This window comes from Passer domesticus, chromosome Z, assembly GCF_036417665.1.
Source record: "Passer domesticus isolate bPasDom1 chromosome Z, bPasDom1.hap1, whole genome shotgun sequence".
Classification (NCBI taxonomy): Eukaryota; Metazoa; Chordata; class Aves; order Passeriformes; family Passeridae; genus Passer; species Passer domesticus.
This window is the reverse complement of record NC_087512.1, coordinates 25830690-25950701: the sequence shown is the minus strand read 5'-3', so window position 1 is coordinate 25950701 and position 120012 is coordinate 25830690. Positions and strand designations below refer to the sequence as shown.

The 120012-nt window shown below is 39.3% G+C and overlaps 2 protein-coding genes and 1 long non-coding RNA gene across 26 annotated transcripts; 1 reads left to right on the top strand and 2 right to left on the bottom strand.

Annotated features, from left to right (window-relative positions):
* Positions 1 to 33293: 33293 nt before the first annotated feature.
* GCNT4 (glucosaminyl (N-acetyl) transferase 4) lies at positions 33294 to 46673 on the bottom strand. Of its 9 annotated transcripts, none has more exons than XM_064403590.1 (3): positions 46540 to 46673; positions 45266 to 45344; positions 33294 to 36900 (listed from the first exon to the last, which is right to left on the bottom strand). In XM_064403590.1, the coding sequence occupies exons 2-3, from the start codon at positions 45316 to 45318 to the stop codon at positions 35532 to 35534; spliced, it is 1422 nt and encodes a 473-aa protein (XP_064259660.1). In that variant the 5' UTR covers positions 45319 to 45344; positions 46540 to 46673; the 3' UTR covers positions 33294 to 35531. The 9 variants fall into 9 exon arrangements, with proteins under 9 accessions (XP_064259660.1, XP_064259661.1, XP_064259663.1 ...); XM_064403591.1 differs by lacking the exons at positions 45266 to 45344; positions 46540 to 46673 and adding exons at positions 38354 to 38398; positions 39005 to 39155; XM_064403593.1 differs by lacking the exons at positions 45266 to 45344; positions 46540 to 46673 and adding exons at positions 38354 to 38398; positions 38953 to 39104.
* On the top strand, positions 39184 to 48516 carry LOC135289757 (uncharacterized). 7 transcript variants are annotated; one of them, XR_010352480.1, is made up of 4 exons: positions 39184 to 39675; positions 40185 to 40282; positions 41221 to 47952; positions 48097 to 48515. It is a non-coding gene; the product is annotated as an uncharacterized LOC135289757 (long non-coding RNA). The 7 variants fall into 7 exon arrangements; XR_010352479.1 differs by having other exon boundaries at positions 40891 to 47952; XR_010352477.1 differs by having other exon boundaries at positions 39184 to 44360; positions 47723 to 47952; positions 48097 to 48516.
* A 5816-nt stretch (positions 48517 to 54332) lies between these two features.
* On the bottom strand, positions 54333 to 118442 carry ANKRD31 (ankyrin repeat domain 31). Of its 10 annotated transcripts, none has more exons than XM_064405570.1 (24): positions 118173 to 118442; positions 117319 to 117374; positions 115476 to 115555; positions 112093 to 112139; positions 111378 to 111472; positions 110341 to 110381; positions 106350 to 107012; positions 103025 to 103164; positions 102492 to 102619; positions 99250 to 99429; positions 96229 to 96371; positions 93714 to 93858; positions 92173 to 92234; positions 89352 to 89514; positions 85712 to 85897; positions 84778 to 84920; positions 82044 to 82203; positions 81534 to 81616; positions 80705 to 80789; positions 78520 to 78616; positions 73755 to 74814; positions 70400 to 70540; positions 69717 to 69813; positions 54333 to 55883 (listed from the first exon to the last, which is right to left on the bottom strand). In XM_064405570.1, exons 1-24 carry the CDS (start codon positions 118337 to 118339, stop codon positions 55732 to 55734), a joined length of 4314 nt encoding a protein of 1437 aa, XP_064261640.1. In that variant the 5' UTR covers positions 118340 to 118442; the 3' UTR covers positions 54333 to 55731. The 10 variants fall into 10 exon arrangements, with proteins under 10 accessions (XP_064261640.1, XP_064261641.1, XP_064261644.1 ...); XM_064405571.1 differs by having other exon boundaries at positions 80705 to 80786; XM_064405574.1 differs by having other exon boundaries at positions 118162 to 118227.
* Positions 118443 to 120012: the final 1570 nt, after the last annotated feature.

Below are 120012 nucleotides of genomic sequence, written 5' to 3'. Positions count from 1 at the left end.
CCTTTGCTCTGTAGGCATGGATGCCAGCATTCGAATGTAACGTTATGCAAGGAGACAAAGGCATCATGAAAAGCGGTAGATATTGTCAGCTTGCAGTGAAACCCTGAGGTTTGGCAGCCCTGACTGCACTTGAAGCTTCCCAGAGCAGAGCTCCCAAGAGACCTGTACTGCTGGCTCCAAGCTGAATACAAAAAGTTGCCATAAGACTATCCCTCACATCAGCTGAAGCTCCAATACAGTTTATATCAAGTCATGCAAACTACTGCATGACTGGAGAAAGTGTAGCAGACCATTATGGATGCTCTCTGGAGACCAGAATCCCTGACAGATGTTTGAGGGCTCTCAAACCATGCTTATGTAGGGTAGAAGTATCAAAAAAGTCTGTAAGCAATGGAATATTCACTATTCACTATCTGTTCAGCTTTGCTGCTTCAGAAATGGCTTTAAGCCAGCAGATGGTGGGGTCTGTGTGCACAAGCTCAGCCTGACATCAGGATGCAGGGGAGAGGGAGTCTCTGTGCCACTCCTGCCCTCTCAGAACATTGTTTTGACAAGTTGAGCAAATTTGGCACTATGTCAAAATATCAAGTATTTACTTCAATAAAAACAGAAGCTACTTTTCTAGCTGCTTTCATGTTTCACTGCTTTCATCTTTCACTGCAAGCTTGTGTGAAAGGGCACCACATAGTCTCTGGCACCTTCCTGGAAAGTTGGAGCTAAACAGCTACAATTACTCTTAATTTCACAGGACTCCTATTAAGGGTCATGTTTTATAGCGGAAAATATTTTAAAGTGAGTTTGCTTTTGTGTGCATTCTCTGATGAAAATCAAACCACAAGTCAGCTCATAATTTCTAATAGGATGACAGAAATGGTAATGAGTGTACTGAACTCAGAAAATGAAATAGCCACTAGGGGACAGGAGAAATCCTACTATTATGGCCTACAATAAATAATATTCAGTGTAACACAGCAAAGAGATGGCAAACCCAAATACACTGTTGTATCTCTTTGGACTATGATACCTCTCATTTTGTCAGGGAGCTGCCCATCAAATTCAGCTTTTTGTGTGATATAACTAAAAATTGTTTAAGATAATGCAAAAAAATATGCAATAATGAATGCTACAAACCTTTACAAAAATAACTTGAAAAACTAACTGTGCTTAATTTAATCAGAGACAAAATTCTTTCTCATGAAGCACTTCTACAGAAAGAGACAAATTAGTGTAAACCAATAAGTGTAAATTAAATTAGTGTGTAAATTCTCAGAACTGGGAGCTAGAGTTGGATTTATGAAAATTAATCAACATCATCCAGAGGGAGTGAGAATTTTTAGTGGCTTTAAATAGAATAATCTGAAGATGTTTTTGGACTGAAGAGTTTTCAGAAGAGTCATTCCTCTAAACTATTCCATTGTCTCGTGCTGTTTTTATAGGAATACACAAGAGGTCATAATCTCCTCATAAAAATTTTCAGCAGGTTATTTGATTCTATGTTCAGAATTGAGATGTTCTTTTATCCATCAGAGCAGAAAACCTGAAAAGGACACAAGTCCAAGAGACATGACACCAGTGCAGTCAGGTGATGGTTTTATACCCCGAAATCTCATTCTCCAGCTAATGCAAATCTATTTGCCTGCTGCTGTCCAGGCCCCTTCCTCCAGAAAGGAGTTGGTTTGGGGCTGTTCAAGGTTCTTTCCAAAGATATACACTGGCCAAGGTTCACTTTAATTGATGAAATGTTTCATTTCCCTGTAATGAATGTTTAAACAGTGGGGGCTTTGCTAATGCATTTTGCAACTGCATACTAAGATCAGTGCCAAGACAATACCACAAACATAGTCTGAAACCAACAGATGATAAATAATCTATTGCTGCTCTTGTTATCAGATATTGGCTTGCAATCTAATAGCTTTTACAGTTTTCCATTAGACTTCCTGTGCATTCATTTAATCCCTGTGAAGAGGTACTGTGCAAAATGGAGGAAGAGGGATGGTCTGGTCTGGACAATTTCTCTTTTATCAAGGAAATTTTCTGCTCAGTCTGAGCAGGCAGCTCTTGATGAACAATGCAACAGAGGAACCCACCAGCGTTGTTCCAACATGCCAGAAAAGAGAGTAAATAGGTTCAAGACTAAAAGCATACCTGGTTCCTCCTAGGAAGAATGGCTTAAATAAATTGTGATAAAAAACAACAAGAAAATTAATATTTAAGCCTGCTTTCTGATTTGGCAGCCCTCAATCTTTGGTATTTCAAATCCTCCCACAAAAGTGAGGAGGTTCTATACCTCTAGAGCTTTAATCAGGACAGCAGTGAATGACCACTTTTGCTATGCACTATGCTAATGACACTGCAAAAACACTTTTAAAGTTTTTATAGAGTGCATACTTACACATAATCTAAATAAAATCTTAAGTTTTTCATGGAATATGTTAAAAAACGATCAATTTTTCTTACAATTGTAGTTGTAGAGTATGAACCTAACCTTACAAGACAGATAGTAATGAGTAGGGAGTCTCTGACAAAATCCTGATATGATGCTGACATTCAAGACATTTTTGAAGGCAGGGAATTGGCAGGTGCAAGAACTGCAGCTCTGCTATTTTGACATAAGGCTGTTGGAGTGAGTCCAGAGTGGGCCACCAAGTTGATTAGAGTGATGGACCATCTCTCCTATGAGGAAAGGCTAAAGGAATTGGGATTATTCACCTTGGGGAAGAGAACGGTTTGGAGGGATTTAATTGCTGCCTTCCAGTGTCTGAAGAGGTAACCTACAAGCAAGATGGAGCAGAATTTTTACAAGAGCATGCAGTGACAGCATGGTGTGGTTTAACTCCAGCCAGCTGAAACCAGTGCTCCGGACAAGGGAAAATGGCTTCAAACTGAAGAGAAGAAGGTTTAGATTAGGTCTTAGGAAAGAAATTCTTTACTCTGAGGGTGAGGATGCTCTGGCACAGGTTACCCAGAGAAGCTGTGGATGGCCCAATCCCTGGCAGTGTTCTGGTTGGATGGAGCTCTGAGCAACCCAGTCAAATGGAAGGTGTCTCTGCCCATGGCAGAGGGGTTAGAATTAGATAAGCTTTAAGGTGTCTTCCAATCCAAACCATTGGACTGTGATTTTTGTGGCCATCTCCCTTGCTCCTGCTCCAGCAGTTCCCCAGTAATTTCTCATTCATAAATCCCCCACAGCTGTGTGAGAGCTGCTGCTGCAAACTCATCATTACATATACTATAAGGCTTATCTAAGTGAAATGTTTGATCTTGAAAATTAAACTTAGATGCCACAGCAACTGGTCTTTGATGTTTTCACAGAGGCACAAAGTGACACCAAAAACAGGGGCAAAGATTTATCTAGAAATACTGAAAGCAAGCAAAGTTGCTAGTTTAGAGATAGATAGGCTCTCCAACTGAATAAAAACTATATGACAAAATATTGCCAAAAAATTCCTTGGGTCATTACTGTTTCTCATTCAAAGAAATTGTATGGGCAGTATTTTTTATTGTTCTAAGAACTTCCATACAACTTGCTTTCACTGCAATAAACATGCATAAAGCTGAAGTTAAATATTCCTCCTAAACAGTATTTTCCTCTCATAAAAGTTTGGACTTTTTGTGTATAGCTTCCCACAAAGAGACAACTAAATTTGCTTGTGCTTTTGAAAACCTCTACATCATCCAGAAAATAGGCATAGGAAGATTTCTTAGCTCCAAGGATATTAGGTAGCTCAAATTCACTATATTTGGAAGAGGCAATGGGAATTCAGATGTAAAGACTGCAACATGAGCCCCAAGAACTTCTTGATGTAGGAAATAATAACCCTACAGACACAGCCAGCAACTGGATACACCATAACCATGGGAGAAGGATACAAGAAGGGTGTGAGAAACATCTAAAGGAAGTGAGGGGATTATATATGCACTGAGGTATTGGGAGGCAAGGAGCATATATGTGGGAGGTGGAATAGAGGCTGTGGTACCGAGGGCATTAGAAAACTGGCTATGCTCCTCCCTCTGAACACATGATCTCAAGCTCTCCTGCAGTGATGAACATGTTGGAACATTGGCAGCATTCTTACTGTTTTTTCAAGATCTTTATGCTGAGAGCTTTTCTTCTCAAGATGAGCAAATTCCTGGAAGACAGACTCTAGAGTAAACTTCTAATGCTTGAATAATTTTCCACATGTGAACATACTGAATTTTGAACTGTTCAGGAATAATTTACATTCACTGTGAACATCATGATCTATAGTTAAGATGCTCTAAGAAGTTCCTAGCAACCAGTCTCATTTGATCAATGAAGCATCATTCCTTTGTTATGGTGCTGAAGATTTTATTGTACATGTGAGTCAACCATTAAGCCTTGCTCTTAAAAAATCAATAAAGAGAATGACCATCATTGTGGTAAAATATTCAATCCTAAATATAATGATTCTACAAGCAAAATTAATCCTAACTCAACTTTCTTTCAAGTTAACTTCGGGGGTAGCTATTTCATTTATCAACTATTTCTTTACAGTAAATATAGTATGAATGATACTAGAAAAATCTTGAGGTGTCAGAAAAGTGTTTAAATTTTTAAGTGGAATATCTCAAGATATTTTAGCCTATAAAGAGAGTGTAAAGCCCACATATGCTTTCCTTTAGACTTTGATTTTCTTACACAAAAGAAAATTGGCAGAAAATATCTCCCATTAACATGAGATACAGTCAGGCATATCACAATGGTTCATATACTCCTTTTTCTCTGTTTTCCTCTGCATCAGCTTCCAAAATTTTACTTGAAATTTCCTATCTTCTCATCTAATGTCTGAAATCCATTCAAAGTCTCAATAGAAAAGTTCTTTAAAAAAAATTCATCTTTGTCTTTTATCTTTATGGCAAAAGTTATGTCAGGTGACCATACCAGCAAAATTTTGGTGCAGGACACAAGAAAAAGGAAACTTTATTTATATTTTTCAAACTCTTCTCCTAAATTTCAACCAAAAACACAGTCTCAAAAAATACTATATGATCTCTTCTACAATACAAGGTTCCACAAATCGCTAACAACACAAAATTTCCTCACTAAATTATAGTATACTTTTTTAAGAATTTCCCATCTCAGTTTGAAGCTCACAGATGGGCATAAAAAATTCCATGTAGAGTGAAAAGGATTACATTAGGTTCATTTAACAGTTAATTGTACTAAATTGTAAGCCATCAGTCCTCCCTCCTCTTTCCTCCCCTCCTTCCTAGATCTTTGAGCCCTTGTTATAACTTTGAGCCCTTGTTATTTCAGCCCTTTTTACAACTTGGTTGTTAAATGCTTACCCTGTTCCAATTGTTAGACAAGTTTGATAAAGTCAATCTATTTTCTATCACATGACATGAATTGCATGTCTTTGTTGCATTTTTTATTAAACAACATATGAAACCTATTTATGATGAGAATTCATTTCCCTAGAAACATGACATAGAATTTTTAAAGGCATGTGACTCATTTCCTGCCTCTCTGCAATTTCAAAATTAATTTTTTTAATGTACTCAAGGTTTGAGTAATTATTCAGTAGAAGTCAGCCTGTCCCAGTGTCTAAATAATAGTTCTTGTGAGATAGTGAAAATTGTTCATTTCCAAGGAGTACAATAGGAAGGCTTCTGTTAAACCTTTTGCAATAACTGAGTATTATCTCTATTTCAAATGAACTTAAAGTTTTATTATTAGCTACCTCCTTATGAAGCTTATTCAGTTGAATTGTGATTAAAAGGTCATTGAGATCACATTGGATGTATTCACACTCAGCAAGCACAGCTGTGCTATCTGTGCTCAAGAACAACTTCTGCACATACTTTTGATGAAGAGAAATTGAATTAATGAAAATAATCTAAAAAACAAACAGAGGAGAAACATCCAGACGATCTATGTAGTTTTTCCCTTTTAGTGGCACAGTTGCAGGCCTTCTAATACAATTACCAATAATCTAATTCCTTTTACCCTGGTCATTTACAGTTTTCAGGATTGAATTTTAAAGCCAGATGAAAGATCTAGATACAGAAACCCTACTGACTTACAGAAAGCCTTATGTTCTGACTATAAATCCTCCAAATGCCTCTGATGTCTCCATGCATGCAGCTTCTCTATATCTGAAAAAATGGGCCAGTAAATCAGAGCATCAGCAAATGTCAAGTCAACAGTGAGTCCCCAGACATATTGTAGTATGTAATGTGTAGTGTCCAGTATCTCCTGATAGCCAGTTCCTTGTCTCTGACTCATTTTTCAAGGCTGACTACCTACCACTTCCTCCTATCTTATAGAATAATGCTGAAATACTGTATTCTCAAAGATATCTGTCCCCTAGGCCATTCTGTCTGGCCATCACATCTGTGGATGTGTTTCCTAGAAGGGTCATGTCACCTTTTTCAGTGGAGGACATTGACCTGATATATGAACACACTGGGAGAGAAGGGTACAAGGGTCTTCCTCCCTCTTCGGGGAGATCACAGAAGAGTGTAAGATCAGAGGAGACTGTCAGAGCCAGCCACACACAAGCGCATTTATGAGGCAATTCACTCGGAAGAACTACACCTCTCAGACATCCACTATGCCCATTCCCAGAAAGTTCTAGACACTGCCTAGCACTTGTCAAAGGTGACCCGAAGGGAACAGAACCATAATCATGTAAAAGTCAACAGGGCTTAATCTCACACTGACATCTTGGTTTAATGCTAATAGCTCACAGAATAGGTTATCAGCATCTTGGTACCCCTAATCTCACAACTTGCAAAGTGGGTAATGTGTTTATTTTAAAAATAAATACATTGAGATTCTGACATACTGGTTTTTTGCCTATGATGGATTGTACCATGGTTTACAGAATGACAGAATGGTTGGGACTGGGAGGGGCCTTTTGAGGTCATCTTGCCCAGACCCTCTGCTCAAACAGGGCCACCTATAGCCAGGAGCTCAGGATCACATTCAGTTGGCTCTCCAGTATCTCCAAGAATAGAAACATCACAACCTTTCTGAGCAACCTCTGGTAGTGCTCTGGCACTTTCACAGGAAAAAATGTGTTTCCTATTCAGATACTTTCAGAAAGGATAGTGAATCCTATGTTTCAATCTGTAAATACTCCCTTGGTGCATCCATTCTGAGCACTCCTGATGATTTTCTTGCTCTTCATGTGCTTGAAAATGGTTTCCAGAGCTATCTGTTCTATCACCATCCCAGGAATCAAGGAGAGGATAACCCACCTGTAGTTTTTATTTCTACTGATATCATAGGACCTCCATGACTTAACAGGCTTTAGTTCAAGTCATAAAGAAAATTACAATAGACCCAGGAACCTTACATTTTACTGTTAGCCACCAAATATACCTCTTAACATTAGTGATGATCTACACTGAGCCAGTAGTTGCCTTCTGGACACAGGACAAGTGGAGCGTTTGTTTGGACAGCTGAGTAGTGAAGCGTCTTCCAGTAACACCTCTGAGGAAAACAGAAAAAATAAGAATATACTAAATAGTCTTATTAAAAAAAGGCTCAAGTATCTCTTACTACAAAGAGCAAACCTGCTACACTACAAATTCAGAGGGATTTTCATAACTCTCTGGCTAGTATTTAAATTGAGATTTTTCTCTCCAAAGTACAAAATATATTCTCTGGATCTGACTAACTTTCTCTTTTCTGTGGGATTTTTTGTCTGATTGCACATCATCTCTCACTTGCATTTCCTCCTCCATTTTCCTAGACCTGCAGTGAACAGACACTCTCACTGTCATATTCTTTTCCAAGCCTCTCAGTGTTCAGCCTCTTTTATTCAAATCTCATCTAACTTCATTATTTTTAAAATATAAAAGGGAAAAAAAATCTATTTTCTTTGCATTGCACTGATTTATTTATTGACTAGATGCATCATTCCAAAACACAGCCCAACTCTAAGAGAACAAGATGGAAAACTTCAACTTGTGCATCACATCTACAATCCTTCTGGGTTGTGTGACAAGGAAGAGATACTAAATATAGAAATTAAATAGCTTCAATAGCTAATCTAGATAAAATTAAAATTTTAATATTGGAGTTTAATATCTAATGTGGCATTTAATCAGTATACTAATGGAATAATGTTTCAAAATATGAAAGAAAATAGAGTATTTATATAGAGCATTTTCATCTCAGAATCTTTCTTTTAGGATCTGTACTGGTTTTTGCTTAGGTGTTTGTAATTCCCTTCAAAATGGTTTTTATCTACAGGAAGGCTTGGTCACAGCCCAGATGAAGATGTGCTGCTGGGTCTCTTTTGGCATTTACAACACCTGGCACAGGTCCCCAGTGACTGAAAACTGGCTTGGGAAGCACTGCAAGGCAAAACTGCTGCCAAGCCAGCAGCAGGTTGCTGCCTGGCACGAGCTGGTCTGGGCTGATTTAAATCCAAATCTCCTCAGAACAACTGTGCTCTGTTGAGAAGTCTTACTCCCGCTTGGATGCTGCCAATGACGTGTTCTTGCACACACATCCTGCTACAAACCACAGTGTAAATAGCAGAAGACCTTGTACCACCTCAGAAGTGCTGGAAGCTCCGTGACCCCCAGCTGGGGAGCTGCCTTTCGTGTCCCTTTCCCTGGATGTTACTTGTCACTTCCTTACCCTGCCTATCTCCACGCTTTGGGAGCACCCTCTCATCTTGTCAGGATCTGGAGGCTCAGCTCCCCTTAGCCCTGGGGAGCAGCTGGGCAGAGCAGAATGTTTGGGTGAACCTGTAACCTCCAGGGGCCGAGGGGCTGGGAGCAACTCTCTCCTAAAGATTTCACAAACTACCCTCCATTAGCACACTGCAAGTGTTGGTGCATGAATCTAGAAACCTCACATCACTTCCATACTCCATTCCTGTATGTCTTTCAGGGCTTCACTGCAGTTCAGCTAATGGACACATTTGGATCTCCAAGCAGCCTGTGTTCCTCAAGGAACCAAAGCTCCCAGATTATTTTGTCATAATATTGCTAATGGCAAAGGCTTGCAAAGCTGTCTCTGAAATATATTCCTGCACCCAGATGCCTTAATAATTCATAAAGTCAGCAAATCACAGTGTTGGCACAAAGATCTTTTAATATTAAGCTGCTGTGAGTTTGGACCAGATACATTCTGCTGAGTCCAACGAATGGCAATTGCAAAAATGTGACAAGACAGTTGAAATATTCAGTACATTTAGAAATTGGAAACCCAAATATTTAACAATTTATGCGCTGCTTTTGCAGATACTTAAGAAGGATTTTGTTTGTCTGAACGAACTAAGCTACTAATAAGGTCAAAACCAAGTTATGTATTTACAATACATAGGATGGTGTTATGTAAGAGCTCGACCCCCTCAAAAGGACTGTATGCATTTCTTTCCCAACATGCTGTATAATTGTAAAGTAGTTCCTCTCACCTGCTTCCAGTCACATCAGGCACATGGCACAGGAGACGGAAATGAATGTGGGAAAAAATATCCAGTCAAATAAACAAGCAGTCAGCGCTGGGGTAAAATACAGCAGGTTCCAATAGCACCGACAAACACCACTTGTGTGCTTTGGGATGGAGGAGGCCTGTGTGATATAAGAGACATAGGGCAGAAAGCATCACAACTGCATGCTTAGTCTCTATGGCCATCTGAAGCAGGAGCAGTTTTCAAGCATGTCAAGTTTTTCTTCATTTCAGAGGAACCCAGAATATGTAAGCAAAGAAAATATAAAAAGCATAGAAAATATTCACGTATTTTGGGAATAAGAAAATGGCATTGCAGCAAATGGAAAAAATAGTGGGTCCCAGACTGAAAGGATCATAGCTGGAGTAACAAAAATAAGGTCTGGTAATATGAAGCACAGCACACTTGTACTGGTTTCGGCTGGAGTAGGGTTAATGTCTTTCACAGTAAAAGAATTTTGGCTGGGGTTGAACCACAACAACACTGCAAGGTTAGAGTTTTGTTAAAACTTAACAGACATAAGGTAAGGCAATTACAGATTCATAAGCACTATCTTAGTCTACTTTCATTTGCATTCCAAACCAGGCATTATGACATTTCCCATTCATGTTTCTAAGAGAAAAAGGCAATTTATATAGACCACAAAGTTTTGTCCATATCTCCTGTTATGACTTCGTACCAGCCCTTCTCCAATTTCCTTTGCTAGTCACCTCCTACCATTAATGTTGTCTTCCAGACAGTAGTTTCACCTTTCTCTATACCCAATCCATCCCAGAAGGCTATCCAGCAACTACTCTTTCACCAACAAAACTGAATGTTAAATTATCCACCTGGTTGACTTTGACCTTCTAACTGCGAATTTGAGGTTTCATATTTAGAATTTGAAACAAAAAATTTCCCAGCCTGGAGCTGAGAACCACCAAGTGAATATCAGATTAATGGAAAAAAGTAGAAAGATATTTCACCTAGACTAGAGAGAATTTTCCAACCAACAGTGATGAGCTGCAGCACCTCAGTACATATATGCCTTTCAAAGAGAAGTACATTGAAGTTCTAATACTAAAATAACTTGTGCATATAGACACCAACTTAAAAAAGCAGAAGTCTGGAAGGGAGCTTAAAGCATGCCTTGGCAAAGTCCCAGTAGAACATAAACATTCATTGGAAGGGCAAAATTGACAATATCCTACTGAAATCAGAAGATCACTTCTTCAATTCAGACGCAAGTCTTTATACACAAACCATAAAGGTCTATGGCTTTGTGCACCTGTAGTGTGCACTGCACACTAGGAGAAGCACAGGCTTATCCTGTCATTCTGCCTCAAGCCCTGGCTTGCTTGGCATCAGCACCATCCCCTTCCCAAGCTCCTGCAGTGATGAGCTGAGGGAGGAGTCTGTATCCACACTGAGAGCCAATTTCTCCATGGATGCAGTTCTGTCTCTGTCTGCCCTTCATAAATGTTGGTACTTGAAATGAGGAGGGGGTAGAGGAGCTGTGCAGCCAGGTGTCTGAAGTGCCTTTCAGGCTGGGGCTGTGGTGCAGGCAGCCGTGCAGTGCCAGCCCCGTGGCTGCCCGTGCTGCCCGTGCCCCAGGGCAAGGCACTCACGGCTGCTGCCTGCGCAGGAGCAGGGCTGGGGGTGCTGCTGCAGAGCACACAGCTGCTCCTCTCTGCCCTGGCGGGGCCGCCAAACCTCACACACCTGTCATCAAGGAGCAAATATTTCAGAGGAAAATTTTATTTCATCAGTTTCACACACATTTTAAAGCTGATTTTAACCGCTGTAGTACTAGTGCTTGCTTCTTGCTCATGTTGTCTAGATCTTGTTTCTGCGAAATTCAGGGAAGGCCTCTTCACTGAACTCAACAGGTCTGCTTCACAGCTTCGCAACCACGACCACATTTCTGATTGCAGAGTGCTGTATTCCAGCTTTGTGTTTGATCTTGTGTCTCTGTCTTGCCTGATCTCAACAGCTATAGCACCCTGCTGCTCACAGCTAATGGGTCCCCTTTTTAGTGCAGGTGATAGATGTCTGCCTTTTGAAGCTGCTATTTCCCAGCTGCTGCACTTTACTGCAGGCAAGGAGTTAGTTAGAAAAGCAGGTGAGGACTTATATTTTATGAGAAAAATTGTATTTAGTTTAACTTAGTCATAGAGGTGGTAAGACTAGATGCACAGAAAGATCAAGTAACATATATAAAATAACAGAAATTTAAATTCAAGATCTGTTTCCCAGATCACTACTCAGAGAGAGGAGGAAATAAAAGGAAGATTTAGACAGATACTCAGCCCTGGAAAACTCTGTGCCAGTCTCCTGATGATGAGGGACACAGACACCACAGAGAAAAAGAAAAGAACTAATAAAACATGGTTTTATCTTGTTGTGCTGTTGTTTGAGAAAAAGTGAACATCAATTAAGTATGAATATCTTCAAGTATTCCCCCCTCCACCCCTTAGGAAAAAAAATACCGCTGGAAAAGTTTTCGTCTTCCAAATGAGCTGCTTCTTTACAAACTACACTGGCCGCTCACCACATCAGGCTCTACTCCTATTTTTTCTTTTAGCAGTAGTTAATGCAAATGTTTGTCTGATCAGGTTGTTAGAACCAACAGAATACAACAGTAAGAGACGAAAAACTCCAAACAGGCTTGGTGTTGACTGCCCTGGCTCTCTGCCAAATACATCAGTCCAGGAGAGGCACCAGCTTTGCCCTTTTTTGCTGAGCTGCATGGGATTTATAGATTGTAACAATGTTAATGAGCTTTGTTTGTCAATCCCAAAGCACACTACATAAACCCCACACATCCATAGGGCAGCCTCTCCTCCAGGGCTGGGAAAGACCTGGGGGAAAAAGAGACCTGACCAACCAGTTTCTGAAGAGAAGAAACCTGATGAATGATGAAAATTCCTTCCTTTTAACATTGCTGCCCTCAGGGATACACAGCTGGCTTTCTTTAGGAGGCAAAAACGGAGTGTGAAAATGGGTAGTGGTTTGATTTGGTATGGTTTTGTCTGTGTGCTGCAGAAACATGAAGCTTACTTCCCTAATCAAGTTACACATTGTCTAATGTTTGCCCGTGGACTCAGAAGTAAAGTAGGAAAGTTGTAGAGCATTTTGTTCTCCTCCAGCATGTGGCCATATGGCTGACCTGATATCCAGAAAAATTCTGAGTTTCAGTTTTTCACATGGTGTGAAACCTTTTAATGTAATCTAACTTTGTGGCTTTTGTAGCCAGTCAAAGAAATGTAATGCCCTAATTACAAAAAAAACCCTCAAAATCAACAACAGCAATTTTTCTGCCCTGCACATGTTCTATCTGCTTTCTTTTCCCACCTCTTCTGAACAACTTCACCCACATCCTAGTTATACACTACCATATCCTGCTCAGCAGTGAGCAGGAAATCAAAAAAAGCCAAAAAGTAATGAAGTATCACCATAACATAATTCTCATTAGAGGAGATGCTGCCCTCTTCACTGGAGACCACCTCATATCTATCTATCTATCTATCTATCTATCTATCTATCTATCTATCTATCTATCTATCTACATAGATATATATCTCATATATACATATAACACATATATAATATATATTTATATATATATATATGTCATATATAATGACATACATATATATATACACACACACACATATACATATACATATATATATATAAACCATATATAATGATGCTGTTTCACTGGTATCAGTGCAGAAACTACTGACAATCAGACCAAGACAGATATTTCCGTATCTTGAATGACTTAAAAAAAACTAGAAAAGAAAGAGGATGATAAAGCATCAGTGGTAGAGAAACCCTCCTGAGAATTACTGAGCATTAGGCTTGGACATAATCTGATGAAAAGGGACCACACATATTTATGATGACAAAGTAAGTTGTGGTGATACCAGCCCACAATACGTTACAGAGTGTGCAACTCTCACCCAAGGACATGTAAAAGAAAGTAATTTGTAAATTATTTAATAAGGACCCTAATTTGTGTCCACAACATTTCTGACAAAAAAAAAAAAAAGGCAAACATCCCAGACTGCAGTCTCTTTCTCATTTCATTTTCTTCTTGGTTGTTAGTGAGCATTGTATTATCCACAAGTCAGTACAGAAGCTCCATCAAATACACTTTAATATGGCTACTGGCCAGAAGAAACCAACTTTTTGTTGGATTCTAGGGAAAGCTTTAATCTGTTTGACAGAAACAATAAAGTCACACCTCAAGTCTAGGTAAGCTAGAAAGCCATTTGCCTAAAATTACTGCCTATGTTCCCAAGAGGGAGAACAGGAACAAACCTGCCTGCCTGAGACTAGCTGCCTAAATAAGATCCAGTAATCCCAAGTGTTCTGATTTGGCTTATTTAGTGGTGCTTTGATTTGGCTTATTTTTATCTTGATTTAGTGGGTGAGTTGTATTTGTTGGCAGTGGCAGAGCTCACTGCCCTGTTTTACACTGCAGTGCAACACAGGGTATCTCAAAAAAGTTTGAAGGAAAATAGAACTCAGCTCTCCTAGATGCAGTCATGTCTTCAGGTACAAACTTTTACTGAGCCTGCTATCCTAATGCCAGTGGGGCTGAATTGCAGAAGATAGGGGCAAAATAAAAATTCCACCAAAACAAAGTACCCATAGTAATAGGCATATTTAAGTTTTCTCTTTAACTAAATGGCCTAGGAACTAGGTGAAAATACCTCCATCTCCTCTGACCAGTTACGTGAATAGAGAAGAGAGTCTCAAAATTACTCCACCTTATATGTAAACACAAGAGATGTATTTCATTTTTTTTTTCCTTTCAGAGAGCACAAATGTTCCCCACCCCACGCCTGGGAGAACCAGTGCTGCAGGTTGAGCTGTGCATTTTTGCTGCAGAGCTGCCTTGAGGCTTCTCTGGCAACATCAGAAAAAAGGGCCAGGGCTGGACCAAGGTCATGTTGTCGAGATCTCTGGAAAGGAAGTAATAAGGAGGGGGAGTTAGTCTTCATGTTTCTTTATCATCAGCTGTGAGAGATTTTGGGAAGAGATGTGTTGCCACTGGCATAGCACAAGTTCTGCGGAGCTCTTTTCTGGGTATGATTCCATCCCCCAGCCCAGCCCAGCTTCCCAGTTATATGGAAGAGACTAAAAGGAGGCCATGCCATTTTTCTGGCCTGATCACTTTTGTTCATTAACTTGCCTACAGCTTGCCTTGTTTTCTCCTAGGCCTGGCCTGGCAATGCAGGTGCTGCTATACCATGTCGTGTTCCAGAGTTGCAGTGCTTCTTCTATCCCTGTGTGTGCCCTGAGCCACAAGCTGAGGTGTGGTAAATCCCTTCTCCTCTCTCTGTCTGATTTCTGCTTCCTGTGTGCTCGCTACAAAACCGTGATAAATATGAATCAAGGTGATACTAACTGGAGAGGTCACCCAGCAAAGGGGCACATGCGGCTTGCTTTAATGGCCTCTCACTGAATAGTCATTGAATGAGGAAGATTTTGTTGTACTTATTCTTTCACTAATTAATGTCAGTATGACAGCTTTCAGGAGAGGTCAGACAGCACCTCAGGGAGGCTGCTAAATGCAGAACTCATTTGAGCATGGAGGTTGCTGCAAGTACAGCCCTTAATAAAAACTCAGTGTATTCAAGTATTGCTAGTAATTAGTATTTTCCCCATTGGAAGTTGTCTGAGAATGAGATGATAGTGAACTTTTTTCCTGCAAAGAGTCAAAATACATTTTGGAAGTTTATGACTCTGCAATCAGACAGATTCACAAGTTCTGGAGGCTGAAAATTTATATGTCCTAATTTTTTCTTCCATGCTTTGTTCCAGTACTTTCTTGGACCTTGAAAACAGCTGGCATAAATTCTAACAGCAAAGATTGTTCCAAAATTAGGGCTCCAAACCCTTGATATTACTGATAACTCTATTCTGTAGAAAAACAGGGACAGCTATGGAAATTTTTTTCCATGCAGCATTCACACATAGGTCTGTGAAACTTTTGCCTGGAAAATAATTTATCCTCTCTATTCACAGCAGATTGATTGTAACCTGTAGTTACATCTCCACAGACAGAACTGTTCACATTCATACCAAGGATTAAGTTTCATGTTCTGTCAAATAGCCTGGGCTTTTAACAGGACATGGTCTACAAATGCCTCAGTGATAATCTAATATATTGATTTTACCTTTCTACATTTTCTCATATGTAGTATCGTTATGACCAGATAGTTCTTCTTGATTCTGCTTAGTTCCTAGTATTAATACTACCCTAATGCACACATTCACAGGCTCCTAACAACAAATCTGTTCAAAGCACCAAAAAGGATGCTTTGTGATTTTTCACCTACTGGTACTCATAAAGAGGTGTTGAATTTTCCAAGGTATTTTGTAGGTATTTATGCACCAATGGATTTAAAATCCAATGGTCATATTTTGTGCTTCTCCAAACATTCTCAGAATAATTTATTCCTTTGGTTCTTATCTCCAGTGCTATGAAACCAGCAGATCCAACAGTGTGGAAAAATATATTGTAGATTTTTTACTGTAATTTACATTCTAAATCATTAATTTCTCTTCAGCTAATTCACACATAAAGCCTGCTCACGTCTGCAAAACCCACAAGACTTTGCATTAAACTATCATAGCGTGAGTGGCAGGAACAAGCACTGTGTCAGGAAAGCACTTGCTAGGAACAGAGGATATAGTCAACAATGACAGCATACAGATATCATGCCAGGTAATGACAACCTTTTGAAGGTGCTGGGAGATTTGCTTTTATCATCAGAAGAGAAGATCAGGACTTCATGAAAGAATATTTTATTTTCAAGACACAAGGAAGGAGGTCTCTGTTATGTGGGGCACAGTGAAATCTGGTGTGAAGAAAGAAGGGGAAGAAATAATTTTATGTCCTGATATCCTAGAGCAGTGCAAAGCAAAAACAAACAGGAGCAAAGCACTCTGGATACAGATCATGCAGGACTATCAAAAGCACAAAGACCAGATCCCAAATGCTGATCTCCCAGCTGCCAGAAAACCTCCCCACATCTTATCCAGCCTATGTTTTGTCCATGTGTTAGACCTGCATGGAGACATTTTTGAATCCTGAAAGAATGGATGGCAGAGCAGGAAAAGTCCTGCGCTCTCCCTGCCAGACCAGGCTGTGCTGGACTGTGACAACTGAAAAGGACATGGAGTTGTATGCTCTGCTTAGTGACTGGGCCAAATGCTGCTGCTGCTACAGTCAGGGTAATGTGACTGAATAAATGGCCCTCACTCTTCTCTTTTTAACTTATGCTTTCAAAAATTCCCAGGGAGGCCATGGAAGTGTAAAAGGGAGATCCCAAGAATTAAATCAGAGCAATGCCACAATAAAGCCAGTAGATGTAAGGAAAAGTTTGAAAAGTAGAGTTCATTCTTATCTGAGTAAAATAGCATAAAATACTCTAATAACCACACCAATAAAGTGGGAAGAAATTGACCAGAAGTCATTAATATGCATTTTGTACTCATGAAAGCATGTACTTAAATACAGAGAGCAGCAGGAAAGTCCTTAAGCCAAGGTCAAAGAGAAAGATGTGAACTGTACATGCTTTCATTTGGAGAGTTGCAACAACATAATTGTCTGTGATTTAGGAAAGCAAAGACAAAGCCCTTGTTTTAGAATATGTATTTTATGTTTCTATTTACATGAAAGTGTGCATTTATAAATCCTCATAAATACACACAGAAATTTATTTATTTATTTATTTATGCATATACATGCACAGAGATGCTGTATCTGCTGTCTGTGGCACAGTGAGTAAACAGCAACAGTCCTACTAAATTCTGCCTCCAGTGAGTGAACGGGTGCAAAAAGTCTTGCTTCAGAAAAATAACTTGCCCTGTGTCAGCTGGTGCAGAAACCCGAGGATCTCCTTACAGTAGCTGGCACAAAGGAGCCTGTGCTGCCCTGCTCACCACACGCTGGTGACAACTTGCCAAGTGACAGAGCCTGCCCAGCCACGGGAAGTAGCAGAACTGTCTGCCGTGTGAAAGAGCTTGCTCACTAAGAGAGAGTTTCTTGTTTTCCCCAAAACTCTTAGAGCTGCCTTCCTAGTGGGCTTCCTCACACAGCTTTCTCAGTAGTACAGAAGCAATACTGTTTTGAATTATCACTAGAAGGAAGTAGGAGAGGCAGTTTGTCACAATTCCTGCAGCCTTCCTCCTATTCTCCACACAGAGCTTATCAGATGGCTCTTCCATTTAATGGACACTGCAAAAAGCTATCTTTTTAAAACTTTTTTTTTTTTTTTTCTGGAGGACATAACTTCTCAAAATGCAAGGGACTTTTCCATTTGGGAATTTCTTTGGAAACATACCTCACTTTCATATTAATTATTCCTCCACAGACTGCATCACAAAGCCCTGGCCTCATCTCTCTCTTTAGACTTTAGCCTTTAAGCTTGCAGCATCCTTGGGGTTTCTCCGGAGACCCAAGCAGCCTTCCACTTCTCAGTATGCAGTCTACAACCCTACCACTCACAGGTCAGGAGCAACCCCATTGACTTCACAGCCCAAAGGATACAGTTTCCAGTCATGTGCACCCACCTGAACACGGCTCCAAAACAGAGCATCTCTTCACTGTCTTAAAGTCTCTGCGGTGCCATGCACAGCTGAGAGAAGTGGGCACTCCTAGTAACACAGGCTCAGGATCTTTGCTGATTTAGCTGCCCAAGATCTAAGGTTTTTTATTACCTCCTCATGTATGTAACACTTAAATGTCTGCAGTAAAATTAACACACCAAGTGCAAATGAAAACCCCTTTATGCCCTCTTTTTTTTTTTTTTTTTTTTTTTACTGTCTTAAAAAGCACTCTTCACACTGTAAAACACAGTTCAACTGTGGGCTTCAAGCAAAGCCCTCACCCATCTACCAGGACACACAACAACCAAGCACAGACAGCCACGTCCTGCAATTCTGCAGCTGCTTCTGCTGAGCTTCTGAGCCCCTTCACCTATTTAAAGAATTGAGGGCACAGTATTTAAAACTGTGAGAAATCAGCAACACAATGAAGAGCTGAACAAGTTGAGGTCTCATCGGAGTGTATGCAGAAGCAGCCCTGTCACTCTGCCGACTTACAGCATCCAAGCCACCTCCCACTGTCCTCAGAGGAGCAGCACCACAGCTGCTCTTGCTCCAGGAGTCATTATGAGAAGCAGACACCCCCCTTTCAGAGGACAACATCCTTTCTGTCAACATCACCCTGCCTATCTTTCATGCTGTGGCTCCTACAGGTCATTATCCCTATTTAGAGCCAAGTTTGTCAGATGAAGGTGTTATAAATTACATCAAAAAAAAGGAAATATTTTGATCATTGAGAAAAACACACTGAGCTCCATTTTTTCCCAGAGTCAATCTCCTGGTCCAGACAATGGTACCTTTCTGTGAATATTAGAGAAAACCTGCCTCTGAGTTTGGATAGTGGAATAGTCTGCTACATGATATTTAGGATTTTTTCAGCCACCCATGAGAAAGACGGCTTTCTGCCAAACCCTCAAGGATTTGCCTGTGGAAGTTCTGGTATCACGATGTTCTCAGGCACCTTGCAGAGACTGAGGGCCTTTCACCAGGGAACAGTGAATGAGTGTCCACTAAAACATGATCTTCTCTTCTATTTTTCAGAAGCCAACACAATGGTCTTCAGTACAAAGGAGGAAACCCTCACCAGCAAAACCCTCAGGTTTCCGGGTAGCAAAAACATGACTTAATTGCTCAGGCTTGCAAGACACAAAACCACAAGTTGGTGGGTACCAACTAATTTTGAAAAATCCAAATTAACTGTAGAGTGGAAAAATGGACCTCATCAATTTCTACAGAGTCATCAATAGTTCCCTGACAAGTTCCTCACGTGCCTGCAACCCGGAGGAGCACTGCCTTTTTCTTCAGCTTCATCCTACCTCTACTCATTCTTTTTGCCAGTTTCCCTATCTTTTGCTACTTTGGATTGTCCTTCCAGCACAAGTCTTCTGTGTTCTGAACTTCCATTAATTTTTTTGGAGATAGTGACTTGCTCTCACTCCCCTCTCCCACCTACAAATTCTTCTTCATATTTCTCTGGTTACTAGTTAAACTCAGCCATATTTCCCATCATTTGGATTGCTTTTAATCAGCCAGTGTTAATGGGTTATGGTTAGCTTATCCAGGCAGCATTTTCTGGCCTTTTGTCTGTCACTAAGTCATCACACTTTCCATTTAGTGGGTCACACATCATCACTATCACACAATTACTGGAAACAGGACCTCAGATTGCTTTTAAGAGCCATCTCTGTAAAAAACATGTAGCATCATTCATCCTTGACTAGAGAACGGGTTTCTGTTTTGGGAAAGAGGAAAGGAATTGTTGCAAATGTACAGAATTAAACCCTCATGTCATTTAACAGAAATCCTCTTAGTGATTATAAATGTTTATGACTAGCTGACCCATTTTACAGCAACCTGTTCTAATTTTAATGTAATTTTTCATTATATTAATCAAAATTTCTTGTTCATTTTTTTGGAAGTCCTAATCACCAGGGGTTATATTGCGCAAAATGGGGAGATTTTCCTAGGTCACTAGTAATACCTGCAAATAAGTGTCCTGAAAACATTACACAATATCTTAACAGCTTTTGCATAAAATAAATTGGTATTTAAACCTGGAGAGTAATGTTTGTACAATGGCTAGTGCAAATGGCATGAGATCTTGCTCCCAGCTTGTGCTTGCCTACACAAAACATCTGCTCTCAGTGATTTTTCCCACTGACTAAGGCAGACTGCACAAGTCCCTTCTGAACCATTGCACCCTGGAGAGTAAGTCTTATACTGCATCACTATTTAATCCAAATTATTTCTCCTAGGAATAATCAAATAGCACACTCATGCCTGGAACCTCAGTAGGTCACACCTCTTTTCCACGAAACAGGGCATCAAAGAAGATGCATTAAAGCTGTTCAGGTGAGAAAATCGGAGGATCCCATTTCTTTTTCATGTGGGAGCAAATGGTGAGCCCTAATGTAAGCTCCAGAGAACAGAAAATTAAGGAAAGTTGGGATAATTGCTCTAACTGTGGCAGAAAAGGAGAAAACTAACTTAATATGAATTATACTCTTCTCCCTATGGTAATTTTTATGCTTTGCTTAAGGATGGCACATTCTTCTGGTGCTGAGGAAGTCTGCTGCAGGTTCAGTGGGTTACTCCGAGCTTCTGCAGGAAGTGAAAGAGCAAAGGCCCAAGTCCATGGAGACAGAGCACAGGAGAGACTTTCCACCTGGAGAGAGGAGAAGGCGATCAGCATGGCATCAGACTGAGCTCTCTGAGGGACTGGCCCAGCCAGTGCAATCCCACAGTGAGTCAGACTCAGGGCAGTGTGGCACAGGGGCTGGCACAATGGTATCTCCAAACCTGAGAAGTCTGGCCAAGCAGAGACACCCCTTTCCTCCATTTGTCAACATCCATTAAGTGTGGGTCTGAGTAGCTGGACTAGTGGTGGATTATATTATCATACATTGATACATACACAAATATCTCAGGTGAGCCATAAAATTTTCCTCAAGGCAGCCCTGATGACCAACCTGGGTCACATACAGCACAAGGAAACCACAGCCCACTTGGCAGAATGTTAATTTTGTTAAAATAAAAAAGAAAACAAACACAAAAGGACTCAATACAAAGAACTAAGGTGACTGGCATACACATGGCCATCTTTAAACATACAGAGGCACAGAGACACACAGACACACATCTCCCCATCTTGTGGGGAAGCTGTCCCAAGCTTTGCATTTGAAAACCACGTGGATGCATTTTGCAAATCACATTTGCTACTTGGAAGTGGTGTCTTGGGTGACCACGATTGCTTTTCATCCTCTTGAAGCACTGACACTCACAAAAGCAAAGGCAGCAAATTCATTAAATGTGTTTCTGTATTGCTTCTGTCACTGGCTGACTCACTGTTTTGAAGGTCACTGTTTTCAAGAGATGACTAGATGAGATTTATGTATCAAAGCTCCTTCCAGATGGTTCATGAAGGCTCTCATGAACTATCAAAGAATAAAATCATCCCTATGACACAGAGTGCATAAATGACCTTCCTTATTTGTCTTCTTTGAGATAAAGCCAAGCCTAAACCAATCTTTCAGCGACCCTTTCAGGTCATTATCATGTGCTTCAGGAAGGTACAGTAAGTACCTTTTCCTAAAGTGGTTCAGTACAAAATGTGACACATTGCTTTCCAGTGAGTTTTCCTAATAGCTTTTCCTATCAGGCTGTCTAAGATGAAAAGCAAAGTGAAGCATTAGGCCTGGTAAGTCAGCAACCTGCTACATAATGCATTTGTCTTCAATAAGGTGGCAAACTAACTGAATTGGGTTTTTTCTCCCCCTTCCTGCAAACTCTACTGTTTGCACCCTGTGGTTAGGCACAGGTTATGCCTCCAATGCTGTGTGCCACAGCTGGCCCCTCTTATGAAATTCACAGGAGCATCACACACAAAACCCAGAGCACTATTTTCAGGAATTAAAACTTTCTGGTATTTTTCATTTCTCCTTACTGTTTATCATTTTACCTGCATTTGATGCAGTAATTTTTCCAAGGTTCATTTTCAGCTCAGATACACTGCTCCCTGACCCAGCAACCACTGTCACTACTCGAACTCCGTGTCTGTTTAAGGGCTACGTGGCACACCTGGCTTATAGGCAGAAGGGTGACAGTCCCTTCTCATTACAGTGCATGTCTGCAGGGAGCGGAATGGGCTCCTCAAACAACAGCCATATCCTTTGGGACAAGAGAAGCAGTGGTGCTTTCTAGCCTATAAAACCTTGGATAACTTTAAGAAAGACACATGAGTAAGGTGAATGTAAGCTAATACGGACAGATAATAAGCAAATTGCTACTAGGAGACTGCTTTGGTCATAACTTTGTTAGTTCTCCAAAGGCAGCCTCTAGGGTGTGCCTGGGCAGTGCAGTTGCAGCAGGATTTATTGCATTTTCTTCTTATGCGCATTTCCTGATGGACCTTATGTTCCTGACTTCAGAGGCCACAGATTCTGAAGCCTAAAATCATATTTATTTTAGACAAGCTCAGCCTTATTGAAGTTTGCTGCTCAGCAGGTTTGTCCCCACAAGCAGCACAAGAGCTGCTGTGTGGGTTCCTAGGTGACTGCAAGACAATTATGTTGCCTAGAAAGGAAAGAAACACAAATTAAACAATTGACAGGTCAAATAAGGACATGGAGCCCCTAATCAGAGTCTATGAGGTTGCAGTGAAAACATATACATGTACATCTATTTATATCCATCTATATTAACTGGCAGAATATACTGAGCAAAAACATTTTTTCTTTAGTACCGTGGGAGGAAGCCAATATGAAGCAAGAAATAAATAATCCTCAGAGTGACCTTCTAGGCTGATGTATGCTGCAGACATTCCCAAAGCTGATGGAGACAGCATGATTAATTTTCATAAATTATTGAACCAAAACCAACTTTCAGCATCTAGAAATACATATCACGTTGATAACTGTTGCATTATTCACCATACATGGCCCGATTGAAAACCTATTTGCCAAGTAGTGAGTCAAATGTTTACTCATGGCAGCAAGGACATGCACACCTATACACAGAGCCTCAGGATTTTTGCAGAGGTTCACATCCTAACAGAGGCACCACACGTTTATTATTTACTGCTGGCTTGCTTTGCAAGATGCATTTGCACTTTAAATGGTGACATCCCCATTCAGTGTGTGTTCTAAACACTCCACTTCTGGTAATGATCTTTGGGAGCCAAGTCCAACGCCCTAGCTCCTGCTCATACTTCTTGCTTGTTATTTTAGGCCACACATGAAAAATATGAAAATTAAGCTTTCCTCTCCCCTGACCAAAGGCAATATACATCTTCATAATTCATTCTTCTTGAGTTTATCTGGACAAATGGTATCACAGACAGGCTGTAGAGCAGAATTTGCTAAGCCACAAATGCAGAAAGAAGTGCCATATAGGACAAATCAGGAGGGAAGGATGTGGAAAAGGGGCCAGCAGAAGAACACATATATTTTGGAGAGGATTTTCAGAGTATATACATGCCATCAAGTTATAAATATTTGATCAAATATTTATTGAGATTTGTTTGCATACACTTTCATTAACACTCCTGTTCCTCAACACATTTTGCAGACAGATTCATTTCCAATACAACGAAACACCTATTACAATGCCACAGCACCTCGTAATATTTTCACTGAGAAATGGAAAATGTTTCACCTGGAAACCTGAGTTTTTCACATTCAAGGAGCAATAAAGCCCAAGGTAAACTTTAAAATGTAACTTTTTTCCAAAAGGAAGACAAAATGTTTGCAGAGGAAATAGTTGTGTCAAAAGTCCAGATTCTGTAGAACAGCAGTTTCAGCAGATATTCTCTGACAAGTTGACTGGTAACCTCCTTGAAATCTCTTATGATTTAATATCAAGCTCAGAGTTCTGCTTCAAATCTAACCATAACTCTTATCCAACTAATGTTATTTAAATGGCTTTGTCATAGCAGAAGCCAAGTAAACTATCTTCTTTTAATTTTAAACATTTTCTTTTCAGAGGCATTCTGCACCTGTGATGTCTTGACTCTTTGTCATGCTTTGCTGTCATATCTGGTTACTTGCTATATCAAAACTATGAAATTCAGGGACTGCCTGTATTTATACCTTTGTGCAGACATGGGAGGGGACCTAGAAAAAACAAATGTCACTTAAATGATGGTTCACTTGAGCACAATAAAACCAGCACATAGACATTAGCACTATTTTGGCTATATTCAGAATTTTAAAATTGCTATTTCTTTACATATAGATCCAGGAAGAAGTTAAGATCTCAGGTATGTGATTAAGATATTGGCCACTGACTTAAACTGGAGGTCATCTTAGATAACCTGCATTTTTCAAAGCAATAAAAGTCATAATGGAAAAATACTAACAAAAGCTAAAACCACAAAATACATACTGGGGCCAGGGAAGAGGAGCCTTCATACCATCTGCATCTTACACTACACAAGGAGAATAAACATGCTGTCTTTACACAGATACACCCTTCCATCCTCTCCCCAGCCTCCATCTTTCTCCCACAGCATCCCTTGCAGCCCCCAGCCTCCTAGCCTGGCCTCACAGAGTTCCCTCCCCTCCCAGCAGGGAGCGAGGGCTGCAGAGCTCTCTCTCCTTGGGCCTGGCGCAGCCATGCCTGGGGATCATCCCTCCCTCCCTGCCTGCCTCCTGCCAGCAGCCAGTCCTTCTGCTGCGCCACCAGCCCCAGGAGAAACTGATGCCTTCATAAAGAACTCCTGCTCCCAGAGTAATCTACAAGTAGAATCTTCTTCTAACAAATTTGACTCTGAAATAAACATTTTATAAATGTAGGGTAATGCAGATTGCACATAGGGAAAAGCCAGTTGATTGGTCCAATACAGCGGCAGGATAATTGACCACTTACAAACACTCCAATTGCCCTTAGACATCAACATTCATTTCAGAGTTATTAAATTTAAGATATTTTTCAACAGAAGTATAAAACTGATTTGCTATGGAAGCTGTTTCTGACACTGGAAAACAAATAAAAACCAGGGTGAGTTGCTGCAGCCACAGCCGAAAGGGATCAGACCCTTGGAGCATGGTCCTGAAACAACAGCCTGAATCACAGGCAGAAATTACATTTTACTTCTGTGACTCATTTACACCATTTCTCTTTCTACCTAATATTTAGTTAAACAGTAATCTTTCCCTGAGGGGGCCTCCACAGAGTCTGGAAAACTGAAGTCTAAAACTCTGTTTCAGGAAATGGAAGAAAAAATTCTAGAACCAGAAAAATTGCTGGGTGACTCTCAAGACCTCCTGAAAAGTCTTTGAGCAAGCCTCATTTATAATTTTAAGGCAATCTGGTGGCAGGAAGGGGATCTCTGTGGAGGCAACAAACAGCCAAAAGCAACACTTTGAAGTCTGAAATGGGATTGTGCTGGGAGAGACAGTGATTACCTTACACCAAGGAGGAATCAAGGTGTGACTGTGCAGCAACAGTACCCCTCCATTAACTTCAGTGAGAGCTGTCCAGTGACACATGTCTTCAAAAACTTGGCTTTTAGACTGAGTTTGCCTCACTAGCTGGTGACTTTCCTTTAGCCTGTAGGCCAGCACTCTGAGTACATGCATTACTAGGGAAGGCTGTAGCACAAAATCTCACAAGCAGCATTCTACTGCTGCAGGAGCAGCAATCACAAGTGCCAGCTGCAGACTTTCCCCCCAGCCCAGGAACACCATTAGCTGTGATGGACAGCCCTTAAAACTCCCAGGGCCACAGTTACTGGATTACTGGATCTCAGGTCTTCTCACCTTTTGATTGAAGTGTCTGTATTAGTCTAATACGTTTGATTAGGTTTATGACTTGTTACTGATGTAGCTGCTTTTGTATGTGCTGCAGAGCTGATCATCCTTTTTACAGTTTATTCTCTGTCCTAACAAGATTAACCTACATAAGGATAAACTACACTGCTAAACAGTTGTAACTTCTCCTACTAGTATGTTTTCAGCTGATTGAACAAGAGCAGAAGAACAAAAAGCTAACCACTTTTAAGTGTAGACCACCATCACTGGTGCTGATTAACACAAGGGCCCTTTATGTCCACAATGCTCAATATGAGCACCTCCTACTCCCATTTGAGTTTAGCTTTATATTTTTTCCTAAGCTACTTTTATGATTGTAACTGCAGCCTTGGGCAAACGTAGCCTGCCTTTTGCATAGTGCAGACCACGAAAAATCAGTCATTCCCATTTCAAAGCTTGAAAATACTGCTAAACTACTAATGTCTTCACATGACAAAGAATGAAACACACTCCTCAACAATTTGTTCTAAAGGCAAATTCCTTTGCTGAAAAAGAGTTGTAATTTTAATTTTATTTTGAGTATGTCGCACCATGTTCCAACCACTAGACCTCCATTATATTCCTGCCTACTAGATTAAGCAATGTGTATAGCTGATGTGTTCATTTTCTTCATTTATGGTCCAAGATCAAGTCGCTTGGGGTTAAAAAAGGCAGGCATTTCCATTTATCAGAAGCACTGACATAATTTCCTTTTGGCTGCTTTCCCTTCCCTCTGTGTGCTATTTTACTTTTATCTGGTCAAGTCACTCATCCATAACTCAGTTTCCATTAAACATTCAGCACACGGTTCGTTCACATCAGCAGGGTCAACTGCAGTGCTGAACAATGGCCCAGTTGCGCCTCCCAGGACTTCTCAGCAAGGAGATGCCTATGGAATTGCTTTTTTGGACACATCACACAAAAAGACAAATGGTAGATCACAACAATAGACTCAAAAGAAAACAGAAGTAAAAGGATATAGCAGCAGCATTTACCCAGCAGCCAAAGGAAAGGGGAATTAATCCACTGTTAGAAAGACCGCTGGATCAATTTGCTGTGAAGCAAAGTAACCTAGCAGGGACACAGCAGCTAGGCAACTCGCCCTGGTTTGGCATTCCAATCCTCAAACATACCCTCAGTCCCAACCTTGGAGAGAAGAGAAGCTCCTGTGTGCCCTACCCTTTGACTGACTGTCTTGACACCACTGCAGGATGGCATCTCTATTTGACTCCATGCAAAACCAGCCAAATTCCAACTGAACCGTCTGAGCAGGCGCCTCTCACATCCCTATGACTTGACTGTGTGGACAACATGATCTTATCACCAGTGTTGCCAGCTAACCGAGTCTTGGACCCTGAGTTCAGTTAGCAGCACCCAAAAAGGAATGCAGGTCTTTTCTCTTTACAGCCCAGCAGTCACTGTAGTTTACTGGAGCACAAAGGTTCATCATGCCTCTGCTGCAGGAGAAGACACCAGCCACCAGGAGAGCAGATATTCAAAACCATATTTCTCAGACACTATTCAAAGTGCCACTTGTTTAGCATTAATTTGAAAACATTTCAAATTAATTTTAAACTTTCTGTGAACAATACTCAAACTTCATGCTACCATCAGCTAATCTGGAAAATATGGGAAGTCTAAGGAAAGGCAGTGGAAGATGTTGTCGCTCTGCCCCTCAGCTAGACTTGAATATCTTGCAGAACTCAAGAGTTTAGTTGGTGAAAAATTTGAAGCAGATTTGAAAAATAAATCTGTTAAAACCCCAAGCAATCACAAATAGTAGAAATCTGACAGCAGAAAATACTCTTTTGTTGAAGCGGTGGCCAAATACTCTTGGGCTAAGCAAATGAGTTCTTGCTGAAGGTTAAACTGGCTTTCAAAGTGCACTTACCACTTTATCACAACCCAAACCTCCAATTCCTATATCCGGTCATCTGAAGGGAATATTTCTGCATCCCTGAGTGCTTTTTTCTCATTGGGAGCCATGCAGCTCAGATTTTGTCTCCTCTCTTTCCCCAGGCTGCAGTGGGACAGAGGCCAGGTCTTCTGCCCCCTCGCCTAGTGACTGCAGACAGCGCAGCCCCTGAGGCACTGGGGAAACTGGTGATGGTGCCACAGTGCCAGCAGCAGCTCTGTGGTGTGCACGTCTGTCCAACAATGGAAATGGAAGCATATCACTTCACATAGACTGAAAAAAACTTTCAGGTAAGTGCTCCAGGTAAATCTTTCTTTAATATCTATTCTTCTTGGTATTCTGCTTTATTAAATGTCTTGGATTTCTGAAACTGAATGCAAAATTATCCCCTCAATGACTGCAGAGAAGTAAAATGCTACAGCTACTCAATTTTAAGATGACTCAGTTTTTCATGTCTTCAGCTCTATGATTTTATTACTGCAGAACCTGATTTGGCTGCCTTGGTTTCAATGAGGACAAGACATACAGTAATTGAAGTCATACTCTGTCTGCTCCAAAGATCTATGTACAGTCTTTAAATAAATCTTAATTTAAGAAAGCCATAAGAGAGACTGTCATGATTCTTCAGCCAATAAAAACAACACAGATAATACAATTAGCTGGCTGGTCTGGAAAATTATAATGCTCATATGCTCTAATGAAAAGAAACAGAGACAATGCTTGCTGTGCTGGTCAAGTAGCCTGATTCCTGCTCCAGCTTGGTTCATGGAGGCACCTCCATCCTCAAGAGGCTGACTTGTCCAGTCACTTGCATGCCAACAGATACATGCTTTTCTGGTTCTGCTCTTCTTCCACCATGCCCAGTTCTGGAGTCTGAGACCTGGAAAAGAAATAAACCACCAAGGCGTGCTGATGGTTTCACAGAAGTACAGCTTTGTTCTGCAGAGAGGGATGCATCCACATCCCAGTTGAGCAACAGCTTGGAACTAAGAGAGCATTTTAAAGAATATTGTTAGCAATACAAAAGTTAGAACAGTGACTCCAACTTCTTACAATAACAGCTCTATGTCATCCCTATTCAAGTCACAGCATCACCTGTTTTTTCAATTACTTGCAATTGTTTTTCCAAAGCATCTTTTCTATTTTTTTATGATGTACCTAATTTTACTCCCTTGGATATATCTTCTTGATACAGCCTTATATATAATCTATATCTATCTATCATATATATATATAGATAGATATAGATATAGATATAGATATAGATATAGATGATATAACTATCTATAACTATCTATATCTACATATAAATTTATATATCTCCTGTACCACACAGAATTCTACACAAGACGAAGAAATTAAGTTTGGCAGAGAGAACAAAGGATATTTTTGATAGTTTTTCCCTTCAAATACAAGTGGAGTAAAATACAGTTAATCTCCCTGTGGTTCGAGCACATAAATGAACCAGTTCAGGCCCAGGATATCTGAGCATATGCAGATGTTCCACTAAAGTCAATTAAATAGAAATCCACCTATGGCACATGCCGATTGCACTAAGAATCCTTAGAACTGCTTCAGGGGCTGAAAGAAAGTTTTGGACTCCAAAGCAGCTTCGAGTAAATGAGCACTAAGTAATAAAATTTAATTGAGATGGGTGTCTTACAACCATAAAAAAAGCTGGGACTGCTGCATTAAAAGGTAAGAAACAACAGTAGTGGGGGAAAAGCAAGCATAACATTGCTTGGGATCTTCAATTCTGCTATATCAAACCTCTGTAGCAAGAGTACTTCTGCTTTCTGCTATCTGAAAGGTCATGAAATGAATCTATTACTAATTATTCGATACATCAGATAAAAATGCTTATACCACCTGTATTTTTATCCTACTTCCTATGGTCTCTAGCAATTTAATGCTGAAATATTTGTGTGTAGTTACTTCCAATTGTGATTTCCAATTCCTGTCACAGTTACTATTAAATGGTGATTTGAACCTCTACAGTATAAGTCACAGTTATTCTTATTTTCCAGCTGTTATGCCACAACAACATTAATAGCATAATGGCTATAAATATAGTAGCATAACAGCTGGTATGGTGGTAATAATGCCACCTGCAGCATCCCTGTATACTCTTGCATCTTCTCATTGCCCCAGGCAAAGCTTAGACTTGCCATCCTTTCCATCTCAGAGCACAAACTCAGGCAGAGAAAAGAGGCTCAGCAATAAAAAAGCTGTTGTTGTTTAATCTAAATCACAATGAAGTCTCTAATTGTAGCCCAGGGAAGAGTCTTTTAAGTAAGCCCACATGTGTTAGAAGCAAATGCTTAAGATGCAAATGGGATGTCAAGTCAATAGCTTTTCAAACTAGCTCATAGTAAAAATTAGTTACTACATATAACACAGAAAGCATCATTAAAAACCATTCACCTGTCATGAGCAGAAAAATCAGATGCTCCTTTTTTTGCCCTCTCTGATGCAACCAGCATAGTACCCTGAGTCTTTGTAATCCCCTAGTCAAATTCCAGTAAATTTTTAAGCACCTGTTTTTTATAAGACAAGAAACTGATACAGGCTTCAGGAATTTCTTTGCTAAATCATTTTTGTTTTTAAAATGCACTAACTCAAGTCTCGCTTACCTTGATCAGAGATGGCTGCAGCAACCATGCTATATGTAAGCATTTCCACCTAAATCTCTGCTAAGATATAAATGGGGGCTCAGTAGCAATAAAATTTACTGTCTTTGCCTCCCTTAAAAAATACCATCCAGCTCCTTCCCATCTAGGTTGGGTTGACCCTGGCTGGATGTCAGCTGCTCACAAAAGCCATTCTGTCACTCCCCTCCTCTGCTGGCCTGGGGAGAAAAAATGTAATGAAAGGCTTCTGAGTTGAGGTAAGGACAAGGAAAGATTGTTCACCTATTAATTACTGTCATGGACAAAACAGACTCAGCTTGGGGCAAATAAATTTCTTACCAATCAAGACTAGGGAAATAAGAAATTAAAAACACATTTTAAAAACCCCACCTTCCCTCACCCCTTCCTCATGGTGCTATGTTCCTCAGGGAGCAATCCTTCAAGCACAGCCTGCTCTAGCATGGTACCCTCATGGGGTCACAGGTCCTGCCAGGACCCTGCTCCAGTGTGGACTTCCCGTGGGGTTGCAGCCACCTTTGGGCACCCACTTGTTCCACTGTGGACTCCTCCTGGGGCTGCAGGTGGATCTCTGCTCCACCATGGATCCCCATGGCCTGCAGGGGCACAGCTGCTTCACCCTGGGCTGCACCAAGGGCTGCAGGGGAATCAGCTCCAGCATGTGCAGCACCTCCTGCTCTCCTTCTCCACTGATGTGGAAGAGGTACCTTTGTACTGAGGTGTGTCTCACAGTCTCAATCCTCTCTTCTCTGGCTGTAGCTGCTGTTGCTTGGTATGGCTTTTTTCCTTGATTAAATACGTTATCCCAGAGGTGCTATCATCATCAGCCTTGTCCAGCAGGAAGTCCATCTTGGAGCTGGTTGGCACAGGCTCTATCAGATATGCTGGGAAGTTCCTGGCATCTTCTCAGAGAATCTACCCCCACCCTCCTCCTGCTACCAAAAACTTGCCACAGACTTTCCTACTTGAGAAAATGCCTCATACAAAGGTTTGTGGTTTTTGCTTTCTCTCTCTTCTAAAAAAGACTGGTATTATAAAGATGGGTATCCCTTAGCCATAGAAAATGAAAGAGTTACGTAGCTCTGAAGAAACAGGGCTGGGATAGAGTGTGTAACTGTCAGCTTGAAATACTAAAGAGCACTGGGGTACTTTCAGTACAGATTTACTGCATCTCAGTAACAGATCACTGTGTTCTGAAGTATCATTTCTGTGAGCCAAAATTATCACCACCAAGAACAACCCAGGTTCTGCAAAAACATCGAGCTAAAACAGATATTATACCTGAAATAAAACTCAAGGTCACACTGTAAACACACATTAGTGCACCACATATACTCCACATTTGCTGCCCACCTACTGGTTTTCTTATGTTTATACATTCTGATTTAAATGCCATACTAATGACACTGTAGTCATAGAAATACTCAACAGGCCAAGTCCATTTTAATTACAATTACAGATTAGAGTCTAATTCCCAGTCTTTCCTTTCACATCCTTTTATTCCCATGCCAAAGAAAATACGTAGTGAGGCATTTATGTTGGTACATACTATCCTCCGGATTACATGTCTAGCCTAATAAATTCATTAACAAGACAAGTAGTACAAATGTTGGCTCTGCATCTATTCCACTAAAGCTCATTATTTCCTTTTCTTCCTTACTTAATTTGTCTGTGTTGGAATGCATTCAGCATTTTTGCTGTTTTCAGACACTAATAAAATGGTGGGCAGGACATGTACACCAGTGCTGACAGCCAGGAGCAGTACTATTGCCCTGCTTATGCATCCTTCCTGAATGGGAAAACTAGGCCAACTGATAGTCCAGATTCTCCATGTGACCAGCACAGGGCAGGGTGGGTGGAAGAAGGCCAGCATAGTGCTTCTTCAGCAGAACAAATACAGAAGAAACCAATATGTGCAAATGCATGTGTACTTCAAATTTGTGAAATAATTTACAAGGGGACTCTCTCTCAGAAGTCAGGACAAGAATGAAGAGGAAAAAAGAAAAAGGAAAAAAAGGAAATCTAAGCTTTACTAAGGAAAATAAAACCAAACCAACAAACAAACAAAGAAAACCACCAAAAAAAACCCAAAAAACCCAAAAAAAAACCACAAAAAAAACCAAAAAAAAAAACCAAACCATGTGAGAGCAGGTAAGTGCCTATAATCTAAGTTTCAGCCAAAATAAAACTTTGTTTTGCCATAAACTAGGTTCAGCCGTTCAGCCAACTTTCTCACAGAAAGTTTGTGTATCACTCCTTGGGTCCAGCAATAGCAGACCTACCCATGTAAAGAACAGTGATGCTGAGGATGTTACACACCCCTGTCGTCTAATCACTTAACTGTGATCCAGGCATGACAGTATGGCAACACTGCTGAATGCAAAGCCAAAAAACAAAGAGAAAACTATTCAGAAGTTAAGACACTTATATTTTGACTGCTCTTTTCTTTGGAAACAATGGAAAATATTCCTCCTTCCTTAGAGATCTGCAAGAGTCTCAGGAAAACCCAAACAACCCAGCTCAAATTCAGTGTTGATCCTGTTGTGAGCAAGAGGCTGGACCAGAGGATCTTCCAGCCTCACCAATCCAACGACTGATTTTTGTGAACTGTTTTCTACAACCTTGGATGGCCTTTAAAGCCGCTTTCAGAACAGCAGAAACACCTTGAATTCATTGGAAAACCAGCATTTCCTAGAGCTGCAGCTGTGTCTGCACACCGCCCACCTCCTCATCCAGGAGACGCGGTGGCAGTGGCGGATGCTGCCTCACGCCGCGCCACATCCACCTCCGCTTCTCCGCCACCTTGGAACTACGAGGTGCCTTCTTCCAAACCAGTTAAATGACAGGCATCATTCAACCCAACCCAACCCAATTAAAATAGCACAAAGCTGCATGTTGATTAAAATTACACTTTTCAACGAAGTTTAATTTGCTGGTGGATTATTTTTATAAATCTATGGCAGATCAAACTACAATTAAACCAAAATGGGTATATGTGCACATACATACATACAGCCAGTTTAAATAAATACATTTCAAATATATCATTAAGCATTAATTTATATGTATAAAAGGCTGTAGCTTGGCCCTCTTGGATCCTAACATTCTCTTTTATTAACTTTTTTAGCACATGAGGACTCTATTTTATATGCAAGCACTAACATATGAATCTGTAAATACTATCAATATTTAATTTTCTACAAAGTATTTATAAATTACATCAAGTCAGGACAGTCTTGGGTAGACAGGGCATGTCACTGAAGTATTTAGTTTTAACACAGATGTTAAAAATAATCCCCATTTATTTCAGAAACAGTACATTTAAGAAATACTTAACCTGTGCAGCCACAGACTCCAGAAACAGTTTTGTGGACAATAAATTATCCATAAAATAAGTGAATACTAAATAATTAGTATTGTGCAACCAAACCCACAACACCCACAGGTTTCAAAGTGCTTAGCAAGACAATAGAAGATTATGGTTCCCATTCTACAATGGGAACAGCTGAAACAGAAAACTCAGGTGGCTTGTCTGAGATCTTACTAAAAATCAGTGTCACAAATGTGGAAAAATGCCTGAGAATCCTGACTCTCAAGCCAGTCTTGAGCCACGAATGACTTCGCCGTGACTAAATTTATAAACAAAATCTGAGACTAAAAAGCAGCTTGATTCTTTCTGCTCAAATAAGGAACAAAGATTTCTCATTGATATGAGATATGGTCATTACTAGAGCAATCTGTAGATTAGTACGACCAGACACAGATATCCCAAAGTCACTCGGGGGAAAGAACCCTTAATAAAGGACAGATGGCTAGAAAGAAGACAGTGACATGGAGAAAGCTAAACTCCGGGATCCACTGGAACCACCAAAACTGAACTTGTGGCAGGGCAGCACTCCAGAGAAACCCCCAAAATGCCAGTGGCATTTCTGAGTTGCAGGAGTTTCTGCAGAGACCCCTGCACTTGCAAACACTTCCCTCATGAAGGAGTGTGGGAAGCCCAGCCGCGAGAAGGCTCCTGAGCCACTTCACTGCTAGGAGGCCTGGCAGGGCCATGGCAAGCAGGGACTGGAGAACTCTTGCTCCACAGCTGAACCAGGGCCCGTTCAGGCACCTGTCAGCCTGGGATCATGGCAGTGCACACCCATGGGACTTGCACAGAAACACACTTCATTTCTGTAATACGGCTATTCTTATGATTACTGCTCAACTTTGTGTGTTCAACACTTCAACAAAGCACCACACTGCTGAATACCAACTGAAAATAGCTCTGTGTGTAGGGATACTGTCTCAAGAGCACTGGGATTTCACATAAAGCCATTCCTACAGGCAGAGATAGAAATGAAGACTGAACTCTTTTGGCACGAACACCTCCCCCAAGTGGCTGCAGAAACTGTCCTTAGGGCATGAATTTATACTGCCTTTGCAGAACACACAACTGTATGCACTCAATAGTGCACAACTGTTTAACCAACTTTCACTGTCTGTGAAACCAACAGTGTTGGCACAGCTTCTGATCACATGCTTTGTAGAAGGAAAAGCAACACCCAAGTTAGCTGGGAGAAGAGAATAATGGTACACACAATGCAGTATGTAGGGATCTTCTTTCCCTTATATCATCCAGTCATATTCACATTGCAAAGATCTGTGCAGCTCCCACAGATGAGAAGTGTGGAACTTCAGGTGAGGTCACATGGCTTATTTGGTGTTCATGCTGATCTCTTGGTTTTTTTTCTGTGAGATGGGCACTTGCAGTTTTCCTGAGGTAGCAGATACAGAGGTCTTCCCTTTATTCCTTTAATAAAAGCAAAAGTGAAGGAAAACAGGACAGGCAGACAGAAGTGCTGAAGTTTCTTATGAAAGATACAAACACACTTGAAGTAAAATACTCTGGGACACAGAGCACAAGAGCTTCCAAAAGCAAACTTCACCATCTCAGAATCACCCTGAAGACAATTACAGGTTTGATGTGGCAAAAGAGTTAATCAGCGAGAAATTACTTAAATAAATAGCCAGGCACTGGCTCTGCAGGGCCCTGGACGTTACATAGAATGGACATTTTCCTCACTGCCATCCTGCAGCAGGTCAAGGCAGCAGAACTGCAGGTGCTGTGCAAACAGCAGGGAACACAGTGCTGCTATGTCAAGGCATTCGTAGAACTTAAGTGCAGAAAGTGCTCATCAGACGACAAATGTACCCACTCCTTCTGTTGTTCTGTAACCTTTTCTGCCAAGCATTTTACCAGGACAGGATCTACTTTGGAGTCGATCTTGTTGGCGAACCAGTGTCCGTAATTCAGAAGCCATCTTAATTCTCCAGCCCCATAGATGCAGACACTGCGAAGGTGGGTACCAGTGCATGGAGGATACAAATAGTTTTCAAGATAATTCCATTTCACCAGACGAGTTTTGCTTTGTAAGTCTGTTACATCTTGGGATGATCTCGGAACTTCCCCAGGGACGCCGGGGACACGTACCAGAGTGGCCCAGAAATGTTCATCTGGAGAGTATGTGTCCCTTGACCACTCAAAAAAATCTTTTGCAAGTGAGCTTTCGAGGGTATATTGAATAAATTCTCGGCTTAAAACAAAATAGGCACTGCCTACAAATATCTCAATATCATGAGGTGGCGGATTCTTGGAAATGTTGGTTTTTACAGGCATCTGCATGTATTCATAAGGCACTTTCATAAGCTCATAGTGATAAGTAAATCGTTCTCTTTTGCTACTGCTTGGCTTTGAAGTTTCCAGCATGTTTCCTCCACCAAGTTTCTTCAGTTCAGCCACCAACTCAAAATTTGACTTCAAAGGGAAATCTTGGCCACACAAATTGATAGCATACTTCCAAGGAACGGGAGAGTCCATCAAATCAGACAAACAATTGAAATCTGCTTGCAGACGTGAAATATGTGCATAGTCCACTGTCTCCAATTTCGATGCAATGAAAATATTTGGAAAACATTTAGCAAGATTGTTCAAAGCAGATTTGAAACTTTTTGCTGCTTTTTGATCATAATGGATGCAGTAAATATTTTGACGACTGTACAACGAATGTATGAGCCTTTCTACCATTGCTGCATCTTTGTGAACAACCAAAGAATAGGCAATTGGAAAACTCTCCTCCTCTGCAGAAACAAGTTTTAGCTGGTATTTCCTAAGTGAATGATATACATGACAGTCACTTGTCATTGCTACAACATCTTCATCAGCTAAATCAACTATTTCTTTTCTTCTTATCTCTAAACTCTTCCCAATTTCATGAGGATCTTGTTCATATATAGACGAACAATTAATTTCATACTGGAACTCATTTCTAGAGTATGAATATCTGTTTCTGACATAAGAAGAAGTGCTCAAGAAGTGCTCAACTAAGTAAATGCCTTTCGAGGGAAAAAAGTGTCTTTCGACATGGAGGAGCTTCAGCAGTGCAATCAGCCACCCAGTAACACACAGAATCAAGATCTTCCTTCGTGAGGGGCATTTGTAGGACCACTTGTGTCTCTTCATTCTGCAAGAAAAAAAAGACATAGTTTTACTCTAAATCTGAAATCATCTCTGAAATAATCAGAGATGATTCCAACCTCAAAGAAAGATATGTGCACACCAGTCTGCCTACAGCATAAATACCACCTTATTAGGAAGGCGACTGGTAATCTCTGGTTTCTTCCTAATCATAATTCTAAAATTTCATTTCCCTGAATTAGCTAAGTGAAGGCAATAAACCACATGATTTCCAGTCAAATAAGAGTATCAGAACAGGACTCCCACAGTTTTTTTCCAAACATTTTTAAAATCTCTAATGAGCCACAAACTGAAGCACAGCAAACCGTGGATTGGCAAAGACATTACTGTCATTCATGTGAGTAGGAAGGATTGTATATTTTCCTGAGTAACTACAAGGCATTCAACAGGAGCAGCACAGGCATGTCTAGGAAGTCTGCAAAGAATGTGTGCCTAACAGTAGATATTAGTATTGTTTTTTTAAAAAGCATGAATCCGAAAGCTTTAGAATTCAAACACTGCATTCTCATTATCACAAACACTGGAGCTGGCTCATGAAGATGTTCAAGGGAAAATGAATTTCCTTCCTGTCATGTGCCAACAAGATCTTATAAGCCCAAAGTCTCCTGTCTCTCTTCAGATTCGTTCTGGAAAATACTTGTAACTTGCCCTGAAGACAGAGGTGGATAAAGACATAGCACTTTGATCCACTGGTGTGAATGTATAAAGAAGGTACCCTTCTGAAGGCAAAAGGGGTGGTAGCAGTAAGCAGTAGTGCATCCATCCTGCTCTGTGCCATGTGACACAACCTTGGATGTGACCACAAAAATACATGTGGCCCCTTTTTATATAGCATGTTATTTAATAAAATTCCTGTAGCACATTAACAACTGAGGTATTACCACAATAAAAGCTAAATACAGAGATCCTCTTCCACATAGCTTGGCTTTACTGGCTGAGTGTAATCAGCATTGTTACTATCCCCAAATTAAAATGAGACTAGAACCACATAACAAGTGCAGCAGTAAACTTAGCTCTACTTAGCTTAAAATAAACTCTACTTTGTTTTTAAATTGAACAGCTCCCAGTATTTTCTTTCAAACAGAAGTTATTTCAGGGTGCTTCCAGAGCCAATAAAATGGTGGGGCCAGCAAATGTGGCTCAGATGCCTGGACATCTCACATAGGTATGAAAATGAAATACTGAGATGTGCATTCAAATATACTGCAAGACTAACTTGGGCATCTTTAGCATTCCCTTTGATGTCAGGTCATGCAAGCTGTAGCTGCATTCAAATTGCAGCTTGTCAAAGCAGAGCTTTTTCATTTGTCTGTTCTCCCTGGACTTTGCCTTTCCCTGTGCCTCTTTGTCCCAAGTATTTTTATCCTAGGGCAACAGAAAGAAGGAAATGTTATCTCCTGGGTGTTGCCAGGTACAGACCAGGGTCAGCCAACACATACCTATTTCGTACAAAGTGCAGGTTTTAGAAACAGTCTCCAGGTATGCTAACAAAGAAAGAGAAAAAGCAGATCTCAGAGAATTATTGAATAGTTTGAGTTGGAAGGGACCTCAAAGATAATCTCCTTCCAAAATCCATGCCATGAGCAGGGAACCTTCCCCTAGGCCTCGAATAATTCCGGGGATGGGGAATCCACAACTTCTCTGGGCAATCTGTTGCAGTGCCTCATCATCCTCAAAATGAAGTGAGACATTCATATATCCCTATGAAGCCAAAAATCCCACGTTCCCCCACAGCAAGCAGGTGCTTTTCTTCATCTCTTCTTCAAATTAATCCCAGCCCAATGTCTAATCTAGGTTTCTCCTTTACCAACTTCCTTTATGTATCCGTGTTCTTGGAAAAAAAAATCACTTTTAAAAACTGCTCCTGACCAAAGGCAGGTTTTCAGCCATATGAAAAAAAGCCCTCTAGAGGGGAAAACAGGTAACCTGCCCTGGCTTTTTATTTTGGAGGGAGAAGATCTATGTGGTGTTGCCTTTCTGTGAAGCCCACCCCATGTCTCTGCCCAGTGTCTCCCTGGCTACCAAGGACAACACCTACCACCCCTGCCTGAACAGGGATTGCCTAAATCAAGGAGTGAATCATCTCTTACTCTCTCCTTCAAAAAGGCGAGTCTGGACAAACAAAAAGAAGGGAGAAAATCCAACACATTCCAAACTTCTCCCTAATCTCTCTATCTGTGTCAGCCCTGCCCAGCTTCTGCCCAGTGCCAAACATTCTGTTGCTATGAAACCAAACAAAGCCACAGAATCTTAGAATGTCCTGAGTTGGAAGGGGCCCACAAGAATCAGTGAACTACAACTCCTGGCCCAGCACAGGATACCCAAGAGTCATATCACGTGCCTGAGAGCATTGTCCACCTCTGGACCACGACAGTACTGAACTGTGCCAGGCTGGTGCTCTGTGACCCCTTCCCTGAGGGGCTTCTTCCAGTGCCCAGCCACACTGTGGGTGAAGACCCTTTTCCTTGTACTTAACTTAAACCTCCCCCAACAAAACTTCAGACTGCTCCCTTGGGTCCTGCCACTGTTCATCACAGAGAAGAGATCAGTGCCTGTCCACCTGTTTTACCTCACAAGGAAGCTGTAGGTCACTGGGAGACCTCCCCTCTATCTCCTCTGGGCTGAACAGACCAGGTGACCTCAGCTGCTCCTCATATGGCTTTGTCTCCATATCCTTCACCATCTTTGTGACCCTCCTCTTTTCCATTAGTTTTATGTCTTTCTTACACTGTGGCACCCAGAACTGCCCCCAGCACTCGAGGTGAGGCCACCCCAGTGCAGAGCAGAGCAGAGTAGGACAATCCCCTCCCTTTCCTGGCTGGTGATGCTGTCCCTGGTTCCCCCAGGACAGGGCTGGCCCGCCTGGCTGCTGACCATGTTCAACTTGCCATCAGCCAGGGCCCACTGGTCTACTTCCACAGGGCTGGTCTCCCAACCTTGTGCATCCTGGTCTGTCCATACTTCCAGGCTTGCCCTGTCCCAGGTGCAGAATCCAGCACCCGTTTTTGTTAAACTTCATATGATTGGTGATTGCCCAGCCTTCTAATTAGCTGAGATGTCTCTGCAGGGCTTCTTTGCCTTCAACAGCTCCTCCCAATTTAGTGTCCCAGTTTATATCTTTGAATTAATCTTGAGTTCTGTATCCAAGTAATTCGTGAAGATGTTGAGGAGCGCTGGCCCGAAGATGGAGCCCTGTGGAACTGCACTGGTGACAGGTCACCCGCCTGATGCCACCCCATCCACTGTAACCCTTTGTGTCTGACCCGTCAGCCAGCTGTGCCCCTACTGCATGGCATATCCAGAAGGATCCTGTGAGAGACAGTGTCAGAAGCTTTACAGAAATCAAAAAAGATCACATCATCATCAAGGTGAGCTACCTTGCCATGAAAGGTAATTAGCTTGTCAAGCAGGACCCTCCCCTTGTGTCATCATGCTGGCTATGACCAATGACCACATTTTCTCTCAGGGGTTTTTCAGTAACTCCCAGAATAATCTTCTCCTTAGTTTAACCAGGCACTGGAGTGAGACTGACAATACTGTAGTTATCAGGGTCATCCCTCTTGCCATGAAGGAATTCTTCCTCATATCCAACCTGAACCTGCCCTGGTGCATCTTAAGGCCATTTCTTATCCTGTTGCTCATTGCCTGGGAGAGGAGGCTGACCCCCACCTCGCTACAACCTTCTTTCAGATAGCTGTAGACAACAGTAAGGTCTCCCTCCCCCAAGCCTCCTCTTCTCCAGGCTAAAAAACTCCAGCTCCCTCAGTCACTCCTCATATGACTTACTTTCTAGACCCTTCCTCACCTTTGCTTCCCTTCTAAATAATTTATGAGTATAAAGTTAATTTCAGCAAAAACTTGGATTTCTTGATGAACAGTGGGAGACTGGGGGATTAAATCTCTTGGTATAGAAGGGCCACCACAACCTCATCAGGTTTTGAATCATCTGAAAAACTTCATATTTTACCACATGCAGACTCAAAGCCCTACTCAGACATAGAACCGCACCGTACATGCCATCATCTCCAGAGGAGCAGAATGAATGAACACAGCAGATGAGAACAGCAACTATTGCTGTCCAAAGCACCTATCTTGGGTAGCACTGACCAGATGCTAATTCTGGTTATCCTGCCCACAAAAACTTTTTCCTTAGGTGATGTCATACAATACACATGCAACTTTCCATCTTTTGTATCAAGATTTTATATTATGAGCTTGGCATTGACATCCTGCTTTGTTCTGTAAAATGTGTTACTTGTCTTTTCTACATGTATGAAGATTCCTGAGGTACATTTGCTCGTTCCAGGACTTAAGGAGGGCAGGAACCCCAGGTCTTCACCCAGTGTAAGACTTCTATCCAGAGCCTTCCCAGCTGACACAGCCCTTCTATGAACCTGGGCTCCCCGGGAAATCCTCTTCCCCTGCCTCTGCATCATCCTTTTAATAAACCTCACAGATTTTACCCTCTCCATGTTGGCCAAAAACAAACACATGAACTTATATCTGATTAATAGATCAGTTTATTATGTAAAGAAAAAAAAATCTGCATTTTCCTTATCACTAGCACTGTAATGCAAAAAAAAAATTAGTTATTAAAGTTGAGGAATTGTCTCTCCCTTCACAACTGCTCCTCACATTCAGAGAAGATGGATGAAAGTAAAGCATCCATCCCTCGAGACTAGCTACAGTTCAGCCTCACAAAGATCATGACCTCAACTGCAAGGACTACTATGTAAAATGTTTCTGAATTCATAAAGCCATGCCCACTGCTCAGGATTCAATCCCAAAATAAAAATGGGTGAAGTTGTCAGGAAAGGGAGGAAATCCTCTCCCCAGCTCCTCAGGCTTCACGTGGGAGGACTCTGACTTCAGGAGTGTGGTAGCTGGGAAGCGACCCAGCTAAAAGCTTCCAGTCATGAACCTCAGGCATTAATTGCAACTCTTCACATTGATAGGAAGGCTCTAAGTATGTCTTCTGTGATACTGAAGTTTAAAAATGTTAGGCAAGGGTAAGGTGTGCTGCTAACATCAGATGCAACCATGTTGGAAAACCCTGAACATGCTGCTCTCTTCACCATGTGAACAACTGAACAACTTTGCATTTCACTGGCACACCCAAAACACATGCACAATGCCTCAAGTCAATGTATGTCTTACAAACTCAATAGAAATACTTTCTGTTTCAGTGTTTTCTGTTTGAACTGAACTGAGTTCTAAAACAAATTCAGTTTTGAATGAGAACAAAGTATTACAGAGGACAACAATCCACCTTTTGGCTTGTTTTACAGATTAGGGTATTTTCATCAAAATTAGGATAAATTAGAACAATGTTTGCTTCTTCATTTGTATCTTTTAATAACTAAAAAAAATGTTCTTTTCTGTAAAAAATTGTAAAAGCATCAGTGGGACTTCTGGCCTCCAAGGCAGACCCTAAGAGGGAGTGATGATCTGCCTACCTAAAAAACTATTCTGTTTCACCTGAGTGCTCTGTAACTTTTTCTGCATTCTGATCTAAATACTCTGGCTAAGGCCACTGTGCACTATCACATATCAGGTATCAAGTTTACTGCAAAATTGAAGTTTCTGATTCCTATATTATTTAGTTTTTATTATTAATAGTTCCATAACATTGAATATCTAAGATGCTGTGGAAACAATACTAACCAGTGTAGGCAAGGTTTAAATTGGTTTTGAGTGTGCCCACCAGAGTTTTCTCTGTATTTACCAAATCAGTGAAAAGTGAACCTTATTAACTTTGCATCTTCTCAGTGCTATGCAGAGAAATTCTTGTGGTCCCGCTGGGGAACTGCATATCTAGGTAGCATTGGATACCTCATACCAGTCCAGCATATTTTTCCTGGAGGGAAGCAGACCACACATACAGAAAGGGGAGAGAAGCCTTATCCACCTCCCTGTAAACACACAGGGGGAAAAAATAGGAACTGCTGTTGTTTTTAATTGGAAGAAGAACGCAGCAGTCAGGTAAAACTGTACATTATGAGATGTGGTGGTTGAAATTGAAGAACCACCTGTGAGCACCATATATTAATTCATTGGGAATAAGATCTTTCACAAAACATACCTCTATTCCTTCAGGGTAAAATCATGTTTACACTATCACTCCTACTGAGAAACTGTATGCCATCATATGTTATTTCATAGAATTATAGAAACATGGAAATACATGGCTTGGAAGGGGACTTTTAAATGTCATCTAGTCCAACTCCCCCACCATGGGTAGGAACATTTCCACTAGACTGCTGGAGGTTGTCACATAACATCTAGTCATACTTAAATGTTAGGAAGCAGAACTTAATGTGGTGAAACTACCCAGACTACTCCTAGATTTGGCCTTGGAAAAACAAGCAGACAACTTCTTCTGCATCCTAGCTGCTCTACTATGCACATGAGACACACCTTGCCCAAACTAAGCATCTGATGCATGCTGCAGCTGGTGGAAAGAAAACAGGAACTGCAAAGGATCAACAAATCATGCCAAAACATGAACTGTGAGATGGGCTGGATGAAGCATCCCTGGAGAAGTCATGGTCACAACAAAGAGAAGCCAGGAAAAAGCCCAGCTTTTGCACTGTAACTGCCAGCTCTGCCAACCCTGCTTGCACAGCCTTGCTGCTGTCCAATGTGAGGAATTCCATGGGTAGCAGTATCGCACACAACCTTGATCCTCTGCCAGGAATACCCCAGCAGCTCCTCCAGCCCAGAGTGGTACTCAGATGCAACAGAGAAAAGCCAGGAAGCTTCTCTAGCCAGCACAAGTGTGAGTTCACTCAGAGAACCAAGATCCTGCTCTGGCTGACCCCCAATGGCTCATATACACCAGCGCTACAGCAGCTTCTTTGAGGACACCCCTCTGCAAATGTTTAAGGAGGTATTTGAGAGCTCAGAGGAATGGAGAGGTGCTGCTGTCCATTCAGCAGCACAAAGAAACCAGCAGGCTTTGGGCTCACACTGTGTCTCTGAAAACGCGTCTTCACTTTAATAAGACTCTAATAGTATTATGGAGACCTGGTTCCTGTGAGAGACCAGGGCATTACTGCCACTCCTCACACTATTATTTTTGCTTTTTTCACAACCTCAATGTACCCAGACTCCCAGACTGTGCAACTTTGTGATGCCAACGTCATTCTTGCAGAGGAGTCTGTGGCTCCCTTCACCCTGAGCAGGAATAAATTACCAGCTGTCACATTCCTCTTGCTCGGGATGGCAAGTCTCACCTGCTGTCCACACAGTGCAGAGGTGTTCCCAGTTTGTCCAGTTTGTATCCAGAGCACATTGAATTAGAAGCTTCTGAACTACCTTGTTTAAGAAAATACAGATTTTTTTCAACTCCCCAGCATTCCATTCCCTTTCCTCCTTGTCTTTTCTGATACAGACTGTGCTGCATTAAACTCAAGAGCTTCAGTGATTCAAAGTAGAAGCTTCCAGGTAAATCTACAATGCCCACAAGCTCCCTGGATGTTGCCTGCTGGTTGGAGCCATTATGAATCATCCAGGTCCATCACAGGAAGCACAGAGCCTGGTGGCACTAAGATATCAGATGTACCTCCAGGTAGAAGGATAAACTCCTGCTTTGAAGGTTGGGTTTTGTTCAGGAAAAAAAGAAGGGATCTCTGCTCAAAGAGAGCTGACACCATGGAGAGGGAAAGGCATCCCTTTGGTATTGGAAGCAACTGGCTTAGCAGCAGGCATGCAGGCAGGACTACCTGAGGAAGTCCTGTTACCTGTCTGCCTGTAATAACCAATGCATCACAACTTTCCTGAGGAAAACAAGGTATGTATCAATGCCCACTGGCCCCTGCCCTCTGCCAGTCCTTCCTGAAGGACCTCCTCAGTAGGCAAGTAAAAATCCAATCTCAACCCCCAGCTACATTGAGCTACAGAAAACAAAAGCCAGGATCTCTCCTAATGCACAGCATTATCACATTTATAAAGCTTCTTTTCTACTTAAGCAATACCAATCAAAGAGGTCTGTGACTTTCCACAGATGCCACAAATCACTTCTGGTGCCACACAAGACAGCCAGTTTGTGGGAACCACCTCTTGTCTTTCGTCCCATTTGCTTGGGACTGGTTTGCCCAGAGCACAGACTGACAAGACATGTTGACTGCTACTAGAATAGGGATTCTTGGAAACTTCAGGCTGCAAGCAGGCAGCGCTCTCTCCTCAGTGGATCTGAAATACATGGGGCTTGCTATGAAAGCGCTGCCAGGCCGCCTGCTTCTCTGCTTGCCACAGAGCAAGAGTTAAGTGAAAAGGTCAAGATTGAGTGCAAGTCTGTGGAAGAAGATGAAAGAGGGAGAACAGTTGTAGGGGAATAGGAGTGCTTTTACCCCAACATGTGATTCTTTCTTGCATGAAGGAACCCTTCTGATATGTACAGCATGAATCAAACTTCTTGCTGTCACCTAGGTTAAAAAAAAATAAAGTGAATAGGTGCTGAGAAGAGCAGGAGTAGCAGAATAGAGGTTGGGAAATTACAAAAAAGCCCAACAGAGAGAGGGATTGAAAAGGGCAAGTACTTTCATGTAGGTAGCATTAACAACAACAACAAAAATCAGAGTAGCAGAACAAGTGATTTCTCTAACCTGTTGCACGCCCATCACTCAAAGGCAGCTGAAGCAGAACCAGTGTCTACACCTTTCCTTGGAAACCAGGTCACAGCCTATTTCAGCAGCTAACACCATTACTACATAAAGCAGGAACTTAAAGATGGAACAATTACCTCTCCTGGAAGTAAAAACACTTCAGGAAAGTTCCCCCTGATAAAACACCTCTGTTTGTTTAAAACACACCTGCTCACACAGCAATGCAAACTTGGTGGTTTGCATGACCAACCCTGTGCAAAAATTTAGTTAGCTCCTCCTGGTTTTCCCTGTGGTCTATACAAATCAAGTCTGGGCCTTGATAGGTCTGGGAAAGACAGAGGGGATGATGTTCCTGGGAAAGTAGGGAAGAGGAAAAGTAATTGTGTACTTTCCTAAGCTATTTATTTTAATTTTTTGTAAAGTATCTGTCTGAATTAAACTTTTAACACTACTTAACTATTCAGTGCTGCTAACTGGAAAAGCTAATTTATTAATGTGCTTTTTTTTTTACTGCTGTTAGCTGGTTATTTCCATTGCAAAATTATCTATTGACAGGGATCATGGGATTTCTGTAGGAGTACATTTTATTGTCATTAAATCTCAATAAGTTGATTCTATCAAGTTTGTCTGAGTTTCCACCCACTTGCTCTGCACTGGAGCCTCAGCCTGTGCCCCTCCAACACAGTTACACTTAGCACCAGCCTCATTCTGCACATCTCACCCCCTTGTTTTGGCTTGCCTGAATAAGTTAGATTACTTACTTTTCACTACATTTTCTCTGAATGATGGACAACTAAAGAGCTAAGTAACTTCAATTACTTAAACACTTAATTGCAAGACATGGAAAAATATGTCATCATTTTTAGAAGTAATTAGATTATAAACCTGCCAATTTTAAGACTGTGAAGACTTAAACCAGCAGAGTGTCCCAATGAAAAACAGTAAGAAATTACTACAATTTAGCACAGTGTGGTTTTTGCTTCTGGAAGCAGAAAGACAGGTTTTTGCCACATACCTAGGAAACACAGCAAAGATCTGGCAGTTGTGGATATCACACGCAACTTTGTCCCAGTACTGATCACGAGGACTGTTTCTTGCACAGGATCTGTATTTCCCAGCAGAACTTCCTGTGCAGACAGTAAGTTGCTTTGCTTGTCTGTTTGCCACTCAGTTCCAGCTCTCTGTAGGCGCTTTAGAAAAGGCTGGATTCTCCTTTCCAGTTGCCTCCAGTGGCAATCCTCGCAGTTTCAGGAAAATATATCAATTTCAGCACATTCACGTCCCAGAGATCTGTCAAGGTAAAGAAAATCAATGTCTCAGCTCTTGGCCAGGAAAAGAGGCAACCAACTTCTGCAGGATCATGCAAGCAGCACAAGAGAGAACATAATTCCTCTGCAACCCCAACTAATCTGAACTGCTTTACACGAAACTTTGCAGAAACTTTTCATGAAAGCTCTTTTGCTGAAGGCCTGAAAAGTCTCTCAGCAAATCCCTTGGTACATCCCATACTACTGTGTCATGCCAGTCAGAGGATTTGCAGCGCTCTTAAAGCAAGAAAGTGTTAAGAAGGCATAGAGATAGTCAGTCAAAATTCCTAAGCCTGATGCTTATACATTGAGAATTTCAATTTTCTGACTTTGTGACATGGGGGGTATCCGTGCTTGCCAAGCACATGGAGTACTATAAAGGCAGGAGTCAAGAAAACAAATAAACAAAATCCCACTAACAAATACATACTCCAACAGAGTTTAGTCCCTTCTAATTTGTGGCAATCTAGCATTTAACAGCTTTTTTCCACCTCATATGGGAGTTTAAAGCAACAGTACTACAGTGGAGAGAGGGTTAACCTTTAAACTATAGAATAACATAAAAATTAGACCCAAAGGGACAGAATTTGTGTTCATTGGCAAGGAGAAGCACTGTAAAAGAGGGTGGAAATTTCCTGTTAGACAGGGAAGCAGGAGAAACTGCACAGCACTGCAGAAAAACTCCCATTAACAGCTCAAAATATTTCTCCATTTCCTTCCCCCCACCACCAAGCTGCCTGCAGACTCTAGTCTGCAAACCCCCACTGTAAATCACACTCTTTAAGTCATTTCCCCCCCTCCCACAAAGTCACACCTTGTCACATCAGTAAGACCACATCAAAGAGAGCTGCAGACATACCTCCAGGACTTTGCTGTGTTCTCTTCCCCTCTTTAGGGTGCTCTGTCCCAGGAGATCAATATGTGTACAGCCAGCTTGGTGGGCAAACCCAGTCCTGGTGTCTGCTCCATCCTGCCACTGCCTGCAGCCCCCACCAGCATCAGTGCTTCACGTGCGTTTGAAGTCGGACATACAGAAGTAGTGGGATGACACTGTTTCTTGCACAAATTACAAAAGAAAATTGTAAAATGTTAGCTGGAAAAAAGTGAACATGGAGACTTGGTATGGTAAGTCCCAGGGGTGGCTATGGCTGCAGCTCTGAACTCATAAGCCTCTGCTTTTTTGCAGGTTAGTTGGGAAGGTTTTATTGTTATTAAGCTGTGGAAGGCATTATCTGTATAAGAAGCATATATTTTTGTTTACTCACATAGCATTTCTAAGCACCAAGAAGACAGGGAGAAAGGAACACCATAAAAAGAACAGATCACATCAAAGCAACCTAATTTCCTTCTCCAGCAAAGTAAAGACAACTTGGGGAGAGGCAGGAAAGCACCGGGACACGAGGAGTCTGTCAGAAGACACACCAAGTTTAAGACGCATGTAACACTTCAGGTACCAAGACTCCAGGTGTCAGAAGCCTTGCTCCCTCCACAAATAAAACAGCTCTGACACTAAGCTAAGGCCAGGAGTTTGGGCTACTGTTATGAGACCCACATGACACTCATGACACTTCCTGAAATTCTCTTTAGATATGATGACCTGCGTTGCAAGTTCACCTATACATAAGTACTTTGAATGGTATACAAAGTCTCCGTATAATAAAGAAAAGAAATAAAGAAATAAATTTCTGGGCTTTTATACCTAACTTTTCTGTGTGTGATGCTTACAAAGAAATTTGAGGAACTAAACACTGTACTATTTGTGTATACCACAAACAACTATCATGGTATTTTCCCTCGAGGAAAGCACTGCAGCAGTATTCCTAAGGCACATGTAGCATTGGCCTCCTCTCCATCCACATTTTGACCAAAATACACACACCAGCCTCCTCTTCATCACCAGTCTCCCAGATGATACAGGATTATAAACTGCACTTTTGTGACTGAAGCAGGCTGAGTGTCATAAGCCCCAAAGAGGTTCTGGGTGTCACAGATTCAAGGGCTCCTGCAGTCCTGCCTTAGCTCATTATCCCCAGCACTGTGAAATTATACAGAAATAACATATCCAGATTCCTTAATATGGACTATTAATACTTAATATTGGCAGCCTCTGTTTGTATAAGATGCAATGTGGCAAGCCAGTAGCTGGGTCACTCTTTTCTGTATGATGGGAGGGTACTGTGGCCAATTATATAATGTGTTATAAATTGATTTTTAAAAAGTTAAGAAAATGGGACATTTTCCATGAGACAAAAGCTCCCAGCACATGCAAAACTGAAAAAGGTCTGCAGACAGCTATGCATCTTTTGAGTAAAATTTAGGATGCTGACTTGTCCCTGCCTGGAAATCAAGCATGCAGAAAGACCTCCCCCAGCAAACAACAATGCCCCACAAAAACACACACGGGCCAACTGCACTCCGCAGTCAATCCAGGAAAAGATCTTTGATTGGCAGCAGGGAATCCTGCTAGCTTCTTGATCCCCCAGACAAGCCATGCAGCCGTGATAATACAACAGGGCCTGCTGCAGGAGGATGGGTGGATCTCTGACAGGCTGGTAGCGACCCCATCACCTGCCTTTATCTGGGTGTGGGGCAATCAAAGACCTCCTCTTTCTTCACAGCTGTCTCTCTTGTACTAAAAGCAGACTGACCTCTGCCTCACACTTGGCCACATCGCAAACCCTGGTGAAGCCTTCTTGGAGTGTTTCAGGGAGACGTCTGATGAGGCTTGACTTTTTGACAATTACGCAAAATGTACTCCCTTGCTGGATTCAGCACCCCACTGTTTATGTTGCAGAAATGAGCTTTTTATGACTCATCTGGTACATTTCTTAGTTCCTTTATCAATATTTCTTGGAAGACCTCAAAAGCTGGAGTCACTATATGACTCCTGATGACTCTGTAGCTGTAACTGCTACGTAAATGCTTTAAGCTTAATTCCTCTGAACTTACCTGGACTTATTTCAGACAGTCTCCTGCCAGTCAGCAAGGCATTTATAGGATGGTCACAGCCAGCCTGTTGACTGACTAGAAGAATTTGCACATAAAATACCATGCATAGTACAGGTTATGAACCACAAAACCTACAGAACCTGGTGCACACGCAGTTTTCAGTGTGTCCCTTTCTTGGGGGTCTGAATACCCAGTGTAATAACACACAGAGGTGGTGCCAACCCAAGAAACTGAAACTTGAATGTACTCCTTATCACCATTACTGCTTTTCACAAAGTTATAATACTTACAAATTACTAATTTATACTATACATATGTCAAAATGCATTAGCCAGGTTTGCTGGTAATCTTTAAATGCCTTTACAGCTGGGCAGCATACACAAAAATACATGAGAACTGGGCCAAAACCCACCACTATCAGATGCATAAAACCAGAAACCACAGTTGTACAAATACTGTAGCATTTCACTTCCCTTTCTACGACCATTTCAGAAAAGCTATGTGCATGAAAGAACAATCACATCATATCCATGGAGGCCATCCAGCCCAACATGTTGTCTCATAGTAGTCAAAAGCTGACGCTTGGAAACAGGAGAAAGAACAAATATTCTTTTAACACCTCCACATTTCCAGATCCATTTCCTTACAGCTTAGAAGTTTTCAAAGACAGGTTACAAATGCTGCTTTCTTACGAAATTTCCATTCTTTCATCCAGTCATTTTTGGACCTGCATAAGCTTTCTGACTCGCAGAGACTAGGGAGTGTGGGGGTGCAGCGCAACACGCCACAGCTCACTTGAGCATAGTGTAAAAACCCACTGTCTTGTACTTGTTTTCAATCTTCTGCCTCCCAGTGTCACTCGACTGTTGCAATTCCCTTGCTGAAAGAAGCAAGCAGCTCTTTCCTGTTAATCACCTCCACTTCAGTAGCAAGTTTATCTACCATCTCTGCCCCTCAGCTGTTTCTCTCACAAGCAACCAAACGCAAAAGGATTACTACTAAGGAAATTTATTTATGCAAAAAGGCTACTATTAAGGAAATATGCCTATCTCAAAATGAAATAGGTTGGATTAGATATTATATCCATATCAGATATGGATTAGATATTTGGAATGAGTCAGAGGATGTTCAGTAGAGCAGATCCTCAGGTGGGACACAGTGCAAGTCCCCCGTAAGGTCTTCTTTTTCTAAGCCTTATTCTGGTATTAGTAAATCTGTTCACCCAATAATAAGGGACAAAATGCTACTATCTGTCTTCGAGAAAAAAAGAAGTTCTGACCGGTTCTTGATATTGTTACTTTCTGTTTCTTTACAAGGAAAAAGAACCTCTTTCCATATTAAAGAAATGACTAAGTGCACTTGGCACATTTGAACACAGCTGCATGAACGTTCTGAACAATTTACCGGGAAACGAAAAAATGCCAACATCACAGCAACCCCGATTCCTCTTACCAAACCTGACTTTGAGTTGGTGTAACTGTTGATTCTGGAGAGAAGGTTACGAGGCTACGACATCTGGGTGCACCGCCTGCCAGCCGGGCTGCGGGCAGGTGTGTGCCCCGGCTCCGGACACCCGCACCCTGTTCCTGAGACGCAAAATCCCACCCTAACTAACTTTTAAGACAAACAGCACCTTCTTACCGGAGCTCTCCCGCAGCACGGGCACCGACCCTCCTCCTCGTGCTCCGGCCGCCTGCAGCGCCGCGCCCGGCCCGGCCCGGCGCTCTGTGCCCCGCGCAGCGCCGCCCGCTGCGCTCCCGCGGAGTCGCACAGTGCCGCCCTTTCCTCCTTCTCCTCCCAAACTCCGCCGCCACGGCCGAGCATCCAAATTTGCGGCTACAGCGAAGCCGCCGGGAGGAGGACGGGAGCTGCTGCCCGCTCCGCGAAGTTAGGGCTTGGCTCGGCGGGCCGGACCTCCCGCTGCCGCTGTCCCGGGACGTGCCCGCCGGTCGCGCACTCACCCGAGCGGATCGCGGCCGTCCCGGGCCGGCGCCCTGCTCGGTCGAAGGGGCGCTCTCGTGTGCACGGGGCCTGTGATGTGTGTGCGGCACAGCATTTTCCTCCATGACGTGGAGGAAAAAAGAAGGGCAGCCGCCCGCCCCGAAACCTGGCGGGCAGGACGAGGAGGACGAGTGGGAGGTGACGGTGAGGTCTCCGCCAGCACCTGGGAGCGGGAGGAACCCGCCGCCTCCACGCCGCCCCTCCGGCAAAACGCGGCACCGACTTCCCCACGACTGCCCCTCGGGGGCGGAGCGGCCGAGGAGCTTCCCAAACACTACAGCCGGCTCGACCGGGCGGCAAGACAGGGCTAGGGCAGGGCTGGGGACGAGTCCCGGCCCAGGCTTCTTGTCCTCGTCTCGGCTGCCGCGGGAGCGCACAGCCGTGCAGAGGCTGCTGCGGTCCCGGGCGGGCGGGCACGAGGCGCGGCAATAGCTGCAGCTCTGAATAAGCTGCACCCTGGCATTAAGCCTCTGCTTTATAGCAGGTTGGTTGGGGACGTTTTAATATTTTTATTTAGCAGTGAAATAACCTGCCGCTGCACTGGAAGACTGCAGCTCCCCAGCCACTTCCAGCTTAAGGCTGGTGTTTTAAGATCAGGCCAAGCTGTTGGCTCTGCTCGCAGAGAGCCTCGGGCCCTTGGTGCACCGGCTCGGTGAGAAATGTGGAAGACGCCACAGCACCGGAGAGCATCTGTCTGCTGCTGTAGCGCTGACCCTGCAGCGGAGTACCGCTGTGACAGCTCGGCTTAAGGCTGGTAATTGCATAAGCCACTGTGACCAAGTTATATGTAACTGGTGTTTGAGCTCTCACCACAGAAATGCGTAAGTGAAATCAAAAGGACACAGATGCTGGAAAACTCACCTGTAGGTTACTCTGCAACACCAGTATTGGTGTAAATGGTAAAACCTCCTGCCACAGACAAAGCCAAAGCTTTGTTTTTAAAAAAAAACACCCCAACAAGAAACCCCACATCCATAACTCAGAAAGACATAGACACAAAAATCACATAAAAAGTTATTTGAATCCTGTTCTGAAGTCCCATTCCTTAGAAATGTTTTACTCCCTCCTGTGTCCTTGATATGGCCAGTAACTTAGCACTTCAAATGTCAGATCACCCCATAATTTCCTACCCATCTAGTTAACTAACTACTGGTGATAAGAATAAAGGGCCCAAGTCTCATGTAGGCAGTTGCTCAAGCTATTGATCTGAACAGAGTATTTTCCTCCAGTTTAGTATTAAGCTTTGAAGACCAGGAAAAAAAGTCTTTGTGTCATCATGACAAAACACTTGCCAAATTCAACTGTTTCAAGAATTTATCCAAACTCCTATGGCAACATTATTCATCCTTCTCCCTCCCCCTTAGCTGCATTTCCACCATCAAAAACCCAAGCAGTATTGCCTTAGAGTACGGTAAATACCTTTCCCAAGGCTGGCTTTCATTCCCATTATTCTCTTCCCTGACCTGTTCCGCTTTGCCTGGCAAGAAGGTGCAATGTTTTGTGTTGATCCTCTGCTTAAAATGACTTTAGCTCTCTCTGCACCTGCCTTTACTTTCTTCCTCTTCTTCACATGTTTCCCTTGCTCACAGAGCTTCATGACCTCTGACCTGTGTTACTCAGGAGGTCACACTGGCTCCTGCTGGCCTTAAAATCTACGGATCTTGTGTTATATTGTCTGCCTCCTGCTTATCTTCCTCCTCACTCATTCTTTTATTTTGATTCTTGCATTCTTCCTTACTGGTATTAATCTCCCCAGATTTTTTTTTTTAAATTCCATGTCAGCAAAAAATAAATAATTCTGCAGAAATATGAATCTGAATTTTTGGCTTTTTGCATCACCTTTTTCTCCTTTTATTCTCCATGTGAATATTAACAGCAGTCAGAATGCCAGGACTTTTGTCTTAATATTTGCATTTTAGATCCTTTTTTACTTTATCCTGCACCACATGAAGTAAGTGCAAATTCACAGCCTAGGAGTAGAGAAGAGGTCTACTAAATAAAAGAACTGAATCATGAAAGCAGCTGGGAGGGTGACCTGCCACTTATGAGTAGAAGCTTTGTTACTCTGCTGCAGTTAGCATCACTAACAGCTGCCCATCTTTCACCAGTGACAACCACTTATATTTTTATGCAAAAGTATACTTAAAAAGCATAAATTTAAACTGGGAAAACATGATGGTTTTAAGTTTTTTCTCTCTTAATGGATCTTTACATTAAGATCAAAGGATTCCAGCAGGGAGATTAGAGAATATTCAGTTTTAAGATCTGGGGAGCAGAATCCTACATTTGTTAGTCATATTAAGCCATATGTTGACAAGCTAATGCCTTTCTCAAGATGCTTATATAAAACTGAAAAACTGAAAAAAGCTTCAGTAGTATATTACTTTTACATGCAGCATCTATAAGAGACAGTGGTTTTCATGTAGCACTTTGCATTTTTACCTCTTTGCTCAGCTTGCTCATTCAATTTTCTATCACTGTATCTTAGGACTGCCTTAGGTCATGTAATCACATTAATATAATAAACCAAAATAGTGCTGTCAAATTCTCCCAGGTTTTGTACATTAATTTTATTAGACATCTTGCAACAAAGAAAAAATGTACAAACAAACATAATTCAGAGGTCATTTTAACAGTCAAATACCTTTTACTTTTCAGTGAAAGCACAGTATTTGAATGAGCACTTCCTTTGAAACAATATGCCTTCAGGTTTGTTTTGCTGCTGCAGTTGTGAGAACACTCCATTTTCTTTCTTTGTGAAACTGACTTTACAAAATACCTGTCACTCAGCAGCTTTTACCTTTTCTGACTTCCAGGCCACTGGCATTTCTTTATTCTTACAGCGCATCAGGCTATGATTGCTCATGCATTCTAGGGCATAGTACTAGCTCCCTGCACATCAGAACCCTCTCACTTTCCTAAACCAACTTCTGTTTAAGACACTAATCAGATCTTTGCAGAAGAGCTCTTCACACTCCAATAGCTTGCTGACATTAAGTATTAACAGGAGATACTTCCCATCCTATTCACTGGAGTTAGGAGTAGCAGGTACTATTATTATTCCATCTCTTCTTACAATCCAAAGAAAGAAAGAGCAAGAATATCAACTGAATGCAGATAACTCTCTTAACAGTCAAGTCTGTTACAAATATGCTGCTAAAGCAGATTCAAACATTGTAAAATTTAATCAAACAGAAATTCCCCAGAGATTGGGATGAATATCTAAGATGCTGTTACCTGGAAAAATTCATGTTCCACAAACAGGCTAATTGCATTTCCTGTCATATGCCAGCACGTTTTCTGTCTATCAGAGAGATTTGGCTCAAACATGAATGGAATTTTCTTGAGCACTTCCAATACCTAAGATTCCTCTTTTTACCTCTCTGAGCACCTGCCCCCCTTCTCAAATGTTTTTATATATATATGCATGCCACATAATGCAAAGCTGCTGATGATTTTCAAGGCTGCTTATCTTGAATTTTTGCCTAACTTAACAGTTTATGTTACTATACAAACACGCCTTGCCATTTCTGATAGCACATGCTCAGCCACAGCAGTTTCAGGTTTAGCTGTAAGAAGTGACTGTGAGTGTTGCTGCCTGTCTGTTTCTGTCCTGCCCCATCAAGCATGGGCAGTTACTTTGATCTTAAATAAAAACTTAAAAGTTCACACCAAGTAATCAACCTGGAATATATTTCACAATGCGTATCAGTGTCTAAGTCCTATCTACTTCCCCATTCCTTAATCTTGCAGTGCAAGAGTAAACATTGACAGTTATCTTTGCCTGCTACTAAGTACTTCCCTGTTCCTCACTTACCCAAACAAACTTTCTATCATACCATGTGCTGGACAAATGATTAATCAAAATGACAGCAGCAAAATACTTAGTTCTAAAGCTCAAATGTTTACTTTTAAATGATGGCAAAGACAAATGTATTAGCATTCAAGAAGTCTTTAGAATCCAAAATCTTTGCATTCTTTATAGAAACTCCAGTGCTTTTCCATTGCAGAGCACGGTAGAAACTCCTCTTTATGCGCCATTACTATCTCATGGAATTGAAGAAAATGTGTCAGGCTTTCCATAGAGTTGAACTGGACAGAAGAGCCTGTTGAAAATGAATGCAAATAATTACAGAGTGTAAATTAGATTAGTGGAAAGCAATCACTGGCACTATTACCTAAATAGATGATTGCAGTTTGTCAGAATCTTGCAAGTCTTAGTGATCCTTAAGAATCTGTAATGTACCCTAGGAATCTTGTGGGGTAAGACTTGTGATACCTTACCAGTATGTCTCACTCAGACCCAGACTTCAATGAGACAAGGGCCACACCACACCTCCTGGTGCCTAGCCTAGGAAGCTAGCCATCCCAGACATTTCCCATTATATAATAGAAAAATGCAGCTGTTCTTCAGTACTGCTTGAATTTCATGTATTATGTCTAAAAGGAGGCATGTTCAATGTACTTCCCCAAAATAAGGAATCTCTCTCAAAAAGAATGCCCGTCCTGAAACAACTTTATAAAAAGGAAGTGGAGACATGTACAGAAGAAATTGCATGACTCAACTACAGGCATTTTCAATATTTGAGTATCTGCTGGACTGAATTAACTATTGCAATGCATAAATTTGAAGTACTTTTGTCAGTACAGGAGAAGCTGAACTTTTCTCACTGTTAAAAATCAGTAACAAAGTAACATTGTAAAGATCCACCAGTAAGAAATATTGATTCATAACACCACAGATTCCAAAAGGCACTTGGAATTTCAGATTTCAGAGTTACTTGCTTTCATACATCTTTCATCCCCACTTTCTCCCTTCAGTATCCTTGCACAAAGTAACACAGCTTCTGAGCTGCCACAACCAGCCCAACACAGAAAACTGCCAGTGAGGGCAGAACTGTCACACATAGCAGATGGTGTCAGGAGAGATAACTCTCATGAAAGTGGAGATGGTTTCTGTTTAAAAAAAAACCAACAAAAACCAACAACAAAACCAAAATAATAAACCACAACAAAATATTGTGTCCAAACAACATTCAAGTATCCTCAAGAAGCAAACCAGGATACATATTTCAGGATTATTAGATCAGTCAAGACAAATCCTTGTCAAAAGGCAGAAAAAACAGGTTTGCAGTGACATCAGTTGGCCATTTAGCTTGTACTTATTACTGGGCTATCATATGCCATCCCAAGAGTCTTTCTTTGTTACCACCACTTTTCATTTCTGTCACCTACACTGATTCTAAGAAGAAAAATATACTCACTGAATGGACAACATCAGTGGGGCCAGTGCTAAAACAAACAGTGCTATATGCAGCTGTTAGACCTTTTAATTCCATGTCTTGGTGACCATTTCCCTGCCATTTCCTGGGTTCCAGGAGCCCATCACCCAAAGCCAGCAAAGTAGCAAATCGCTACTAGAAGAGAGAGGTTGGTGTTCAGAGGTGCAAATAGTCTTTTGTGCATTTTACAATCTTGGTGCATGTTCAGTACACATAACACAGTACATAATGGAACAAAAGGTATGATCTGATGTCTGGAATATATTTAAGTATCACTGACTGCAACAAAGATGGGCAGGCTGCACACTAGACCAGCGTGGAAAGTTACATCACAACACTCCTCACACTTATGAAGCAGCAGTTAGTCACACCAGAAGAAGCCAACTTATACACTCATTTAGAAGTGATGTTTTAAAGGGTACAAGGAATGCTTGGATAAAAAAAAAAATCACAAAATAGTTTTAAAGACAACCTCAGGTAAAAATGATCATATGCCTGCAATTTTTTAAAAAGAAAATAAATAGCAGAAACTGAGATGATGCATTTTCATTAATGCTAAGTATACAATGGCATGACAGGCATGACTTCAACCTGCTCTAGTTTGTTGAAAAAATGCTTTTTTTTGTTCTGAAATTTCCACATTTTGTATAAAGTAGAAGGAAAATTCTTAGCAAAGCCTGTAACTAATTTAACACCTGTATTGATAGATCATAATTGGAGAAAATATGCTATTTTCTTACTTTGGAAAGGCTCTTCTCTGTACTGCAATGATTTAACTTACTGACTAAAAATTCTCAACTCAAATGTGAAGTGTAAGAGAGATAGGACCAAATACATATATTGAAGTCACCTTTTTCAGCAGCAGCTTTCTTTGTTGATCTCTTTGTGTCAAATTTATGTTTTACCTATTGGATTAACATTTTGTCGATTAAACATCACTATTCCACCGTGAGTACTTTACCTAAGAGAATAATTAACATAGCTAATCTCTATATTCTCCACTTCTCAGTAATTTTAGATTACTGTGTTAACAGTTAACATCTATCAAAACCACAGTAATTTATACATCCTAAAGCTGCCTTTCTCAGTTCTGACACCAGTGTTTGATAAAAAAGTTTCAATATCCACAGACAGTAATTCTCCCCAGTAGGTAGGAATCGGTATTTTGGTTCATGTGTTTCTTTCTCTGACACCAATGATTTCTTTTCCTTTGCATTTTTCTTTCTCAAGTCTTTCTACCCTTTCTCTCTCCCTTTGCTACTATATTTAATCTTCTGATATGCACTTTGATGTTTCCTTCCTGCATTTTGCTGACTGTTAACTCTAATCCCCTTAAAAAAGATTGGCAGTTTAGATTAGCTGTAATCAGCCACAAAAGTTTCCTATACTGTTATCCAAAACTCAGTGCCTCAGGTACAGAAGCAAACCTAGTAAATTTAGACACATAAGCAGGGCTTTTTTCTCGTTTTCCACCCTTGCTGTCCTATTCTGTCAGTCTTCTATCATCTTCATGAACAGAAAGATAAAGTATCAACATCAGAATGAGGGGTTTTTTCAATAAATATGGGGAAAACATATGGTGTCTCTTGATAGCTTTTCCATCCTGCTTATCAACATCCCTTCTGTCTTTGAAGGCATCTATTTTAATCTTATAGTTTTGAAACCACTCTAAGTATTTTCAACTTGTGTTTCCATTTTGTTGCATCTCTACCAGTCCTTGTCTTTTGTGGCTGCTAAGAATCTGAAAATTGTATTTAAGTAGAATTTCCATTAATGGTACAACTACATGAATATCAGACTATAATGTCCAGTTGCATAAGCATTAGTCAGTGAAGAGGAGATTGTCACTTCAGTGCAGAGTTACCATTTTCTGATCACTCAAATAGCTCCTGAAAGACCAGGCCTTAAAAATCCCACTAGTATCTACCTTATTGTTCCCAAGCAAGAAGGTACGGGAACTATCCAAAAACTGGGTTACATATTTTACAATTATCTTACTGGTGTAAATTATCTGTAAAAGAATTTAAATGCTCTTGTAATTTAGGCAACATATTTGAGTAAATTTACAAGCATCAGTACATCGAATTTCAATGCTTCTATAGAACAGGTAATGATGATTGTCAGATCTGAGGGAAAGATAACTGATTTGCAGTATCTGGCAAAGCCACAGGAGATTTTATCCTTCTGAGACTCAAAAGGATCTGGTTCAGCACAACTAGCCTAGACACAGGCTACAAATGCGTAAGCAAAGAGAAGATCTAAGAACAACACATTTAAAGGTGACAGTATTTGATCTAAACTGCCACAACAGAATATTAATAGAACAAAAATCTGTCTTAAGTGCTTTCAAGTTTCTTGGGCCTTACCCACACTCCCCTCAAGAAAAGATCAATCACAATCCAAGGGTTCCAACAGGCATTGTCTATTCAGACCAAGTAAGGCCTCAGAAATGACAGCCAGCACTTCATATAAACAACATTTTTGGGCCTTCTGAATCTTTAAAAAAAGGCTGCTACTGGATTAAGGCACAATGATGCTGCCCATGCTAGTAATAATTTTGAAAATAACTTTTTCTTTCAGATTAACTGTTCCTATTACCTATTACACTGAACCTCGACACTACCTGGATTAACACCTGAAATTTAATAACTAAGCTGAAAAGTTCACCAGGGCAGTTCAATACAGCACTGGTTCATTATATTCTACAATTTTTAAGGAAGAAGAAGAAATCTCAGTTAGAGGAATAGGAGCTTTTGGCTAGTTTAGCCTGACATTAAAGCTTTCCTATGCCTTATTTCCCTTTAACCCAGACACACGGCCTGGTACATATAACTATTATTCTCTCCTAAGATTAGAATGTATCAATGGTTTCTGTTACAGACAGAAGCTTTACTTAATATTTTCCTGAGGCTTGAGTGAAAGCAAGTAACTGCCTTTTGTGTTCTTCAGGTTTTCAAAAATTTGTTTTCATGCCCTATCAAATAGAAAGAAAAGATGGTCGAGACCTGGTATTTTGGAAGAAGACAGATTGCCATTGTAAGACCAGAACTTTATCTGACAAAACATAATGTTTTCCCAGTAATTTAATAGCTTTTTTCCCTCTAAATGCATTCACTTGTTTCAGGTCTCCCCAGGGTTCCTGATTCACTTTACATTATATAGATGTCAATTCTTTTTTTCTCTTGTAAACGCTGGAGTCCATAGTGTCTGTCCTTACAAACCAATCAGTAAGGAGAGATCTTCTTCTAATGAACAGATCAATCATGTCATCAGACACCAGAAGTTAAATTGGTGTCCACCCACTACAAGATACAGGCTAGCAGGAATTTTGACTAACTGCATTGTGAAGCTTTGTGTTCATCTCCATCCCGATGTTGAAAGTACTTTTTCCCCAAGAATTAATCTATCAAGTGACTTAAATCATGGCACACTACATTTTTTGCACTGGTAATTATGGACCTTTGAAAAAAAAAATCAAAGATTATTTATAGCATCATAATAATAAATAAACAATTTCAGTTTGGAAGCTCCTTAATGGACTATAATGACCAGATAATTCATAGAACAGCTGTAACAGTGCCAGAAGGACATAGAGCACCTCCTGATAGTACCTTAGTTTATGGTTTCATCACATATCAGGCATGACTCTCATGTATGATCTATAGGTTTAGTTCATCATCTGCATATAACTGAAATCTGTACAGCAGCAATGTGGAATTTAATTCATACTTTCACAATTCATTATTTTATTCCATTCCTTCTAGATAAAATTGCTTATTTGAGAAAGAAACATTTCTTTCTCCACTCAGTAAAGGATAGTATTCCTTGGAAGTTCAAGATTTTTTTATGTATCCAGTGATATTGGCAAAAGCAATGTCATAAAGCAGAAAAAAGTATTAGGTGTTGAGAATCATTCTTCCTTTGAGCTACTCCGTAACAGTGGCCTTTCTTGTTGCACTGTGTCTGCATAATAAAAGGACTTGCAGGTATGATTAGAGACCAAGTATTCATGCCTTTTATTCCACAGCATCAATTTCAAGGCTTACACTGAATTCTTAAATTACTTTATGCTTCATATGGTAGAAAACACTATTTCCACAAATGAACCCAAAGATGTTATGCTTTTTCAAGACACACAGTTAATAGTTCATCTGTTTCTAAATGTCTGAAAAATGTACAACAGAAATATTACTTTATAGGCTTCTTTAGAGCATTTCCCAGATAAGTGATACGAATATATTCTTTTCAACTAACCTTCTGCCTACGTCATGATCTTATGTAGTAACTGTTTCTTCTACATATCCTGGGGTATATGGCTGTTACAGTAACAAACGCTTATTATGTGACATATACTGAATTATTATTTTTCAGGTACATTGGATTGGTGCATCAAGATACTGTTACATTATTTAATTAACAATGTGGCAAAGCCAGGCCTGCCAATGTATTGCAATGTTTCAATAATCCCTCAGAGAAACAAAATGACAATATAAATCTTAGCAGCTCTTTTTTGCTAGAGATGTAAAATTATCTTTTCCCCAAAAGGTGAGAGAAGTATAATTGACATACATGCCAATACTAACCGAGAACTGTGCACATCCTCCCAAAAAAGAATCTATCTTCAAGACTGAATTTATAAATAAATAAAATAAAATAAATACTTCTAAAATAAAACAAAATGGCTGGTTCAATTTTTCTTATTAAAAATATATTTCTATTAAAAAATATTTTTACACAGCTGTCCAGATGACCTTTCAGATTCTCAATTAAGTCCATCACTGTATTTAAAAATCAATGATTTTGAACTCAACATCAACAAAAGTATATACTAATATCCGTTCTTAAAAGACCCAAAGATTGCTTTAAAAATAATTGTAGGAGACTATTTCTTGGTATGACTAGGAGGGTGTAGATTCCCAGCATACGATTCTTTCTATTATGTTATTGTTGTAGACTTGATTATATAATGATTAACTTGTATATTCATTTGAAATGAAAATGGTTCTCTAAAATAATTTCTAACCATTTTAGAAAACCTGAAATTAATGTGCCAAGATAGTGCATAAAAAGTTCCAGCTCCAAAACTGGGTCATTAAAACCAGAACACTTTAAAATTCTTGCAGTTTATAGCAGACTGAAATGCAGGCTGGAAGAGGCAGAAGACTAGTTATAAATCAAGTTTCAGTTCAGGTTAGAAAAGCTCTTTGAAAAACCAACAGCTCCTGTTTTTCATGCACTGGTACAATCTACAGCGGCTGTTTTTTGAGTTTTATGTACAACCTCAGAACAACTTCTAGAGCCTTCTCCTACATTATTATCACATGGTGACTGAAAAACTGAATTGTTTTGTTTAAAAGCTTTGCCGTAACTTTGTTAAAAATGATTCCTGAAAAAAACACCAACCAGATAAAAAAGTGATAAAATTTGAACACTTTCCAAGATAAAATCATCAGGTAATCTCCTAAATATTTTCATTTCTTATTCCCAATGTGAGGTCAAAACAGTTTATCTTGTCTGTCTAAAGCAAAGCAGCAGGCAGAAGCCAGTGCCTCTTGAAGGCTGATGTGTCTCACACTGCCTTGCATTTATTGCTTTCATAAGTAAGACAAGAAAAGATGTGTTTCAGGAAGTAAATCTACAACAGTTCTGTTTGTCTCAGTCTTTTCTCAGTCTCCACAGGACCACCAAAGCAGTTGAAAATTCTATAGTGCACCTGATTAAGAAGATGGGTCTGTTATCAAAGGATTCTTTTACCACTTATTTCACAAAGTAAAAAGGCCAGAAAGCCAATGTTCAAAGCACTCAACTAGGAGTCAGTCTTAAGTACTCCAGCTAAGAAGCTGGACTTCTTAAGGGAACATAGTTTCTGTATCAATAAAAGGGACAAAAGTTTTAATAAACAAGTTTCCAACTAGATATTGGGGAAAAAATTCATCCTGAGCATGGTTAAGCATAGGAATACCCATCCCTAGAAATATGCAGAATTTGCCTGGAAAAAACATCAAGAAACCTTATCTAATTTGGAAACTGGTCCTACTTTGAACAGAAGGTTGGACTGAAGATTTCCAAAGGTCCCAATGAACCTACATTAGCCTACGATTCTGTGCAATCACAGTATCATCTGCGATGATTGGTTTCTTCTGAAGCAATTTTCCAGTTTCAGAAAAATCTGGCTTACAGATAAGAAATACAGACATAGATACCTAGAACTGGTTTCCATGGCATACAGTCCCTGACAGTTGTTTCTTCCCCTAGCCCCCTTTGCCTGCCCACAAGTTTTGGCCCTCTGAAAAGTGATTTTTGTTTGTCTCTTGCTAGCTACATTCAGATTCAGACTTATGGTAAAGTCTGAATCAATCATATGACATATTACGTTCCTACCCTGCTGACAGTCAAATAACAGCAAGTAGAGGATTTTGGAAAGCAAGATGAAGGAAGCCTATGCCTTAGCCAAGGTATGTAGTTACTGGAAAATACTACTCTGTAAATTCTGCAGATAGAACTGTGCACTTCTTTGTAAAGCATGCAAGCATGTAAAACAAATGCCTGGAACTTTACAGTACTGAATAGTACTTTGAAGTATTTTCTCTGTGAGCCATAAAGAAGAGAGAACAGTGCAATAGTTGCACCCTGAAATATCCCCAGGACTGAAAATTATAATGGATAGACATATTTGTCTACAATCTCACTGTTCTTCCCCAGTACAAAATACAAAGAATATATAGTTCACCTCCTTTTAGAGACTTTTAGAGTCACATAAATGGGGACATAGTGTAGTTGATGAATATTCTACTATAGGTAAGGAAGAAAAAATACATATGAGATGTCGGAATTTTGTTTTCTGTTTGTATATGGTTTGTTCGCTGGGGGGTTTTAAATATTTCAAGTACTTCTCCTTCACATCACTGTTGCCATTATTAATAGTATGATAAGCTACTACTTCAGTAATACCCAGTCCAAAAAATTCAGATATATAGAATCAAGTTCCTTAAGCCATGCTATTTTTGTTAGAAATAATAAACTTGGGGTTCTCAGTTTACATCTTGACTTTTCAACCACTAATGTTACTCATCATCTTTTTCTGCTTTCCTTCAACACAAAGAAGAGAATAGTAAAGTTTTCTAGTGAAAGTAGTTTCTGATATAACTGTCTGAGCCGAACCAGAACCCAAGGTTCTGATGTGAAGTACAGTACAGCACAAAATATATTATTATACAATGGTCTAGATTTGTTGCTTGGATTATGCTACAAAGTATCTTCAACAGTTCAAATATGCATATGAAATCCCTGTCCTGAAAAGTTTACAATTTAAAGTGTAATGGAAGACTGTTGCAAATATGCACCTGCAGTGTTATTTGGTAGCTTAATTTTACACTTGTTTAGGTACTGACACATATAACAGCTAAGTTTCATTTAACCGGAATGTTCACATGGATTTAAATGCTCTCCTGTTAAGTCAGCCATTTCAGCATCATAACTTTGTACTGGTGTACAAGACAGGACGACCAACTATCAAGAAAACTGAAATTAATTACCCATCATTTTCCAGGACTAGTAAAGTCCACAAAGTAAACTTTGCAGCTGAGCTTTACCTTCAGATTTTATTTAGCATGAAGTAAAACAGTGGTAGCATTGTGTATGTGCCTAGTTCTTTGGAAACAGAACTAGAGGGCAAACCAATGCAGTAAATCCATCTATGGGTTGTGGGCCTTCTCATAGCACTTACAAAATTTAATTTAAGAGACTTCTTGAAACACTCATCCTGAGATGCTTGCAAAGAAATTTCCTTCTTAAATAGGAGTTTGCTTTTTACAGTTTATTTTAAATTTGGTCAGACTGTGAAACTTGAGAAGCTTTCACTCAGACCTCCACTCAAAACATTTGAGATCCACAAGGCAGAGATGTCAAAACTGAGACGGTGGATAAATTCTGACATATTATACTGCATGTTCAGCAGCTTTTTTTCTTCAATTGACAGATTAATTATAGTAGGTATGAACAAAAAGTTATATATGGAACAAATTTACAGTTCATTAATTTTTATTGTAACATGTATCTTTAATTTTGCATTATCTCCACTGTCTGTTAATGGTTACTTTTGCTACACTATAACTCAGCACTCTTGCTGTAACTGTTTCCATTCAGGACTAAGCACCTAGATGGTAGGCTGACAATGACCATATATGCTACAAGACCATTATTTTGGCAAGCAGAACACAAATAGTAGGCATATTTGAGAAAATGTCAACATGGCTGTTCATTTGTTCAGCAGAGATACATAACTTCTATAAACCATATAGTATTTGTTACTTTTCAAGTAATATCAAAGAGCAGTTCAATCTGGGTTTTTTGATATAAATAAATGTAGCAATCTACTACACCATCTTTTTTTTGTAACTTTAAAGACCACCTTCCTCCAAATATTCTACCCTGCCATTTAAGATACAAAGCCTGTTTGTTTCTATTAAAAAAAAAAAAGGAAAAAAAAGAAAAAAATATTTAAAAAAAGAAAAAAAGGTAACAAAACATTTTCTCTAGAGGTTTCTCAGCTTAATTCTTTGCAAGGTAGCTGTAGGGCCTATGTACAGAAGCATTAAGAATTGCTTTAAAATGTGGATGCACTTTTAGTTTACATTGACCAACAAAGCCTCGATTCACATCTGTTTTCTCTCTTACTGCCTCCCACATCAGACCTGGCTCAGCACTGTTACCCTCGCCAGTGCAGTATTATCTGGCACTGGGGTTTGAGCTGATCACTTTAACTTTGCACCAGGGTAAGTCAGGGTAATCACAGGCAATAGAGGCAAAAATACCAAATGAAGTGCAATAGGCACTGTTCAAATCATACAAGATTACAGATAGGGTTTAATTTGCAATCAATGTAAAAATGCAATACTGAAAACACAAAGTTAGAAGCTTGGTCAACTACACAAAGGTCAGAGCACCTTCAGAAGCATTTCCACACTACCCTTTCAATTGGATTACACAAGATTATTTAGAAATGCCTATGTATCTTATTTCTCCATCTAAATCAAGAAGACATTCTCTGTACTATTATTTTTTGAGACATTTAATTGAGTACTCAAAATGATATGAAGTTATCTTGTTAACTACACCAAAATAGCAAAATGTTTCTAATTTGGACACCGGAAAGTTGAGCATACTGAGCTCTGAAAAACGCTGCTATTGGGTCATTTAGATCAATCTAAACCCTCAGGAGTATAATAATTTTCCCCAGCACTCTTTCCCTTCTACACACAAATCAATTCCATGCCACCTACTTTTCTTTTTCCTTTCATATCTCTTGTATAGCCCTTGCATCCACCATTAGGTTTTCTAGACTGCAAAAAAAAACACTTACTCATAAATTCCCTGGCAACAGCTGCTTCTCCTTCAGCACACAGCTCTCACAACTTTTGTTTGTGGCAGTGATGTGGTGTTTGGCTGCGTGCTACTCAGGTCAAAGCTCCCAAGAGGCTGAGCAATGGAGTCACTACCAGGATTTGATAGTGCTGGTGGTTCCTTGTGATAAATTCTTTCCTGGGAGCATGAAAAGATACTTTTGTTCAAAGAACAAGAAGTATCACTTAACACTGATGGTTTAAACCACAGAGAAGTTATGCTTTTTATTTTTCTTAATTTGTTACTTGGTATTTTCACTTAGCCTTATATCACCTAACTCATGTAGAGTGCAAACTTTCCTTTGCTCCTCTACCAACCCAGTAGTTGCTGCGGTAAGATGACTGGAGCTTGTTTTTTTGGTTTTTAAAAAAATCTACATCTTCCTTGGCAAAATTACAACAGACACTGCAAAACTCTAACTTGAAAAGTAGCTTCCTAAATGTACGTGCTTCATTGCTTGCCTCAAGGAAAACAGAAACATACCATATCACGTACTAGCATAGCACAGCTTTCTCACTTGCTTTCAAGCATTCCTCCTCAATTCAGTTTAATACTCCATACCTGAAATACAACTAACATAAACCTTTCAAAACAGCTTATGGTTCAGCCATTAAGAAATCATTTGGATTCCCTTGAAAACACTCTTCTTCCATACAACTTTGGGACCTTTCATGAACTATAGAGGAACAAGAGCTGTTTTAATCTTTACAGGTGGCTAATGGTTATTAAAGGCAGTAAGGAATTGTTTGAGCAAAAGAATTGGACTAGTCATGCTGTTTTCCAAAGACTGTCTTCCTGAAATAGCAATCTACAAAATGAATGTGCAGATCACACTTGCTGTAACAACTGAATAAGCTTTTCTTTTAAGCCACTTTACTGGAATTTCAATGTGAAATACTTAACACCAACATTTGCTCTACAACTTAAATCTGTTCTTCAGCTGACATCTGCTTCTGAATCATTATTCTTGGTCATTTTTAACAAACATTACGACAACTATCAGAAAGCATAGAGAAATTCTAAGCCATATAATAACTGTTTCTTCTGTTTTCCTGCAGACAGATAGTCTAAAAGTATTGCTCATTTGCTTAATCACTTTTGTTTACTTTTCACTCAGGCTTGAATACACTAATTGTTGCTTTCTGCTAGCATGATCCTAGGAGAGACTGAAGACTCAGACTCAAAGAAGCTACATACACTGAAATTTAGTTAGGATTTAGATGACCAATTCCGAAATTGCAATCTCTACTGCATCTATTAAATACCTGCATAGGTCTGGGACTGCTTCACTTCACGGGCTCTTCAAGTTTTTTGTACTAACACCCCTAAGTAGCTAGAAGTCTGATGCTATATACACACTGAAGCACCTTATAAATCTCAACCAAGCTGAAAAACTGGATCATTTCTTGTGTTAGCAGCCACAGAACCGCAGCTCCTTCTCTTCTTGCCAAGGGCCCTTGATTTGGTAGAGGTTCCTAGGACATGCTTCCTAAACTGGGCTGTACAAAAAGGTAACTGCTTCATTGGCAGCTGCTTCTTTCTATTACAAGATGGCTAGGTATAGATAGGCCGCATATATCATTTTCTTCCCACTTCTCCAAGCTCTTCACACAGTAGCTCAATGAACACTGGGCCAAGGTATGGGAAGCTACAAGGAGAGTGAGTGATAGGTATTTTAAAAAAAATAGCATTCTCCTCCAAAATTGCTCAAATTCCCAGGCCCCAGTCTTCTTTTCTAACGATGCTCTGGGACACATGGAAAAAAAATCATTAATACAGAAAGAAAAAAGAAGTTTGGTTCTCTGAAAAGCAGAAAAAACTTCTACTATACAATACACACAGGCCCTAAGCATATTAGAAAGATAAAAAAGTGCCTGGGAATGTCTCCAGGCAAGCAGTACAGAATAGTTCACATATCCACACCAGCAAACTTTCCTCTGCTTTTGAGCAAGCTGGCTGCAGGCAAAGTATCTGTTGGAAAAAGCACTTGGAACAAGCTAACTCATGAACTGAGCTTGGAAACCATTTGAGGGTTGTCCAATGACTAGAACTGTACTCACAAAACAACAGTGCAGATTAATTCTCTTCTGAAACAATTTAAGGCACTGTTAATGTCCTACATATCTGGCCATGTAGTATCTGAAGTGGAACTGAAACTGAGAACACTTTGACTTTCCCTCCATCAACTTCTCACCTAAGACTAATGGTTAGGCAGTGGCTACTGTGATCTTAAATCACATATCACAAAAAAAAAACTTCCTTAAATACTCCTTTCCAGATGACCTGGACTACTTGGGAAAAATGCTTGCTGATCTTCAGACTGACTTTTGTTTGTCAAGAATAGTTTTTGACTAAATCGATTTCTCTGTTCTAGAAGTTACAACATTTATAATAAATTTTTCACAATACAAATAATTCAGAAGAACTAGTGAAATTTTCAAAGGCCTATCAAAAGTTTCGAAACTAAATCCAGATCTAAGTCACTTACACCTTGTATAAACTGAAGTTACTGAAGCAAGGAAAAATAAACTCATCATCTGGAAGCACTTAGCCTCTGGCAAATACCAGTAGAACATAGTAATTTGAATATCAAATTAGTTCTTTTTATTACCTTTAAATTTACCTTCAGTTTACTGTGAAATCCCAGTTCACATGAACTGCAAGGTCTTATCAAATTAACAGAACCAATCCAAAAAGCCCAAAAGTTTTATGGACTCCAAATACAACTGGCTGTCAATAGGACTTGTGTTTCCCTGAGAATACGTTGCTTATCAAAATGAGAAGTTCTGAAGTTCTTAAGTTTGCTAAGCAGTTCTGAAAAAATTGTTCAGTGTCATTTTGTCATAGCAATGCACTTTGTTTCTTTTGACTACCTATTTCTAGAGAATTAAGTATCCCCCTAATTATTAGTGTTGCTTAGGCAATAGAATAAAAAAAATTAAAACAGCTCACCTGAAACTTCACTTTAAGTAAATATTATAATATAAAGTGTTACTTTTTTTTCTTTGTTATATATAGCAACGAAATAATTAGTAACTATTCTCTTCACACAACAAATCTATAGAAGTGTACTTTTTTAGACTTTATGTACAAGTTCTGGCACTATTTACATTTCAATATCAAGATCAGAGATAACCATACACCCCAGAAAAGAAAATCAGAAAGTAACAGAGGAATTTTGGGCTTTAAGTTCTTTAGAAATCACTTTCTTCTGCTTTCAGTTATGAACAATATTGGACTTTAGGTGGTACATACCTAAAGGATTTCCTTTCTGTGTTGGCAACTCCACATCACTGGAACCTGACACTTCACCAACACTAAATTTTGACAATTCTGTCCCAAGATATGTAACCTGTAAAAAGAAATCTAGATGGATAACTGATTGTTTTAATTAGTATTTTTGGGGGGTTTTTTATGATAGCTGTAGAAACTTCACTTTTCTTTTAAAACTGAGTTTACGTACTTGTAAGCCTAATCTGTATCTGTCAGGATCAAGGAGAAATTATGCTAATTTGAATTCTAATTGAAAAAAAAACCCCAAGCATAATACAGCCCATCTGTAATGCCCTTTAAACTCTGCCGGTGTTTTCACAACAGTTGTGCGTGACTCCCTGACATTTCAGGAAGTTTGCTCATTTTTATTCAAACTACCTTTCAGTTTTCTCTATCAGTCTCAAAATTTTTAAAGCTACTCTTCCAAATCTCTTTTAGCTTACAGTGTGAGCATTCCACATTCTTTCAACATTCATGATGAGTTCATCACTATATAGCTATGTAGCTACAACACTTTCTTTGCTGCTCATTCATTAAAAGTGAGAAGATATTTAAAATGCAGGCTTGTACCCCCTTTTACTTTAATAACAGTAAGGAGATCTAGATTAGTGAAACTTGTTATAGCCATTCATTATTGCTAACTTCGGGAATCACATCAGGCCTACCTTATTCCACACATACTTCCATGTCACAGAAATATCACTTCCTAGTAGATCTTTAATCCACTGAACTGGATTCTGTAATATTTGTCCTTTACTGGTTCTGATCTTGCCATTCTTCAAGAGCGTCGCTTTATGACTAAATTCCTAAAAAAAATAGAAATAATTTCAATTAATAAATTAACAAATATAATATCTTTTACACATGAAAAATGCCAAATCACAATATAGCTGAAAAGCTGCAGCTAATTCTGTTTTTCTTTGGAAAAAAGTTAAGTAATCTAATGCCACTATCAAAAACTGTATAAAATAAGATGATTTATTCCACCAGAATAAGATGCTTTAGCCAATCAGGGGATAAATCTCCCTATGTGTGTTTGTCAGAACTGTATTTGTATCTTAGTTCTTCTTACACATAACAAGGCTGTGAATAAATTAATGTGCAACAGTGAACTCAGGCACTCACATGAGGCAAATCTGTGCAACAAGAAACTGCCATACAAGGTACATATATGTCAGAGTGCAGTTTCAGCAACCAGTCAAACATGAAACATATTTGCACAAAAATCTCCCTTACATCAAGGGATATAACTTACGTGTTTTAGGAGGAACCTAACAGCCTTACCTTACGCAAAATTAAGTACAAACGAACTTATTGTTAATGCCTCTTTCATAACTTTAATACAGCCCAGTTCATCAAACATCTACACCTCTCCAGAAGCACATGTTATAGCTGTTTATAGTTGAATAAGTCATGGTTTTGTCATATTGGCCTCAGTTGACTAACACAGCTAAATAATGCAACAATTAGCTCTTGATCAACTCTGTTAGAACTTAGTAAGGTCACTTATCATTAATAAGGTTAAACAATCCAAGTAATAGAATGATGCACCAGAAAATACTGAACAATCTCCTACCATATCCACCGGCTTTAAGAATTAAATTAAGACAATTAACTCAAATATTTCAACGAGCACTCAACGGAGTTTATAAGTTCACAGTTTCACAACCTAGGTCTACAGCATTGAACAACTGCATTCTGCCTGTCCAAAGCTAACCTTTAGTAATGACTGTGTACCAGCTGTATGTTGGTATATTGCATGTATGTTGTTATCAAATACATCTCTATAATGATAAAGAAGGGAAATTTACTGATCATCTCTTTGCAATGCAACAGACACTGGCTTCTAAATTTCGATTTCCATAGCACTGTCTTCCAAGACATAAATTAGTGTCATTTTCATCCTAGTAAAGATCATTGACTTTTCTACATGCCAAACACTAGTACTTGCAGCACTGGGTTACAATTCCTTAGGATCCACATGCATCAAGCTGCTATCACAGACAACTGTCTTGAAAACTTACAGTAGGAATACTGAATTTTTCATCCTTTCATTTAGTCATCTTGCAGTCCAAATAGTCCAATAGTCCAAAGGAATATTACATGTTCTTCAAAAAAAAGAAGCATGCCTCCATACCTATCGTATGGCCTGATGTACACCCTTGTGACTTATACTATCCTATGCTCCAGAACACAAGACCACACAAAATGGCAGCTCTCAGCAGAAAAGCAGTCCTGAGATTATAGGTGTAGGAAAAGAGTTCTTTCTACATTAACTAAACTGGGAGTTGGCCAAAAAGAACTTTTCATACTTTTATCAATATGCTGCCCTGGAAATTAACTAGCTGCGTTGGTTTTGCACAGCCTGGTTTATTGTAGCGGGGGACAGGGGGTGGGCAGGGTGGCACAGAGGTGCCTTCTGTGAGAAGCTGCCAGAAGCTTCCACCATGTCTGGCAGAACCAGTCCCTGATGGCTCTGAGGATGGACATGCTGCTGGCCAACCTGAACCAGTTAGAGATGTTGGTAATGTCTCTGTGATAACATATATAAGAAGAAAATCAAAACAAAGTGGACACAGTTTTTCCTTGCCAGAGAAGAGGAGGAGGTGAGAACGTGTGAGGGAAACAACATGGAGACTCCAAGGGCAGGGGAGAAGGAGGGCAGGAGGTGCTCCAGGCACTGGGGCCGAGATTCCTCTGCAGGCTGTGGTAAGACCAGGGTGAAGCAGCTGTGCCCCTGCAGCCCATGGGGATCCAGGGGGATGCAGAGATCCACCCACAGCCCGTGGGGGAGCTGCCCATGCTGGAGCGGGTGGATGCCTGGAGGAGGCTGTGGTCCAGTGGGAGACTCTATGGAGAGAGGGGGCCCTGCTTCCAGGCCTGTCTGCCTGCCTGTGGGAGGGACTCAGGTTGCAGCAGTTGTGGGAGGACTGCAGCTCATCAGACTGAAACGGGACAGTTCACAGAGAACTGTGTCCTGTGGGAGGGACCACAGGCATGGCAGGAGAAGGACTCCTCTCCTGAGCAGCAGAAGAAAACCTCGGATGATGAACTGACCAAAATCCCCACGCCCTCTCTCCCTGTGAGTGGGAAGGAAGGAGGGGTCAGGGGAGAAAGGTATTTTTTAAGGGCTTGTTTTTATTTCTCATTATCCTCCTCTGATTTTGTTAACAATAAATTCACTTTGTACATCTAAGCTGAGCCTGTTCTGCCCTTGGAGTGTTTTCTCCTGGTCCTTATTTCAACTCATGAACCCTTCGTTAAATTTTTCTCTCTCCTCTGTCCAGCTGTGGCAGGGGAGGGAAAGTAAGTGACTTTTGTGGGTGTCTGGCATTTGGCCAGTGTCAAACTATGACACTAGCTCACATCTGCAAATTCAGTCAATGATTTCCTCAAATGCTCAATACTAAGCCAGGCCCCTAGCAGCTGTTGTGAAAATCTGCTCTTTATTTGGAGGGACAGGGAAATGCTTTTGTATTAAAAAGGAGGGGTTTCTACTGTGTGCTTATAGACTCAGCAAACATGCAAGCAAGAAATTTTGCATATATTCATGCCTATTACAGAACTACAAAATCCTTGATGTCACATTTTTTTAATTTGAGGGACTTGACAGTAATTTCCAAGAATGACATTAAGTCATAACAATGATTACATTGCTGCTCTTTCCAGTATAAAAATAATGTAGATTTTCATGAAAATCAATGTAGATCAGCCAAAGATTCCACTCTGGTTCTAGCAATAAGAAATATTAGCAAACTGGTAATGCAAAGTTAAATACAAATTTTACTTATGCAATATTCTGGGTCTTAAAATTATGGGCTGACAGAAGACTTAATCCATATAATGTTCCTTTTAAACTCATGAACAGTTATCTATAACCAATGAATAAAAATATTCACTAGTAAGTGCTGAAGATGCAGATGAAACCATGAGAACTGCTATTTCCCATTTTAGTGTGTGGGATATTTTCATTATCTGCTAATATTAATATTATTGCTATTATAATTTCTCAACAATTACCTGCAGTTTGAATTCTAAAACATTTTCTCCAGGCTTTATCCTTCCCAATTCAAGCAGATCTATCAACTGAAGTTTTTTCTTACTCTTCCATCCATATCTCACTTGGTTTTGTTCCCATTCCTGATTACCATAACTCTGTGAAGATTTCTCACTGATATTTGCTGGAGAGTCTGTATTTGAGGAAAGATTAGTAAGCATCAGGTTGGCATTAAATGAATTCTCACTACTCTGAAAGACCATTTGCTGCAATGTATTAGAGAAGCTCTTTGTAGATGCCAATAAAATTTCTTCCTGTGGCTGCTGTTGCTGCTGGAAAGCTTCTTTCTTGTTTACATATCTGTGCAGATCCTCATGTGAAAGAATCTGCTTGCAGTCACTGGTTGTCTGATAGACATTCTTACTGACAACAGTGCTTTGGGGTTCTACAATATTTAATGTGTTGGTCATTGAAGTGGGATTTAAAGACCTATTTCTTTGTCCTGCAATTGCTACACAATCAATGTCTTTTTGCTGTGAGCACTTTGTTTTAGCAGTGGAAATAGTAGGTTTGGAAGGCAATGTCATCACTTCTGCAGCATTCATCATGTTTGACATGTTGTCAAAGGCATATTCTCTTACTCTGTTTTCAGATGCCAAAGCATGATCAGAAGCCTCCTTGCTTGTAATTGCTTCTTTATTTGCTCCTGTCTCATCCAAGCAGATGTGTGGATGCTGGCTGCATTCCTGACCTGAAAATCTATTCTCTAAAGAGACATGTGCTTCTACTCTGTTTCCATTAGGCCCGCTGGCACCAAGCCCCATACTAAATGTTACTGTATTAGGACACATGATTTCATTAGCAGTTAAACTTCGTCTTGTATCGCTTTCATGAAAAGTAACTAAGTTTGAGATTTGCTTCTCCGATGATGAATTGAACATTTGCTTTGTTTTTCTGTAAGTTTTTAATTTCTGCACTAATTTTTCCTGGTTTTGGGCAACAGTCAACAGGCTCTTTTGCCTAGAAGCAAGGTTAACTACTTGTTTCCTTAGCGCACCTTTTTTAAATGAGTCTACTGAAGCCCTACAGAAAATAAAGACATTGGAGTTACTGTAAATACAAAATTAAAACAGTTAATAGACAGAACTCACAAAGAACAAGAATATGTTTCAACATTTAAAATCTGCTGACATTTAGAATTTGAACAATAGTTTTATCATGTATGAAGTTTAATGTTCAAATCCCAGGTTTATGAACAACAAAGTGCAGAACCTTGTAGTGGGATACAGAATTAAGATGCAGGTGGGAATCCCATAGAATTAGAATATTAATCATAAAAGCTTCAGAAATAGCCTTGCCTATACCACTCCTTAATTTACAGGATTTATACTCCTATACCACCTTTAATTCAAAGAATCAAAACTGTGCCTGTAGCATCACCAAGTGCTCTTTCAATACCACAAATCATAGTAGCACATTGAATCCCATGTCTCAACAGTCTACTTTGGAGCCTTTTAAAATGAGTTCAGGATAAGTTCCTGAAGGATGATACTATAAGGATTTTTTTAGGGCATACACAATAAAACATTTCATAAAGCTACCATTGTAATAATGCCACATGATCTTTAAGTAAAGAGGACAGAACAGTTTAGGATGTTGCTGTGTAATCTGGGAATGCTGTACCTTCATCAGACCCTTCTCCCAGACTGAGCCTCCTTCCTGTGAAACCCCTTTCCCAGGGGACTTTACATCCATTCTCCTGGAAGAGAATTCTTTATTTGCCCCACTTTCTTTGGTACAAGAGCCATCAACTCAGCATAACACTATTTTCTTCTAATTCCCCTCATGAGACAAGTGGCATCACTACAACTCTAGCGCCATTTTGGGAAGACAGAGAAGTAACAGAAGTTGTAGGAAACAGAACTGCAGTATGGTTTGCTTTTAAGGTGACCCACTGCAGAGATGCCATGGCAGGTAACACCATAACAGTCTCAAAAGAGACTGTTGAGGGGATCAGGACAAAGGTACACTAAGACTAGATGGCTCAGAACAAGGACAGAAAAAACACAGCTTGACAAGATTGTTGTCAGTACTGTGATACTGCCTGGTATCTCATGTGCTTGGAATACGTGTACCAGCAACATATCAGCATACGGTCAATCACTGAGTAATCCAGGACAGCTATGGGCTTTTACACAGGCCAGTGAGGCTTCCACACATTTTTCTAGCAGTTTTTGCTCTGGGAAGTTTTGTTGCTATATTGCTAAACAAGTACAGAAGAAGGTGCAACTGAAGAGGTAAAGACACTGTGACTAAAATGACAAAGTAACTTACAGCCACTAACAAATATAATACTTATTTTCTGTTAATTTTTCTCAGGTAAAAGATATACCTTAGTACAGAAGATGCTAGTACCTATATTTAAGAACAGAAAGGGAACAATGTAAGTAGTATCTCTCTCTGTGTCAACTGGAAAATGGAAAATGTGATGATGCCTCCTGATCTTCTATGGCTTGTGTGACAAAAGTTATAAGCCAATTAATTAAAAATAAGATGCTGACTATATAAATAAAAAAAGTAAATATAACGTGATTTGGAATATAGCTCATTACTACTGATGGATGGCTGTTACACTAGCTGCAGGATATCTGCAATACCCAGAAATATTTATCACTTCACTCTGGAACACAATCTCAGTCTCAATACTAGAAAACAGCTAAGTCACTATTTTGCCCACAAGGATGATTTTGAACTCTAACTCCTCATAAAATCCTTTAAAAAAAAAAAAAGTCTGTAATATGTGCATCTTATATTTTATAGCTGTCAAAATGGCTTGTGACAGAAATATTTAATCTCTTTGCTCAACCAGCCTTTATATTTTGCCATGGGACTACCTGAAAGCTTTACGCTGCAGCTTTTACATGACCAACCAAATCCTGCCCACAAAAGCAACAATGGAAACATCCTCATCAGCTGGCCTAGCAGCATCTGTTGAATAGGATGGTTAGGTGAGTGCTCACCACATGAACAATCTTGAGTCCTTTTCACAAGGAAGTAAAAAGGGGCCTTGTGAGAGCTAGAGTCATGAAGCTGCCAATTCGCACAGTCCATGCTCACACTAAGATGAGCAATCCCGACATTTTAATTGTTCTCACAAGAATTAAATGTCTGCAAGCTTGCTTCAAGCTGTTTTTTAAATGGCTCTTGTTGGCCATTGGCTGAACACTCCTAATCTAGGAGTGCTGAAGAAACAAATCAGAGTCAGGGACACTCCAAGTAGTGCCTTGAGTTGCTATTACTTTCCTCCATGACTGCAAAATGAATGTAATTACTCAATACCCCCATTTCCTAATTTCTGCTTAGGTAGCGTGGCTCCATGAAGGGAAAAGTCCTGCTTATCAAACCTAATTTCCTTTTAAAACAAGGTAAACCACCTAGCTGATCAAGGGAAGCCAGGTGATGTAATCTTGGATTTCATTAAAACTTTTGATACCCTCTCTCACAGGATCCTTCTGGACAAAATGTCCAGATAAACACATCACATGATGAGTGAGCAACTGACTCACAGGTCAGGCTCAGAGGCTTCTAGTGAATGGTGTGACATCAGGCTGGTGACCTGCCACAGGGCTCTGTGCTCTTCAATGTCTTTACATCTTCACTAATACCTTGGATGCAGAACTGGAAGGGACACTAGGCAAGTTCACTAACAATACAAAACTGGGAGGAGCTGTTGACTCCCTTGAGAGCAGAGAGGGCCTTGCAGAGGGACCTCAACAAATCAGAGCAGTAGACAATCACCAATCATGTGAAGTTCAATAAGGAAAGGTGATGGATTCTGCACCTGGGATGAGGCAAGCCTGAATGTATGGACAGACTGGGAATGAGAGGCTGGAAAGCAGCAACATGGTAAAGGACCTGGGGGTCCAAGTTGATGGCAAGTTGAACATGGTCAGCAGTGCCCTGGCAGCCAGGAGGGCCAGCCGTGTCCTGGGGGCATCAGCCAGGCAAGGGAGGGCATTGTCCTGCTCTGCTCTGAGCTGGGGCAGCCTCACCGCGAGTGCTGGGGGCAGTTCTGGGTGCCACAACAGCCTAATGTAAGACATGGGAGTGTCCAAAGGAGCACCACGAGGATGGTGAAGGGCCTTGAGGGGAAGCTGTATGAGGAACAGCTGAGGTCACCAGGTCAGTTCAGCCTGGATGACACTGAGGGGAGACCTCATTGCACTCTAGATCTTCTTGTGAGGGGAAGAGGAGGGGCAGGCACTGATCTCTTCTCTGAGGTGGGAGAAGCAACAGGACCCAAGGGAACGGCCTCAATTTGTGTCAGGGAAGATTTAGGTTGGATATCAGGAAAAGGTTCTTCACACAGGGAGTAGCTAGGCACTGGAACAGGCTCTCCAGGACAGTGGTCACAGCACCAAGCCTCTTGTGTTTGGACACTGCTCTCAGGCACAATGGGAGAGTGCAGCATAGGAACTACACTAAGTGATCCTTGTAAATCAGTTCCAACTCAGCATATTCTGTGATTCTGTGTTTTTCCACACATTTTGTACTGTTCACTACCTAATTTCAATGCTCACTGTGAGCACAGCAACTGATTAGTATGCATTAGCTAAATCCTGAAGTTCTTCTGAAGTTCTTCTTTCATGTAACTGAGGTAGCTGAAGCCAATACCGATAATGCTCCCAAAAAATCTGAATGAAAACCACATATGCCACTATACGCTCCTTCTATTACTACAACTGCAAAGAATAGCTTTCTATTAATACAATCCTTGTATTCTATTACCTGTATTTTTTAGCAAGGGTATCCCTCTCTGTCTTCTGGTTTGCAAGTATTTCATTCAAAGCACCTTGTATCTGAGACAGCTTTTGGATATAGACATCTGTTCAATGTTTTGAAATAATCAAAATTATGATGGCAATAAGAAATAGAAAATATTTCATTAATAGCATTTTTAGTGCAGCAAATACACAGCCAAAGTATAAAGACACTGCTAGAGCAGTACCTTATACAGTAATGCATGCTGGTAGCTCCTTACAATTGGAGCACTTTTAATGAAATTCTTATAGAAATAATTAAATACAAGTTTAACTTGAAGAATTTCTCAGAAGTACTGAAAAATTTTGAAGTGCAAGTACCTTGTTTGGGAAATTGTTAAGAGAAAAAGGAATAAATTAAAGAACTGCCCTATGGATGATAAGCCCTGAAAATTTTCAAATTCTTTGTGTTGCAAGTAGCTACATAACATGACAATTATACTGAGGCTACCTGCAGAAGTTACATAATCTTAACAAGCTGCCTAAAACTTTCATTTGAAGTACTACAAAATAGCTTAATGAACCTAGAATTTTTGAAGTTGCATACAAAGGTAAAAGCATGTCAGTTCCAGTTTTACATAATTTCTAACTCATATAATAAAGTTAAATGATAAAGAAGAGCAATTATAAATTCTTCTTTATACACCCTAGCTCTTAGATATATAACTTGAGGGTTAGAAGTCACAACCAGTGACTCCCTGGGATAATTTGCTAAAAATTGTAACCTAATTCCTGAAACTCTAAAAGTCAATACAAGCTTTATATAATCAGGAAAAATGAGAAATTACAATATTAAATTGGAATTTGTAAAATGTTTCCCCAAAACTTCTTCACAGTACCTACCAGTATTTGCCTACTTAGTAATATGTAAATATTGCTCTTATTAAGGCAGTTTAATAGTAATTTTGTATCTGTTATTTGTAGTAGATTTCACTGCATGGAAATACCTTGAGATTTTAGTCTACTTTCTTTTGTCTTACTGAGTCTTGTGCCTCATCAATAGTAATGACTTTGACTTAGTTTAAGAGGTGCTACATTACTAATGCTTTTGTCAGTAGTGGTAACAGATCACCATGTTAATTTCTCTCATACCCCTGAACAAGAGAGGTCTGATTACACATGAAAAGGAGTAGTCTGATAGATTTTGCTCATTCACAAAATTATACTGATGTCTGTGCACAGACGTCTGTCGGTTGTACCATCTACCTATTTGTCAAACATTTTTCAAGAAAACACCTATTTTAATTAACAGTCCATACCCCATAAATTTGAGGTTGAAGCTACCCATATAATTCCACATTTCACATTTATTTTTAAAAGGATAAATTTACTTGTAAATACCATTTGAAAGCTCCAGCCTGTATTTAGCAATACAAATTTAAAAACAAAACCTTTCTTTCTGTCAAGAAGCAAAACTGTTTCATGAGTATGAGATGCTCCAATTAAACAGCCCTGCCTAGGGCAGCTGGGGAGAAAGACCAAGGTAAAAGGCATCCTGGCAGCAAGCGATGCCTCTTGAAGCATCATGGCATGGATACAATAGACTTCAACAGCTACACAGCAGCAGCATCACAATCACCTGCGAAGTCACTGTCACTTAGTAACTTCTTGAGATTAATCTGAACTGAGATTTGATAGCCTAAGACAAATTACACTTCGGGGCCTCAGCATCTCTGAAACTGCTCATCATTCACATTGTCTGCTGTAAAGAATCCTCTTTTTTCCTCTCATAATTTACGTTAGGCTCCTGGAAGTTTAGTCACACCAGAATAAAAATGCTGCATCTGCTACTTTACCTACAGACATAGCCATTCTTGATCATGCAGGGGCTCATGTGCTCATAATTGAATAATGCTGCCAGAAGTATGCATTATTATCTAAGGATCCCTTTTTATATAATTATGTTGACTTGAGACACATGCCTCCAAGTGACATGCCTTCCTTTTCTGTCATAATATTCATTCCTGTGCAACAGAAAGTACTTCGGGAAGTGCCCACACCTGAGAAGTGTTATTAAAATCTTATTCTCTGAAGCTCTGTTTTCCAGAGGAGATTCAAATATATAATGTGCGATGATGTTTTAAAAGCAGTTATATTGCTAAAGATATTTGGCACCCACTAAAAATAGGTGAAACACTTCAATTTATGTCTACCTGCATCTTTCGAAGTTCTCAACTCAAATAGCAACAGTTCTTCCTGCTTCTTTTCTGTATCCTGTATGGCAGCAACAGACTCCTGCTAACACAGAAATTACCATAAGAAGTAGAGCCAAGTGCACCATACAAAACACGCCATGACACATGGCCTGCAGTTTAAGTGGACTCATGTAATTCCAGGTGGGGGATTACTGTGTAAAGGCAACAGGGCACTGGCAGAACAGAGGTACATAGTGCCAAGAACATGCTCTTCAAAGGGCTATCACAGCCTGGGTTTGCTGTGGCATTCAAACTAGTCCATGCTCAGAGTCCTCTAGAAACCTCTGAGTGCACAGCAAAGATTGGACAGTGAAATTCACCATGACAGGATCATGTAGACAATGTAGACATAGGTTAGAGACACCAGGAAAAGCTAACAATTAGTGTTGTTCTGTGTTAAGATAAACAGTATCTAAATATCTTCACCATCGTGATGACAACTCATTACTGTTTCAAAAGAACCATTCTGAAAATGTGATTAAAAGCTTCAGATCTCATGACCTTTTTTCCTATTTTTATAAGCAATAAGAAATATGTGTCAGTATTGACTACCACTTCCACAATAAACTTAAATACACAGAAATTATGAACAGAGAGAGGTGATAATAAACATTCATATATGTAAACCACAATTTACCTACTATAACTCTCTGCATTATGCTGTTTTTACATACATTTCAATGGATTTTTAATTTAAATTATCTATATATATTTTTCAGTCAGCATATGTCACTATGCAGTTGTATATACCACAGAGCAGTTTAACAAAACTGTAATCTATACTTACCACACTGTATTTCTCATGTTGTGTCTCCAAAGCTGCGTCATCATTTTTATAGCAGTCATAACAATGGCGTTTTGATTTCCCCTCTCCACAATTAAGAAAAAATAAATTTAAAATTAAAATTAATTTGAAGGAGTACCATAGGCTGGATTAGCTAATATAGGTTAAAAAGATGAAATGGCAGATCAACTAGTGAAAAGTATCTCATATATGCAAAAGAGGTCAAATTTAGGTAGCATAAAGAAATGAAAGCTACTGCTTTCAAAACTACTCTTTTCTCTTCCTGTGAAGAGAAATATGGGTAATAACTAAACTCTGAATATCCAAATATGTTCTTTTTACCTCATTCTCTCAGAAAAAACAAAACCCATCCACAAATACTATTTTCTTAAATAAATAAATAAATAGCATTCAATAGTTAACAAAATTAAAAGTGTCACACTGCTTGAATAGTGTGATTTTTCCTTAACACTACAAGGTAATACTATGATTTATATTACAGAACTAACATACCAGTAACTTGAACAGTTTGAACAGGAAGTACAGAGTCCATAGCACCATACGACTTCAACAGTTCTTTCATTTCTTCATCACAAGCCTGATTCAAAGCACTTTCTCCTGAACCATCCCTCTCATTGGGATTTGCTCCATGCTGCAGCAGAATCCTGGCTGCCTATTATGCATTTTTGTTATTTGTACAGTGGTAATTCTTGTTATGGACATATTATACAACTACATGTGTTACATCTAACATACATCACAAATAATACAGGTTCTCTAGATACTTTAAAGAGTATATAAAGTAAATAAGATACTCTACGATCATTATACTTGCAACCAAATTAAACAAAACAAGTAATTGGCTATTGTCAACACAGATTTCTATCTTACCTTTCTTACATTTTTTCCATTAAAATACACAAACAACTCACAAATTTTCACAAAACACGTAATTTTTACAGTACTAATTTTTATGTTTTATGGTTATACAGATCAATTACAAAACACCACATATCTAAATTAAAAGGAGCTTGTCAATTTGCATTAAGACCAAAGTGCAGAATAGAAGTGCATTTCTTCCTTTAACATTGGTTTTTGTTTCATGGACTGATATTTTTTTTTTCCTAATTCCAAAAAACTTGCAAGTTTGCTTAATCGCAAAATGTGGAAATCAGATTAGTGGCATCAGTGGAATCATCTACCCCCTAAATTCAGATTATATGAAAGTACTGATGAGGTCAGACCTTGGATGGTGAAGGAATTTTCATACATATGACTTCTCAGCTTTAGCATTTCTTCTTATTTCTTACACTCAGAGTGCAGTTAAGTAGGAAAATGCATTAAAACAAGAATGCTGACTCAAAGTTTAGGATGTTCTCTGTTGGTTTTCCCCCAAAATACTGAATAATACACTTATACCTTTGCAAGAACCCTACTGATAGTTTGGCTCCAAGCCTATGAAATCATCCCCTTTGTTTTACCCTTGCTCACAGAAAAAGATAAATTTGATGAAACATGAATTGTCCTGACAGAAATAGAAGAAGTATGTTTGAGGCAATGTGGCATCACCTTTACACTTCAGGTCCCCAGAACTCACTCTGTCAAAGAACATTTTATTTATTTCTGTGCAGCGCTAGGCACCACAAGTTAAGAAGTTTGTGAAGGTCCTTGAATGTGCCCAGAGGAGGGCAACAAAGCTGGTGAAAGTGCTGAGAGACATGTTCTGTGAGGAGCCACTAAACACTTTGGGCTTGTCTAGTTTGGACAAAAGGAGACTTAGTGGCCTCACTGCTCTCTACACCTTCTTGAGCATGGAAATGGGGAGGAAGATACCCATCTTCTCCCCCTGGGATCCAGCGACAGATGAGTGGTAATGGGTCTAAGCTGTGCTAGAGGAGCTTGCTAGAGAGGTGGTCAATGTCCCAAGCCTGTCAATGTTTAAGGAACATTTGGAAAATGCTAATATGATTTAACTTCCAGTTGGCTCCGAAGGGATCTGACAGTTGGACTAGATAATCACAGTAGGTCCATTTTAACCAAAACAGTTTGTTTACAGAACCACAGAATGGTTTGGGTTTAAACTAAAAAATAATTTATTTTCAAACAACAAGCTCAGAATCTGTTCTTTACAAAAACAGGTTTTTTTACAATGAAGGTAGTGAGATACTGAAACAGACTGCTCACAGAAGTTGTGGTTACCTCTCAAGAAATGTTTGAAGTTCAGTAGGACAGGGCTTTGGGCAAGCTAAGCTAGTGAAAAAATGTCCCATCGATGACAGGGGCTGTTATGGCTATGTGCTACTCTCCTCTCCCGATTAAGCCACAACCAGCAGGGGCAGTGGTGATAGATGCACATCCAGCCTACTCCAGACTTTGCAGGGGACAAAGGGCACTGTCAACAGTGACTCAGGCATCTTATTGGCATGCAAATATGACCGTAAGTCAATCACCTTACTTCATAAATAGTGCACAGCCCAGGGCCCCTTGAGCTCTCTCTCTCAGGAATGGGCTGCACACCAGGACCTCCCCTTGAGTAGGGACACATCTCAGCATTACTCCTCGAGGCAGAGAAATTCCTGCCACAACAGATTCTCCATAATTGATGCTAAACTTTGAAATCTTACTTAAGTGGTAGAAAGGATTGATTGTGAACATAAACTGCTGACTGAGTCTGGAATGAAATCTGGATCTAGCCATCTGAGAAGGAGTTCTGAAAGCGAGGGGGTCCTTTCTGAACATCAGAAAGGTCATGACTCAACAGAAGGTCCCTCCTTACAGCTGGGACCCTGTTCTCTATGCAGTAAACAACAGAATTGTGTTAAACAACTGTCACATTTATCAGAGAACTTTGTTCACTGTTTTGTATCACTAAAACATAATTCTTCTCTCTTAAGTGCAAAGTACATCACTCCCATCTGCGGCAGCACTGAACTATCAATAAATTGAGAATCTTCAACTCTAATACTCATTTTAAGAAGCCCAAACCAGACAAAGAACCACAGGGAATTACTGAATTTTTATGATTTGTCTGTTGTACTAAAGAAGTTAATTAACTGTACAATTTCAAGTGTCACTGTTGAAGAATATTTTTCTCTAACTTTTATCACTTTAAAGAATACTGGTTTATTTCCTAAATGCAAACCTACACTAAAATTGTGTTTGTAACTTTAATGAAATGGGGATTTTGTTTTGCTCACCCTCTGCTGGAAATTTGTGTTAGGAAATTTTACATAAAAGAAAAATGTACCTCCAAATAATTGCCAGAAACAGCATCGTGTATTGGTAAAACACCACAGAAACTTCTGCAGTTAACATCAGCACCTGCTTTCAGTAATTCTAAGATCACATCAGTAAATCCTCCATTAGAGGCTTCATGAATTGCTGTCCAACCTAATAAAAGCAAGATAAAACAGTATGCATCTGATCTGGAAAGATCCACAAAGGTCATTAATTAGTAACTCTACATTTTGCTGCATTTAAGATAAATCTTACACAAATAATCATTAGGAAAGGCCAAGATAAATGATTTTGTGTGCAATTCAGTTTACTTCAAAGAAAAGCTCATCCAATATTAAGCAGAAAAACATTGCTTTCTTTTCTACTGCAGTAGAAAAATAATAGAAGAAACAAAACACTGGAGTAGAAAAACTCTAAAAACTCAGAAGCACAATATTAATAATCTGATTTCTAATACCAGTAGCATTTGATAATATCAAGTCTGCCAGACTTGATAGTATAGAATAGTATCTATTTTAAAACTATGAAAATAGAAGCATGCTATATATTTAGGCAGGAAAAAGGAAAACATAATCTTGTCATCTGGTTTTTGTTCTTATTTTGTAGGGAAATAAGACCTGTCTGAATGTGCTTCACACATGCATATACTGATGCACATAAGCTCCACCAAACTTTCAAGCTCACTTCTGTACACATCTCTGAAAACATGCTCTTCAGCAGAGGAAAAAGACCCTTCTGAGAAACAGTCTGCATTACCTCTATACTGACATGAAAGCTATGTAATCACTTGGTGTGCTTGTTTAATGACTTCCTTTCCTCCTCAAAATTTTAAGTCAAGAATCTGTAATTTTATTAAAATGATGCAAACGATATAAACATGTCTATACTACAGATTATGTAAAATTGTGGTATAAAACAATCTCCTAAGGGAGTAATTTTTAAACCTGCATAGTCCTGTTCATTGACAGAAATTCCAGATGATATTAGAGTCTTCACCAAAGACACATCTCCTCTCTTAGCAGCAGTATGCAGCTGAGTTTCCCCTTTTGCATTTCTCCTAATTTTCATCTTTCTCCCAGCTCTTGTCTTACAGGTACTGTGTACAATTACAGCTTCTTCCCTGGTAGATGCTAAACATATTGGGTGTTCATTAGAAATTTTTTTCACAAAGAATGCTTAGGTGTAAACAGAAAATTAAACTTCATAATTCAATTGAATTACTGTAAACGTGTGTAATACTGTTGCTTTAATTATTCAATAACATTAACTGACTATAGCAAAAAGTTAAAAGGTGCTGTGGTAGGTCCTGTGCAACAGGTCAGATGACAAGCAGATCCTCTACTTAAGAATTTCTAGTTAAAACTTAGATGATTCAAAAAGGGTACAACAAATTATGAAGACACAAGAAAGGTAACAAAGTTGAAATTTTATACTGTATAGAGATAGAGAATATGTTAGGTTTCTCCATGGACTGCTTTGAAGTTACCAGGCTGCTAAATATATAAACTACACACGTAAAGATATGCAAAAAAATATTAAAAAATGTGGAAACTTTTTATTGCACTTCTCCTTATGACTTCCTAATTCTGTATCAGAAAAAAGATAGGTGTGTGATTTATATATAGGTAGGCATATATATGTGTGTGTATATATATACAGCTTGATGAATATATATATATATATATATACACACATTCACAAAAGTTGGGATTTTTACAGCTATGATGTGAAAAATTTCTGAAGATTACAGTCATTGAGTAATATTTAGTGGCATAGACACTCTGTCATTTAAACCTGTGCACAACTGGACCCATAACTGCAAATAAACTTATTTCTTATTGGTTCACAAAGCAAACAGCATTCACTTTAATGATATCATGTGGTCATCAAAGAGGTTCTAATTCTGAAGCTTCAGGTAACAGATCTACCAAATTCTATGAGATACAACAGAAAAAGGAGATTAACAAAATATTTATTATGTGTATAGAGTAAGGACAACCCCCTCTTCAAACTGGGTACCAAAGAGATAGGATATATAAATCCTCCAAAGTTCTTTCATCCATGCTAAATTTTTTTAAACTCCTGTTCCTTTTATTAGAAGATCATACTTCCCAGATATTTTTGAAGAGTTTACTGTATTCTTTCTCTGATTTCTTGAAAATATGTAATTTATTCAAAGAACACAGAAGCTTATGCTTTTCAATGAGCATTCTGCAACTCTTATCCATGGGAGTTTTTTTCCCTTTTTATTCCTATGAACAATTAGTTGCTGCATCTTCCTCATCTCATTAAACAAGCTCTTTTCAGTCAGCATTATCCATTAGTAGCCAACATCTTCTGTACTTGACACCTGCCTTTCTTCAGGTACCTCCTGCCTTCTGGAAAATTGGCTTTTCCAATGTTTCATTCAAAGTAAACTACAGAGCTTGTCATACAATTTGGAAGAATATGAAAGACAGACTGAAGTGATAGTAGAGACAAACATACAGTGAGGATATACCCATCTTGGTTTTAAAGGAGCTCACTGTAGGCTGTTCAAACCTGTGAGAAAGCCTTCAGGCAACCCTCTTTCTACTGACACTGCTTGGCCTACTCTCTACTGGCAACAAGAAAAACTCAAGAGCTCCTTTTTTAAATGAAAACTTGAGATTCTAGAGCACACAAAGGCATCACATTGTTAAAATACTCATCCAATCTAAGACCTACTTTACTATAAGATAATGTATTGTCTTTTGTCTAAAAGCTTCTGAACTCCCAAAGCAATAATCCACTTTCTAATTCTTCCTTTTCTTCCCTTTTGACTCATGGGAGAACATCCTAGGGATTTTTTAGAGACGTTGAAGAAAAAAAAGGGCCTACAACAGCCCATTAAGCTAATGAACCTTGGCAATATTGGCTGCAAGTTAACAGAAATAATTGCAAAGTTTTCCAGTTAAATTGCCATGCACAACAGTTTGCTTCATGGCTGTTAGGAAACATTTGCAAAAGCATGATGGGACATTGTTTTGTGAATTGCAGAATACTGGTTCACTGTGGGATGCATTGCCAGGTGGGTCACGAGAAGGAAAGATCCAGATCTTGGCAAATACAAAGTTCAGTCAGCACAGTACAAAGATAAAATGAAGAGATTACCGTAACTAGCAATCAGGTTGAATTAGGCTGATATACCTCAGCAACTTCAAGGACATTGTCCTTCCAATACCTCCACATGGGTCTATGAGCAATTATTTCCACAGGCTGAACTATAAGAAAAGAAGGAAGCTGTCTGTATGTTCCTTCTGTATAAGCAGAATGGAAATATTGGGAGCCTAGTAAGTGACTGACTGTAGATGTAAGTGACACTGTGTCACTTGTGAAGAAAATATTTTATTCAATAATAGAATAATATAAGGAAGACCAGTGGTACATAGAAGCAATCAGATGGGATAAAAAGGCCAGTTAATGACAAAAAAGTATAGGAGAGCAAAAAATCTGAAAACCCCAGAAGTCAGAAAATATCATCCCATTTTTCACTTTATTTCTACAGCAATCTGAATGCCATTGTCCTGGACTCCAAATTTACTACTGCTTTCAACTGTATGAAGGGCTATACTTTCTTGCACCACCTCTGAAATGGCAACACTCTCCTGGTAATGAAGGGAGTAATTAATTTTATCAAATAAAATATTACCTGAAGAATCCCTTATGAGGAAAAAAGTAGCCTAGGATATGCTATCCCAGAGAAGACCAAAATATAAGACACATGTTTGAAACAAAGCTTTTTAAAATCATAATGGCACAAATAGGAGGCAAAAAAGGTTTTAAGAGGGGAGGGATCCTATCAGATCTACAGGTTCTAGTTTTAGCAAGTCTTGAGTACCATGATTCTCCGGTTCCAGAAAGAACCAAAGTACACACAATGAGTGCCAGCTTTATCAAAAAATCTGTAAGTGAAAATATTTAGAGGTTAAGATGATTTGGAGCAGAGCTACAAGACAAATGCAAATCTTAGACATGGGATGAAAATGCTAAACAAAAAACTGCATGTGCAGGCAGAAGAGAATACAACTACCGGAGGATGCTAGATGCTTATTCTCTTGGAAGTAGGTTTGTATCTACACTACAGCTAACTCAAAGGTACCAGTACAGAGTCCATGCTGATTTGTGCCTGATGAGGCTATATTCTATATATTATCATATTCTATAAAATATAAGTTGATCTTTGTGTGCCAAATATATGGAGAGTTCTGTTCTTTGATCTGTGACATGAAAAACAGTTAACTAAAGACTGATCAAATGTTATTTTAAACTGCTGTTTATGTAACATACTTAAGTAAGGATAAGCTTGAAGTTCTCACTTATGATCCTGCATCCCCTCAACCATAATGCTAAAAGACTGATGAACGTAACATAAACAAAACGTGCATTCTGTAAAATGGAGCACAGACATTTCTGGAACTATTTAGGTATTCACTACAGTATTTGCTCAACATGCTATATGTTTCTTGTCAAACTTTCCCTTACACATTTCAAAAAAGCCTTCTTCATGTACATTTAGAAAAAAACTCCAAACCTCCACTGGTTTATAAAGTATTAACTTTTCACCTGACTTCTTAGATATTTGCTGTTTTGATGCTTTACTCAATTGTGATTGATTAGATGAAAGCTTCTTATTGCTGCTACTGGAATATGAGGCTGCCTTTGCTTTTTGGCTCGTCTCCTGAGGATTTGCACATGCTGGTTCTGACTCCTCTGTCTGTAAGGAAATCTATCAAAACAAAGGCAAAGAGAGTTTTAAACTCAGGGCTGGTCCTTTAGTTTTATTTCCATTAACATCAGATTATACTTGATTTGTCAAGTTTTGCAAAAAATCATTGTGAAGGTGCTCTCATATTGGTATTTAGACTCCTGTCACTCAAACTACCACGGTTACTCTGCATGAGACTGTGTTGTTCCCTGTCACATCCTGTTGTAACTTTAAAACAGATACATTGTGAGAGGAAGTCAAAGCAAATCAGTATTGACTGAGAATCAAGTGCTCTTAGACAGCTGTGAGAAATGGATTTGTAAAGGATTCTCAAAACCTGGCTGAAAGCTCATACAGCTTTATACATCTGTATGCAAACTCTGAGATAAGGTGTGATGACTTAGAAAGGCCATGGAATAGAGACGGCATTGTCAAGAGAGATTGAACTAGAAACAAGTTTCAAATGACGGTCTAGCAAAAAGGCCAGATATTTTTGAGAATTAGAACTGTGAAAGATGCATTGCAGCAACAATATGTGTTGCTGCAATGCATCTTTCAAAAAGCCAATATGCTGAAAAGCATTTATAAGGTACCCAGGAAATAGGTTAGCTTCTGACAGAATGGCATACAGTCTTACATCTCTTGTGTGACCCTTCTACAAGAATGATAACGGAATGAAATCTTTTAAAACTCCTTTTAGTTGCCCCGTCTTTGTAGAGCTGAGATTTTGCACCAAACAGTCTGAGAATGTTGTGCACACACTTTGTCTCCAGAAACCATGGATGTGAGATAACACAAATCAGTCACCTCCTCCCCTTTACAAAGAAGTTGCTGAGCTTCCACTAGTGCTCCCCTTTCACTCTGCAAATGAATTTTCACTGTACCACTACTGAATTACATTCATGTTGCAATACCACCTGATAGCTCAGTTTCACTACAACATTAAGTGAGATGTGACAATTATGAACAGACACAGCAATAGTCTGGCCCATTTCACTAGGTCATGAGGTCATTATTTTCATAAGGAAAATATGCTTTCCATAAAGTTCTTTGGATTGTAAGAGGAACTATACTTAAATCCACATGACATGAGATATTATTTCTGAATAGTTTTATTCTTCATGTAGCCTCTGCGATAAGAATAGCTTTTTTTGATCTTGTTGTTTTATTTTTAAATTTTCTGCCTTCAGAGAAAAGAGCTTTATTACTGTGTTTTCCACCAAATTTGTTTTTCTGCTTTGTTCATGTTTAGCAAAATTTCCTTTGATGCTCCAGTATTATCACGTTGAAGTACACTCGCATTTGATTCTATCTCCAAAACAGGCCATATAATTAGCTTAATTTTCTGATAAATTCCTTTATTATATACTAAAAGAAAACTGTGCTGCTATGAAATTAACCGATTTCCTCTGTGCTGCTTTTTTGAAGTACCAAGAAATTGAGGAACTGAGAAACATGTATAATCATGTAAAAATTCATGGGCAAAATACAAGAATAAATTGAATTACTGAAGTGCTTTAAACTCATATTTTTTTTTTAAATTGAATCAGTTTGAATTAATGACCTGCCTTTAAAACTGCCTTGCTTCTGTGGTCATAAACCAGAGCTCTAGTTTCACATTTCTGACAATCCTGTCTGCAATTATTCTAGAAAATTATAAAGACAGGTAAATAACGCATCAAAACCTCACAGAATTAACTCATGCTAATCTCAAGCTGGGCCAAAGGCCAGTGAGTATCTAGCATTATCCTTCTGATTACTTTATATCTGGAGACAAAACCAGAATACACACTGCAACATCTGATACAACTACTGAAATGACCAGTTACAAATCTACAGTAATAGGTTTACATAATTGTTTCCAGCACCATCTTTATCAACCACCTAATGTTTTAAAGCATAGTCTAAGACTATACACAATGAATGCTGTTACACAGTAATATTTCAAAGGATGCATAGACTACACAACTGTGAGTAACAAGGACAGTTATCATCACCACATAAAACTTCAAAAGCTCCAAAAGATATATCTATGCACACTACATCCTACATTTCAGATATTATCTGTTATCATTGTTGAAAGGAAGAAAACACAGAGAAAATGCAGCTCTTAATGCTAAAAGCTGTTGCACTATATGCAAACACTGACCCAAGTGACTGATCACAGTGTCTTGTCTTCACATGACGCACCAGGTCCCTTATCCTGCTGAGACTTCACAGTATAATTGTGCAACACCTACGCAAGACAGTGTATTCCCAACCCTTTTCTCTCAAAACCCAGCAACCCCTACTCTACAGAGGCAACATAACTATCCTACTGCTACAAGCCAGGCAAAAAATGACAGTTTCAGTAAGGTTTCTGCAAGTAAAAACAGGCACTGACATACCACGCTTCCTGTAATTAGCTCTGCAGCAGCATGTGCAAAAACAGCAAGAACCACCATCCATGAGACATCTGCCTCTGTTTTGCATCCTCATGAGGCTGTACCTTATCCCTAGTGCTAGTAAGGATGAACTTAACATTGACTATCACTCTCAGTCCCTGCTGGACACATCTAGTACATTGTGTGCTGGAATTGAAACGTACTTCAGAAACAGGCATCCCCTTTAGTTTACTGAAGACTGTCAGCAAACTCCTAACAATTTATGATCAAATCAGACTTCTTTGTAAAGATATACCTGGTGCTGGTTTGTATCTTCTATGCCTTGAGTATTTAACATGTTCTTTGAATTGTCTCCACCTGAAATGCAAACGAAAGACAGAAAGAAACCAGAATTGAAGCAGTCATAATTTACTTTACATATCTTATGTCTACAATATTGCACGTAACATTACTTACAATATTTAGCTTTCAAGAAAAATTACCAAGCCATAAGGGTTTTATTGGAATCCAAAACATATCAAGATACAAAATATTTATCAAATTTTGGAGTCTAATCTTTGTTGCAAATAGCATCTTGTTCAAATCACGTTTCAAATTTTCTTCATGGTTAGTGTCCTGAGCATTTCCTTGTCAAACTCAGTGCAACCTCTGGCTCCTCTCTGTTAAGACTTCAAGTGTGCTTCAGGAGACCCAAGGAACCTCAGAGCAGCAGGCTGAGAGCCCTCACTAGCACCCCATCTATCTAATCTTCATGTCACCAGACAGCATCTCAGGGGCAAGTCTGATATTATCTCAGTCTCCTTTCATAAGTTAGCTATGTCAAGGAGCCCTGCTAACTTATGAGCAAAGACCCTCTTCCTTCTGTGAGAAAGGTGAATGCCATCTGACACCAGAAGGCCCGGGTGTCAGATGTCCCTTTACTGGTGTCCAGACTGTCCCTTTACTGAAAAACCCAGAACTGTGGCAGTGATGTCAGCTATGGAGTCATGCATTAATAGATGGGATTTGTCTGTTTTTTCCAATGTCCCTGCTCACAACTGGAAGAAGAGAGGAAAAAGTTGCCTGTCTGAAGTCTCTTGATTATCCCTGGACTAGGCGTTACAGCTTTATTGCCACCCATGTGGAAAAGCAGGAATGGATAATAGTCTGAAAGATTGGGACTCATTCTGATTTATATATATTACAGACCACACTGGCCCATGTGTGTCTATGGTCTTAATCCTAGTTGTAATCAAGGCTTACCTTGTATCTGCTTCTGATCAAACAGCCTCCTCCAAACTTTCTTCACAATTTCACAAGTTCCCAAAAATGTACAAGACCCAACTCCCTCTTTAGCCAATCACTAGCTCTAATCCAACTTTTTCCTTACAAACTCACCAGCTGTTACCTACAGTGATATTTTCCTGTACCAGCCCAATTAAGGCTTGGCAACCCCTAAGTTCTAGATCTAATAGCAGTTTCCCATTTTTTCTCTTATGGATCCTTCAAACTTCAGACTTCATGCCACTTTAAAACAAAATTTTATCTCTACATCTAAACCATATCTCATCCATCAGCAACTCAAGCAATGCTGCATCTTCCATTTAGATATATAACTATTGTGTTCCACAACCTCATTTCAAATTTAAAGGTAACTCCAGCCCAAGAAAGAGCTGGATATTTACACTTTGTCAATGTACAGCAACTGTGGAGGGCAAGGAGTGCTCACTGTTAATTCAAGGCATCAGACAATGAAGGCCATAGAGGTACTAATAGTAATTAAGGAAATATAATTCAACAGATATTCTAAATTTCTCCATTTAGCAGTGATGATATGTCAGAGTAATTGTTTCCTACCTGCCACTAAGTGTCTTCTAGATTTTGCCACGTAACTTTTAAGAAGCTTCATCATAGATGGGTCAGAAGCTTCTTCTAATGCACACCTTCCCTTCTGATTTTTTAGTAAGGGATCAGCTCCATACCAAAGTAATAAGTTTGCCATCTAGAAAAATAAGTTTTTCAGATAATTTATTTTCTGACAGTATTTTTCAGAATCCTTATACAGGCTTCTCTCTCTTACACTTGACAACACGAGCAACTAAAATCAAATCTGTCTTTATTTTAGTTCATACACACCAAGCATTCCCCTAGATGCATCATTATCCTATAGTCCTATTATTTTTATAAATTGTTCCAGTTATTAACCTGATGCCATTGAAACAAGGTCTCTCAAAATATAGGGTAGGATTCATCCTCCCACAGCTCATAACTGGCAGAAAATAACAGGTGATTTTAGGGTTTGAGTCAGTTTATCCATCTAGGATATCTGCTTTAAGAGAAAATAGACTGTGCTCTAGATGTGTCTATTGTGACTCCTGTGACTGCAAGGGAACTTTTGACAGCTATTTCTCATGTACAATATGTATCTGCTCAAAGGAAACACATTCAGATGGTCTTGCTAACAACATTATGATTTTTGTACAAATATAAAGCCTGAATCTATTGTTACTCAAGAAATTACCACTAGCAAAATGTTCCATCAACCTTTGCAAAATACCTTTTTTAAGACACGGGAAATTTATAGTCTGATTATTTCATTTCTATGGCTAACTGCAATATTTTTCCAGCATTGGTGTGATTTTACTTGTACCTCTATATTTATTTCTCCAGCACCAGTTATCATTCCAGACTGAACTTGACTCACATTCTTCACCTGCCTCTCATTACTTCTAACCAGATTGCTAATGAAAAAATTGTTAATGAAGTTTTCCTAACTCATACATTCTCCTAACAAGAGAGGAAAATAAAAAGGGTTCAGCTGGCAGCAAAAGCCCTTTTCGGTTTCACAAATTGCCTCAAGTCTTCAGATTTTTTCAACCAGTAACACTGAGAACACTTCTCCCATAACAGGATCATTGAGAGCATCACCACATGGGTGCTCTCCCTTTTAACTTGACCATTAGAAAATCTTTTCTAAGCTTAATATTTTTTCTGAAAAAAATTGATTTTGCATATTGCAACTACAGAAAATTATGAAGTAGTCCAAAGTTGTGTTTCCAATACACGGTAATAACTTCACACAGAGAAGGTAGCTTTGAAAAACACAGTTACAAATACCATGTTACTGAAAGTCATATTACTGAAACACTATCACTATTTTGCTGCTAGTCAAAACCCAACAAAATAAAACGTGACAGACCACTACAGTGAAACAATTTTACTGCTACTGAGTAAACAGAGCAATGAGTAAATACAGCACAACCATGCAGTACCATTCTTTCTGGATATACCAGCTTGCATAACTTTAACTCAACTCTGTGCTGAATGATCTCAGTATGCTTCAAGTGACATAATTGAGATCAGTGTTCTTCCAATATCACTCAAGTTGCTGGCCCCTAGTTATTACTTGCAGAGATGCAGAGTCCTTCATCCACAACCATGGGTATCTTAGGTACAGTCACAAAACTCATAAATATTTCATGAACCTGGAAAAGTCTGTGATGCACAAGCTGCAATTTATTCTTGGGGCCGTCAAGTCTCAGAAAAACTTATTAACCAGAAGTCCACCTTTCATCTTTGTTCCACAAATACTTTTCCAGGAGAAACAAAGTTTCATCTCAGTTGTGAAAAAGACCAAATGTTCATAAACAAAACTTACCAGCCACTTCCCAAAAAACCCTTTAAAATCTGGAAATCAGTAAGAATTAGGCAGCATATATACAAGTCTATAGAAAAAAACTGCCAGCAGATAAAAGGGACACACAGAATTCCTACACAAATTTGTGCCACCCTAGGAACATGCACAGACAGGTGGAGGTGACCACTACCAGACTGAAAGAGCATCTGCACTTCAGACATAGGCTTATGAAAACATTGCATTTGGCAAGAAATTTTACCATTAAACCAAACTGACTATTCAGTTAGTGTTCTGTTTACACTACAAAATACAAAGGCTGTCTTCATAATCCTCTATGTTCTGTGTCAACACATGGGTGTGCATGACTGTGATGACCTGCCATATAGCCATGATGCCTAAATAATGAAAAAAATGTCATTAATAGTCCAGAAGACTGCTCAAATCAGAAGTTACTCTGCAGGGTAATTACAAAATCAGTGAATGAAGTAGTATTAAACAGTACCAATCTACTCCTCAGTAGTACAACCATTGTCTGAAACAGAAAAAAATTCTCCTTTTGGACAAATCTTAAGCATGGAGTGGTTTGAATAGAAACCAGGCAGAGAGGACTTGCAAGCTCCTGAATTTACCTGTAATCTAAAAAGACCAGCCCCATACAAAAATGTGTGACCTTCTGGACTCAACAACAATAACTTCTATTCCTAAATCACACTTTGTGTTCAATTCAGAATATACCTCATAATGGCCTTCCTTAACTGCATCTTGCAAGGGTGTTATTTGTTCCTTTTGTGTAGCATTAACATCAGCGCCTGCTTTCAAAAGCAGATTTGCTATCCCATAAAAGCCTTCCACACTTGCTATATGTAGCGCAGTCAAGCCTACCAAAAAAAAAAACACGTATATCACCTTTGGTTGAAAAAAAATCTAGAAATCTAAGTAATTTTTAGGTTGTCTCTGATGAAGACTTCACAGAGTATATTGAAATGGTAAAAACTTATCCGTTCCAGTAAAATGTATGAAGAAATGTTTATGAGAATATCACAAAGGTTGGGAGATGTCATGCTTTTGGCAAAATTTGCACATACTGAGGAAGTAGATGCTGCTGTAACAACATTCATTTTTGATTTGATAGTTCTGTTAGGAACAGAAGGAGAGAATACAAATTATTCATCCCATATTTTAGTAACTGCTCCTGGAATAAAACATATATGCTATTTTTATTTCACTGCACTCTTTTATTTACATGGCTATGCTGAAGCGGGTAAGCAAGGAAGAAGTGACAAAATAAAGACATGAATTATGTATTACCAAACAAAAATGTTTGTAAGGCCATCCAAGAATTGTTTTGAGTGTTCAAATTAGTGAAAAATCCCTAGTAAAATTTCATATTCACACCAAGGTATATGGAAAAACCCAAGATATCACATGAATTCCACTCTATGAAGGAGCTGTTTAGGAAAAATATGGAAGTCTTTCAACTGGATTTAGCATAACCATGCATCAGGTCCTTAAACATGCAGGATGAGAGACATAAGGGAAACACACAGAGGATTTTCCACTTCCTAAATTCCAGCTCTGAAACTAACATGTCCTCCAGAAGATCACTTTGATGGATAGTCTTAATCGTCAACAATTTTCCACTATAAGAAGTCTGTCAGAGCCTAATTCGCATACTAAATATGTGTATTAATAAAGCTTAGTAAGATTGTTTCAGTTCCATTAAGCAAAAAAAAAAATCTTAAATTCAACTAGAGAGAAACTCGTGAGGCTCTTTTATACTCATCCCAACCCTGAATATTGTATATTCCTAGTAACCAGGTTTGTTATGAAATCCATTAAAGAGATAATAAAATTTTGCTTTTAGGGGAATGTACTAATTTCTCCCTCAGTAAAAAGTATCCTCTACCTGATCTAATAATAAGTCCTGGAAAAACTGAACTTGCCACACATTCAACGAATAATCACTAGAGATTAGCAACATGAGTCTGCAAGGACACTGTGCATGCTCCAAACCAAGAAGAAACACAAGTTTCAGTGTAACTGTTTCTCAGATCCCTCAGGACACTATGAGTCAAGACTCAAACTTAGAGCACAAGACAGTATCTCTAATACGCTGGCCATATCCTACATGCTGATGTCCAGGAAATAAACAAGAGGGGAAAAAAAACCCAAAACAAAACAAATAACACAAAATCCCAAAAACTCGGTAAGGTTTGTAAGCAGACTACCATAGCATAGAAATAAGGAAAAAATACTAGGCTAAAATATGGATTATCCCTGGGGGGAAGCTTTAAAGAAGAACAGACACAGAGAAAGAATATAATATTCAGAACAATGACCCAAAGAAATCAAGATCAAAGCACCTGCCAAAATGACACAAGCCTGTTAAGTCTTTCTGATTACACCTGCCTCACTGAAAACAAAAGAAATAAAACAAGCAGAGCCAGGTCAACCTCTTACCTCTTCAAGGGCTACAACTAAAAGATATATTGTGTAGCTTTGCTCCTTTTGCACCGAAAGAACCAGCAGCCAGAGTCTGGGGAATGAAAAAATGGTGGCCTAGCAAAATACACAAAGGCAAAAAAAGGATGCAGCTGTGACTCCAAAATCTAGAACCACTGCACTTCAGTACACTTGCCTACTGTGGCTGCAGATGAACCGACACTGACAACACTTCTCAGCTGTCAACACAGGGCTTTGAACCCCACCAACAAAATATTTTCTCCTCTGCTTCCAGCACATGCTAGTACATATTACAAGTCACTTTGTTAGCTCAAATGCCTCTGCTGTAGAAGTCTGAGATTTGCTGCTGACCTAATCTATCTCTCAATATATTCCACAAGACAGAGAATTTCAACCTTAATTCTGGTCCGTTATATGCCTGTGTTATGCAATAGCCTATAACTGCAGAATATGTTTTTTTTTCTTTCCCACAGGACAGTTGTGAAATCCTAGCTGCTAGCACAATATCGAAAGACTGTAAGAATGAATTTTTCTAGCAGAAGAGCTAGCTGTCTGAAACAATTTTCTTTTTCTGTTACGCAAATTTTTCAGAGACTAACGGATGAGACAGGGAAGTGCAGATTAGGAACTGTCTTATATTTGAAACAACCAAGTAGTAATTAAGGTGTAGTGAAGTCTTTGACACAGAGTAACACCCACAAAACTGGATAAGGCAAATTCCTTGAATCAAAACATTAACAGATGGCTGCTCTTTGTCAAGATTTTTTTCCCTCCCCAAGACAAAGGGAAAATGGAAAACACCAAGCAATCACAACTTCAAAAATTCAAAGCCATGCTCAACTTCTCTCAAGATGTAAAGGGTGAAACTGAAGTTCCTGAAAAATCTAACAGGAAAATTTATATCTTGATGTCTCAAGTTGGCCCCTGAAATGGACAAAAAATACCCGCCAATTTTAAGACCTATGAAGGTGATTATTTAATCAGCTGTATTTAATGACTACTTTGTGATAAACATGCATGGAATCATTGAACGGACACACGTAAACCTAACTGCATCACTTTGTTAACTTTTTCAAGTGCTTAACTTCATCAAAATTTTCTTTTCTTTTATACTTTTAGAACTAGATCTACATGTTTTCCCATGAACAAATACTAACTTAAACCAATAAAAATTCAATAATCAGTTGACCAGTTACAAACTTACAGTCTTGTCCACTGCCCAAACTCATGCTTTTATTAGTTATAGGCAGGTACTTGTACTGAAAATACTATTTTAGTACAATTGCAACTTACCAGCATAATCCTGAGCATTTACATTTCCACCGGCTTTTATTATCCTACGTACAAGGTTTATGTCCTGGTGAGTAACAGCTCTATGTAGTAAGTTCTCACCATACACATTCCTCCTGTGGATTGTTGAAAGTGAAAGGGGGCGAGTTGGATTTACAGAATTCCTACCAAAGGCTTCTCGTCCTGAAAAATAATATAAAAGATCTGTTGCACAGAGAAGTATCTTTTCTCTCTTATCTTGGCTTCATTTTATATCAAAGTTAGTAAATAAGCTTCCTGAAGAAACAAACGTTCAATCAATCTAGTAAAAATGAAAATCTCAAAAAAAAGTCTCAAATTGAATAATAAGGCTATTTAATAAAAGATGTCATAGTGAATTTCATAACAAAATTCCAAATTAAATTAAACACACAGAAATAAGAATATGTTGAAGTGTTTTAACCTCACTTTTTCCTTTCTAATGACATTTTTGCAAGGTGCATTGCCTCCCAATGGATAATAAAATCAATATTCTGTATTCAAACCATAATAAGGTGACCATTTCAATAACTACTAAGTTATTCTATAATTTAACTTTTCTTAAAAGTAAAATTTATTCACCATTCTTTTTTAATCATTATCTTTTACAGCCTCTGCTCTGTGAGCAAGTATTTACACTAGGATTGAGATCAGCTCCCTCAGGTTATCTTTTCTCATTACTTCACAACCAGCTCAGTCATTTCTGCAATGAATGAAAGGTGAATATGAGTTCTAAATGTAAAAAGTAAAATTTAAAGGAGACTGCTTTTGATGTTTAGTATTTAACAAAACAAACACTATCTCCCATTATGCAGTCATCACACTTTTCAGCTTGGCTTAAATTATTTCCAACACACAGATGAGCTGCTCTGTACATCACCAGCACTGCCATTCCAACATTCCTAAAAACCATGGGGAAGAGCATCCTGCCTACTGCCTCTGATGACAAACAAGGAGAGAAGAAAGAAGGGAAGAAAGACCAGGAGAATCGTTTGAAGATAAACATAGTGCAGGCCTAGGCCATTAATTCATCTACTTATAAGACCTCCTAGGACTATATACATTGCTCCTCTCCACAAGCTGTAGCAGGTGTACCTCACAGGTCCTAAAACTCCACCCAGGTGCCAGTGATGCCTTAAAGAACCTAGAAATGAAAAAACACACTTTCAAGGAAATATTAGTATAGGAGATAATATAAAGGCTGGTCTTTATTGGAGGCTTCCAGGGGCAGATATGGAAAATGCAGATCCTCACACAGGGTGAACACAGTTTTATAAATTTAGCAAATTAACATAACTGACAAAAATCCTCAATTAGAGACATAACTGGTGAGGTAACTCCCCTGCAGTTCAATCCTCTTCTGAATCCTCCCACCTCAGATAGGAACTAAACTCTGTTTATGAATATGTGTCTCAAAGAGCTGGTTTCAACCTTGGCTCCCAGAAAGAACCAAGACAGGATAGGTGCCTTAGAACCTACAGCCTGGAGCCTTTGTAATGTGTTTTGTCTTTCTGCCTATCATGGTAGGGAAAAGGTAGGGAAAAGTAGTGGGACTAACTACGAATACAATAATGGGCTGCAGAGCTACATATATATGTGTAAAGAATATAGAGAATATAAAAAAGCGAAAAAGGCAAAAATTAATTTGGCATCACCAGAAATAGACCTTAAACCCCACAGTTCTTCTAGAGCTGTAACTCACACAGCCTGATGTTTTATGCACTGTGATAAACTGTGAGCTTGGACTAATTCCAAACATTCTTAAATTCTTGACTCTGAGTAGGTTTTTTGAATCTAATAGATAGGGGTTTCCCTCAGCTGAGAACACAGTCCCTCTCTGCTATCCAGCCTTGTAAGATGGCAATCATTTAAGACAAGCAGTCGCTAGTCAAAGCTGGTCTAAACCAGCCAAGCAGTTCAGGAGGGATTAAACTGCACAGACATAAACAGAATCATGTGCAGTTTTATGTTACATTTTACCTCATTAAAATCTTCCTTGAAGGGATCTATTTCCCCTTACTTCCACTTGCCTTCCCTAGAGCTTTCCATGCGCCTGACCTTGTGCAAAACAAGTGACACATGCAGACCCAAACCAAAACTGATTATGGGGCAGTTTTTAGAATTAATTCCCAAACAAAGATGATTCATGGGCTCTTAAAAAGTCTGATGAGAAAGGGAGGTAAGCTTGCTATATTGGTTTACCATGAAGCTACCTCTGTAGACAGTTCAACTTTTTCTGCAGAAACCATGCTAAAGAATCAGTAACTTGTTTATTGAGTGGAAAATAGCAAGTTCATTTGAAATAGATGAGCAGTTAGTCATTCAACTTTAAATCTCATCAAAATGGTGCTTCCACTGTGAATAATTAAAATCCTGCAAAAGAGAATTAAATCCTGTTAACTGGAGGTGGACTTCTTCATGTTTTTTAAGATCGGTAACATAGGTGTTGCAATTCAAATACTTACAAACTTTGTAAGATGTTTGAATGATTGAAAGTAAATGGAAAAACCCTATCTGCATAGACTTAAACAACAAAAAAATCAAAAACTCGAACAGATAAGACCTAATCTTAAAGGTGCTGGAGTGAAAACTTAAGCGAGGAAATTCTGTATTCTCCCACAAAATTCCTCTGCAAGGTCAAGAACTTTTCTGCATGTACCTTCAGAGGGTGAAAAATAGCAATCTGTCTCTCTAACAAAGAATATTCCAAATAAAAATACTTTAAAAGAGTGCTCTGTGGTAGTAAAGGCCCTATAATCCTGTAGGCAGGGTAACAACAGCAGGCACTCAGAACAGAATAAACCGTTTTGTATAGGTCAATTCTTGAGGATGGTACTGCTCTGACTATGATTTTGCACACAGAACACTAAATGGCAGAAAGATAAACAAATGTAGCTCAGGATCTACCTTTTCACTCTGCACAAAAACAATTCTCTTCTCCTTTTCAGTACACCCCATATTTTTTTTTTATATAAAACACTAATAAAAATTGCACTCTGAAAAACATCTCATGATTCTTATGCAAACATGTTCACTGTTAGGTTGCTAATATAAGGGTTTACACAAGAAGGAAAATTATCAATATCTTTAATTATTAAAATTAATGTTTATACAGTATTTTTAAAAGAAAACCATGCCACAAGGCATTGGAAAAATTATTAATTATATTTGATTCAGTACAGTTGTTGAAATAATAATCTGTATAATAAAAACATAGAGTATCTTACTCCGTTTGTTGTCAATTCTCTTGCTCTTTCTCCTCTGATTAGCTTCTGCATACTCATTCAGAATTATTTCTTGCCATAAGATAGTTTCTAGATCCTTCTTGTCTTCAGAAGGAGATTTCTGAATTTTACTGCCAAGAGATTTGCTTAGAATGAACAAAAATATTCTCTATATAAATCAATGTTTACAGTAGAGCTAAGAATATGAATATGTTTGATTTAAAAAGGAATTCTGTAATAGCAAGCTAACTTAGATAGTACTGAATAAGGAGTAAATCGGGAGAGAAACTAATTTCCAGGTCTTTAAATAAAGGGTAAAAATCTTTCTCTTTGATCATTTACAGTACTCCATATGCATTGTATAACATTAATATATAAAAAATAATTTAAGAATTATTATGCATATATTTCTCATACTTAAAATGCTTAACTTTGTTTTCTTTATACTGCCACTGTGAGCCATTCCTGCTGTTTCTTCTGGTATTTGGTGATGAGAGGAAACAATCTCTGTACTTTCCTGAGGAGGTCTCACTTACCTTGATGCTGTTTGGCCTGTTTCTGCACATGCTGCAGGCTCCACTGAATATGAATGTCCCTCACCAGTCTGTTTTTCACTAAAGGTGGCATCCAGGCCATCTGACATTACTTCTTTCTCCCTCTGCTGACCACCCACAGGCTGTGACAAAAAAAAAATATTAGAAGCAACTGGTAGACATGAAGTTAAAACAAAGGCTGTATATAAAAGAGCTCCAAGAACACTCTTTTTAAAATTGTATGCCCACAGAGAATTGAGGGATTGCTTAAGTGAATAACTGGAACTATACAGGTATGAAAGACAGAGGCTTCCACAGGAGAGGCAATCCTGAAGTAGTATGCCATGCAATGTGTTCCTGGCAGAATTAACCACTCGGAGTCACAACTTAAAATATAAATCTAGGCTGGATGACAGCAAACAAAAGTTGTTCTATCTGAAAGTTATTTGATTGGACATTTGAAATTACAACAGATTAATTTCAGTTTCCTATGGACATGAGCTCCTGTCCTAAATAAATAAAATGATGCATGAGATGTCTTAAGATAGCCCATACTATCTCACTCCTGCAGAAGCCTAAAAATTTACACATGGTGAGATCCATGTTCACCTGAAGTTACATAACTCCCAACTGAGCAGTTATTTCTAAAGATACACCATCCCTGAGCTACAGCCACTACAGTTGAGATTCACTTCACTTACCTTCAACCTTCTAAAAGCCAGGCATGTAGATGACACTAGGCATCATCATGACCCCACCACTTGCAAAGAGGAAGAGCTACTCTGAGATGACAGAGACTTACCTCATCCCAAGTTGTGCAAAGGGGAATGTAAATGATTCATGTATACCAGAGACTTAACTCTAATCCCACCCTAAAGACAGGTCACCACATGGCAGTTAATTGGAGTTGCTTGAGCTGGTTCACTGTTTTAGCTACGTGACTGCGACATGCTGCTATGTATCACTCAAGCTCCTGAAAGCTGGGTTTAATTAGTTGAATACTTGAGTAATGCTGAAAGCTTTTAGGACACACCCTCAGCACATATGCATAGAAATTCTTCCACAATGATGTGGGAGAACTGGTTAGTCCTTTCTTGCGATATAAACACAAATGGAGAATGCACTGATTTTTTTAAATTGACATATTTAACAGAGAGGTCACTAAAGAAGGGAATTGCCTTCCCAGAAGTAGTCCCTCTGGGTCAGGAGATAATGCATGTTAACATGGGAGCTGGGGTTATTTAGCTTGAGGAAAAGGAGTCTCAGCACTGCCTTTATTGCTGTCCACAATGACTTGAAAAGAGTTTGTAGTGAGATGAGGGCTGGTCTCTTCTTCCAGGTAAAAAGCAGTAGGACAAGGAGAAGTGGCCTGTCTACTGCCAGAGAAGGCTTAGATTGAGTATAAGGAAAACTTTTTTCACTGGAAGTGTGGCTAGGCACTGAAACAGGCTGACTAGGGAAGTGGTGGAATCACCATCCCTGGAAATGTTCAAAAGACAGGAGGATGTGGCACTTGGGGACACGGCTCAGTAGTAAACACAGTGGTTCATGGCTGGGCAATTGGACTTGATGATCCCAAAGATCTTTCCCAACCTTAGTGGCTGTACAGCAGCTGGGGAAAGTCAAATAAAATATGATAGAAAACTATCATAGTTGTACTTTCCATGGATTCACATCTGCAATGGGAGGAGGGTTAGAGAAGGAGAAGAAAACATTTCAAAGAAAACAAACCCCATGCTTGCTTTATAAGAGATCATACACTAAAACATCTGGCATATCCAGCATCCTGATTACACCCACATGTCAGTACAGACTGTCCTCTTTTGTATTCTAGTTTCACCACAAGAATACTCTGAAGAAAGAAGGGTGAGAAAAGACCCCGGTGAACAGCATACTGTTACAATTAAACAGTTACTAACAAATTAACTGGGGGTTTTTTCTTAAGTAATTTGCCTCCTTACCTTCTGCCTTTAAGAACGCCAGATAAAGGCACAAAGAAAATACAAGGTTGATTGTTGTTTGACAAGAGGGTAGAGATCTCCATTTCCACAAGACTCTGCTTCTCAATTTTAACTGCAATTTTGAGTAAATCTATACATTAATCTTCACACAGCTGTGCTACTAATTTCAGAAATCAATATGTCACTGAAAGAGCTTTGTAAAGTGCTATGGTTCTGAGACAACTGGCCTACAGACGTTTCAGCAACTTGAAATTAGCCATCTTTGTGGCATATTTAATGTGCCACATTTACAAGCTGATATATTCAGTTAATACTACTAGGAAAAATCAGAATGAACTCACAGTTTTTGGATGCTTTATGCCATTGTGGGTTTTATATATTCCCTTAAATACCCAGCTTTACATAACTGATCACTGATTTGCAACTTCAGAATATTTAAATACAATACAGAGCAGAGGATCAGGCTGCAGGTTTACAAGAGATGCTTAATATACTCTGCAGCATAAATCTATGTCTCCTATCCATACTTCTCTTTCCCTGATCATAATCTAAACAGGAAGAAACTATGGCTTTCCATTCATGCTCCTCTCCATATTTTTTCATTGGTGTTACTGAATAGAAATGACATGTTACAGACCACCTTCACAGCACAAGAAGCAACAGGAAGGATCACATGCTGTATCCATACATACTGGTTTCTTCAGGGAAAGATGGGAACATAAACACATACCTCAGTTTTTTCAGTATGTCTTGCATAGGCAGAACTAAGCACAATAAATACACTTCTAAATACGTGTGTAAAATTCCTCTCTGAATAATCTTCCTAGTCTATAGGAAAGACATAGCTGTAATCTATTTCGTAATACTTGCAAAACATTTGCATTTACAGCACTGAGAACTAAAACAAAAGATAACAGCGCACTATTGCCTGTATCATAAACAAGACAGTAGGATGCAGTAGGAACCTGGAGATGGAATTGGCTGGTATATACTGGTATGCTACAATGAAATAACAGAATAATGTTTTGGAGAGAACATGAGACACAGAAGATGTACAGGCAGTCTAGGAGTTTCTGAAAAAAAGCCAGGCTGATTCTAGGTTTCCACATTAGTCAATAAATTAACTTCACTAGAATTACCCATCTAGCAAGCCTAGCTATTTTCATAACATGGATACATGCAAACAGGAAATATAAAATACAATAATGGACTTTTAAACCAAAAACAACTGAAATTACTTAAACATGCAAAGTATTGATGCTAGTTTATTCTTCACTAAGATTCCCATCTTCAAGTAATTTGGCTACTTGATGTAATATTTTATGATAAACATAAAATTTCAAATATGAATGAAACTGTGGTTATACTTGCTCATTTGTTGTGCTCTCTGAGTTAGGTCCTGTGAAGGCATTTATTTCTTCCACCTGAACTGCAGCAAGTCGAGGCTCCATCACGTTTGATATTTGAGTACAGTCATCATCTACCTGCAGAACACTGGTTTCTGAATTTAGCTGCTCTTCCTCAGCGTTGAGCTGTCTCTCATTTGGAACTACAGGAATGGCAGCTTGTACCATTGCTGCTGACAAGGCATTCCAAGGCGCCACAAGCTCTACTGGCAGGGCATCGTTGCTCTCAGCTGCTGATGGATCGACGGAACAGGCATGACCCTGACACTCTAACTTGTCAGGCAATGGATTCTTAACTTTAAGACACTCAGAATCACTAGGGTATCTCAACAAATCACTGATGTCAACTTCACTAGTCTCTATATTCTGTTCAGTGAATACATCCACAAAAATCTTCCCTGGGGACGACAGTGAAAGATCTGTGTCATTATTAAGGGAATGCTCTTTTATTGTGTTATCTGTGTCAACAATGGTCAAGCAGGTTCTGTGGCAGTTATCTAAAACATGTGGAAATGTATCTTCTGGTGTCTGTTCCTCTTGAACTGTTATTGTGTCTTCCACAGGATCATGTAGAGAGAGGCTTATTTCTGGACAGCAATCTTTACTACTTAATTTTGGTGATATCTAAAAAATTAAATTTAAAAAGTTTACAAAAAAGAATGGAGCAAGTCTTACTAAAAAGCCTTTAATTAAAATTCACTTTAGAAGTCATCTCTCTTTCTATATATGTGTGTATATTTTACTATAAACTTTTTCAAAATCTAGAAGACTCAAAGTCTTCCTTCACACAATATACTAAGAGTTAGACTGAGAGCTCAATTTCAAAAGAAGTTTCAACTTCAGCTGTTGACTTCTACAGCAGTGAAAATCCAGGGCAAAAGAGACTAAATCTGTTTTAGTCAAAGATATTATGTCATTACCAATGGCAATAGCAAACAACCTGAGGATGTTATAATACTTTAAAAGAAAGTCATCAAAAATCTCTGTCACACAGAAATAATGAAAGCAAACACATTCACAATAACTTTTTGATTATGTGTTTATGTGGATCCAATACAGATATGGAGGATTTGTGTCTCACAAACTTCAGTTCAAAACCTTAGGGTTTTGAGAAGTTTGCATGGTGTGGTTTCCACACCGAACACAGAGCACAAAATCATAATTGTTCTTGGAAAAGTAGCACTGCTGTTTTTCTAATCACTTTGAACTACATTCAACAGAAGCACCCATTCTTACATGAAGAAATTGCTTTTCTAATTTTTCCCCTATCCCTGTCTTAAATGCTTCACAGAAAAAAAATATGATGCCTCCAGAGACCTAAACCTTTTTTTTTTTCTATATAATACTTCTATATAATAGTGCTCATACTTAGTAACACTGGATCTAAGAAAATCTCTTTCAATGCATTTTTGGAGTCTTGCTGCCAGCAAGTGGCAATACCAGGCAATGCAAGAAACCTTTAACCACTGGTGACATGATTTAGATAAAGCTCACACACAACAAAACAGAAATCCAACTGCATACACTCAGGTTCAGTTTGCAAGCTAGTATAAATCCTTATTTCTTTCTTGAAAAATTATTCACCTGCCAGCTGTTTCTTATCTTTTATGTGTGCATCAAATTGTTTCCAAGTACTGATTACTTCTTACTTTGCTTTATTGAATTACACTTTATTTTTACACCACTTCTCTAATTCATCCAGACTTTAAACAACTGTGGGAAAAGAAAACTTGACTGGCGAAAGCTTTCTCTACTTGAAGAACTATGGTATAAACAGCATGTATATGTATTACAAATTTCCCAAGAAAAAGGCTCAATGCATGTGTTGAAAAGTGTGTGAAATTTTGCAAGATTCTAAAATCCCCAAAGTCAACTGAAATTCAACCTTTAAATGTGACGTGTTCACAAAACTCCAGACACAGTAGTCCAGGTGGAATCCCACAAGAGCAGAGTAGAGGGTCCACCAGGATTCCGAAGTCCTTCTCTGGCAGAGCTATTTTCCTGTCAGTTAGACCCCAGCTGAACTTGTGCCTGAGGTTATTTCTCCACAAATGCAGAACTTTGCACTTCCCCTTGACAAATTTCATCAGATTCCTCTCCCCCCAATTTTCCATCTTTTCAGGTCTCTATGAATGACAACACAACTGTCTAGTCTATCAGCCATTTCTCCCAGTACCATCCCTGAAATTGCTGAGGGTACTGTGTGTTCCATTTTCCGGGCCACCGATGAAGACATTGAACAGTAGTGGCCCCACTATTGAGACAGCAACCACAACAGAAGTCAGTGCTGCTATGTCATCAAAACCAAGAAAACGCAGCAAGACTAATTGTGAGGTGTCAGAATTCTATACACAGATGATAATTTATAGATTTTGTGTTTTCAGGGATACACAAAACTATTCAGTGACTCACTGCTGGTTGTCAAGGTGTCTCTCCTGACCTGGATTCAAATCAATACATGGAAACCTGTGATGATCATTGGTTCATCTCACTAAAGATCCTTCTGCATGACTCAGACCTTGCTAGGGCCAACATTAGCCAATAACCAAAAAGTAAAATCCACTGTAGTGATTATTTCCAGCCTTCTTACTCCAGCCTCCTAAATTATCTTCTCTGGAGATACTCCCAATGCATTCAATCTGCCCATTCTCCAGAGGCTATTAATAATATGGAATCTCTGTTTCAAGGCATTTAGAGTTTGTTCTATGGGACTAACCCTGTACAATGAGAATGTTTCATTTAATAAACTTACAGTTTTATATTAATAGCAGTGTATTTTTCAGAAAACAATATGGTTAGAGATTTCATTTTTTCGTCTTGGTTCTGAGATGGAATATTTTACCCTGTCATCACTCATATTTGCTGGAAGACGTGAGCAATAAGGACAGTAGAAAAGAACAGCATTGTACTCTGATAAGGACAGTAGATTAGAACAGCACAGCCTTGGAGTACTAGATTAAGGATGTAACTTAGGCAAACAGAAGCCATACAAAACCCAAGCAGGATGCCAGCTCAGTTCTGCAAGCCTGACAAAGCAGAAGTTATGCAATAGAATGATACTGTGCTTACTCAAAAGTAGGGGTCAAGGAACAGGCACCTAAAAAGGACATGGGACACTGAAAACACCCAAAGAAAACCCTAAGAAACCATAATAGGACTTCTGATAAGGGGTGCAATTATGTAAATGAAGTAATAGATCCACATCAAGTAAGGGGGGATAGCTAATTAATGTGGGATTAGTGTATATGATAAACACTGTTCACTGGATGCTCAGGGCACTCAGTGGAGTGAAGGATCCTCCAAGTCACCACTGCTGCAGTAATGAATGAATGACTGCTCTCAAATACTTACAACCGTGTTAGGAAGTTACTATCTGGCCAATTTTGGTATCAATACTGGTTTCAAATCAGCCTTTGGTGAATTCTACCAGGAACTGTTTTTCCCCTGGCATAAACCTCAAAAAGGATCCTTGAAAAATGCCAAGTAAAACTAATTTATATAGAATCCTAACTTTTTATTTGTAGGTACAAATCAATGGGACTAGATGGTACAGTCATAATGATATGACATCTGCATTAAGCACAGTCTTTCACAGCAGAAACTCTGCTACTACCTATTTCTGACCATTAGTAAAACTCTTCCAAGCAAAAGGACAGTTACAGACAATCTCTTCCCCCTCAGAGTCCTTCCTGCCTGTCTCATACCTTTCATTGGTGGGGAACATTTTAAGCTACTAAGTGTCTTCATTACTTTAGCTTAAGTAACAGCCCTTATAGATTCTCTCTCATAATGATATCCTTCCCACCTCACTTTCACTGCCATGCTTCTATTCTTGCATACTGCAAGCTTAGCAACAACAGTTCTTACCAAAAAAAAACAGAAAATAAAGTTTAGCTTTAAAGTTGTCTTCAGCATGCTCAGTGTCAGTGTAAACAGCTATGTGCTTGCTTACCTTTCCTTCTGAATCCTTCTGAAATCCATTCAATTTGATATCTAAATTTAGGAGAATAGAAAAATATTTCAGTTTTACTTTCCACTTCTGAAAGTTATTATAATCTCTTAAAAAAGGCATAATTTCCTAATTAAGGCTTAGGTTTCAAACCTTAAAAATCACTATAGTCATGTTCCCCTAAGGGAAACTGACAGTAAAGTCTCTGGTTAGGCTCTGTTACTAACCAAATAATATGCCATAGCTATTTTGTCACATTTCTTCACCGTGGTTTAGAGTCCTGTGTTTCCAAAGACTATCAGTGGATGGAATTGCCACCCATTTCACATGACAAGACCTAGCCTCTGCCCTCTCTAATTACAGTGCAGTTAGACAACACTGCTGAAACAATCCAATAACTTACTGCTTCTGGATAGCGATGATCCCAAACCCCCTGATCTCATCACCTTGTTTCAACATTCATGTGACTCCCTGGCAATTTTCTAATCAGAAATAAAGTGGATGTTTTCCTGTTGGATTACCAAAAATAAAACTCAAGTGGAAGACAGCAAAACAGATGGGTTAGTCCTGCATTTTTGGGAACACTGAGGAATGGAAGTACTACTTATTTAGCAGCACATGCCATACTGACCTGAGGAACAGTAGCATTTTTGTTATTCTTTTCTTACAGATGCCTCTGATTCTTGGGTGTGTTAGAAAGAAGCAAGTAGGAATCCTCCATGACCTTTTTACCTTACACATCTATAAGGTATTTAAGCACCATGTGGCCTGTAACCCTCATCAGAAAACTCCACAGCAGTGAAATAATTTTAATATTGGCATGAGAATACAGTTATTTCTTCCAACAATCCTAACACAGTACTTACAAAAACAGAACTTGCAGTCCATGACTACAAAAACCGAACAACTTTTATAAAAAAACGTATAGTCAGATCCTGTATAAACTTACATGGATACTCATGTTCAGCTTATCAAATTATTTTCTCAAATGATTTTGCTACAGCTGGAGCAACTCCTAGTTTTGTACAAATACAACATACCTACAGAATTATCCTGCTCTTCTTCTGCTGCAGAATTTAATGAAAAACGAGGCTTAGAAATATTTTCTGTAGGTGATGAATGGTTTATCCAGTCCCTAGGATTAAACAATACTATTAAAAATTCTTAAAGAATTGTAATCTGCTCATCTTAGGAACATTTTTACAATACTTTGAATTGGCTACTATCTGTGGAAACAGCTGCAGTTATTTTAGAGATATACTTTTCTTTACAAGGACATGCAATAAATAAGACTTCTGGATTTCCTGTGTGGAGCTAGCAATGTTTACATATTTGTTCTCTAAGTGAAAAAAAATGGCCTTTTCTATTCTTTATTACATCCTTCTATATTTCTGTTATAAATCTATCTTCTATTTAAAACTTTCCATAGTTTCTGGGAACAAAAAGCCTAATATTATTTATTACAAGTTTTTATTTGTCTAATGCTTTTCCCCAAGTTCCATTATTCTTGTTGGTTATGTTCTTAAACCATTTAAGGTAGTATCATCAACAAAAATAAATCCAAGCACAGCTTGATCCATATTGGACAATGAACTACTGCCGACATAAATACATTAGAGATCCTTCACTAAGCAAACAAGAAAACTGCTTCTTAATAGAACACTGGAAATAAAATAAGGTACAAATGGAAGTGTAACAGGATTATTTAATTACGTTATGCCTGACTGGAATTCCTATGTGATATACTTTACTCACTTCAGTAGGGATTGAGACTGGTCAGATGTGTATGCCTCTTGAAGTACCTGGAAGAAGAAAAAGCTTAACAAGTTAGTAAGTACTTAACTGTTTATCTTCTCAGTTTTATTGCAGGCTTATCTTCTTCCTTCACTAATTTAGTTAGGAAACAGAATTCGTAGATCCAATTATTACATACATTTCTACTCAGATACAAAAGCATTCCGCTTAAACCTTTTTTTTACTATTTGACAAGAAGGGTGAAAAATAAATCAAGACTACAGAAGAAAACATTCACCCACAAGGAAAACAAAGTGTTGCAAGAAAGACACGATTGCTCCAAACTTAAAATGTTTTATACATCAAAGGACCAAAACACAAGGTACTTTAACTTCAACTCACAGTTTCAATCCTTCTTTCATAACTTTTTTGATTAAATAAGACAGGGTGCTGTTCCAAAGACTGTGATGTTTATTATACTGCTCTCAATATCCCTATAATATCATATTTAAGGAACTTCAAGACTTGCACATCAGCCAGTTCTGGGTGGCAGGGCTGCCACAAACCAACACAGGAAAGAGCAGGTGGGTAAGGAGAGCACTGATGTCACAGCAGGAGCCAAATTCCAACTCCTTATTACAAAGACCTTGGATCTTTTTCTCATACCTTTGCCAAAAATGCAGAGATCTCCCTCACTATGGAAAAATGAGCCTTTATACATAGTCTAAGGCAAACTAGGAATGATTAAGATATTCGAGTGAACTGCAGAATGATTCTCTCACCAATGAGCTAAGACTGGGTATTACTAGTGGACTATGCACACACTGGCTGCAATTTTAAACAAATCATTGACTTACAGTGGACATCATTAACAGCACTAGACGACTCTAAGAACACCTTGGAGTGGAACTAAGTGACAATTTCTCTGGCTTACACAAGGTACTAGCCACACAGCAAGAACAAACAATTGCAGCAAGAACAAACAATTAACAATTGCTTCAAGAGCAGGACATAGAAATTTACCAGTAGCAAGGACTGCTTAAAGGCCCCCAGGAACAGAATAGATTCTTTAGTTTGTGCAAAAATTATTGACTGATGTAATTCCAAAACATGGCAATGAGATAGTTCACAGAAAGTTATTTATTTTGCTTACATAGAGCCTTCAGGCAAGTCAGCCTGAATATTTACACAGAACATTATCCAGAGATCAAGCAAGGTCAGGAGAATACCAGAGCAGCTACTAAACCTCTCTAACTGGCTAACATTGCTTAGAGAAGTGCTTTTAAATGTCAGCAAATTAACACCACAACTCAGATGAAGATGCTGTTTTGTCTGCTAAAAATTAGGTTCTAAGTGAAATCAGTGTATTGGTCATTGGTTGAGAGATGTTCTCAAACCACACACATTACACAAACTGTATTTCTGACCACTGACTGAAGTACTGGAAATACCCTTTCATCCTGACCTCATTTTTGGTGAAGAAATCCCTGCAAAATCTTGGTAATTTTTCTCACTTGAACATTTACATTTATATATGGGAGGACTCTGGATGTTTTTTAAAAAAAACCTAATGCTTAAAAGCTGTTAGGTGTTACCTAACAACTTTTGGCGCACTTCACAAAACAGTGTAAGAAAAAAAAATACTAAAAAAGGGAAAGCACAAACTTACAATTGTTACACCTGTCTGAAAAAGCTATAGAATACCATACACATAGAATATGTTAACAGATAATGAAAATGACTTGTTGAAAAGAACCTGGATCCTACAAAATCTATATATATGTCTACTGCATCTCTAGTAAATGAAATTCTTAATTTCAGTTTTTTACATTATAGAATTGAAGACAGGACTTCATATCTTAAGTCTCCCACAACCCACCTGAAGTACAAAAGAACTAAGACTCTCTGGAACAACTGGAACAGACGTTACTTTTCCTAAAAACATCATAGCCATTCACTCTGCACGAACCTCATATCACATCACATGCTGCGATCATATATGCTGTATTCATACATGATCATTTCTGAGGACAAACCAGAAGGAAAGCTTCTAGGACAGCACATTCCATGCTGGCTTTTGAAGTGGCTGAAAAGCCACATTGGTGTAATGTACACATGTAGATATCAAAGACAACAGGCCAAGACCACTTCTTGAAGTATTCAGTAAAAACTTTACATTTTAAACTGCCCCCAAGCTGTGCGTGACCAAGCTGCCAGTGTTTTGCTATACAGGTTTCACCAAAACAAAAAATACTAAGAATTAGCCAAAATATTTGGTGAGAAGTACTAGGTTTCTTTGCTTTTCTGACTTTTTCAGTGGACTGGGCGTCTGTCCTTAGACTTGGGAATGGCTAATCTGGTGAGAACCAGGAAGCCAAAGGTTAACGTTACGATACAGCTAGTCACATCATCGCCAAGAGGGGAAAGCGAAAGAGCAAATGTGAGCTTCTCTCATTCCCTTCATCCTTAGAAAATAATTACAAACTTCAGTCAAGACAACCCTCAGACATGCAAGGAGCAAAATAAAGTTATGGACAAAAATTTTTGAAATAACAGAATCTTTTGGATTTTGTTCACTGTTTCTCACGCTGTCAGTTGAGACAAACTTATTTGCAATTCTAGAATAAGCTGTAAAACTATTTACTTCAGTAGAAAACATGTATTTTTTTCAGTGTACCTTTTGTCATCAAGAAAGCAGTCTAGCTTTTTTTTAGAAAAACTCTCTTTTACCAGATTAAGGATACACAGACTGTAGGCTTTGGACTGGTGAATCCAAGCTAAAGACAGTGTAACAGTCACAGTTAAAAGCAGAGAACCTGTTTATCTCTAATTGTTTCATGACCCTGCCACATGCAGATGGAAAGCTAATTGCTGAATAGAAGTTTATTGGCTAGCTATAGAAGTTGGCTACCAACAATGGTAAATACATTAAAAGGTAGGCTAATTAGCAGATTAGAGAATGCAGAATTATCCACAGAGTAAAATAACTACCCTATCATCATGCAAGCAGACATTTTATTCTGCATTTTGGGTTATTATCTCTTTCCTTTTGAAAGAAGCAATTGATCAATCACTGGATCACAGCTAATCTCATAATGAGTAACCCAGCATGTATTCTGGCACAGCCAACCCAGATGATTACCCTTCAGCTCCTGAAAGGAACATATAAAAAAGTCTGTGCTCCACAACTTCTTCATCTTTGTCCTGGGCTCATTCCTCAAATTTAAAAGGTTATAATCTCATTAAATACCAGAGAAGACACGCTGATACATTCCTGCAGACTATGTGCTACACAGGTGACAAGATGAAGTTGAATTCAGCTGTAAACCACCAAGGGGACACCCAGAGGGTTTATCAATAACTAATCATTAGATATGCTTAGACATTACCATTGGTGGACTTACTGGTTTTATCTGTTCTGCCTTATGATAATATGTGTGGTCACCAAATTTCTGTATAAAACAGATTTCTGGAGAAAAAGCTCCTAGGAAAAAAAAAAATCCTCAGTAAATAAAATTTTGATTGTCTTAATTTCTATGTAATTTTCCATAATTCCATAACTTTTTACACAACTCCAGAACTAAGCTACATGCACCAAAACTTTTGATATAAAATAATGACTCGCTATATAGTCTATTACACTAGATTTCGAATTTATATGAATGAAACATAAATTAATAAAACAAGTCAGCAGTGGAAATTTATTTCATGTAGTGTTCCAGGACCATCCCTGATTTTGCATTGGAGGTTAGGTCTTTGCTATTATTTTTTAAACTAATAATTGCAATTTTGGTAACCTGCCTGATCCATATGACTAAAATATACTTGTACTCCTAGATAACATAATTTCTTTAATGATGATACAAATGAAGACCTTCTCTCAAAAAAGTTTAAAAAGAGAGAAACCCTTAAGTTTGGACCCTGTGCTTGAAAACTAAGATGTTGTTACTGACACTAATAAAACACTAATCAAATTAATATTTGTACTGTGTATCTCATCAACAAATTACTACTATACAAGTATGCACAAAACTGTGAATGATTAAATTCTAATTCAAACTTCCTAAATATAATATGATTCAGGCAGAACACTAAAAATATCACAACAATTACAGTTGCAGAGACAAAAGCTCCCCACAAAACTGTCAGACAAACGCATACTCCACAAACTCAACACACTCAAAGAGACACGCCGCATGTATGTTGAAGGCGTCAAGGATTTAGTTCCAGTGGACAGCCAGAGGGAAGCTCAAAATGGAATGATGCTTCTCTCCTCACTTTATGTTATTAAGCAACTATAAGAGGTTCAGCACTAGGAAATCACAGCCATTGGAGTTTCTGCAGATTTCAATGGGCTGAAGGTAAGATCTGTATTAACTCAGAGCAGGTTGATGAAAAATTATGGCTCACTCAGATCTTCAAACTGGCAAAAACATAAACATAACCAAATCTGGTTGTGTCACTTGAAGTACTCCCAGTCTGAAATATCACTGAAATAAAACCTACAGGACGCAAGTCAAATGGAACATATAAAAATGTCAAGAAAGTAATATGAAACTACGTAACCAAAACATGCTTGCTTATGTAACCTGCTCTACAGGAGTTATTAGAGAATATTTTAAGACCTTAAAGGAGTGTGCATTCATTCATGCTGAAAGTATTTAATGATACACTAAACATTATGCACTGAAATATCCCTACTCAAACTTTTTACGTTAAAGAGAATGGATATATATATATATAATATATATATATATATATATATACTATATATATATATAGTATATATATATATATATATACTATATATATATATATATAGTATATATATATATGGGGTTTTAAAAATACCATAAGCACCCAGAGCTACATACAACTGTTATGCATATAGAATCCATTCATTTTATTCTGCACAAACACATACACAAGAATACATACATGTAAATAAAACTGATATCCTTATATATAGCTCCAACTCTTCCCAAATCAGGCATTCTTAGTCACAGTGCACAAGAACAGAGGTAACTCAATAGCAATCTGATCAAATATTAAAAATATTATGAAGAATCCTTTAAAATATGAGTTACAATTAGGAATATAATCAAAGGAATATAATCAAAGAGCACATAGTTCCTAAACATGAACTTCATACAACTCCCAATTTTAAACACGGACTCAAGCAAAACTCAAAGCACCAGTTTAAGGGGAAAAAAAACCCAACACAGACTGAAAAATAATCTATCCTACCTTTATTAATACTTATCTCAGTTGTTAAAGCAATATCCTTGTTAAGGAAAGCCAACCTTTGCAAAATAAATAAAACAAAAGGTCATTAAGGAGTTCTAAGCATTACAGTCCTATAAACTCAAAGGGCATCTGAAAGCACCCATCCCAGCCTCTGCCGTGGAGACACACCTAGGCAAATGCTGACACAAACAGTAAAACAAACTCAAACTGAAGGCATGTAATGTGATTTTCGGCATAGAACACTGTAACTAGGGAGGCACCTCGGTGCTTTAAGTATCTCCAAGAACTACCGTGCCACAAAGGCATCATAAAGATCTGCGTGTGGTTTCAAATCCTCGCTATTTCTTAAAAGATACAAGAAATAAAGTCATTAAAGTGACATCAAGGAAAAGTTGCAGGGAAATAGAATTAGCACGAACTGTATTTAATAGTGTTTGTTTTCTCCGAGTTGTTTTCTGGGACATTTCACTTCTGCCGACTAAAATGTTACTAAAATGGTGGGTCCGGGGACACAAGGTCCGAGGCACACAAGGTGTGTTAAAGTATTTGCAGCTACTTGCACAGCTAAGAAATGCTGGCTCCAGGAGCATATAAAACGGCTCTGAACAGAGGGGAGAAAACAAAAACGAAAACAAAACAAAACAAAAACAAAAAAAACCAAAACAAACAAACAAACAAAACCAAACCAAAACAAAACAAAACAAACCAAAACAAAACAAACAAAAAAAAAAAAAAAACCAAGGAGAAGGGAGGACAGGAGAGGAGAGGACTCTCAGTTCGGGAGTGGCCCCTTCAGCCACCGCCCTCACACAGGCAGGTGGGCGGGTGCCGTCCTAGACACACCGCATTACCACCTTCTTCTGCAGAGCTCCTCCTCCTCCACATCACTCTCCGGTACAGAGCCCTCCACGACAGTCTCGTCGCTGTCCGTGTCGCTCCCACAGCGCCCCATGGTGCGGCCGCTCCACTCCGTCGGCGCCTCCTCGGGCAGCCGCCCTCCCGCCTCAGCGGCGGCCGCCATCTTGTGGCCAGCCCCCCGGGTGGCGCCGGGCTGGGCGCGCTGCCGGCGGCGCGGTGCCGCCGCGAACTCCGCGCTGTGTGTGCTCAGATGGGGCTCGCTCCTGCGAGCGTGTGCCCTTCTGACGGTGGCACCTCAAGAGTCAGAAACGGTCATTGCCCAGAGAGTTACCGAGAGTGAGAAGGGGGTCGTGGAACAGTGAAACAGTCTTACCAGTGAAAAAGGCCAGACAGCCTCAAAGCGGGGACTCTGAATGAAGGATTACTTGGGCTCTGACTGCATAGTCTGGGGTCTTACAGTCATGGAATGTTAAGGGGTCGGAAGGGACCTTAAAATTCATCCAGCCTCAACCCCCTATGCCATGGGCTACACTTCCCACTAGACCAGGTTGCTCGGCACCTTGTCCAACCTGGCTTTGAACAAAGGCAGCGTCGGAGTATCCACAGCCTCCCTGGGCAACCTGTTCCAATGTCTCACCACCCTCACAGGAACTCTTTCTTCCCAATATCTAACCTAAATTCCCTTTCTGACAATGTGTACCCATTGCTCCTTGTCCTATCACTACAGGCCCTGACAAAAAGTTCCTGTTGACTTGTTGGCTACTGCTGTGCCTCTTGTCACCCGGCTGGAGCCACAGGTGCTCTTTGTATGCAATGGATCGGTGCCAATTCACGGGCTCTTAAGTCGTGCAGTGGGAGATTTGCACCAGCTCAACCACCATCTCAAGAAATCCACCTACTTGGGAACAGTGAGCATGCAGAAACATTACATGAGAAACAAGAGAATCATTCAACCAAAAGGTAGAATACTAATTAATAAGAGAAATAAGTAACTTGTAACCAATGATCTGTGATTTATATGTTTGCTTTGATATATATATACACACACGCACATATAGTGCAACGTTTCAAGGATTGGTGTGCTTTATTTGTGGAAAACTCCACCTTGTACCCTTGTACAGAATAAACAATGTCTCCTTTCTAAACTGCGTTCTGTGTCTGTGTTTAGAGAGTTCCTAAACTCTGCCATGGTTAAGTCGCTGGTTCATGTGCTCACGAGTGGGAACAAGTTTGACATAACCAAATTATTAGTTGACAGTATTTTCAGCATTTGCAGTAGCACTCTTCAGTGGTCGCCTGTTAATTACAGCGACGTTTTCCTCAGGCAGAGCCGTTCTGGCTCAGCTTTGCCTGCATCTCCTGGGCGGTGGGGCAGCGCTGCCCCCGAGGTCACTCCCGGCACACGGCCAGGCTGGAGGCAGAGAGCTCAATGTCAGCGCACATGGCAGCTCAGTGTCAGCGGTGACACCTACTTGCAGAGACTACAGACCCCAAATCACCGTGGTGACGCCTGCTCCCAGCGACCTTGGTAAATTAGAATTTTTAGTATTTGCCAAATCATGTTTATGGAAAAACTGGAAAACAGAGCAGAAATACTAAAGGTCATCTTAAGTAATTTGTGAATTACATATATTTGTTGAAACTGTATGAATTGCTGTTTTGCTTTGTTTTAGTCATATGCATATGCAGTTACAGCAATTGATGCTCATATTAACAAAAAGTCCAGAAATCTCACTGCTAATACCTTACACTTTTCAGCTAGTGGTGAGATACTAAAAAAAACAAAAAAAAACAAAAAACAAAAAAACAAAAAAAAAAAAAAACCAAACCCAAAAC

Excerpts from the sequence above, each read along its gene's own strand:
- GCNT4 (XM_064403589.1), bottom strand. The coding sequence starts at position 39,446 with ATGAACAGTGGCAGGACCCAAGGGAGCAGTCTGAAGTTTTGTTGGGGG. Across the intron at positions 36,901-39,255 it reads GAGGTGGACAATGCTCTCAG|AATGAAGAGACACAAGTGGT; the intron begins GCACGTGATATG and ends TTTTTCTTGCAG.
- ANKRD31 (XM_064405570.1), bottom strand. The coding sequence starts at position 118,339 with ATGGCGGCCGCCGCTGAGGCGGGAGGGCGGCTGCCCGAGGAGGCGCCG. Across the intron at positions 111,473-112,092 it reads CAGTCTCAATCCCTACTGAA|GGACTGGATAAACCATTCAT; the intron begins GTGAGTAAAGTA and ends GTTTAATCCTAG. Across the intron at positions 82,204-84,777 it reads TTTCTGGCAATTATTTGGAG|GCAGCCAGGATTCTGCTGCA; the intron begins GTACATTTTTCT and ends AATGCATAATAG.